Source organism: Chenopodium quinoa, unplaced genomic scaffold (genome assembly GCF_001683475.1).
Source record: "Chenopodium quinoa cultivar QQ74 unplaced genomic scaffold, ASM168347v1, whole genome shotgun sequence".
NCBI lineage: Eukaryota > Viridiplantae > Streptophyta > Magnoliopsida > Caryophyllales > Amaranthaceae > Chenopodium > Chenopodium quinoa.
The window spans coordinates 254,498-397,608 of record NW_018744890.1 but is presented as its reverse complement, the minus strand read 5'-3'; the positions used below and the strand labels follow the sequence as shown (position 1 = coordinate 397,608).

At 37.9% G+C, this 143,111-nt stretch overlaps 12 protein-coding genes, 1 long non-coding RNA gene and 1 pseudogene across 20 annotated transcripts; 9 read left to right on the top strand and 5 right to left on the bottom strand.

The window, feature by feature from the left end:
* The first annotated feature begins 160 nt into the window (after positions 1–160).
* LOC110705930 (polygalacturonase-like) lies at positions 161–2,493 on the top strand. Its single transcript, XM_021883848.1, has 4 exons — positions 161–304; positions 1,129–1,401; positions 1,508–2,017; positions 2,260–2,493. Exons 1-4 carry the CDS (start codon positions 161–163, stop codon positions 2,491–2,493), a joined length of 1,161 nt encoding a protein of 386 aa, XP_021739540.1.
* Positions 2,494–4,458: 1,965 nt separating this feature from the next.
* On the top strand, positions 4,459–7,309 carry LOC110705929 (polygalacturonase-like). The gene is made up of 4 exons (XM_021883847.1): positions 4,459–4,596; positions 5,244–5,543; positions 6,059–6,571; positions 7,082–7,309. The coding sequence occupies exons 1-4, from the start codon at positions 4,459–4,461 to the stop codon at positions 7,307–7,309; spliced, it is 1,179 nt and encodes a 392-aa protein (XP_021739539.1).
* Positions 7,310–7,625: 316 nt separating this feature from the next.
* LOC110705936 lies at positions 7,626–15,182 on the bottom strand (annotated as a pseudogene).
* Positions 15,183–32,321: 17,139 nt separating this feature from the next.
* On the top strand, positions 32,322–38,582 carry LOC110705965 (uncharacterized protein At4g26450-like). Of its 5 annotated transcripts, XM_021883892.1 has the most exons (7): positions 32,322–32,872; positions 33,355–34,796; positions 34,884–34,962; positions 35,185–35,371; positions 36,007–36,061; positions 36,639–36,733; positions 38,020–38,582. In XM_021883892.1, the coding sequence occupies exons 1-6, from the start codon at positions 32,868–32,870 to the stop codon at positions 36,695–36,697; spliced, it is 1,827 nt and encodes a 608-aa protein (XP_021739584.1). In that variant the 5' UTR covers positions 32,322–32,867; the 3' UTR covers positions 36,698–36,733; positions 38,020–38,582. The 5 variants fall into 5 exon arrangements, 4 of the variants coding, with proteins under 4 accessions (XP_021739584.1, XP_021739582.1, XP_021739583.1 ...); XM_021883890.1 differs by having other exon boundaries at positions 32,326–32,872; positions 33,355–34,962; positions 36,642–36,733; XR_002508161.1 differs by having other exon boundaries at positions 32,327–32,872; positions 33,355–34,962; positions 36,007–36,085.
* Positions 38,583–50,096: 11,514 nt separating this feature from the next.
* LOC110705964 (pirin-like protein) lies at positions 50,097–54,091 on the top strand. Its single transcript, XM_021883888.1, has 6 exons — positions 50,097–50,332; positions 50,598–50,647; positions 50,755–50,793; positions 50,943–50,971; positions 52,690–52,856; positions 53,001–54,091. The coding sequence occupies exons 1-6, from the start codon at positions 50,214–50,216 to the stop codon at positions 53,494–53,496; spliced, it is 900 nt and encodes a 299-aa protein (XP_021739580.1). The 5' UTR covers positions 50,097–50,213; the 3' UTR covers positions 53,497–54,091.
* Positions 54,092–56,764: 2,673 nt separating this feature from the next.
* Positions 56,765–64,966, top strand: LOC110705963 (beta-(1,2)-xylosyltransferase-like). Its single transcript, XM_021883887.1, has 3 exons — positions 56,765–57,851; positions 62,170–62,319; positions 63,765–64,966. Exons 1-3 carry the CDS (start codon positions 57,141–57,143, stop codon positions 64,485–64,487), a joined length of 1,584 nt encoding a protein of 527 aa, XP_021739579.1. The 5' UTR covers positions 56,765–57,140; the 3' UTR covers positions 64,488–64,966.
* Positions 64,967–82,302: 17,336 nt separating this feature from the next.
* LOC110705962 (putative MO25-like protein At5g47540) lies at positions 82,303–88,106 on the top strand. Its single transcript, XM_021883886.1, has 12 exons — positions 82,303–82,746; positions 83,585–83,746; positions 83,950–84,068; positions 84,153–84,227; positions 84,337–84,427; positions 84,719–84,778; positions 84,857–84,925; positions 84,994–85,092; positions 85,183–85,227; positions 85,407–85,509; positions 85,594–86,312; positions 86,778–88,106. Exons 1-11 carry the CDS (start codon positions 82,582–82,584, stop codon positions 85,668–85,670), a joined length of 1,065 nt encoding a protein of 354 aa, XP_021739578.1. The 5' UTR covers positions 82,303–82,581; the 3' UTR covers positions 85,671–86,312; positions 86,778–88,106.
* A 746-nt stretch (positions 88,107–88,852) lies between these two features.
* Positions 88,853–90,955, top strand: LOC110705935. The gene is made up of 3 exons (XR_002508156.1): positions 88,853–89,783; positions 89,920–90,061; positions 90,258–90,955. It is a non-coding gene; the product is annotated as an uncharacterized LOC110705935 (long non-coding RNA).
* A 2,734-nt stretch (positions 90,956–93,689) lies between these two features.
* Positions 93,690–96,736, bottom strand: LOC110705961 (40S ribosomal protein S8-like). The gene is made up of 5 exons (XM_021883885.1): positions 96,615–96,736; positions 96,366–96,438; positions 94,742–95,072; positions 94,192–94,358; positions 93,690–93,921 (listed from the first exon to the last, which is right to left on the bottom strand). Exons 1-5 carry the CDS (start codon positions 96,616–96,618, stop codon positions 93,846–93,848), a joined length of 651 nt encoding a protein of 216 aa, XP_021739577.1. The 5' UTR covers positions 96,619–96,736; the 3' UTR covers positions 93,690–93,845.
* A 13,052-nt stretch (positions 96,737–109,788) lies between these two features.
* On the top strand, positions 109,789–110,607 carry LOC110705928. The gene has a single exon (XM_021883846.1). It carries the CDS (start codon positions 109,789–109,791, stop codon positions 110,605–110,607), a length of 819 nt encoding a protein of 272 aa, XP_021739538.1.
* Positions 110,608–116,306: 5,699 nt separating this feature from the next.
* LOC110705959 lies at positions 116,307–119,704 on the top strand. Its single transcript, XM_021883884.1, has 4 exons — positions 116,307–116,745; positions 118,633–118,761; positions 118,948–119,132; positions 119,263–119,704. Exons 1-4 carry the CDS (start codon positions 116,515–116,517, stop codon positions 119,648–119,650), a joined length of 933 nt encoding a protein of 310 aa, XP_021739576.1. The 5' UTR covers positions 116,307–116,514; the 3' UTR covers positions 119,651–119,704.
* A 237-nt stretch (positions 119,705–119,941) lies between these two features.
* LOC110705934 (serine/threonine-protein kinase HT1-like) lies at positions 119,942–121,567 on the bottom strand. Its single transcript, XM_021883850.1, has one exon. The coding sequence runs from the start codon at positions 121,069–121,071 to the stop codon at positions 120,124–120,126; it is 948 nt and encodes a 315-aa protein (XP_021739542.1). The 5' UTR covers positions 121,072–121,567; the 3' UTR covers positions 119,942–120,123.
* Positions 121,568–122,524: 957 nt separating this feature from the next.
* On the bottom strand, positions 122,525–127,168 carry LOC110705958 (mitochondrial import inner membrane translocase subunit TIM22-3-like). Its single transcript, XM_021883883.1, has 5 exons — positions 126,880–127,168; positions 124,446–124,510; positions 124,014–124,086; positions 123,862–123,915; positions 122,525–123,038 (listed from the first exon to the last, which is right to left on the bottom strand). The coding sequence occupies exons 1-5, from the start codon at positions 127,073–127,075 to the stop codon at positions 122,797–122,799; spliced, it is 630 nt and encodes a 209-aa protein (XP_021739575.1). The 5' UTR covers positions 127,076–127,168; the 3' UTR covers positions 122,525–122,796.
* Positions 127,169–127,968: 800 nt separating this feature from the next.
* LOC110705957 (kinesin-like protein KIN-12F) lies at positions 127,969–134,694 on the bottom strand. Of its 4 annotated transcripts, none has more exons than XM_021883879.1 (16): positions 133,872–134,694; positions 133,605–133,742; positions 132,690–132,773; positions 132,464–132,589; positions 132,310–132,369; positions 132,152–132,205; positions 131,968–132,060; positions 131,764–131,859; positions 131,502–131,662; positions 131,063–131,203; positions 130,784–130,913; positions 129,763–130,671; positions 129,581–129,679; positions 129,411–129,494; positions 128,527–129,306; positions 127,969–128,407 (listed from the first exon to the last, which is right to left on the bottom strand). In XM_021883879.1, the coding sequence occupies exons 1-16, from the start codon at positions 134,157–134,159 to the stop codon at positions 128,162–128,164; spliced, it is 3,489 nt and encodes a 1,162-aa protein (XP_021739571.1). In that variant the 5' UTR covers positions 134,160–134,694; the 3' UTR covers positions 127,969–128,161. The 4 variants fall into 4 exon arrangements, with proteins under 4 accessions (XP_021739571.1, XP_021739573.1, XP_021739572.1 ...); XM_021883881.1 differs by having other exon boundaries at positions 129,426–129,494; XM_021883880.1 differs by having other exon boundaries at positions 131,502–131,650.
* Positions 134,695–143,111: the final 8,417 nt, after the last annotated feature.

The following is a 143,111-nucleotide window of genomic DNA, read 5'->3' as shown; positions in this document are numbered from 1 at the left end:
GTAATCTCATGTGATCACCTCTTATATAAAGCAATCAGTTATAGCATGCAAAGTGTATTTTACAGATTCATTGAGTTTACACTCGGGTGAGTTCACAAATTCTTACATTATTTTCTCGAGTGGGTTTTACAAATTCTTACATACACTCGGGTTGATAGAGATGCAAATCAAGTCGAGTATGTCAAAATGTGCCGTGTTAGTGTTGTTAATCCTTTGTCTTATTACCAAAGGGCATTGTCAATCAAAGGTCTTCGATTTGGATGATTATGGTGCTGTTAAAGGTGGAGAAGTGGACAACAGTAAGGTAATTCATTTGATGATCTATTTCATAATTTGCCACCATTTACGATTATTTTACTAAATGAGGAAAAAGATAAATGAAAGCATGTTTTTTAGGAGCTTTATTTTTTTTAGTGTTCTCTACACTTTTGAATGTGTCTTTATAATTTTACTTTCTCTATCCTACTGAAATTGCTTCATTTGAGACCACAAATTCCACTAAAATGTCTCATTTTGAGTCTAATGAGACGATTTTAGTGGGATGGAGGATGTGCATACATAAATAAAAAACAGAAAATTGTGAAGAATGAAAAAAAAAAAAGATTTCGAACTTGTGATTAACAAAGGATTATGTTTTTGGACATTGTGAAAAATAAAAAGTAAAATGTAAAATTATGTTTTCACTATGTCCAAAAATCATGTTATTTTTGTTTGGGTTGGTAAAGTGTTTGAATTTTGTATGGTGCAATTTTGTCAGAGATATATGATATCAGAAGATACATGTGTGATAAATTTTCCGTAGATATCATTAAGAGAATAATATAATTAGGTTTATTTATGTTAAATATATTAATTAGCAAATATATCTTTAGGTTTATGGCTATGTTAGTATATTTTTTAAGAAAATTGTTTCCTATCTTATGAGCGTAGGTTTTATATAAATACTCTACCTATTGATGAATAATAATCAATCTTCCTACAAGATATACTAACATAGCCATAAACCTAAAGATATATTCCCTAACTAATATTTTTAACATATATAAACTTAAATATATTATTCTTTTAATGATATCTATGGAAAATATATCACAAAGTCCATTATATAATATGTTCAAAATTTTGTAGGCACTTTTGAAAGCATGGAATGATGCATGCAAATGGAAGGATGGATCCAAATTGGTTGTCTCTTCGGGTACATACTTAGTGGGTTCAGTATTATTGACTGGCCCATGTAATGGCCCAATAGAATTTCAAAACAAAGGCACTTTAAAGGCTCCGTTGGGCCTTAGTGGAGATTATTGGATCGAGTTTCGGTATATTGATGGGCTGGCAGTAAGTGGAGGAGGATCGTTTATTGGTGCAGGCCCACCAAAACAAGGTTCTCCATACCTTCCAACAGTAAGTTATAGTACAAACATCCTCTGTTTTTTTAATCACAACGTTTGAAATTTTACATTTTTTACATGTATATCTTTGACGGTCTTTTATCTTATTGTTGTTTCAGTTGTTGAGATTTAGCTTTGTAACAAACTCAAAGGCGCAAAATATAAAGCTAAGCAACAGCCAAAGCACCCATTTCAACTTATTTGCATGTAACAACACTAAACTAAACCAAATAACTGTATCATCACCAGAAGATAGTCCTAACACTGATGGAATAAAGATTGGAGAATCAAATGGTATTAAAATTTCCGATTCCACCATTGCTTCAGGAGATGATTGCGTTGCAATTCTTAGGGGTTCGAAAAACATAAGTGTTACTGGGGTTAAATGTGGTCCTGGTCATGGAATTAGCATCGGAAGTATGGGAGGGTCATCTGATGAACGTGTCGAGCGAATTTTCGTGAAAAATTGCCATCTTTTGGGTACTACTAATGGTTTAAGAATCAAGACTAAGGCTACTAATAATCCTGGCCTTGTTACGAAGGTTCGATATGAGAATGTTTTTATGACAAATGTTGATAACCCTATCATATTTGATCAGAATTATTGTCCTTGGAAAGATTGTGAAAAGGTATGTATCAAAATTTATAAGGTAACATTATCATGTTTTATTATTTGGTATGTGATTATAGAATATTTTAAAAATTCACAAATATAATTATCCTAGGGCAAGACTAAATATGTAATATGTAACATGTAACTAATGTAAATCTGGCTAACGTATATGATACACGCACCAAAGTCTTAGTTACTTGACTTGAGCATAGTAAATCTCTTCTTTGTTTTGCTAACGTGTTCGAGCTTGACTTGTAGGGTGATTCAAAAGTTCGAATAAGAGATGTGAAGTTCAAGAACATTCATGGAACATCAAGGACGAATGTTGCAGTGAATTTTCATTGCAGTGGGAGTAATCCATGCGATAAAATCGAGTTAAGGGACATTAAAATCAGGTTTCAGAGCAATGCAGAGAAAACCATTTCTAATTGTTCTAATGCTAGTGGGAAGGCTTATGGTGTACAATTGCCTAAATCTTGCTTGTCATCATAAGATGATAATTAAGAGAAAAGATTTAATTAGAAAGAAAAATAATGTTGGGGAGGTAGGAGTGAGTAGTCCCTAGCAATTTACGGATATTCAATATTATTTTATTTCCGTAATCGCAGGATGCGGTAGGTCTCTATGAAACGAAATTTTAATTCATTGAATGAAGATCGTATATGGCCCCATAAGATACGACTGATATTCTACTTCATATTAGAAAGAAGTTGTATGACCCCACCCTTATACGTTTGAATGTATAAATCTATTTACTTTTTTATTTGAAAAAATTGACTTTTTAGTCCCAACTTTATCTCATTTGCCCAACTTTGAATTTTTTTTAATAATCCGAACTTTAATATGAATTTGCTTTTAATGGTCTTAAATGACCGGTAACTTGTTGAAAAGATAATTTTATTTTGTTACAAATATTATGTACACATGTCACTATGTAATTGGTCCAAATAAGTTTTAATTTTTAACAAAAATTTATACAGTAGTAGTAATAATTAACAGTTAACTAATTATTTTAAAAATAATTAAAACTCAAAAAAAAAGGCTAGAAAAACCACCACCGGCCACCGGACCCTCCCTGCCCTCCACCCTCACTACGCCTGCCCCCACCGCAGTGCCGCCTAGACTACCCCCTTACTGCAACCCTAACCCCTCCCTTTCCCTGCAACCCTTTTTTTAGTTGCTACTAAAAAAATGAATAGATAAAAGTAAATCGTATTCATCTTCAATAAAATGAAAAGTAATTAGATTCATTTCTAAATTAAATTCATTTCTAATTAATTAATGAAATAGATCATACTTTATGGGTAATTAATTTGCATGTACGTACAAGACATGGTTTGTATACAAAGCACTCGTATATATAGAAGTATATACATATGTTCTTGCTTGGTGGTACGACACTAATGTCGTTAGAGTACTTTCCTAGGAATATTTATACACGCGCACATGTGAGGATGAATTGTGCTTTACAAAATAAGTAATTTTTTTAATGAGATACTATGTACCAATTGCAAATCTAATGTTAGCTTGTGTAACTATATATCTATAGAATAACAATAAATTATTGGCAATAAAAATAACATTAATAGAGTAATATAGTTCACAGCCCAAATTTGATTGGCTAGCAAAAGTTAATGCAAAAGATAACGAATTAACAATTGAAATCAACCGTACCATTACATTATGTACGAAGTATTAAGATTTTTTGAAATATTTGAGTGTGTGAATTGAAAGAAAAATAGAGTATCCAAGGACATTATCCTTCATACACTTTCCTTCCCCCCCCCCCCCCACCCTTTTTTTATGGCTCCATTCTTTTCTTTTAATTATTTTTGTATTGATATATATGGTCACCTTTTAAAATTTTGACCATAAAAACACACTATTATAAACATTAAAATCATATTGTGTGGGAATTTGTTATTCGGCTTAAAATAAGGAATACATTTTTAAAATATTAATTTTATATAATTTTCACTTATATTTCTTATCAATACCCTTAATATATATATTTGTGATGAAGGAAGGAGAATATTTTTTTTTTTAGCTTTGGGAAAATAAGTTTTTATTTTTTGTTATTTTGAAAGTGAGCAACCAATTCTTTATGATAGGCTCATTTCCCATTTATTTCAGTTTGTTCTTATGCATGCATGGTTACACGCCCGCATGCAAAAAGGTCAAACGTTAGTTGCTTAGTTCAAATAGAAACCGAATTTGCAAACAATAATAAAAATAAAAATAAAAAATAAAAAAGGTGCAAAATACTTGCTTTTTTTACCGTAACTTTGTGTATACCACTTGTCAAAAAAAAAAAAAAAAAACAAAAAAACAAAAACTCTTGTGTATATAATATGAAGAAGCTATTAGTCGTTGGTGAAACATATTAATACATACCAACTTAAGCCCTAGAAAATATATATATATATATATCAGTGTTAGAAGAGAAAATAACAAAAAATGACAAGAAAGAGTGATGCTTTAAGTTTGCTACTGATTTTGCTAATTTTGAGTTTCTCTCAAGCAATTAAGGGGGTGAAATTCTTCAACGTTAAAGACTATGGTGCTCTTGGTGATGACCATTATGATAGTTCAGAGGTAATCATAGTCACCTACTCACCTTACGTCCTTATGTCAAATTAATCCTCGGTAGTTGATATGATCATGAGTATATAAAGTGAGGATCAAATTTCATCTACACAACTGACTCAATTTGCAAGAGTTAAAAAATAAAATGTTAAGCGATACAGGTTTAAGCGATACAGGTTTATATATTTTTTGAAGTCTTAATTATTCTAGCTAGTCTCTTGCATGTGCTCGTTTAGTTTGTTTTGTGTTTCTCTTATCACTAACAAATAACTGAAACAATAAGAGAGATAGATTATATAAATAAAAATTATTTTTCTTTCCGTCAAAAATAAAACATATTTAAATTAAGATTTAAAAATAATTTTTCACAGTCGTAAATGTATTTGTAATGTAGTCATGTTTTAAGATTTCTTTAACCTCTCTCCTTATGCGCACACATGGCTATATGCACGTATTTGCTTAGTGTAATAGTAATACACAAAATATACTCACAAGCATACATCTTATGAGAAATGGGTTAATATTCACATAAATATATATATTTTTTTCATCTATATTTAGTATTTTTGATGTTAAAACAATTTTTTTATGTAAGTATACAATAATTTGAGTGATAATTAAAATGTCTTAAAATTGAAATTGGTTTCACCATGTAGGCCTTCGAGAGATCATGGAATGAAGCATGCAAATGGAAGGGCAAAGCGGTAATTAAAATCCCACGTGGGAAATTCTTGTTGAGAAATCTACTGTTTCAAGGCCCATGCATGGGCCCAATAGATTTCCACAATGCAGGCTTTTTGAAGGCCCATAAAGTAAATATTGGGCTGAGCTATTGGGTTGAATTTAGATATGTAGATAGATTGGGTATCAGTGGTAGTGGGCATTTTGATGGGCAAGGCTCAGAGTCATGGTTCAAGATAATGGAAGATTATCCCTCGACTAACAACCTTCCTACGGTAACTTAATTCTTTTTTCAATCAAATTATCTATGACTACGTGCGAGTTAAAGTGTAACACTTAATAATGCGAGGTGATTGTAACACTTAAAATTATGGAGGGTAACACTTAATAATGCAAGGTAACTGTAACACTTAAAATAATAGAGGAAATATCCAATTATTTGAGCTAATGAATTAATATCACTAATTATTAAAATTTAGCCTTGTTTGATTACTTTACTTTTCTACTACAAAAATCCTCCATATATACTTCAATGGCGGTGTTTGATGATTTCTAGGTTATAAATTTGAATTCATTTCAAATCATTTTACCTTGCAATTCAACTAATGCATGTTACGTTGAGTTTTCTAAATAGCTTTTCAAAACCATCAACATACAATTGCTAACGTTTAATTTTTTTGAGTCACCATAACTATCATGTCTATTTTGAGCCCTTTTGGAATTTAATAAACACGTACGTTTAGTATATTAAAACTAACATATTATCGACTGTCTCATTGTTGTGTTACAGTCGTTGATGTTAACTTTCGTCAACAATTCAAGGATCGACAACATGAATTTCGTCAATAGTAAAGGTAGCCACATTAAACTATACGGGTGCAAAAACGTTACGATAACCCAAATTCATATCTCAGCCCCCCCTAATAGCCCTAACACTGATGGAATCAACATTGCCTTCTCAAGACAAATCCAAGTAACAGATTCAAAGATTTCTACAGGAGATGATTGCATTTCACTCCTTCCTGGAGCTGAAGATGTTAACATCACGGATACTCGATGCGGGCCGGGCCACGGGATCAGCATCGGGAGCATGGGTATCGGGCCCAATGAGCTTGCAGTGAAGGGAATAAATGTGAAGAATTGCAACTTCACTGATACCATGAATGGTGTGAGGATTAAGACATGGGCTACCAAAAATGCTGGGAAGGTTGCTCAAATTTCATTTGAGAGCATTTTTGTTAACAATGCTAGCAATCCCATCATTATTGATCAAAATTATTGTCCATCACATGATTGTCCTAAGGTAACTCCAAATCTCTTTATTTATTAACCGGGTCGGTCTGACTCTATTATTTGAGACGGGTTCTTACTTTATTTCTTGCGGGCGAGGGGGTTGGTAGCGTCTAATGAAATGATTACATGTCTACTCTCAAAACTTTAACCAACTAAGCTAATTGACATCCACATAATATAAAGATATAAATCATACGAATACCTCTAGGACATTTACATCCCTTCGAACCTTGTTAAGCCCCGTTCACTTCACCTTATTTTTACTTAACTGAAATTATTTTTACTGATTCTCTATTATATTTCTTCTTTAGAGTTACTGATTTTTACTGAACTAAATTTATTTTTACTGAATATTATTTTTTTAAGGTGAACTGACACGGCCTTAGACAATGTTATTGAATTTACTTTTTAAGTAAATGTACTTCATTTGTTACATGCTTATATAAGACACCTATTTAATTTAGATATGGGAATATTTAGTAGAATGTATTCTAATTTTCTTTTGTTTTCTTTATTGAAGGGAGATTCTCATGTTCAAATAAGCGATGTGAAGTTTGTGAATATAATGGGAGTTTCACAAACGTACGTTGCAGTAAACTTACAATGCAGTAAATATAGACCATGTGAAGTTGAGACAAAGAATATAAATTTGAAGTATGGAAGTAACAAAGGACCAACAATTTCATCTTGTTACAACGTCAAGGGTGTTGCTTCTGGATTCCAAAAGCCACCATCTTGCATTTCTTAGCATCTTTCGTAACCTTATGTACTCCGTAATTATTATGTGATGAAACTAGCTATACGTACTATATCGATGTGATCTAGGTGCTACATCGTAATACAATAAGGTATAATTAACTTGGTTTAGGAAGTAACTATTGTGACTCAAAATTGGACAAGAGAATTACAGACTTACAGTTTAACATGGATGTGTTTAAGGGGCTGCTAACTCATTCAAGATACTTCGTATTTAACGAGTAAAAAAAATGCACCCTTCATTAACATGGTATACAATACTACTTCTAGGATCTGCTGAAAAGAAGTGTTTAAGTTATGTTGCTGATCTACCATATAAATCTCTGAACACCAGATTCATGGCTCCACTCGAATGGACGAAACAAAGACATGTACATGGTGAAGCTGTGAACAACTACATATAGAATCGCAATGAGAAGCCACTTACTAATCTCATCAATCCTACAATTAAGCATAAAAATAAAGAATGGTGTCGTGTATTACCTAAACTCAACCAGTGGGGTAGGCACAAGAACTGCAGCACAAGCCAAGAAATAGGCCAACACCCAGATTCTGCTCCTAGCCTTTCCTGTTGACAGAAAAGTAAAGAGGGGTTCAGCAGATCGTTTGGAAGGCAAAACTATTTATCAGGACTTTACTGAACTTTTCACAGGTCAACTTGGCCCAGATTTGCAGGCCAGACCCTTGACAAGGAGGGGGGATAAGGGAAATCCCCACCCCAAGACCTAGCGCTAGGATTCGAATTTGTGACATTGGTAGGAGAAATACGTCATGTTTAGACAGGTGAAACTGTGAAAGGAACAAATTACTGAATACAAGCCATAAATGGTTGATAAAATACTGACCTAATATGTGCAAGATTGATAGCCATGAGTAAGCATAAAATGGGACTAGAAAGTATTTCATTAACTGATGAGCATTGATGACCCCTTAGCCAGATATAAAATGGATAGTGTCGATTGTCTGCTAGAAGATAGGGGTGAGCTATACTGCAGCATTCAACCAAAATATATATATTTCCAAAAACATAGCTTAATCATATACAAGAGTACATAACAATCATCAATTATGACAGTAATCATTGAATACTCCGTATATTATATTTTTTGACCTTTTAAGTAGATACAATTATGACTATACATAATTGGTCTCACATGTAAATGTTGAATGTTAAAATTTATTAGATCTACCATGGAGACAAAATTTTAGTAAGGACCAAAATGTGAAAAACTCTCTGTTCTATCTATATTGTTCAGGAGAAACTGACAAAACGACAATCTGAAACTGTCTTGAAACAAGGAAACAAATACTTGGTGACAAAATAGCTTGTATCTGTAGCATTTCAATATTTCATTAGCGTATACAGATAGGTTTCTCTGCTTACCTGAAATAATCCCAGAAACAGACCGGCAGCAAAGATCACATATCCCAGGACAAAACTAAGCGGCTTAGTCTTCCAAATGGATTGCAGCAGAACAGTAGGATGGCCCAAAGTGAAGTGGAATGGAGCACTAAACAGTGCAGAAACCATTGCAAAATACATAATTTGAGCAAAATGTGGGGAAACAGCATGAGCTTCTTTAGCACCTGCAACACAAAAAATGGAGAATAAAATACATATACAACAGAAAAATAGAAAGGCAGAGGCAGCACACAAAGACCACAGGAAAACAGAAGGCAAAGACACAGCAGGGCAAGATGATAGTACCAAGAACAACACTTCCATTCCAATAAACAAAAGCAACAAAGGCTCCCAACACCAAAATAAAGGGGCTAAAAGAAACCACAAGCTCCCATTTTGAATGCCATGCTTGTACAATAATGTACTGGATCTCATCAAACAATCCTACAAATAAATAGCATAAGAAAAGTTAGCAATTGCGAAGCACTTATATCTTATAACTAAAGCATATCTTGTCTAAATTTCCAGGCAAATGAACCAGCTACTTTTGTAACAGCACAGGAGCTAATTTTCACTGAAGGAACACCCAGAACAATGCCCCCCACCCCAAAAAAAAAAAATCCAAAAAAGATTTAAGAAAAGGAAAGCACTCGATGACACAAACCAATACAAACACATAGCAAGCACGAGAAAAGGCCTACTGTTCAACCATTCATGAGCTCAAGTACGCAAATGCATGTAGGATCTTTTGAAATGATTACTTAATAAACCATAACAATCCACCTTGAGGTAGAAGCTGAACTCATATTGCCTGATAGATCATGGATTTATTTGAAAATAAGTATTGGTTATGCCAAGCTGGGAGCTATCAAAAGGTTAAATTACGTTCAAACCAACAGCGAAAGAAGGGAAAGACTTGACTTTGGGAACATTCTAATTGTTCAAAAATAAGTACAGTAGGCACAGATTAGAAGCACAATCCAATTTAGTTGTATCATCGAATAGTGGAATATTAATTATCATTATGGACAGAGGCACGGAGCAATCTTTTGACAAGACCCATAAAGAGGAAGGAAGTGAGGTTGAGATGGAAATTGACATAAAATTTAAAAAACTACTGTGTAGCTACTTTTGAAAGATATGAAAAGACATTCTAACACCTAGAGGGACTTGAATGAATGGAACAAATAAAACTTAGCTGCTGCTTGGATAAAATAGCTACATGACCTTATAAAGATGAAGTAAAATTTATGAAAACAAAAGGAATATAATTACATAGCAATAAAACATAAAAGAAAGAAACAATTGATAGCACAATGCATAACAATCTGGCAACTCATCCAACCTCCATTTTGTACTGAGTATCTATGTTTTCTTTAAAGATAAACAATCTCAACCTCATCTATAATACAACAAATATACCAGTGGCTGAATAGTGGCAATTTCAGTTTCAATTGCAGACCTTAACTAGTTATACTTAGTCACTTAGACTCTTTAGAGATTATGGACAATAAGTTGGAGATTGATAAAGGTGCAGAGGTCACCTGAAAGATGGGATCTTGAAAGAGCAGTCTTATCGGCACCAATAACAGTAGGGCAGGGAACATCAATTGCAAAAGCCTACATCTTTCGCCTTCTTAATCCTGATTTTGCTGCAAAATCATCTTTAGGAGTTATGTGGTCCTTTTCACCAATAGACACATTAGATTTATGAATACCTACATTTTGCCTATTGACCAGCAGCATATCAATTACACCACCACATGCAACAAAAAGCATCCATATGATATTGGTTTGTCGAATGCATACAGCCAATGCCCCCATCTTCATGAAAGAGTTAAATATATCTTAGTATGCTTTCATGCAGATGAAGTAAACAAAGTAGTATTATGAAATACATGTGGACTTAGTCCTTACCAAGGCCCTCAAAGCATAAATCTTTTTCAGGGAAGCCAGGTACATAGCAAGGAAAAAGATCAGTGATGCCACATCAGTGTAATAAAGATAAGTGAAGAACCAATGAAGAGGGTATAATGAAAGAACAACAGTGTAAATTGTTGCTTTTCTTTTGTCAAGTGCTTGTCTTAACTGTGTGATGATCTCATATATTAGAATGCTGCATATAAAAGCTAACGCACCATTGATGGAGCGAAGGATTGCAGCAGAACATAGATCTTTAAAGGATGAGATCCGTTGGATCAAAACCATGCCTGGAAACAAAGAAGAAATATGGGCAAGTGAAAGATAGTACCCTGCAAAGGTTTTGAATTACAAAATCAACTCCATTCTAACTAACACTTGAACTCTAGATAGCTAATCCCACTCAATTACTCAAGAAAAGTTGCACAATCCAGAGCATTGTATGGAGGAAATGACATTATTGACATATTATTTAAGGGTAGACTGATAAAAAAACAGAGCTTTGTTTATGTGAGACATCAGTCATCGAGCAAGGTAAAATCATTCCGAAAGAAGCAATCTGGCTAACACCTATTTACTGGAGCACTAAAAAAAGGCACCAAATAATGCTGATTGCACAAACCGATACATCTACTAGAGTACTAGGGGAAATCACTATTATGTAAGTTTTCCCCTCCATCACTAGAATTTAGAAATTAGCAATTTGAATGTTTTGTAGCATTTTTAGCCGAATTTGAATGTTTTGACATGAAATGGAGCAATCCCAACAAATCCCCTTCACTGTGACAATCACTCTCCCTATAAATAAATTCAAATTCATGTCTATTTATCAGTTATCACAATAGATGATATCTACCCTTATTCCTTAATTCACCATTTAAATTATCACACACAATAATGCCTTCATTTTGTAGCATCTCAAAAGTACAACAATAGATTGGTAAATCAATGTACACCTTCTATAGCTAACCTACTTTACTCTTTTTCAAGCCTCTAGTAAATCAGCCAGATAACCATCACCAAGATCATACTTTGAAAAGGGTAAATCAAGCCTTTTTAAACTAGAGGAAATAATGGTTAAAAACTCAAAAACTTATTAATTAAATAGCTACAATTTGGGTTGTGCAATGAGGTATGGTGGGATTCGATCCCAAGTCTCGGATATCAATCATAATACCCCACGACTTTAACCAAATAAGCTAGTTGGCGCCCACAAAACAAAAATTATACATGTAGGAACAAATTAAGATTTTAAGGGAAATTGCTCAAATACAAGCCAGGAGGCGTAGTAATCATAGGATCCCAGCTCTTGAAATTGCCTTTACAGTATTGTTGAGCTTAAGGAATGTGAAATATTTCGTCCTGTCAAATTCAATACCAAAATATATTCGGATTTTTTCCCAAATTGAGTTTTATTGGCAAATTATTTACCAAATTGGTCTCGTGGGAAAAGTATTTTCCAAACTAAGCTTCTGGGGTGAAACGCTGTCTCGGACAGCGTTTTACACCCAGTTTCTTTTAAAAAAAAATTCAAGAAGTAAAACGTTGTTTGTTTCAGACAGCGTTTTACGGTGTTGACCTGTTGGTATGTATTTTGGCAAAATATACTAAGCATATTTTGCCAAAATATACTGGAATATGTATATGGGCTTTAAAACGCTGCCCGAGGCAGCGTTTCATGTTAAAGCATAAAACGCTGCCTGAGGTAATGTTTAATGTCAAAGAATAAAACGCTGCCTGAGGCAGCGTTTTTCTGCTTGACTGCATTACCAGCAGCCAGCTGTTGTTCCTGTCCATCTGCTGCTGCCCCTACACATCATCCTGACCCAGCAACCTCAGCCTCAGCCCCACCATCAACCACCACCCCCACCACCATCAACCACCTCCCCCACCACCATCAACCACCTCCTCCACCACCACCGGCTGCCACTCTCGACCACCCATATGCAATGCAAAACACCCTAAACAATGCAAGAGCATTCCCACCACCCCCACCACCATCAACCACCTCCCCCACCACCACCGGCCGCCACTCTCGACCACCCATATGCAAGAGCATTCTCACCACCCCCACCATCAACCACCACCCCCACCACCATCAACCACCTCCCCCACCACCACCGGCCGCTACTCTCGACCACCCATATGCAATGCAAAACACCCTAAACAATGCAAGAGCATTCCCACCACCCCCACCACCATCAACCACCTCCCCCACCACCACCGGCCGCCACTCTCGACCACCCATATGCAATGCAAAACACCCTAAACAATGCAAGAACATTCCCACCACCACCGACAACCATTGACAACCATCAAACACTGGAAACAACCCCAACAGCACTACAACCATCGTGAAACAGCACTTTAAGTGCAGGAAACCAAATATATGCTGCTTGATATATATAACGGCGATAAAAGATATAGTTTCACTGACAAAAGTCAAATTCGGATAAATAAGGGAAATAAACTTCAAATTGTACAGAGAGTCATTTAAAAAACATTTCTTGTATTAATAATGTAAGCGTTATATACAACATTGTTAAATATCTGAGTACCACAAAAAGATCAACTAACTAATACTATCCGGACTCATGTATTGGAGTAAACTGATCTCCATCCTGTGTGTCCTCTGTCCGTCTACGAACACGCCTCGGACGCCTCATATAATGCTGAATGGTGGTGAATGGGTCTCGGGACGGTGGAGGAGTCAGCTGGCGAGACGATGAGTCATCCAGGGTGTGGCCGGGAGCGGTGTTATGGATGAAGTAATCCTCTGCCTGTGTAAAGCCCGAAGTATGACCTCCACCACTACTCTGTCCGAAGTCGAACTGTGAATGGTAATCACCTGCGCCACTGCTCTGTCCGAAGTCGAACTGTGAATGGAAGGAGTTGGGGTCATGATCGTCCCTGGGGTGGACGAGATGACCATGGTCATATCTCTACAAGTTATGTATGCCCATATCTCACACCCGCTCGACCTGGGCTCTGGTGGGTACGACTGCTAAGGCATCCGAAAGTGCATCAACCATCGCACCCATATCCCCCGCCTGCAGTAATCATCCATGACTTAGTAATATGATATAGAATTTCAAATAATTTTGGAAAACAAGAAAATGAAATAAACTCACAAGTCCGCCGATAACATCATAAGTTGGATGGTAGTGCGTGGACGGTGGCGTGTAGGTAGGGTTGATGAAAAGGCGTGTAATCTTCCTGTACCATACCATGTAAGGATCACGCGGATCCATAACACCCTGAAACAGGTGACCGTCAACGCTGGTCCCAAAGCTCAATGAATTGATAATGCTCCTGTGCCCAGTTTGTCTCCAACTTTCCACGACGGTCAATGCCGTGGAGGCGGATACTAGTGTCACAGGACATGAGGATAGGTTGGTGAAGTCCGAGCTGTCGCAACACTCGGTCCGGTAGGTGGCTCTCCACGACCTCGAAACAGATCATGGGGGTCCTGGCAAGCCACTCAGCACGATGCTCGAGCAAGTGTTCTGGCATGGCCTCTACCAACACAGCAGAATAGGGATCCCATGTCATCTGCAATAAGGAAATATCGTAAATAGGTTAGGGCAATGCCAATAAACAGTATAAAGAGTAAGCAAACGATTACAAATTTATTGCAAGATTCCACATGTTCATCCGTGAGTCAGTCGAGGGCGTCACGGTAGTAGAGAAGACCTCTCGCTGTATACGCATGTGTCAGTCTGGGAACCACCCACCTGTGGCAACAAATTATTTAAGAAGTTGTACTAGCTAATTATAACAAAATGCGGCAACACAAGTGTAATGTTACGAACCTACAACCGTATGCCTGATCAGGTTCAGGGAGCAGGGGAGCATCGTACTCTGCGTACTGATCGTCCTGGTCCAGCTGCCCCGGACAGTGCACAACAGGCCTACCTGGTCTCCTTACATGGATGTGCTCCCAAGCCCATAGCTATTTTTAAAATAAAATAAAAAGGTAAAACATAAATAACGTCAAGTCATTATCAAACTAGGCTTAAGGATAATGATGAGGTTTACCTGTAGCACAACCAAAGGACCTCCGATCAGCTGTGCTCCACGGTGTGATGCTCTACACAGATGGCGATACAAGACCGCCAAACAAGCACTACCCCAACTGTATCCACGGATCTCATCCCAGTCGTGGTCTAAAATCTGGGTGTAAAACGCTGTCCGAGACAGTGTTTTACCCCAAAAGCTTAGTTTGGGAAATACTTTTGCCACGAGACCAATTTGGTAAATACTTTGCCAAATTAGCTCACTTTGGTAAAAAAATCCAATATATTTAGCATGGAAAAAAATCTTTTTCTTGCAAAAAAATATAAATAGAAAATAAAAATGGGAAAGGTTGAATTACCATGTAAGAATCAGGAACAATTGTATTAACAAGAATTGAAATTGGGATCACCCATAAACTCACAATCAAAGCCACTACTATTCTTTCCATGCAATTTTTCCTCTACAACTCTCGAAGGAGTTGGGTCACTTGGGTGGGCTTAACAGCCTTAACTTGAGCTATGGCATGATGTTTTGCAACGAAAAAGACCGATTGCAAAGAAAATTGGTTAGCTTTTGCCTATTTATTATGTATCCGTCGGGTTGCCCTTTCGTAAATACCGAGAATAAAACTGTTTAAAGGTTAGGGTCAATATGCACCGTAGCACCGGATTGTTTGCCCAAACCCAGGTATAGTTGAGGATTTTTTTCAAAGTAAGCTTTATTACAAAACTATTTTGTAAAGTAGACTTGTGGCCAAACTATTTACCAAATTAAATTTTTGGGATAAAACGTTGTCTCGGACAGCGTTTTATATCCTGGTTTTTTTAAAAAAAAAAATCAAAGTATAAAACGCTACATGTTGACCTTTTTAAAAAAAAAATTCGTAATTTCTGATTTTGTAAAACAAAAAAAAATCAAATACACTTAAAACGCGCGATCGGGACAACATTTTTAGTGTTTTTTTTTTTAGCTTTTGTAATTTCTGATTTAAAAACAAAAAAAATAAAAAATGCGTTTTACACTCTTTTTTTTAAGAAAAAAAAAATCAGAGCGTTTTACCCCAGAAGCTTAGTTTAGTAAATAGTTTGGCCACGAATCTACTTTACAAAATAGTTTTGTAATAAAGCTTAGTTTGGGAAATCATCCTATAGTTGAGACGGGTTGAATCAATGACATAATACTAAAACAGACACTGGGAATGACACGTGTCACTTCTTGGTGCTAATTTTCCCCTCCAAAATTATTATTATTATTATTTTTTTTCTATTCGTTAAATCTTCTTCAAATTATCTTTGCCATATAATTATAATACAACTTATATTTTTCATTCCTTTTGTTACTTTATTTATTCGTTGTACGCAGTATATCATATTATCACTTAATATTTTTATTTTATTTATTTCAAAATAACTTGTGAATTTTCTCTTATTCGTTATATATTTAGATGAAATTCCTAATATCAAAAGATAATATTTTATATTTATTAATTTAAACTTTAAAATTTCATTCGGGAATTTTATTTTGTTAACATAGAACTTAATCTTTAAGACGAACAAATGATGAACATTTTATTTTTTTGGTAGAAAAAGAGAAAGGATATATTTTTAATATCAATGATTTTTCTTATTTTTTTATTTAATTTAAAAATGTTTTTTTTTTTTTTTTGAGAAAACTGATTTTTTTTTTTTAATTAAACGTGATTTCTTTTTTTTTTATTAGTATATTTTTATAAAATATTTTATTTAATCACTTGTCATATTTTCATTATTTTTTATCTAATCCAATTTTTTTTAAAATATCATTGAATGTGAGTTTCATTTTTTTTTTAAAGTTTAACAGTATTTTTTATATATATATGAAATAAAATAAATTGTTCTTTTCTCTTAAATAAAATTTCCAATTTAAAACGATAGTAATTTATGTTTATAATAAATTTAAATTTTTAATTTTAATCTTACGTGGTGCTTTAAAATAACAACCCTACGTGGCATAATCCTGTATGTAACGCTCTAAAAATATTAATCCTACATGGCGCTCTAATAATTTTTTAATCAGAATTCTAGGTGGCTCTCTAAAATCTTGAGAATAAACTCCACTTTATATAATTTAACGTGATTTTATTTTTTTTATTAGTATATTTTTATAAAATATTTTATTATATTCCCTTGTCATATTTCATTATTTTTTTTTTAAATATCAATTGAATGTGAAATTCATTTTTTTTTAAGTTTAATAGTATTTTTTCATATATACAAAATAAAATAAATTGTTTCTTTTCTCTTAGATAAAATTGCCAATTTTATTTTTATAATAAATTTAAATTTTTAATTTTAATCTTATGTGGCGTTTTAAAATAACAATATCCTACGTGGCATAATCCTATAAGTAACGCACTAAAATTACTAATCCTACATGGTGCTCTAATAATTTTTTTAAAATAAAAATCCTGGCTCTCTAAAATCTTGGGAAAAAACTCCCCTCTATATATATTAGATTTTTCTATTTGACCACCATATTTTTTTTCAAATATTATAAAATATTAACGCCATTTATATATCATAGCAGATATCTAAAATTATCAACAAAATATTATTCCATATATATTACTAATTTATTTTTCCAAATTAAATCTTTAATTTAAATCAATTCAATAATCTATTAACTATTACTAGAACTACGTTGTTGACGTCATCACTGTCCACATGTCACTCACATAATAAATTTTTTTCCCGCCTAAATGCAAGGATGATGTCATTTTTTATTTTTTATTATTTTTTATTTTTTTTATTTTTTATTTATTTTTTGTGGAGCTACCATATTTAACAAGTTTGAAATTTGAATATTAGAAACTTCTACATTACAACTAAAACCTATCGATTTATCTTTAAAAAAGGAAACAATTGTAAATAGCACACTAATAAATGGACTCCTACATTGAAATATGTATTAGGTGACGTTGAACAGGTATTATATCATAATTTTGATGAAAATCTAAAACTATAAAATTACAAATATTTTTGTACAAGGTACATAATTCTTATTTGGATATTTTGGATTTTAACACCTGACAAAAGGCTGAAAATGGTTTTTAACACCCCCCAAAAAAAAAACTTTTATTTTAACACCTCCCAAAAATATAAAAGTTGGAAGTTAACACCAGTTAACGATTTCCGTCACGGAAATTTAACGTGGGTCCCATAAATTGGCTTCAACTCTCCTTCGTTTTCAATTTTTTACGAAACCCACCTTCGTGGCTGCCATCCCATTTTTTCTTCTTATTCCTCCCTTCATCTTTTCTTCGTCTTCTTCCTCCCTTCATCTTCATGGCTGCCATCCCAAACTCTTTCCTTCGTTCTTGCCCACCCTCCCCTCAACTGCCACCCCTTCCCTCCCCCCTCCCTTTCCCCCACCCCTACGCTGCCAACCGAACCCACCCCCCTTCCCTTTCCCCGTTCTCGCAACCAAATCAGCTCCTCTCCAAATACCAGCCCACAATCGCAACCCCTGCAGCCACCTCCTCACTCAAACCGCAAAAAATCAATTCCCAACATCAATTCCCGAAATCAGAGCAAATCGCAGATCCATCGAACCTCGTCTAGAAATCAATTTAAGTTTGCCGAAAAAAGTTACGGTGTGGTGGTTTAGGGGTTAGGGTGGCCGAAAAGGTTAAGGCGGGTCGATTCGTTAGGGTTTGGAGCAAAGTGTTGCAGAAGAGTGGTGGTAGTGGTGGTGGTTGCGGCGATTCAGATCTTTGATTGTGGTTTCGGTGTGGTGGCTTGGGTCGGGGCAGCAGGGGAAAAGGGAGAGGGTTGGGTTGCGTTTGTGGGGAAAAGGGGTGGGATGGGTTCGCCGGTCGTCGGTCGGGGGAGGGAGCTGGGTGGCTAACGGGATGGGGCAAGGTTGGTTTCTTGGGTGGTTGATTTAATTTTGGTGGCCGGTCCCCAGTTAACATGTTTGCTGGCTGCGAAGGCTTGGTCAGTAGCCGTACAGGGCCCTTTATGGGCGGCGGAATTGGTGGTAAAAAAAATGGAAGTTCTCAGTCGCTTTGTTCTCCAACGAAGGAGAAGATGAACCGGTGTTGAATTTTTATTTATTTTTTGTATGGTTTGATTTATGAGCACCAAAAATCTGTAAATCTGTAAATTATGAGCACCAAAAATCTGTAATGGATAAAATCAATGAAATGAAGGTTCAGAGAGGAAGTTTCGTGTTTTGCTGGGTGAAAATTGAAGTTGAAGCCAATTTGTGGGACCCACGTTAAATTTCCGTGACGGAAATCGTTAACTGGTGTTAACTTCCAACTTTTATATTTTTGGGAGGTGTTAAAATAAAAGTTTTTTTTTGGGGGGTGTTAAAAACCATTTTCAGCCTTTTGTCAGGTGTTAAAATCCAAAATATCCTTCTTATTTATATTTATCCATTTTTTTAAAAAAGTACAAATTATAAAAATAAATTTTATATAAACCGTGCATCACATGGGTTCTAACCTTGTAAGATCTAAAGAGCTAGTTTTGGGTAAATAACTCCAACCGAAGCATTTAAACATAGTTTTGAGACAAACCAAAAAGAATTGTCTAAATTTGGACAAAATGAAGACGGTTTGGGTCATGGTTGATTAGATCCTTGTTGTACTAGTCATTTAGAATGTGAATATGGTCAGTATGCTTTAAACCATATGAATCTCTCCGACTATATTTAATCACATGTATAAATACAAAGCATTAATATTGATGCACGAATACAATTTTTAAAATGAGACACTTAAAAAAGAATAGTAAAGTACTCTGTATTTATTTGTTTTCACTTATCCCATACTCGTTTATTAAATAGAAAAAATTTCTATAGTACATACTATGCCACAAAATTCCAATTTAGCCAACAAAAGTGAATAACTATTGGCGCATAGTAATTATGGGCCAAGAAGTGTATAGGATGGCAATTGTGTGATTAAAATGATGTTTGGTGAAGGGAAGTGGGTCATTGCTTGTAACGGTAAAGTGAAAGCATAATGGGATGAAAAAAAAAAAGAAGTGGGAATTGAAAATGTAAAAAAAAAAAAAATTTAAAAAGGGAATCTCACTCCTACTTTTGACGGTAAGAAGATTGAAAAAGTAAAAAAAAAAAAAAAAATGGGAATGGAAGCAAGCTCATGAACAGTGATTGGTATCGCCATTGTTCCCAAAATGTTGAATTCTCAAGACCAAATTGCAAATGATTTGTAGTGAAGTACATTATCAGGATGAGAAATCCGTTAGCCCACATTCTAGGAGTCGATCTAGCCGAAGCATTGGTCGAAGATGGCAAAATCGGCGGATGCACAAGGGAATTGCGATTTGGCGTTGAGGATGTAAGTCTTTACCTTTGTTTTTGTTGTTTTTTTAAAATGAGGGTTATAAATGAGTATTTGAATTGGGTAATTATGAAATGTAGACTCTTTTAATTAGATGATGAAGATGTTAGGGTTAGGACCCTTTGTTGTAAATTTGATATGAACTTCAATCTATGTAATTGAGTAAGTAAATGGGTAATTGGTAATGTTAAATTGCCAAAAACTTTGATATGAATGTTGATTGTTCATTGTTATTTGATAAAATGGGTGTTATAGTTGAGTTGATGAAATTTTTTTAATGTATTATAATTTTTGCGAATGTGTTGGTTTTAGTATGGGAATGGAGTGAAGGATGAGTTGCTGCTAATTGTATGAGTTATTGTCGAACCTGTTCGTGTGAAAAATTGTACAAAAAAAAAGCTTTGAACTTATAGTTTATCGAACTAGTTGTTGTTAAAGAAGGTAAAAAAAAAAGTTTTGTTATGAATTATGTGATCATATAGTTTGTTGGGTATGGAGTTGTTGTGTATGTTTTTGGTTATTGGTTGTTTGTTGTAATGTTTTATTTTCAATGAGTCATGGTTGTGTTTGTGAATTTGGTGGATGTTGGTGATGGATATGAAGATGGTGGGGAGGATGATGTATCTGTTTATGAGGAGAGATTAGATAGTGTGGGATTAGTGAGTGATGATGGATTAAGAGAAGGTGAGGTGCATGAGGATGAAGAGGGGGAAGGGTTTGAGGTTGAGGATAAGGGGGCAGATTAATGGGAAGATGAAGTTGAACCTGGTGTTGAAGGGGAATTTGATGGGACTGGTGGAAAAGGTTCCTCATTCATAACCCCAAAGAAGAACATGTTATGGTGAACACTGCGTTTAGTGGGAAGAGGAAGTACCACCCCCAACTTTGGGCATGGTATTTGGGAGTTGGGATGAGTTGGATACCTATTTCTGGAGTTATGGTAGGCAAAAGGGTTTTTGTATAGTGAGGGCTACTTCTAGGTGGGTAGATGTGAAGAAGGAATTGGAAAAGGAGAAGTGTTGTAAGCAGAGAAGGAATGCTAAGTGGACTTGTGACTGTTATGGTTACGCTTCAAGGAAGCGTGAACAGGATGCACTTAAGGAAGGGTTGTTGCAAGATGAGGAGACAGTTCAGAAACGGAAGACTAAAAAGTGTCGGTGTCTTGTGGAGTTGCATGCCAGTGTTAATGAGGAAGGGAACTGGGTTGTTCGAAGGCTGAATTTGGAGCACAAAGGTCACATTGTTACTCCGGGAAAGCCAAATGATGTAGCGATGTACCGGAAGCACGAGTTGATGGTGAAAAACAATCACTTGGTCAAGCAGGTGCATACGGCGAAGAAGACTAAGGTGAAGGTATCCCAAATGTACAGTTGTTATGCTCAGGAGCGTAATAGAGTGGAGGAGATGACATTTACGCAAAGAGACTTGGAGAATGCAGTGTCTCAAAAAACCAAACTTGAGCTTACTGAGGGTGATGCAAATAGCATGATAGAGTACTTTAACAAAATGAGTGCCGACAATCAAAAAAATTTCCATCTATGTCGATTTGGGAAGGACGGGGCATTAAAAGATGTTGTGTGGGTAGACGCGAGGAGTAGAGCTGCGAGGAGTTTGGAGATGTTGTGTGTTTTGACAATACGTATTTAACAAACAAATTTCACCTTCCTTTGGCTGTGTTTATCTGTGCGGACCATCATGGGCAGAGTATTTTGTTTGGGTGTGCATTGATCTCTCGGGAGACGACGGAGACCTATGAGTGGGTGTTGAGGACTTGGCTACATTGCATAGGTGGTGCATATGGCACATACTTCAGAAGTTTGGGAGGTATGTGGGTAAGCATGAGGACTATGAAGTTGTAAAGGATGAGTTTGAAAATATCATTTATGGTAGTTTTGATGCTGATGAATTAGTAGATCGTTTGGTGGACGCAGTTGATTATTACAAACTAGAAAAAAACAGTTGCCTTGAAGGTACTGCACTTCCATTTCTTCTTTTTTTTTTGTGAGTGTTACTTTTCTGTTAAAATATGCAGAGGTGTCGTAGCTGTCTGTGTGCAGGGGACTGGAAGCTGTTTCAGTTCTGATTTAGAGTAGGAATAGGTCTAGTGGTAGACTTTTGTACCACTAAATGTTTTTTTTTTGTTTTTTTTTTTGCAAGTTTTTCTTATCTGTGGCACAATTCTAAAACAGTGAATGTACCATTCACAGGAGTCCAGGTGTATGGGGTTTGTATGTTTTTAGATAAGTGAAATGTAGGGCTGTATGAGCAAAGGCACATGTGGATCCCTGAGTATTTGAAGCATTTTCTGGGCCGGGATGAAAACGACCCAACTTTCGAAAAGTTTCAATCACTTCTTCAAAGGTTATGTTGACAAGCATACAACGTTGTATGAATTTGTGCTTTGATACTGCGATGCAATGCAGATAAGGGCGAGTCAGAAAGAATTGCGGACTCTAACACATTACGGTACATCAGACATGTAGCTACCGATTTCCAGCGGAGGAAGTGTTCCAAAAGGGTTACACGGACGCCAAATTCAAAGAAGTTCACCGGGAGTGCAAGAGGATGTTGTACGTACGTCGCCTAGATGACTATGAAGTTGGTAAAATCAAGTTGAGTTTGTTAATGAGGACCGAGTGTGTACCAAGCGAAAATATGCAAAGAAAGAATATGTGAATAAGATTCAGAGATGCTACAGGATGTGCTATGACAGTAATACATATGAAGCTACTTGTGAATGTAAACACTTTGAGTGCCATGGAATCATTTGTCGACATATGATCTTTGTGTATGACCATTGTAGTGTTTCCATTGTTCCTGAGAAGTATATTCTACGTCGTTGGAGGAAGGATATTCAAAGGAAACACACATGAGTGAAAGTAGCTTACCATGATCCACTTAAAACCGATGAAGCCATGCAATATCACAAATTGATGGGGATGTATGAACCAATTTTCTCAAAGGCTTCAGCTTGTAAGGAGGGTGTTGAGGCTGTGGCAGAGTTGTTGCAATTGATGGACCTCAGAGTCGATGAAGTGTTGGCAATGGTTGCCAAAAAAAGGAACATGTAGCTAAGGATAATGAAAACGAGGGTGAGGATGATGGCGTACATGGTGTTGTTCGGACGCCTTCTTCTATGACTTTGAACAAGGGGCCTGGTTGTACAAATACACCAGCTACACATGCATCTGGGTTGCTAAATCCCTACACCAGTTAGTGCCTTTGTGGGGGAGTTGTGATGGATCCGTTCTGGCAGTGATTAAGGATCCACCGTTGCCCAATAAGAAGGCCCATCGTACAACCAATGTGAGGTATCCATCTTGCACAGAGAAAAAGGGAAAAGAAAAGGCTGCTAGGGTGAAAAATGCAGCAAAGAAGCAAGTTGCGGCGGCACAGAACAGTGTGTCATTGTCAACGAATGGCTATATGCGATTGGTTGGAGGGATTCAAATGAGGGATGTGGATGGTTCCTTGGGGTACTTCACTTCTGTTAGGGGAACAAATTCTGGTGGTTTTTTTTTTGCAAGTGTACTAGGTACTCCTGGTACATCAGGTTCCAATCACTTGTAATGTAATCAATTCAACTGGTTTATTAATGCAGTGGAATTTATTTGTTGTATTTCTTGTTAAAACATCTTGCAATGGTACACTTATCGTTCATGAAATGTACCATTGGTCAGTTATCTGCATGTGTTGAAAATACAGGTGTTTACATGAATAGGTTCCTATATTAGTATACCATATGATTCGCAGAGTGCCACTGTAATCAGGGTGGTACATTTTCAGCATATTTAGGGTTTCAAGGTCAGAGTACATGTGTCATCTGATCGAGGGTACCACTAAGACAATTAGGGTACCACTGTAGTCAAAGTGGTACAAATGACCTTATAAAATGAACCACTGAAAAGGCAAAGGCATGTTTCTTGTTCAGGGTGGTACAAAACCTTCATAGGAGGACATTGTTTAATCACAATTTTTGGTATCACTAATATCCTTCTTAGTAGGTTTCACTAATATCTTTGGTACAAATAACTAATTACTAGAGTTGACCTCATTGACTAATTCGTAATCTTTTAATGATTTCTTAATCACGACCTTTGGGATATTTACGTTGATAGTAGGACATTGTAGAACATTATTTAATGACAATTTTGGTTTTCACTAATATTTTGTTAATAAGACCTACATGTATGAATACTAGAGTTTACCTCATTAATTAATTCGTAATCTTTTAATGATTTCGTCATCACAACCCTTACACGTACCTTAAATTCGTAATCACAACCTTTGGGATATTTACCTCATTAATGAGTTCAATTACTTTTTAATACAATATATACGTCCATCTGCTTTCATTGTTTGAGTCATTCAGTTGTTGATTGGTTCGTTCATGTCCTTACTCGTTATCGATTGTTAAATGATTTAACCAATTAAACCCTGTAATGAACATTGCTTTTATATGTAGTCCACCTTATGAAATTGGACTTAACACTTACTTCGTTAACCTAATGACAATGAAATTTATAAAGGCCTTAGTACAGTGGTACCTTTTCATGTCATGATTGTATCATTGTACACAAAATAGTACATTTTATGCAGCATAGGGTACCATTTATATGATCACAAGCAAGGGTATCATTGCACTGTACGAGTGGAACTGGTCGTCTTTACAAATTCACACTTTATATAAAATGGGGCCCATGGTGAAAAATTGGCGCTTAAACACAATAATTTTCCCGCTCTGTGTAGTTTCACCATCAAACACTTCACTCCACTATATATGCTTGTGGTTGGAGTGAAAACAGTCATTTGTCCAAAAACGTGTCCCTCCTTCTCAAACAATTTCTTCACAAATTACTTATGATGTCAACCATGTCCTTTGCATCTTCAGGAAGTCATATAATTCGCCGTCCGTGTGCATCTGCGGACATCTCATGGATATCAGCCAAAATTTGCAATTGTTCGGAGGATGATGCAACCCTCGTGGAATTTCGGATCTCAATGTCGGAGAAGAATTCGATGGCCGTACTACAAATGTCGCCACTGCGGGTACTGGGAGTGGGCTTTTCAATTAGACCTCATCAAGGATGGCCTACCAAGCAACATTGGCGGCGTTGTTCGTAGGGTAGAGGTCTTAGAGCACCAACAAATAAAGATCGTAAAATTTGGGCTAACTATTTTTGTAATTGCCGTTTTCGTTTATTTAAATGTAATTACATTATTCACGATCAGGTCGTTCACTTGTGGTTAGTAGTAGCGTAGTTCAATATTAATTATCAAAATATTGTTTGCGCTCTTGTGTGCTAAAATTCCATATGCAGATCTATGTAGTTCAACTAGTTCAATTTCATGTGAAAACAGGACATTTGCACTGGTACTAAACACAAAAGTGTATGTACCACTGTCAACAAAATAGTACATTATATCCAACTAATAATAGTATATAGTGCTCTGAATGTACCACCTAATACAATAGTGGTACATTAGACGATGAGTCCTGAAAAGAACACCCAAGTACTTTTTGATGACAAAAAACATAACCGAGTACCATTTAACAGGCCAATAGTACATAATACATAGTAAGATGTACCGTGGTTACGAGAATGGTACATAATGGTACCATTTAACTGCCAGTGGTACGTAATACATACTAAGACTAATAAAGGTAATGCGTACATGTAATTAACAAAGAAAATGCAACACAACACTACGTAATTAGTCGAACACAAAATCATGGTACCCTTCCCACGGATACCCATATGGGTCACCATAATCAGGCTCATAACCATCCAAAAAGTCACCGGAATCAGGATTGGACTTGTTCTCGAACTTATCCTTCGCCTTGGTCAAACGACGCACATACCAAGATGGGTATTCATTGTACTCAAATGGCTCCCTTGTGATAAGATCTAAGTGTTGCATCTCATCGTACCCGTTTTCAGCCAACATCTTGCTTCTAAAATACATGCATTGTTCTTCGCTCGTATGGATCATGTCAAAAGGATCCTCTTGAGAGAAATTCAGCCACTCTACGGTGCGTGAACCAAATCTTTTTCGTAGTATGACGTAAAATCATGACTAAGTAGTAGAAGACCAAATTTGTCACCTTCCTCACAGTGGTTATCAAGCATGTACTCAACATTTTGATGCCAATCATACATAGGGAGGAAAAGCTCCCAAAATTTTATCAAGTATCTGCAATAGTATGGATATCGCATCCAATAGATTATGTTTTCTAGGAACTCACGAAGATTCACACTTATAGCGATCTTGTAAGCATCAACAACGTAGTGCATGAAACAGAATGCTTCCTTCCGAAAGTACCCGGGACCTCCTACTTTAGAAGGAGTTAGGAAAGGGTACTTCGGATGGAAATCTATCCCGGTGATGGGATTTTCAAGCCCTCCACGAGCAATTGTGGCTTACTGGTGGGCAAACATCATCTTTTTACCTCTTTTGGGGAGGTAAAAGTCTTGAACATCACCATTTGTGTTGTGATACCCATTTTTTTCATGAATTCCAACCGCTTCATTGTTAATATTTACAGTGATTTCAATCAAGAAAACACTTAAATAATGTGTGGGAACAAATCCTAATATATATTATTACAATTCCAAATTGTAAATATCAAATACTAAACAAAGTGTTACAATCAAGTATTATCCACGTCAATGAAATTACTGAAAATATACAATGACTACACTAGTTTGAAGATGATTAAACTTGCCTTAACTCCAAGCCGATACAACCAAGCATGAACATGAGAATACCAATGTCCCGTAAGACTAGATCCTTGATACATTGTCAAAGGCGTGTGAACACTTTCCTAAAGAGGTTTATTTCCCCCACACAGTACTTGGGTTAAACCGGAAATCCCTTTTGAGATACAATTGACAGCAATTTCGTTCTTAGTACTAGAATCGAAATCAAGATGACAAATTAACCAAAATTGGATTAATTGCAAGAGTTTTCTCATAAAAGTATGCAAGAAATTTGAGAGAAAAGTGTGGAGAATACTTTTAGGGAGATAAAGAATCAATGTACTGTACTTTCTTTCACGAATTGATGTCTTTTAATAAAAACTCAACCGTCAGAAAAAACCGCAAAACAAGGAGGCGCGAGCGCTCCACCATGAGGCACGGGCGCGCCACCAGGTGGAGCGAGCGCTCCTAATATAGGAGCGGGCGCTCCTCACAATATCTGCATGAATTCACAAAAAGGCAGTCAGGGGCGCGATTTAGGCGCGACCAGCAGTGCGGGCGCACCAACCAGGACGCGCGGGTGCGCCATCCTCACCCTTCCAAATTGCCAAATTCTAGAGAGGTACGCGGTTTAGGCGCGCTCTCTGCGCGGCCGCTCCAAACTTAGGTGGGCGCTCCTTCATAGTCGCGATCGCGCAACCATCAACACTCTAAATATTCAACATTCATAAGGCGCCTTGGGGTCTTATCACCAATCACTCCCTTGTCAGCCACCATTCTCTTATTTCTTTGGCTACCCTTTTTTTTTTTTACAACTTCTGTTACTCCAAGGAAACCAGTCATGAACTAATACTTGCCCTTTCTTATACTCGCAACTATCAACATGCATTAAATTCACTCCCAACTACTTTGTGTTAGTTTCGTTACTTCCAGTGGTACAACAACTGTACCATTACATTAAGTGTTCCTGTATGTTTGTGAATATAAATTGTTCCACTGGAACTTACACGTTAGAATTGAGTAGAGGTGTTGTATTAGATAGTGGTTACCGTGGTAAAAATCAATTAATATTCAATTCAGAGTTATCCGAATAATAAAAGCTTTATTAGTTATAATGGATAGTAGGTAACTTTCATTTAATTTGGCCTTATACAAATGTCATATAGTGGTACAGAATATACGGAATGGTTATAGCAATGTTGTTAATGGTAGATATAGATGCCACTGGAATGAATGTGTGTTTCTTTTGAAATGACAGCTCTGTGTCATAGTACTAGACCTAGGCCATGTAGCTTGTAACAGGGTGAACATTCACCACCGTAACTGAAGGTAAAAATTAAAACAATACATACAATGGTACATTTAATTCAAGCAAATACAAAATCAAATGTACCACCGGTGATTATCTTGTACCATTTCCCAGACTTTGTGCTTCTTTTGACAAGACAACTCTTTGGGGAACTTCTGCACCCTATTAGTGACTGCGGTAACTCGGTATTTCCAAGGTTAAAAAAATTTCAAAGTATTTCATCACAAAAAATTAAGTTTTCCTCCATTGCCTTCCATTTCCCATTTCATCTCATCTCCATCCCCTTCCCCGATTACAAGGTACTCAAATGGTCGGAAATACCATTGTCAACCACTCTCCATTCTCTACCTCAAGTTACCAAATGTTACCCCACCCAGATAAACCAATAATATACTTTCAAAAAAACCTGAGGGAGGTGTCCGAAATAAACCTGAATTTAGTGAAGTTTTTTAGGAGCAACTACAACATGGTAAATGAGATATACCAGCCTGTGCAATCCATTAGAGAACATCTCCTCCAATCAATGTGCTTCCAAACTGATTACATGCTTCTACAAGATGGCAGCCTGATTTTGGGACACCTTCCTCTTGTAGAGGACTTGGTAGGTTGCTACAATGAGGGAGCTTGTGTCATGTTGTATTGGCTGATACAGAGGTTCTATTCCTCGTCGTCCTCGCTTACAGTACCACATGAGATAGAGGAAGCACTTGACTTGAAGTCCAATCTTAACACCGACTCCATAGTTGCTTACAGTTTTCCCATTCTTTGTCGCCACATATTTGTTAGCTCCTTCACGGATACCCTCCACATCATGACGGTCGATACTACCAACACCCACCTGAGGTTCCAGGTTTAAGGTTGTACCTTGAAGCCGAGGCTTAACCATTGTTGGCCCATTCGTAAACGCTAAAACCGTGTTAGCTAAAGAGTAGAGCATCTTGTCTCTACCCGAGAGTATGCTGTAGTCGATCGTGGGTCGCTCATTCTATTTTGGAACGCCCGAGGGTGCACAAGGCCCTCCTTTGGCGAGCACTTTGCCACCTTACACGAAAAATCAACCCCCTGTTGGTCATCATTTTGGAAGCTCGTATTGGTAAACATTACATGAACAATTGGGTTGTTCGTAACCTACCAGGTGAATATCAAGTGGAGATATGTGGTCCGGATTCAAGGCTTGGTGGAGTTATGAAGTTTTGGAAACCAAATATGCTAAGGGCTAATTTCTTGCACTGATCGAGTATGCCAAATGGGTTGCTTATTGATGCTGTTTTCCTGGTAATTTGTTTGTTTTATAATATTGTTTGGAATGTAGGTTATTTAGTGAAATAAATGTTGTTTGCAATTACAGGCTCCACCACCACCATCATGGCCTCCACAACAAGTTGAATTAAACAATGACCCGTGCAGCTCGGACGAGGAGGCAGAGCCAGGTAGTCACTACTTTAATTCTGGTTTAACTTTTGATGGCTCCAACCACCATTGGGGATTTGGAAAAGACATATGATGAAGATGTTAGGGATCAAATACTCCTCCATTCTTTGTGTCTTTGTTTTGAACCGGTGCTAAAACTAAGAATTGCCACCGGTTTTGAACCGGTGCTAAAGTTTTTTTTTTTTGGCATCCCTCAAATGTAAACCGGTTCAAAACCGGTGCGTTAGAGGGGTTTTGAACCGGTGCGCATTTGTGTTATTCTACTAGTGAAAGTTAGGAGTATACTTAACAACCCTCCAAAACCCATTTCTATGACAAGCTTCTTCCTAGAGTCATCAAACTTCTTCACCGCTGTCGCGAAAGCCTTCACACCATGAAAATTAGGGGCCTACAACATTACATTCAAAGGACATAAATTTTTATCAATTCACACCAGAGACAAGAAAAAATAATTAAGCTGACAAAATAAGACCATGAACCGATTGTAGTCCTCGTATTTCACTCGAATTCATAATTTCTGACTTAGTTACTGCAATAACTCCACTTTTTCCATTAACAACTGAATTACTCTAAATTACTGCATCTCTCCTTCCTAACAACCCCTTTACATTAATATAACATATTATTGAAAATACATACATTCTGTTACAACAACTACTTCTAACTCACCTGTAATTTCCAATTTCTCCATTTTACACCATTTTCAACATGTTCATGCCTTTATTTGTTCATTATCTAAAAAACCTAGCTAAACAAACAATACCAATACATTCCCACTACAATTACTTGTGAATGTTTTATGAGGTATTTTAATCTTTCAAAACCAATTAAGGACTCACAATATTATTACCAAACTTATAACTCAACTAGAATTAACAATTATTCTATGTTATAAAACTGTCCTCATCTTCACATGCATATTTATTCACTACATTTTCCCACCTACCTAAACAAAGGACCAACCACATACAAGCATTTCCATATCAAAAATTTGGCGACAAAAAAGGTTGAGACAGTACCTTTTGCGTATTTCTTGATTGGGTTTTAACGACAACCCCTTTCTCCTTCACCTCTTCTCCCTTTGTCTTGTCAACCTGCACAAAACATTATACATGTAATTTATCCATCCAAATATTACTCAGTCAAAAACCTTTTATTATTATCATCTAACATGCAATACCTTTTGCTTGGCCCTCTTTGTTGTTTGCTTCTAAGCACCAGTACCTCGCTTGTGCTTCCCTTTTTCAACTTTTTCTTGCAATAACCTGATCAGGAGATCCTGGTTACCATCTCTGTTAGGTTCAGCTTCTTCTTCACTAGCTTCACCCTCCTCCACGTCCTCCTTAGAATCACCATCTTCAGAACCACCATCATCAGAACCAGATTCTTCAGCACCAGAATCATCAGAAACAACATCCTCAAAATCCTGTAATTCCTCTTCCTCGAAAACAGGAACATGTTTCACTTTCTTCTTGCCTTTATTTACAGATTTCTTTTTAGACGCCTCATTCACCCGACTCATTACGGGTTTAGACCTCGCCTATACACATACAAAAAATTTACAACATAAATCAACTACACCACACAACCATCACTAACCAAACACACAATCTATTAGTTTCAGCCAAAAATAACTCACCAATTCTGATCTCTTCTTCTTCCTCGCCATTATTTCCTCCTGCCAAGTTCAAATGAACCCTACATAAATGGGATTTTCCAACTACATAAAACCATTTCAACCAACCCTTAACTCTTCACATATAATTTTTTCAACCTTTAAATACATTTTATTCACATACACAGCACTCATACCTTGATAATTTAACAAAGCCAAAAAAATATACAACAATCCATACTTACATGCTCATTAATTCGACCACCACAACCCATAATTTTAAAATTATTCATAATGCTAAACTACAAACAAGTCGAATAATCATACTACTCCCTTCGTACCACCATACATTTCATAGTACACTACAAACAAGTTTAAAGAATTACTAAAATTGATAAGTAGACTTTTAAATCAAATAGTAGGTTAAAAGGTGGGAATTGTAAAATATTACAAGGTTAACAAACAAAGAGGATAATTGGACAAACAATAATACTAGCGATGATAACTGGGCCTAAGCAAACAAACTATAAAGATTATCTTCCCAAATAATTCAGGACATGTTTAATGATGTTCACCTAATCTTGAAAAGGTTGGAAAAACTGCATATTGCACATAAATTACATGAAAAACATATACTTAAATTGTGGATGAAAGCAAATTAATTAACCTGGAGTAGTGTAGTATGTACAATCGACCACCGCAACCCAAAATTTTAAAATTATTCATAATTCAAACACAACAACTCAGCTCATCGCCAAACCTATTAACAATTTATATGAACACCACAACTCAAACTCATTCCAATTAAATATCAGGTTACACAAACAATTTACAGATTATTTAAACCCTAATTCGCTATATTAAGTTGATAACCCTAAATTTCATAAACTAACCGACATTCTCATATTGAAGAAAAACACATGAATTTATTAAATAACAACAAAATCGTTTCAAGCATAATCACCCGAACCAGCTACCCCTTCGATTTCGTACGACTCCACTGCACCAAACTTCTGCTTCTGTTGCTCCGGCAGGAACCACCTTCGTCGTCTTCTTTGGCACAGAGGAAGGGAGCTACAGAGAGGAGAGAGAAGAAGAGAGAAGTTGCTTGACTCCAAACGAATATTATACAAGTTCACTTTTAAAAAAAAAATTATTTTCATATTCACAAAACCAAGCACTGTTACATTTTAAAATATAACGGGAGATAGAAAGTTAGTCTTTTACTGTTTTTAATTATGAAGCTTGGTAATTTACACTACTACCCTCCTATTTGCTTTCTTAACCCATACGCGCTATGCTCTGATATGCTTCCAACAAAAGTATTTTCCATCTCAAAAAAAGATAAGGAAAAAACACGTGGGTAAAAGAAAAAATTGAATTTAAGACGAAAATTCACAAGTTTTAGCTACTGGATGAACCCTAAGATTCGTACATCGATCAAGGAAAAATAAAATAAAACTCCCAAAAAATTAATTCGAACCCATAAAAAACCCCATTAAAGGAAATTATAAATTCAAAAAATTAAGAAAAAAATCCTATCAAATTAGTCAATCCTTCTTCTTCAACCTAATTACCCACTTTCCTCTCTCCTCCAGAATTCTGCATTTATTTCAGTGGGAGTTTTATATCTTTTTTTGATGATTTGATTTTAATTCATCCCTTTTTATTATTCCAGCTGCTGATTTTTCCACTTTAATTAGCTGGGTTTTCTCTTTTATGATTTGATTTTAATGGGAATTTGATAGTATTGTGGAGACATTTCAAGTTTGAAGCTTCTTTCTCCTTCCTTAATAAGATCAAAGATGAGGTAACTTTTTATTTTTTAAAATTTTTTGCATCTAATTTGTTGTGGGTATTCTGATTTTGCTTTGTTTCAACGCTATTTTGGTGTTTTTAGTGATTATTGATGCATAAATTTCAAATTATCTTCTGGGTATTTCAGATTATTCCATTTCTGTCATTTTTTCGATATTCCCCAATTTTATTTTGGTCAATATTGCTAATTTTGGGTGATATCTGCCATTTAATGTCGCTTCTCCAAAATTAGGTCAATTTTTTGTTGTTGATGATGTAATATTGAACCTTCAAACTATCCCAGATCATAATATTGTTTTCGGATTTGCCAGTATTTAGTGTAGTGATTATAAGTTTAATTGTCATATGCCAACCTTTGATTTAGAGGCATTGGAATTCTGGTTTTTTTTAGGGTTAAAATTTGTGCTACCAATTTGAGAAAGAGCAGTTTGTAATATGGTTTTAGTGTATGTTAATATGTGTGAATGGATGCAGGTCTAATATGACAGGATCAGGGTTTTACAACTCAGAACCACGAAACTTCAACCGTGGTTTTGGGCGTGGGGCACCGAGATCATTTCAACCATCTCCGCGTCATTCATCACCGCAGCCATCCCGTAAAGGCGATCTTTTCATCGAGGCTGGTAAATTAGCGGTTGATTATTTGGTTTCGCGTGGATTGTTGTCCTCAAATGTTGTCTCTGGTAAATGTCAGAATGGCAGTTTGAAAAACAACTTAGGGGAATTACAGGATCTTCATAATTCGTTAGATAGGGATAGTAGTGGAAGGTCCTCGACAGATTTGGATCTGACTATGTCAAGGAATAACTCAAGGGAAAGGAGAAGACTTGGACCATTTAGGAGTTATAGTTCTGACTGGAGCCGTGAGAATGAAAAGGAAGGATCGCTGAGTGAAGATGCTGTTCCTTCAAGGACCATGGAAGTTGATAATGATACGTTTCACAAGGATACTACCAATGATACAGATGCCATTGTTCAGAATTCTCATTCAGCTGAGCCTGCTGCCAAAGATGATAGGCAAAGTGAATTGCAGGATGAGATTGCAAAGGGATGTTCTCTTGGTGATTTAGAATCAACGGTGAATTCTTTGGTCCAAAACAAGGATGATAAAGAGGTAGTGAAAACTTCTGATGCAGTGAACAACGTGTTTAAGGAGACTAAAACTGGCACTGAGAATTATGACAAGGAGAAAGATGCTATTGTGGATAACATGGTTATTCAGCAAGGTGAAGAAAAGAGCAATGCTTCTCCTTTGATGAGCAGCAACCCAGACAGTGATCCACTTCTGTTCAGCAAGGAGAACAATATCACTGAGACTGGATCTGATTCTCTTGACTGCCAAAAATATGAAACCATGAATGGTTCAGAAGAGATTCCTAGTTCCAAGTCCCTTGGTGTATCTGATCACTCTTTCAGTGAGGCAGGAGCTATGAGCCCTACGTACCCTGCTGATCAGCAAAAATTCATGGAATCTCTGCCTTTTACTGATAAAACATTTTCTTATGAACAAAAAACTAGTGAATTGCCTGAGCTTGGGATGTGCAGTTCTATTGCTAAAGATAGAGGTGAGAAACGACCCATGGAGGTGGATCATATGATGGAGGGAGCAAAGAAAGCTAAGCAACAATGGCTTTCTGTTGCTCAAAGTGATGAGTACTCGCAGCTCTCAGATCTGAGGGACAAGCATTCTGTTTCACCAGTAAAAAGGGCCATTAACATTTTTAATGTGTCTGCTAGTCAGGAGAGCTTTACCAATGTCTCATTGCCTCTGAAAGGGGGTGTTGAATCCGATTTAAACCAAGGAGAGAAGCAGCTGCTCTCAAACTCATTTAAAATTTGCGACCTCAATCTTATGGAAGCCTCTGATTTGCATGAGAATCATGAAGTTCCTGCGTTGTTGTATCCCACAATTCAAGGTTCCAGTCGAGAGTTACCTGTTGATTTCGATTTGTCCATTAGGAACAGTTGCAGTTTAACTAATGAATTCAATGGCTCTGGATCAGTGAGAAAAGATATTGAAATAATTGATTTGGAAAGTACGTCTTTGGAGGGATGCAAGAGCTCAGATACATCCATGAAAAAGTAATGTTATTCCCATGGCCTTTTTCTTTCTTTCCACCTATCACTTTTCTTTTTTCATTGTGGTTATTACAACTCCCCCCCCCCCCCTTCCCCCCCAACAGCTAAAAAGCATTATTTTTTTTATTAATATCCTTCAAAATTTATATTGCACCACTGTTGCATGTGAAGCCATAGAATTTCATGTGTTGATGAGATGTTTGCCTATATTTCATCTATGAGCAGTACTGAAGCTGGCATCACAAGCATGGAGAGCTTTCAAAATCCACAAAATGCTACTGAGAATCCAGATGGTCAGGATGGGTATGGGTTCATGATCTCAGAGTTGCTCGGTAATGATGTCCCAAATTGTCCTTCCGTTCAGCCCGATATGAATTCTCTGCACAATGGCATGGGCCTTAATCATGGCGAGGTACAACCCCTAATCTTTGAAAATATTGTTTGATCTCATTATGTTATTTTATTCTGTAATTGTTTATGTGGGGATGTCCCTTTTAATGTGAGTGTTACATTAGTTTGGAGACTAGATGGTCGTTGTGGAACATAACAGAACAGGAGATGCAACCTGGGGATGTCCTGCTTTGAATGTAATAATATTTTATGTATGCTTAGGGACTACCTATATACCAGCATAGAATTGTTACCACTGTATAAAGCTGATATACAAATAACTTGAGCCCTTCTGTATAGGCTGTTGTTAGGAGGTGTCTTTCTCTCATCTCTCTCTAGATGGCTTTGTGCTGTCAAAATGGGCATTGAGGACTGATTGCCAAGGCTAGCTGTTGCTAATATTATTTGACCACTTCTCCTATTCCATGAAAATTTGTAAAGAATATTATTTTATTTTGGTTCTTCAATTGATAGCTTATTATTCCAGTGTTATTTATTGACTATGGTGATATGTAGAATAAAATATGCCAAAAATATGCTACCCTTTACCAAGTGTTTTGCCTTGCTGTAATAAGAATGTATGCTTTAGTTATTTGACTGGCTTCTTCTATAACTAGCTGGTGATTTGGCTAATTATTTTGGTGTTGATTATTGCAGGCAATGTTCAGTGAAGATGATCCAATCTACATGTCCTTGGGAGAAATTCCTCTAAGTATGCCAGATATTTAAATTGCTGGTATTATTGTTTTCTTATATGTAGAAGCATTTAGCTTAATCCATCTGAATCCCAAGCTGCTCCCTAGACAAATAATTTGAATTTGCAGGGACCCTTACCTCTAGGTTTGGATTTTTAGTAATACTGTTTTTTCGGTGCTTGGAATCTTAGACTTTGGAGTGGCTTTGGCTTTACGATCATCGCTTGTTGACCTTTTTTGTAGGCACACCATTTTTACTCACACTTGTTCAATAACCCATACTCTGAAGATAAAAAGTTTATGACTCTTTCGTAACCACTAATTATTGCTTGTGATAGTGATTCTGTGCGGCTGTGCCCATAGTATACCTATCCACACCCCCCCTCCCCCCCCCCCCCCCCCCCCACACAAACAACAACAACAAGCCTTAGTCCCAATGGCTTGGGGAGCAATTCTCACGATAACTCATTCTGTAAGGCTCTAGACGTAGCTGAGTGTCTTGCTGCTTTCACCTGTTAGGCTTCTTTTGTTGTTTTCTTGGGTTAATAGTATCTGTTGATGGCTGGCATTTTATGGTTGAAACTCGATTTGCAGCAGGTCTTTTACGTGCATGGGAGCAGCCTACGCAAGAGAGAAATCCTTTTGAACTGTAGCTTAATAACATGAGTTGCAAATAACGCTGTAATCAGGTAATCTATCTCTTTACTTCATAACCTTGTGTGTAAAAATGTTGGGTTTCTTGGGAGTTCATCTTTTACAGAATCAAACACTTTGTTAAATATGAATCTAATACAAATCTAAATGTATTATAATGTCATGCTAGTTATTTTGGGGCTTCGCTTGCTTAAATCATTTACATTTTTGTCAATCTACTAAGTGCTCAATAGCTACTTGTTAGTTGTTTAGAGTTTCTTATTAGTCAGATAATTAGATCATGCTTTTTGTACCATATTGGCAATCAGCCAATCACTGTAGCAATACACTGGTTGAGAGGCTAATGACTAATGGGCTAATGGCTAAACTCTTATTACAGTGTAGAGTTGGTAGGAAACCTATGTGGCTATGTAATTCTTCTACTCAGACTCTGGTACTGATTCCAGACTCACCTGTAGTGTTTTGGTCCTGAAAGAACATAGAAGTGTAAAGTGTCCATAGCCACTCAGATGGCGAAGATCTGACACATATACTTCAAATTGAAGAGTCTGAGAAACATAATATGAGATGCTTACTTTGGATGATAGTAATTTATTGACTGATTTAGTTTTCCAATGTTACGAAAGCTCACACTATACTTATAATTTAAGTCTTAACTCCTGTCGTGACAGTACTTAGGGACAGACTTTAAAACTCAATATGCTTTTTAAAGTCAAAGTTATATGGCAAGATTGGGGTCTTGGACCAATTTGAAAATGAAAATGTTCTCTTCTCATCTTGAAATGAGGGGTTCTCAACTGGCCATGATTTGTTGCTGAAACTGAAGCAATTTCTCAATCCAAGTTTGACATAAATATAAAGCATAAAATGAGAATAGTCTCGAGTAAAATCTAAGTTTCTTATAACCTTTTGCAATAACTCTTTAGAAGCTTTGGGTTGTGGATATAGATGGTGATAAATAAAGCACTAGAGAATTATCAGCTTACAGTTTAGGGGTGGTAGGGAGACCTATGTAATTCTTTCTTGTAAATGTAGTGAGTCTAGTGACTATTTTCCTTGATTTTGAAGTTAACTTCATTTCACTCTATTACTTGCTGAGTTGCTGCTTGTTTGTTATATAGGATTCAATTGGGTAAAATAAAAGTCTTAGAAATGGAAATTTTGACATGACAATTTTCCTATGAACAATACTGCCTTCTCGAACTAAGAATTATTTTTGTTTGATGTATGCTCGTGATTATACTTTCACAAGTTCATACATGCATTTCTGGAACATTAATGAATGGTGGTTTCTCCTTGTTTTCTTTTCCTTCTGTGATAGGGTATCTGCATGCTGCAATCACCTGTTTGAAGTCCGTTAAGATAATGAGATTTTGTAGTCAGAGATTGCAATTATCCTCGTACTGTTACTAGCTGTGTAAATGACACATTGTACTTGAGGATGTTGCTTGCTTGAGGTACCCTGGAAATCGTGAAAGGTTCCTGTGTTCAGGACAAAGACCTCCTTTTTCCAACCTATGAGCATGGTGTGCCATTCTGAATTAGATTTAGCCATCATTTAGATGTTTTTACAAATTTATGTGTAGTCTATGCTCAATAAGCACCAGTTTCAAATGCAATACCAGTGTGTAACAGTATGGCATATTGTAATGTATATGCGCATTTGCCACGAGCATTGTGTACGAATGACTGGAACTGCACCCATGTTTATAGGAGTGTTACCGGTGATGACGGTTTTATCGAAATTAGAGAAGCAAATGTTGTTCATGTAGAAGAAGACGAGTCCTTGTAGCCGTAGGAAACACTTTTCTTATATTTGGGAACAAATACTATTGTTATATTGCTTCATCTTATCTTCGGTTAATCATAGCTTATTTCTAATTAGTTACAATTGGGAGATACGTGTATTGATTCACCAAACTACATCTCTACTTTAGCTTGCTACAAAAAGAATTATTTGAAATTACCCCTTCAAATAAGCCAAGCAACAAAATATAATAAGGGGACCTTTGTGAAGTATGATGATGTGATCTAGTCATCTATCACTCTCTTCCTTCACTTCTTTCCTTTCCTAATTTGTTACTTCCTCAGTCTTTTGTTTTTTTATTCAACCTGTTTTTTTTATCATGCTTGTCAATGTAAAACTTTAACGATCAATAACTTTAATTCTCCATAATTAAAAATTATAAAAGTTATATATTATGATAGTTTTTATTGAGACGAATTCAAAAATATCCTACATGAATATGTTTTTCCTTATATCGGTAAAAGAAGGGGTGGTGAATAGTGTAAAAGTCAAAGCTGTTCAAGTAAAAAAGAACGGCGAAAGTATATTCCCTCCATTCCTATTTAGTTTTCACTTCCGAAGTTGTGTCCAATGATCGCATATTTTACTCTTATTGTCCTATGTGATTTGGAGTGACTTAAAAACCAAAATGACTAAACATGTTCTATATATCAATATATGTGTGTGCTCCCCATGTACAAGTTTACTCTGGGAAACGATTAAGCTCCCTTTAAGTAGTGTTACTTAAAGAAAACTCGATACCAACAATAACTAGTGAGTAGTGCGGGCGTTGTCCCAGGTTGCTACTGTTGTTAACGTGCAATCGATAAATTTTTTCAAAGCTTTTCAAAACTGAAATTGTTGTTGTTGAACCAAAATTGAGTTCTTCTTTGAGTATCTGTTTTTTTTATTTAGTTGAATCTTGTGGTTTGCATTTATATAAAATGTTTTACATATTAATAACATAGTTGAGGGTTCGAATCTCCTTATCCTCTTATGTTTTTATATGGAATAATGTTGATGATATGGCGTCATGAGCTTGGGTGACATGGCGTAATGGTTAAGATTGTTTGAGTGATGATGTGGCAAGATATTGGAAAGGTGACGTGACGCAATAAAAAAGGAACTATGTGATACATTGATATTTTTAGAAACGTCTTTTAATAAATTAGTATAGATATCTCATCTCGCCATTAGATGAATGGCCATATTTTCCACGCTTTTCTCCACGCTTTTCACATGACATAACAATATTACATAAATATATACTGATATCAATCGTATTGTAAATTTGTAATCATGCTAAAGCCCTAATATCCGTAATTGTGTCTTTTATGAGACATGTACCAAATTTATTGAGCCATAAATTAGAATTTGCAACGGTCGATGCGTTATTGCATGACAATTGCTCTTAGCCAGCTAGTGATTAAGTGAATATAATAATCTTAAGTAGCTTATTAGCTTAACTCAGACTTAGTGATTTGATTATTTGACTAAACACATATTATTTGGATCATAATAAGTAATTACAGTACTAAACTAATTATTAAAAAAAAAAAAAAAAAAGCAAGCCTCATTTTCACCTTTACCAAATAGATAATGTTCGTATGAGAGAAGTATGTACAGTGGAGATCGAGCTTGTAGGCCGTGAAATAGAGGCAGGCGGTGAGATCTGCGGCAGACTGGTCGAGATCGAGCTTGTGGTCGCGCGCGTGGAGCAGCAGCAACCGGTGTGGTCTGCGGTGGAATAGTGGTTTGCGGTGGAGACGTGGAGTGGTCGTGGTCGTGGTCGTGGTTGCGGGTGGAGTGGTGTGGTAATGTGGTCGTAGATCCAAGTATTTGTGAGTTCAAGTTCTCTCAATTGCTCAAGGAATGGAGAGAGAGAGAGAGGAGAGCAAAGAGCGACTAAAGCAAAAAGTAACCCACTACCCTTACATGTTTTCAGTAAAAACCAAATAAAAAAAAGAAAAAAAAAAAAAAAAAACGGGTATTTAAAGGGTACCCGGGTACTCAAAGTGCGGCCCATTACCTGACCCGAAAATTAGACTTACCCGACCCGTAAAAATGGGAAAAATTAAAAAAATACCCATTGGGTAGTTTGCGGGCCTTCAGGTTTCCGGGTCGGGTCAAACGGGTCGGGTTTTTGAACACCCCTACTTGTATATATATATCATGCTTTAGTGGTGATGACATCATAAATGTATCATGACATCTTAGCTGCTGCCGTTTTTATCCATTAAATTAGTGAGTACCCACTGTTTTATCAGATAACTTTGTAATAATTTTCCTTGATTAATACAAATTGACACACAGCTAGATGATTATGAGCCACTAAGGGCCTGTTAGTTCACCTTATTTTTACTTATGGTTTGATTTGATTTAGTCTGATCTGATCTGATTGTTTGTTTTGACCAAACTTTGACCTTATTTATACGATAATCTGTAAACGAAAAATATATCAATTGGAGTCTTGTTAGATTCGTATTAAGGTGTATTTTATTAATATGTCATTTTTATAAAAAATTTCATTACGTAATTATTTAGCGATAAAAAATCGCACATGTAACGATGATCTGATATGAACTTATTTTTTCTGAAATACATAAAAATAAGGAACCAAACAAGGCCTTAGTTTTTTTTTTTGGTGTTTAGAGAGCCAAAAAAGGTGGGGGTGAAAATCGATCCCAGGATCTCCTAAAACCGAAAAGGAAGCTTTAACCACTTGAGGTATTCCTCACTCTCATTAGAGCATACACAATGGTTGCCCAACCCCATCTTGGTTATTGATTATTTTATTATTTTATCCATCTTCCACCTCACTTATAACCACTCTTATAACTATTTAATAACCAATGTATGCCAATAGTTAACCATAATATTTTGGTTATACATTTTCTCTCTCCTACTTTTACCCAACCCCACCACACAATTTATTACTTAAATTCTATTATTATTAAATAATGCATTTGGTAATAATCATTCAAAATTAATAATTATTTATTAGCATACATTAATTAGATAAAATCTCAAAAATTTAAAAATAATGCAATTTTGATATTAATTAGTATGTAATTAGTCGTTAATTAAGACACAAACAATAATTGTAACCCTACTACATTATTATACATTTCTTCAATTTTCCTCCAAAAAACATCCCCCTTTTGGTTAGTGTTAGTTTTTTTATTTTGACTAACCTCAAGCCAAGCCTTCACAAGAACCACTTCTTCAGCTTTTGACCAAAAAATTTTCCTTCCATCTTGATTGCCTCCTTCATTACCTCTTTCATTACCTTCGCCTTCTTCAACTTCTGGTTCATTTTCGTCATCTGATGCATTCGATGTGTATGAACAATCGAAACTCGGAAATGCACCATCACCTTGTGACATAGAAAAATGTTGAGACATGGGAAATGTTGAATCAATTTGAGAGATTTGAATATTTTCAAAAGATGGGATAACATTTGGAGAATTTGAATAATTAGGATTTTGTGGTGGTTGAAAAGGAAACGGAGTGAAAGTACTTGGATTTGAGAAATTGAGATTTTGTGAACCGTAATTCGGAAAATTTTGAAAATTTGTATCTAAATCTGAGTTGAGATCAATTGGAAGATTAGAATAGTAAGGTTGAGGATTTGGATTATTTTGGGGCTGTGATGAGTTATGAGATTTTGTGGATTTTTTTTTTTCTGTTAGATTTTGGAATGTTCATCTTAACACAATTTGCCAATAAGAAGAGTAATTTTCACTTAAAAAAAGTTGTTTCAAAATACTTCAATATTGGGCTCATTTTATAGAGAAAAATAAAATAGAGCCGTTGGTGTATTTTTTTTTTTTTTTTCAGAATTGTATTTTAAAAATTATGGCCGTTACAAAAATTACAACGGTTATAAATTCAGAGCAAATCTCAACCATTGATATTTGTATTACGTGTCAAAATCTTAGCCATCCATGTCAACCAAAAAGCAAAAAAAAAAATTGCATGACCAAGCTATGATAACCGGTTATTGAAATAACCAGGTTATTAATATTTTCCACCAAAATTTTCTCTCTCCTCATTATTTTATTATTTTCTCACAATCTCTCTCCTAATAACCACCCCAAGTGGTTATTTGCTGTGTCTACTCTTATAAGCCACTAAGTTTAAATACATAATAATTTATTTATCAACGAAATCTTGCCTCATATGATTAAGTATGAAGGTCTGTGTACAATATTGTAGATTCAAATACGCTAGCTTACACGCACCTAACTCTAAGAACACTATATTTTTGTGAAATTTAAGAATTTTTAAAATCTTAAAGGTGACACCTATAATAAGAGATTGAATCTTGTTGTCATTACAACCTTTTTTCTTTTTTTTTTATCTCGCCCTATAGCAATCGAGTTGTAATTTTAATCGAGTGGAGTAAGAAAACCTAATGAGGCAAGGAATCTATTACAAGCACACAAATACACCATGGTGTTCATACAATGTTTAGATAAAGCATATAACGACTTACATCAAATCGTTGAATGATAATATGATATGGAGAGAATCAAAGCCATATCTTGTTATATTTTCAGTTTTTTACTCTTAAGAATCTTTGAAATAGTAGTAGTCCTTTTTATCCTTTCTCTACTAACATACTACGCCACCTTAGTGATGTCTACATTGATATCAAAGTAATCAAATATAATTAAATAAGTAACTATATGTATCGTATTTTCATAGATTGGCAACAAAGAAGGATATTTAAATTTTACAAAAAAATCATCATGCTTAGATCATCAATACGCGAATCACCTTTGTTTGCATGCTCAAATTGTGATTTGTTTTTTTAGCTTGTTCTTCAATTTGGTATTATTCTTAATTTATTTTTCAACCATGCATAAAAATTAAGGGCTAAACTGACCCCTAAAATCAATTAGAGTTTCGTACACCCGGGTGTACCATGCGCATGGTACACCTGGAAGAACATCACTCTATGAATAAAAGAACATCGTTTATAAAAGAACATCCTATATGTTTTTAAAGTACGCGTATTTAATCGGGGATGGACAGTCACAGTTAATGGGTTTCTGAAAATTTCAGGGTCCAAACATTTACTTTTTATCTCTCCTAAAATTTACTTTGTAAAAAAAAGTAAATTTCCATCTTCTCCATCTTCCCCATCTTCCCCCTTTCAAAGAAACCCTATTTTACTCAAAAACCAAATCATCTTCAGAAATTAATCAAGTTTTTTTGCAATTATGAAGGGCTAAAACAATGGGTAAGTGCGAATTTCTCATTCAATTCTATAATTTTGTACTTTTAATTGTTCTTATACCGAGTTCTAACCCCTAAACATCGTCCTGAAAATCGAGTGTCTTCCTTAAGTAATTAAAATTCAAACTTAAATTATTTAATTGTTTCTGATAATGTTCTTTTTGATGTAATACAACGTTCTTTTTCAAATTTGTATTATGTTCTTTTATTTAAAGTTAATGTTCTTTTATTTAAAGTTAATGTTTCTGATAATGTTCTTTTTGATGTAATACGATGTTCTTCTATTGGATTATTGCTACTGGTTTATCTACTTGGAAATTTAGCTTACTATTGAATTGTAATATTGACAATTTTAGCGTGTCCGTTAATTGTTACCCTGTATATATCATAGAGGCTTGGTTTTTAAAGGGGAGGGGAGAAGGTGGGGGTGGTAAAAAGAACATACGTTACAGTCGTAAAGAACATAAATTAAAGAACATAATTACAAAAAAAAACTCACTATGTTAAAGAACATAAGAGCATCTTTCAAAAAAAAAAAAGAGCCAAATTCAAAGAATATACGAGTCAAATTAAAAGAACATATTTTTAGAACATATTTTGTACTATTGAAACCCAAAAACATGTTTAATTCACATGTTAAAGAGTATAAGTATAGAAGAACATATAATTAAACATAGGGTATTTTCATTTTTACCACCTTCAAATAATGACTTTGTCGAATTTACCACCTCCAAAAAAAAAAGATTTACTTTACCACCTCATAAAAAAATAAAACATCAGTTTTACCACCAATCACCTCCAACTAACGGATTCCGTCCATAAATCCGTTAGTGGGGCCTACCTTGCACACGTGTCGCCATATTATTGGGTAAGTTTTAAAAAAAAATTAAAAAAATCCCCATTAATCAACCGGTGTTGCTGCCACCGTCAGGACCCCCACCGCCGACCAGCCCCCACCACCTAACCGCTATGACCAGCCCCCACCACCTAACCGCTACGACCAGCCCCACCACCGCACCGCACAGCCACAACCACCTTTCCACCAATTTTTATTTATTTTTTTGCTCTGTTTTCTCGAAAGCCACAACAATGGCGTCTCTTCCAATGGAGTTAATCACCTCCATTATTTTCGATTACCCACTAAATCACTACTTCGCTTCAAATGCGTTTCCAAGGCTTGGCATTCCTTAATCAATCAACAGCACCCATTTAATCAGACTTCATCTCGCTCATTCTCTCTCCTCTGACCGTCGTCTTCTTATCCTCAACCATGGAAGTCACCTGGAATCGACTCCATTGAAGTGGGGTTCTGAGCTTGATGCTAAAAACGATTGACAAGGTTTGATTTACCCAATTCTTTTTCTGGTTTTGAGGTTTCGATTTGTGGGTATTGTAATGGATTAATTGCTTTGGTTTGTAGAAATGTTGATGATAATCGATTTGTATCCTTGTTGTTGGTGATTTGGCTTCTTAGTTTTTGGCAGCCACCAAATCCCGACCACCCATAAATCCCCTTCTAATTCCGACCACTCTAAAAACCCTAGCCACCACCAAATTTCGCACTCCTAAAACCCTAACCACCACCTAATTCCGACCACCTCCCTAACCCACACACCAAATTCCGGCCCCTCCTTAGTCACACACGAAATTCCGACTAAGCGAGGTAGTTGATTTCGTTGCTGGTTGGTTTACACGAAAGATCGGGGAAGATGAAGAAGAAACGTCAAAAAGGTGGGCCCTACTAACGAATTCGTGGACGGAATCCGTTAGTTGGTGGTAAAATCGATTTTTTGGAAATTTTGTTGGTGGTAAAGTAAATCTTTTTTTTTTGGAGGTGGTAAATTCAATTAAGTGGTTATTTGAAGGTGGTAAAAGTGAAAATACCCTTAAACATATATATATAGGTATGTTTTTTATCAAACACAAACACATCTTTTTCAAACACTAGCATGTTCTTTTTCAAAAACTATGTTCTTTTTTTTTTTCCATGTTCTTTAAAATATATCTAAAGTTCTTTCCGGGTGCACCATGCGCATGGTGCACCCGGGTGCACTATACTATTTTCACCTAAAATCTTAACAAAACTTTTTTTCGACGCGCAAAATAAGAAAAAAAAATTAGTTAGCTAACCATTAATGAAACTACTTAACGTCACGGGCATGGTATGTTAAAAAAAATTGTAACTGACGGTACTATATGTAATATAAAAAAACAGTGGGCATAACTTAGAAAAATCACTTATACAAGGACACAATGTAAAAAAAAAAAGAAAAAAAAAAAACCCAAAATAATTATTTTATATATCCATATTGTAGGAATTAAAACATTAAAAAAAAAAAAAAAAAAAAAAAAAAAAAAAAAAAAAAAAACTCTAACACATAGAATAGAGATATGAGCGATGAAACAAATATTAAAATATTCTAATTGTCTAACATGCATAAGCATTTCATCATATAGGTGTATTTTAAAAATATGGATAAGTCGCAAGTGTGCATGAAACATCCATTTAGATCATGTGACAGTCAATATTTTCTTTATTCATTCATTTAATCTCCCTTCTTCATTCTATTATGATAACACTAATTTTAATTTGTCAAACTTGAAGTTTGACATTAATACCACTTGAAAAGATCGAAGCAAATGAGTAGAAAAATAATACATTGTCCAAACAAATATTTTTAATTAATTAGCTAAGGATTGGAAAGAGTTATCTATAATTAATTAAAGTTTTATAATAGTCGACTATTCTTTGGATTCACGTGAGACAATTCTTCTAATCACATGCAATTGATTAGGAAATGGGTAAGAGAGAATTAGAGAAGGTAAGACTGATCAAACACCACTTATAAAATGAATGATGCTTTGATAATGTCATTCTGATGCACAATTAAACAACTTGTTAATAAACACGTAATTCCTTCCAAAAATTAGAAATAAATTTATTAATAACTTTGCAATTGATTTATCTCATATACATAAATAAATTTGTGATATATAAAATATTAAATTTTACCTTTTTATTCTTTGAGCTAATAAATCTTAACCTTATTTTTTTTTATTTTTTAAATGAGTTCAACATTTATAATGATTATAATCGCTACAATAATCACCACGATTGAATGTAATTTTTCGTAATGATTTTTGAGACCAACCTCAGCGATATCGAAAAACACTACTAAAGGCTATGGTAACGGTGGATATTGTATCGAATGGCTATTTGTGGGAAAGTTTTTTGTAGCAAATACAATCGATACTAAAGATTAGAATAATCTCTACGAACCCTTTATGCGTGTAACATTGAAGTTTGTGCTTCTACGTCAAGAGTGCCAAAATCAAAATTTGGTGTGGGAAATAACATTTCCCTGCGGAGTAAGAGTTTTATAAATTAAAATCAAGCAATCAAAGAGATAACATTGCAATAACTCATTCTGAAAAATCAAGCAAGCTCTATATATATATGACAACATAGGAGATTTACACATTCAAATAATGCACATTATATTTCCAACCTTACAATAACTTTAAATATCTAAGAGTAAAAATTAAATCTAAAAAAAATGATATTATGAAAGTATATACCAATACAAATCTATCAAGACCTAATATAACTACATTTTTCCTTATATATAATTCACAATTTGAGACTGAAAAAAATATAATAATAAATAAAAGTCCTTTTAAATGAAGGTCAATCAAGATATAGATTTTCTTTCTAAATTGATATTTGGAAAATAAAAAATAAAAAATTCAAAGAAGAACTATCAAGAATTAGGCCTTCACCTTATTTTTACTGAACTGAAATTATTTTTGCTGAACTGAAATTAATTTTATTGAATTGAAATTATTTTTGCTGAACTGAAATTATTTTTACTGATTCTGTATTATATTTCTTCTTTATAGCTACTGAATTTTACTGAACTGGAATTATTTTCACTGAACTGAAACTATTTTTGCTGAACTGAACTTATTATACTGAAGTGAAATTATTTTTACTTAACTGAAATTAATTTTACTGAATATTACTTTTTAAGGTGAAGTGAACAGAGCCTTAAATTACCTTAGAAAAAAAAAATGACCAATTATGTTTTTGAACCATTTTCAAATTCAATTGTAAAATGTATGAGAGTGAGTTTTAAATTTAATCATATGCAAAGTACAAATGCATTTGCAATGAATTGAGGGGAATTCCACCGGCATGAATGTTTGACTACCTTATCACATTATTAGTGGGACCAAATAAGGAGTTATGGATCTTTCTAAAGCCATGTATGTCCCTTTTCCACCTTAGATTTTTTTCCCTTCCCTTAAAATGCTGGCATATGCATGGTCTCGTCAATCTAAAAATTTCCATGGACAATTGGACCAACCCTACATTCAAGTTATCAACATACGAAGTATTTATTATAAATATACTCATGTATATAGAATATAATGTAGTTGAACTCATACTTGATGGACATTCTCCTTACCATAAAATAAAAATCATATTCAAATTTTAGGATATCTTTAGCATTTTCATTAATGTTGTTGTCATGCTGCAAGCTTATTATACAGTGCGAAACTATACTTCCTCCGTTCTATTAATATTGCAACAAGGATGAAATTGCGCATCCTAAAACACATTTTATATGCTAAATATCTATAATTGTGTAAGAGTAAAAATTATTAAAAAGTTGATATTTTGAAAGTATTTTATGAGACGAATCCAACAAGATTCCACATGACTATATTTTGCTTAACGTATAAATCAAATTATATGGTCAAACAAGAGTGATAAATAGTGCAAAAAATCCATTGGTGCAATATTAATAGAACGGAGGAAGTATAAATTTGTGGAGCTACATAAAGTTTCACAAATCAATAAGCTTCCTAAATGTAGCCATTAGGGCCGGGTGTCATACTTAGCTCATTAGCTTCTTTGTTATGGAAATTCATCCTTTGAAATTTCATGCTTGCTAATGAAAAGCTTATGCTACTATTAATATGTATGATCTTTAATAATCTTTTAGTAAAATAATACAAAGAAGATAGTTTAAAAGTATTTTTTAAAAATGTTTTTACAGCGGTTGTTTGAAATATGACTATTATATTATTTTAATGATAAATAATATGATCGGTTCATTTTTTTCACATTATAAAATGGACATATATAACTAGTCTCCTAATATCTACAATGCTAATATAATTTTTGAAAATTTTAATCCAACATAAAATAATTATTTTTCGAGAAACTAGAAAATAATTAAAAAAAATTACATAAATAAAACTAAAAATTTGATAAATAAAAAAAATGTTGATAATACTATTTTATATCAAAAATAAAATAATATAATTTATTATTTGGAGAAAAATATGTCAATTATGATTTATATATCATGAAAACATTATGGTAGTCATATTTCAAACGACTACTATAAAATTTTCATACTTTTTAACGAATATACTCAATTGCATAATTATATTCCCATTATTGCACATAAATCACAGAAAATGATCAAAGAATAATATATTTTTTTTTTTATTTCTTTTTGCTTTCAACACTTTAATTTATACATTTTTCATATATATACAATTTTAAAATGATTTGATGATTTAGTGTTAAGGAAAATAGTCATGCAATTGAAATACTCAATATATACTTTTATCATATATATATCAAATTTAGCTTTTTACTTAAAAAAGAAATGAGTGTGTTCTATTCACTTCTGATTTAATCTTGTCCTAAAATAATACGAAGTATGAACTTATCTAAACTTATCTCTAGTGCACCAAAAAATAAATAAATAAAATAAAATCTAAAGTTATCAAACCTATGAGCCCTCCGCATACCCTACGCAATATTTTCCACTTGAAAGTGAGGGGTGAATGAGATTTGAACTCATAACCTCTATGTCACGTTGTCTCAGATACCATGTTAGAGGATCATCTCAATCAAAATTTAAGTTTATGATTGAAGTCTAAAATTAGTTTGTAAACTCTATCAATTTACAATTTAATCATACATTCATTAATTCATACCCTTATGCGCAAAAGAGGAAAGCCAAAGTGAGCCAAACAATGAATATTTAATTCAAGAAATTGTATCAAGTCATAAAATGTCACATACTATACATATAAAAACAAAATTATAAAAGTTGTTCATGATTCTCATGGTTATATAAACATCACATATACGTTATGCTGATGTAATCCAAAAATATGTAAAGATTACCCAGGGAGGCAAGGAAGCTCTCTAGTAGGCCAGTTAATGGGACCCAATTCCAAGTTTCCTTCTTATTGACTAAATTAATTAATTAAATAAACTACTATACTGTTGAATCTGATTAACGAACTTCCCTTATTATAAATACATGCCTTCAAATTGTAGTTTCTATTTCATTTTCTAAGTTTAAGATATTTTAAATATAACATTTCAAGAAGAAGAAAAAATACTCCCTCGATTCTTCCCAAAAAAAGTGTCTGTTTCTCATATTTTACGGGAAAAGATGGTTGATACAGAGGTGTCCGATAATATTGTTGAAGTTCCACGTCCTGTTGTTAGGAGGTTTCAAGCTAGGCCTCAACGTGAAGGTGTTGGTGCTGTTGTACGAAGAAGCATTGGCCGGTAAGCTTATATTATCCTCTGTTTATTAGTTTTCGTGTTTTTCGACATGATTCAAGGACGGTTTGTGTAGGATCAAATGGGTTTAACTTATTTATAATTATATGTTATACCTCATATGGTCTCGAGATTAACTATCTTTGAGACTTTGACCAAGGTTACTAAAAATACAATAAATTCCGTCTGCATCATTAGCCTTTAATTTATTCGCAATGCATATATTTCGATCAACTGTTTGACCCAATGGGTGTTATGATTTTTATTTCAGGTTTGAGCTCAAGTACTTTGATCCTTTCCTATTTTTGGATGAATTCTCAGGTGAGTTATTAAAAATTCTTTGCTAATCTCCTTTATTTTTTGCTTAATTTATAATAAAGGGTTGTATTTTACTTACATTGTTAATATTTTTACTGTTATTTCTGCAGTTTCTGCTCCTGGTGGATTTCCTGATCATCCACACAGAGGTTTGTTCTCTACCATTCTATATTCAGCTTCATAATAATCAAGTAATTTTCAGATTATTTTTTGAGTAAAAAAATTATTGAATAAGATTTATATGTCATATTTATTAATAAAGCTAACAGTAAATTCTATGTTCTGTTTTTAATTACAGGATTTGAGACAGTAACCTACATGCTACAGGTAAATTTTATAATCAATCTTGTTTCATAGTACAAGTAGTATGTATTCAAATTAGGTGAAACTTCCTTCTTTCTTCTTTAAGTGAATTTTCCCATCTTAAACAAGATTTGTAACAAACTATATATTAAATTAATGACTTCAACTTGAATTTTAAGCAATGATAATGCATTTTGACCAACAAAACTACCAAAATATAAGTTTGCTTGTTGTTGCATTTTTATATTGCTATTGCATAGCTATTGTGATGACAATATGACATGCTCACATGCTTAATACTTGAAGTTAATGGTAAGTTTTAAGAAGTAAACTAAGATTTATCATAGTTGTGAGCCTATAAATTTGACCACTATTATTGGCTTATCAAATACTTCGTGTTAATACTTAGGGTAATGCTATATGTAATCTTTAGGGTTATATATAAACATTAAATACACTCTTGAAAATTGTATAAAATTAAGAATTTATGACAAAAACACGAGTAAATAAGTGTAATTAGTGTTTATATTTATATGATTTCCTAAATTTATACGATTTTCTAGTGTGTATTTAATGCTTATATGTAGCTCCAAGGGCTATGTATAGCACCTAATACTTAATATATAGAAATAAAGTACAATTAGAAATGATTAGAACGTAATAATAAATGAAAAAAAAACAATTTGTAATGAATAAGATGTGTAAGAAATCATATATCCCTCAACAATATAACAAATCAACTTAAGATTAGCTAATTCATCGATATATAACATATATATATTGGGGTGAGAACGATTTTACATAAGTTTTTACATGAAATATGAGATGTAACATTAATAATTATGCTATTTATGTATACTAAAGTTATGTTTCAAATTATTTACCATAAATGAGTATGTACGGACTCATAGGCAAAAGTTGTTTAAGTGTTAAATGGATAAAAACGTAGCATAGGTTCAATCAATATTCTTAACAAATCAGGGATATGTTAAGAAAGCGCGGGTTGACCGGTGCTAAGTACGTACATATATGTCATTAGTACTTGAAAAACATGTTTTCATACTATGCTACTTCACATGAAACAATCATAAGTGACTAATACTATCATTAGAATAAGACCAAAGACTGCACTTTCCTGGGTTTCTTTTCAATTGAAAAATATTACGTGTCTTCATTTGAGATACAAAAATCTTTCGAATATACGAAGTTGTTTCAACCACTATATTGTAAGAATTTGAGGATATATTAATTTAATTTGAATACAGCTAGATTTTGCTGTTGTTGTTGAGAAAACATGCCATCATATGCTTTAAATTTGGGAGCTAATATGATATGCACATTGCGCACCAACATTATTGCCTAGTGCTATCATGGTCCATGCTTTAACTCATAAAAAAAAGTGTGAATTTTTATTCCAAACCATTTAGATTTTCAATAGTATGTACACAAAATTAATCATTTCATGTGAATAAAACATACAATAATGTCACATAAGCTAGTGGTGATCAAGCTAACTTTAGAAAACGATTAATGTCCAATGGGTTGACTTAATTAAGTTAACACCAGAAGAGAGTTTGACCACTTACAGTCTTGATGGAGTTAATTTAACACCAATTGGTATAAATGGATATCTTTTCTCGCACTTAATCTGCAAATTGTGACAGTTAATCTCGCTCAACCACATACCGGTTAATGTTTCTCTTTTCTTATCGATTGTATGTATTTGTTGTATGTGTGTATAGGGAGCTATTACACATGAAGATTTTGCTGGACATAAAGGAACTATAAATGCTGGTGACTTGCAATGGATGACCGCTGGAAGAGGGATAGTTCACTCGGAAATGCCCGCAACACAAGGTGTTCAAAAGGGTTTGCAACTTTGGATCAACCTATCTTCTAAACACAAAATGTAAGAAACTTTCTTTTAATTGTTATATTTAATGTTTGGTTTGTAATTAATTACCACTATGATTTTGATCAAACTAACTGTCACATTATTTAGATAATTTTTAATTAAATTGTTAACAATTTGTACTTTCAATATTCTTTTTAGGGTTGAGCCGAGATATCAAGAAGTACAAAGTAAGGATGTAGTAGAAGCCGAGAAAAATGGGGTCAAAGTTCGAGTAATAGCAGGAGAAGCCCTTGGTAAAAAGTCACCAGTTTATACAAGAACACCAACTTTATACTTAGATTTTACTTTAAAGCAAGGAGCAAATCTTCAACAACCAATTCCAAAATCATGGAATGCATTTGTTTATGTCTTAGAAGGTGAGGGCATTTTTGGAAACTCAAGATCATCACCTGTAACGGCCCACCATCTTCTTCTTCTTGGGCCTGGTGATGGGCTAGTAGCTTGGAACAAGTCCACTAAACCTCTTAGGTTTATTTTAGTGGGTGGTGAGCCATTGGGTGAACCATTGGTCCAACTGGGGCCTTTTGTCATGAACACACAAGAAGAGATTGATCAAACTCTTGAAGATTTTGATAATTGTGTTAATGGATTTGAGAGAGTGAAGTTTTGGAAGTCCGAAGCAATGATTGACTGATAAAATTTATGCACTTGCTATATATCCCTATTTACTTACCTCGTCTCAATGTGCACGGGAGCTGGCATGGGAAAAAAGAAGATTGAAAAAAAAACCAGCAGATAAATGTGAGGCCTAATCCACGAGAAAAAGTTAAAGAAAAAAGCTTTTTTTGAAAAGAATATGGGGTAAGAAAATCGAGACACATAACCTTAAAAGGAAAATGAGAAAAGTAAAAAGATACGGTATTAAGGTTCACTTTCTTCTTTATTATGGTAGCAAACCATTTAATTTGACACATAAATTAGATCGAAAATAAGAGATTTAGTTAGAGATATCGTTACACTCTCTTACTCTTTTTCTTTTATAAGTAGACATCGATTACGAGCAGTGAAAAGTATTATTGAATTCTTTCTGGTTTTGACATTAAAAAACGCAAAATAGAAAAATGTTAGTGTTTATTCAGCTTGTTAGAACATCAAATTTATAATTGTGTAATAGTGTTTCTACTATGTAATTTAATGTATTTCCCTTTAAAATTGTATCCTTTGTAATTGTTTTCCCAAAATTGGCAGCCAATAATACAATAATTAAGAAAGCATTACAAGTGGAACTATCTACGTAAAATTTCTCCTTTAGTTGGCGATTATATTGTCTTTCTTTCTCTCTTAATTTTTGCATAATAATCAAGCACTTTGCAACAATATTTTACAAAATTATGGAGTAGAAACCCAAAGTTTAACTCGTTCGATCTCATGAAATGGTCAACAAGATTATTGGTTTCAAGAAATTAAATACATAATTTAGTAGTCAATTTTAAATTATATAGGAGCTCAATACTTTTCAAGTATATTATTGACATCCTATGAATACCTCAACAACTTAGCTATAAAAATAGTCCACAAATAAAGTTTCAATATCTCAATAACATAATAATAACTTATCAAGCCCGTAAGTTCTCCAATTGCCCATAAACCCAATCCACATGTCTAGACAACTAAATATATCATCTTACATCCCATCCCCAAAAAATCATAATTATATCTACAAGTTGTTTAGATCTAATCATAATGGTCATTTCGGCTACCAATTGGTTGTTAGTGTATTGGTGATTGGGGCTACATTTAGTAAGAAGGATCGCGTGTTCGATCCCCTATAACAACAATTGAAAGGGGACTGGAACCTAACCACCCAAAACTGATCCTCGAATCCGGATTAGCCCAAAGGGTGAATTAGGTGGAACACAAAAAAAAAAAATGGTCATTTCGGCTATAAAAATCCACATATGACATCCAAAACTTTTTTTTCCAAATAAAAAGTAAGACCATTTTTTTTTCCAGTTTATTAAAATTAATTGAGATGATAAGACAAGTTTGCAAAGAACATGTTTAATAAGGGTTAATAACCTAAAAAAACCTAGCTAGGTTGTACAAGACTACAAGAACATGTATGAAAACTCATATAACATAACCCGGCTATATAATATATTAAATCAAAAAGTAGGATATGAATACGACAAATTAAGTATTATATGGATAGAGTAAGTGTTACGTTGTTATAGTTTAACTTTTATAGGTTTATCCGTCCATTTAGCTTTTCTAATTACTTCCTCAATTAGCATGCCAATAAGCTGTGTTGCAACTCATGCAAGTATTAAAAAAAAAATTAGTAAAATAAATAAAAAATAAAACATACATGTTTTTTTAAAAGATGATTTTATGATTTTTCAATAAAACTTGATAAAATTTACATTTACTCTACATATCTAAATAAGATTAAAAGAATTATTAAAATGAATATATCGAAATCAAAGTTTGTCAAAAAGATGAAATAAAAAAATAAAAATAAAAAAAAAATTCAAATGTAGTATTAGTACCCAACACCCAATAAGTACAAGTGTCATACCTCGTGTTTGATACAGACACAACGAACATTAATATAGATTCATACGAGGAGTCGTTGTCTATGTTTGGCAACGATGCCTAGAAATGAGCTGGAATTGGTAAAGTAATTGAACTTAATAATAAGGCAATGGATATAATTGATAAGGTGCTGAAATTAATAAGGTATGTGATCACATAAAATAGTTGGTATACAATAAGTTTTAATTAAAAAAAAAAAAAAATGATTTGGATGGATAGTAACAAAAATTTCAACACCTTATTTTGAGGTATAGTACTCAAATGCAAATAATATTACCAAGTAAGTCATTTTCATCACCTTAAAATTATAATTTAAGGTTCTTCCAAACAATTCTAATCATTTAAAAAAACCTTAAATTTTCCACTCTGAAATGTGTTGCCAAACATAACTCCATCTAACCCAACCAACTCAAACTCATTGCAATTGTAATAATCAAGATAAACGGAGTCAAGTAGATAAATACTATTTAGTGAAAACCACTCATAACTGAATAGAATGCACTTTAAGTCTAAATTCAATCCAAATTTCAATTTTCAAATCCAACTTTGAAAGTAAATAAAAAGGTTCTAAATCCACACTCATATAAGGTGTCTGAAATGTGTTGCCAAACATAACTAATATTGACCACCCAGCTAACCCAAGCTCATTACAATCATACTCCCTCCGTCCTTTTATTAAAGACCTGTATTCCTATTTTGGCAAATCAGAATTAAGGACATATTTCTATTTTAAGGTTATATTATTTGAGAATATTCTCCACTTTTTGATGAGTTGTCATTATTTTTTTGTACTAATAATGACTTTTTACATCAATTTCCAACACTTTTTCTCTCCCTCTATTCAATTATTCCCAACCATTTTTTTTTCCTTCTCTATCTCTCTCTAACCCCACATGCACTTATGTACTTACACCAACTTTCTTAATTTCCGTAAAAAAAAAACCTAAATAGGTTCTTAATAAACGAGCGATTTCCATGGATAAAGTGAGAAGAGAACAAAATTCCATAAATACGCTACATTTTAATAAAATTCCCGATGTACCGTCCACGTTAGCAAGTGTAATTATTAAATTTTTTTTGACAAATTTAAAACAAAACCGCTAATTGAATTAGCGGTTTCATATAATGTTAGCGGTTTTATGTAATGTAATATTGATTGGCCTGCTTGAGTAAATGGGTGAAAAAATAAACGCTAATTGAATTAGCGGTTTAGTTTAATGAACCGCTAATTCAGTTAGCGGTTTCAAGCTTTTTATTTTTTTCAAAAAAAAAATCAAGTATACAAAAGATGACGTGGACGGTATACCGGGAATTTTATTAAAATGTAGCGTATTTATGGAATTTTATTTTCTTCTAACATTATCTATTGAAATCGCTCTTAATAAAGAGACGGAGGGAGTAATAAATCAAGATAGGCGAATTCAGATAGATAAATATAGATAAGTAAAAACCACTCGTAATTGCATAAAGTGCATTAAATCTAATGTAAATCTAAATTCCAATTTTAATTCCAATTCTCCAATTCCAAATCCGACTTTGGAAGTAAACAAAACGTTTCTAAATCCACACTCATAAATGATAACTCTCAATTAAAAAACTCCCAATTCCATTACACAAAAAATAAAAAACTGACACCAAACTCCAAATTCTCCAAACACACGTCAATGGCGCAAATCTAGCAACTACCCTCTCTTCAACACCACCAAATCATCTCTTTCACCATTTTCTCTCTCCTCCCCTTCAATGGCGGGCTCACCAAAACCCCACTCACCTCACAACTACTTCACTCACAAACTCCTCACCAAAGAAACCTCCATTGCAATCCTCCTTCTCTTCTTCTTCAACTTCATCTTCTTCACTTACTACTTCCATCACTACCCTTCTCTCTCCTCCTTCGACTTCCACCACCACAGATCCCGCCATCTTCGCCTCCCTCTCTCTGACCAACCCCCACTACTTTCTCTCTCCTCAGCCGTCGCTAAACCATGGCCAATTCTCCCCTCTTACCTCCCCTGGTCCCCTCCTTCTTCTTCTCCCTCTTCCTGTGAAGGGTATTTTGGGAATGGGTTTTCGCGGACTTCTACTGTTCTTCCTCGAATTGGGTCGTCGAATTCGTCGTGGTTTCGGTGCCATTTTAGTGGGACTCTTCGGAGCTCCGTTTGTGAAGGTGGGCGGGTTAGGATGGATCCGGGTAAGATCCGGATGTCGGTTGGTGGGGAAGTGATTGAGGAGGTGATTGGAAGGTCGGATGAAGAGGAGCTTCCTGTGTTTGAAGATGGCGCGTTTCGATTGCGGCGAAACGGGGTTGGGAAGGGGAAGAAACGGGGTAAGGCGGTTTCGAAGGAGTTTCTTGATGAGTTTGTTGATGAAGGTGAGATTATGAAGCATACTATGAGAGAGTTGTTTCAGACTATGGAGTTGGTTGAGAATGAAGATGATTTTCTGTGTTCTCAGGTTAGGGTTTCTAAATATACTGTACTTTTTTTCTATTTTTAGAGATATATAATTATGCTAGTTTGATTATATTATTATTATTATTGTTGATGTGATATTGATGTTGTAGAATTCAATATACTATAGTTATGGTTGATTAGATCAATAATAGTTGATATTGAATGAAATTATGCTACATGTTCAACACTAATGTAATGTAATTCGAGTGCGAATAGAAGTTATGCTCTTGAGTGCCTTGTCAGATTGTCGATACTCCGATATGGGTATAAACGGGTTTACAATTCGATTTATATCAAATCCATGGAAAAGTTTCCAATTTAGAGTGTCTTTTCACTTGAATTTTGCTTATCTGAACTAATTGGCACTTATCCGAGCTTAGTTTTGAATTGATCATGATAGCCCTTTTAGCCATAGGCTTGATTTTGCTTGAAATTATTGAAAAAAAGGTGGGGGTGAAATTATCTTAGGATTTTGTGCCCTGATTACTAGGTCTTGCAAATTGATTTGGAATTAAGGTGGTATGGTTATTGTGTAAATGAAGCGCTGATGTCTCATTAATGTGAACTTGGGTTTCTCAGTTTATCTTTAATACGAAGTAGATAGTTTTAAAGGGAACTCAACCAGTGATTAAATGTGTGTATTCTAAAGAATTACTTACTGAGAAGTGCTACTTTGGGGGCGGGAAAAAGAAGCCTTCTACATTAGGACTAAGTGAAAGAATGAAAGAAAGGGAGACAAAAAGATCCACTGTGGTTGATGAGCTCTTTATGATCTTTCTGACTTTATTTTATCTACTACCAAGTAAGATTGAAACTTTTGAACGATTGAGGAATGGGAATACATCCTAAATCTATTTTCCTTTTGTGAATTTTCCTCACAATTATGCTTTATTTGTTTACTTGTAAGTAAGTATCTGACTGAAAGCTAAATTATATACAAGGACAGTTAGAAATTGTTGATTCACCCTCTTATTCATCTGTAGAACTTATTAATTATGGCCCTTTCTATTAACCTCTCTTTTATACATAAAATTGCAATCTTGGCGAAATGGGAGGGACTGGTATAGGCCACATGTTAGTGTAAAAAAGGGATGTTGTGTGAAGAGACGTGATGAATTCTATTAGTTAGTAGAGTGCTGTGAAACTAATCACTTCAATGTTCAAACTGTGAAACTAATCACTTCAATGTCAGATATTAGAATATTAATGTCATATATTAGAATATTATTGTCTGATATTACTCCCTCCGTGTTTTAATAAATGTTACAGTTTGACCAAACACGCATGCCGAGACACAACTTTGACCATTAATTTATCTAATCATATATAAGTAAAATTATTGGAAAATTGATATTATAAAAGTATACATTATAACGAACCTAATGATGTATTATACAATAACATTTGCTTTTTATAAATTAGTAAATTATTTAAGTCAAAACCATTATATGAATAGTGAAAAAAGCCAAACTGTAACACTTATTAAAACACGGAGAGATAGATTATTATTGGACTCACCCAATTTTTTTCGTTCACACTATATTAGTCGTTGTGATGCAACATAGCTACCTTTTTATTCCTTGAGCTTATAAATCTTAACTTATATTCTTGAACTCATCTTATGTAAACTTATTAACCTTTATTCACTCTTATCGAAATTATTAAATAAATTCTACTGTTTGGGGTTGAGCAAGTTTGGGAAAATTTTGTCCTAGTGAAATTACCCCGTATTTACTCATGGACGTTTTGTCTTTAAACCATGATTAATAAGAGCACTAACTTTCTTTCAGAAAAAAAAAAAAAATTTCTTGATCTCATCTTATGTAAACTTATTAACCTTTATTCACTCATCTTATGTAAATAGAAAGAAATACATATATATATATATATATATATATATATATATATATATATATATATATGTATCTAATTATTATTTACTATCCTAAGAGTTTAAATATATATAATCACCCAATTTCTTTTGTAAATTATGACTTCCAAATTTTAATACCTATGGTTGCTAGTCCTATAATAACTCTTGTATTTATCCTTTCTAAACATTAGTCTCCCCTATCATCATACTAGCTATCACTAACACATACATTTTCATGCATTAATGAGGAGTGTCTTTTATAGAAAAAGAAACTAAATTCTTAGGTTAATAAACAGTTAGGAAATAATTACTCTTAATTTTGATGTCCTTTTTAACGTTATTGAGATCGATGTATTTTTGTCGTACCAAAAATATAATTAAGTATACTTTTTTTTTGTGGTAAGAGAATCATAAGGGCAGGTGATAAGAATCGATCCCAGAATCCCCTAAAATCGGGAATGAAGCTTTAACCATTTGAGTTATCCGTCATTCTCAAGTATACCCTTTATGCGTGTAGCATTGAAGTTTGTGCTTCTACGTCAAGAGTGCCAAAATCAAAATTTGGTGTGGGAATACACATTTCCCTACAAAGTAAGAGTTCTATAAATTAAAATCAAGCAATCAAAGAGATAACATTGCAATAACTCATTCTAGCTAATATATCATACTTCATCCATTCTCTATATACTTCGTATATGACAATATAGGAGATTTACACATTCAAATAATGCACATTATATTTCCAACCTTACAAAAACTTTAAATATCTAAGAGTAAAAAATTAAATCTAAAAAAAAAGGTATTATGAAAGTATATACTGATACAAATCTAGCAAGACATTACATAACTACATTTTTCCTTATATATAATTCACAATTTGAGACTGGAAAAAAAAAAGGTCCTTTTAAAGGAAGGTTAATCAAGATATAGATTTTCTTTCTATATTAGTCCTTATACTTGGGAAAAAAAAAATTCATTTCAAAGAAGAACTATCAAGAATTAGATCACCTTAGAAAAAAAATAATTGACCAATTATATTTTTGAACCGTTTTCAAATTCAATTGTAAAAAGGAAAAAAAAAAATGAGAGTGAGTTTTAATTTTAATCATATGCAAAGTATAAATACATTTGCAATGAATTGAGGGGAATTCCAAAGGCATGAATGTTTGACTACCTTATCATCACATTATTAGTGGGACCAATTGAGGAGTTATGGATCTTTCTAAAGCCATGTATGTGCCTTTTCCACCTTAGATTTTTTCCCCTTCCCTTAAAATGCTGGCATATGCATGGTCTCATCAATCAAAATTTCCATGGACCAACCCTACATCAAGTTATCAACATACGAAGTATTTATTATAATTTAAACTCATGTATCCGAGCTTAGTTTTGAATTGATCATGATAGCCCTTTTAGCCATAGGCTTGATTTTGCTTGAAATTATTGAAAAAAAGGTGGGGTGAATAAATCCTAACAGTCATACATGTGTTAGAGCTTAGTTTGAATTGGTCATGGTACTCTTAATCAGGCATAGACTTAATTTTGCCTGAAACTATGAAAATAAGGTGTGGAGAATAGAGCCTTACACGCAGACATGTGTCTGAGTCCGAATATCCGAGTATCTTAGATTTTGTGCCCTGATTACTAGGTTTTGCAAATTGATTTGGAATTAAGGTTGTATGTGGTATGGTTATTGTGTAAATGAAGTGCTGATGTCTCATTAATGTGAACTTGGGTTTCTCAGTTTATCTTTAATAAGAAGTAGATAGTCTTAAAGGGAACTCAACCAGTGGTTAAATGTGCGTATTCTAAAGAATTACTTACTGAGAAGTGCCACTTTGGGGGCGGGGAAGAGAAGCCTTCTATATAGGGACTAAGTGAAAGAATGAAAGAGGAGGGAGACAAAAAGATCCACTGTGGTTGATGAGCTCTTTATGATCTTTCTGACTTTATTTTATCTACTACCAAGTAAGATTGGAACTTTTGGGAGATTGATATATGGGAATGCATCCTAAATCTATTTTTCTTTTGTGAAAGAAAAACCTTTTTCCTCACAATTATGCTCCATTTGTTTACTTGTAAGTAAGTGTCTGACTGAAAGCTAAATTATATACAAGGACTGTTAGACATTGTTGATTCACCCTCTTATTCATCTGTAGAAATTTTAATTTATGGCCCTTTCTATTAACTTCTCTTCTATACAAAAAAATTGCAATCTTGGCGAAATGGGAGGGATTTGGGAGGGACTGGTATAGGCCACACTTTAGTGTAAAAAAGGGATGTTGTCTGAAGAGACGTTGAATTCTGTTAGTTAGTAGAGTGCTGTGAAACTAATCACTTCAACGTTCAAACTGTGATCTAAAACTCTTCCTACTTTATTTATTGTAATTTGGTTTTCAGCTTTCCTTACCCTTTGGTTATGTGACATAATATCTTGTGCTTGCAGTGGATTGAGGAGCCAACATTATTGCTGACGCGGTTTGAGTATGCTAATGTTTTTCACACATATACTGATTGGTATAGTGCATACGTTAGCTCTAGAGTAACTGGGTTGCCAACACGGCCGCATGTGGTTTTTGTTGATGGCCACAGCAAGGTAAGCGAGTCTTATTACTTTTCATTTTCCCACCTGTATCATTTTTTCTTGGCATGCTCTGTAGGTATATGTATATAGAAACTGTGAGCTTGTTCTTTCACTGTCACTGCACCTGTCATTAGAGAAGCCTGAAAGGAAAGCTAGTATCTTTAAGAGCATAGGCTGCGAATAATGAGACGTGTTTTTTTTTTCTTATGTTCTTGGTCATGATTCACAAGTCATAATCAATGGTTAAATTTAATTTCGAGAATAACGAACAAGACAAATCATGAAACAGATCAAAAGTCACATAATATGGGCTAATTCAGTGTAAGTGGAGATCACCCATCACTAATCAAGTAGTGGAAACCACCAAATATCTCTTATCAATCAATGGTTCTTACTCTTATCAGTGATCACTCAGCCCGCACAATTTTCTGTATATTGTATTGTAAAACTCCCTTTCTCTACTTAGATATGAAAGAATGTTTGTTATCTCTCACAAGATATTTAGATTCAGGGTTACTTTGGAATAATGACCCATGCCCACTCTATAAAGAGCATAGAGTCTGCTCCTACTCCAAGTAGGATATATTCTAGACTCATCCTAATCTAGATCTAGAATACAACAAGCATTAGGAATCTATTAAACTAATATTTATCTTCATCAAACAGTTAAAAATTATGAGGAAATAATGCATACAAAGAATCCTAAACAAATTGGAATAAATATTTACAACTAAGCTAAACATTGAACATAGAAAATCTTGCGGCACAGCAGTACACGATTGTGTGCCATGACTCGCAGTCATGTGCTGAGAATACATGTGCATGGTCATATGCTGGACACTAAGCCACGGCCAACAGCACACAGTTGTGTGCCATGTCCCACACTGTCTTTACTATAATAGCTTCCTGACAAACCAACCCAGGATCACGTTTGAATTTTACATAAATGTAGTAGAAATAAAAGGAAGAAAAAAGAGATTTTGATCGGCACTACAGAAATTAAAGGATAGTCATCAAGCTCTCCAGTGGCCTGATTCACTCCCTAGAGCTAAACAAAGCTAATGTGATTCTTCAATTTTCTGGATGCCTTTCTCTTTGCCTAATCTCCTTTATTTATGGCACTTTCTCAGTCACATTTACCTCTACAAATCGTCCATCTTCCTTCTCAAAGATACTACTATCAGAATTATATTAGATTACATGATGCTCCTCCCTTCTTCTAGCATTTCTTGAGTTGGATTTGTTAGGCCTGTAAATTTATTAGAAAGTACTTGTTTAAAAAATGGAAAACCATATCATTCATCATAGTCTTGATTGGAAAAAATTCTGGAGACTTAAGTTTTCTTGTTTGCATTTGTCTTCTAGTTGAGGACTTGTTTCTGCATTGCTTCCAAATGATGCTTGACATTTGAAAGCCAACATACTTAGATTTAACACGTCATTATTTTTTTTTCCAGACACAATTGGAAGAAACGTGGGAAGCACTTTTCTCAAGTATCAGATTTGCTAAAAACTTTACTGGTCCTGTGTGCTTTCGTCATGCTGTTTTTGTACCTTTGGGGTACGAAACAGCCTGGTTTAAGGGTCTGAGTCAGCATATTGATTGCCGCGGGGCTTCTGCAAAAGCCCTGTGGGCACACCCTGATGGTCGCAAAACTGCACGACTATCAGAGTTTGGGGAGATGATTAAGGCAGCATTTGACTTTCCTGTGGAAATCCCCAAAAGACCGAAGTCAACCTCAGAACATAATGTACTTTTCGTTCGACGTGAAGATTATTTGGCACATCCACGTCATGGTGGTAAAGTTGAATCCAGGCTCAGAAATGAACAAGAAGTGTTTGATTCATTGAAAACATGGGCTTCTAATTATTCTCGATGTAATGTAAACCTCATAAATGGGTTGTTTGCTCACATGTCTATGAGAGAGCAAATCCGAGCTATCGAGGATGCATCAGTAATTATTGGAGCTCATGGGGCGGGTCTAACTCATGTAGTATCAGCATTACCACAAACTGTGATTCTTGAAATTATTAGCAGCCAGTTTCGGCGCCCCCATTTCCAATTGATCTCTCAGTGGAAAGGTTTGGATTACCATGCCATTAATCTCTCTGGAGATTCTGCTAATCCAGCTGAAGTTGTTAAAGAGCTTAAAAAAATCATGAAAAGCATTGGTTGCTGAAGCTCTGTATATTGGTATCACAATTCTTTTCTGCATAGCTAAGAAAATATGAATGGTCTGCCATGATGGATCTGGAGTTTCCTCTTAAGGCGTTAGATGTGAATTTCCATATGCTATTTCTAGGTGTTAGGATGGATATTAAAGGAATATATTCAGGTTTGAAGAATTTTGTTCTTGGTGGCTGACGAGTCAAGGATGCGGCTTCTTGAATATTTTTAATGGATTGAGTTGTTTTTCTGTGTGTTCTTCCTCAGGCAGTTCTATGCAAGGTAGTTTAGGACTTTAGGAGTAACATAATTTGACCAGTTTGTACTCCATTCATATTACCAATTTCACCTCTGGTTGCAGGTAGGCCTTTGTATACTTTGTCCCTAACATTTGTGTACTTTAAATTTATGGTACTCTATGTACAGTTATAATATCAATACGGTGGATGATCCACTTGAATGAATGTCAATTACCTCAAGGTTTGTTTCTCAGTGCGTGATTTCTCCTCGTCTTTGATACTTGACTTTTGTTACTTGGAACTTTTCTTCTGCTTGCATTAAGCACCTAAGATGCTAGGAATAACAAGAGGCCGAGCATGATATGAGCTTTTGATTGGGGAACAAACGTATTCTCATGTCTTGTACCTTATATAACCTGTCGAATCTAGACCGTACAGCGAATATCTTTAGCAATGTGAAAAGCACATCTGAAGTCCTTTTTACATGGGTTCTAAAGTTTCAGTGTGTGGCAGACAGTGAATACAGCGACCTACAATGCAAACATTACCATGCATTCTAGAGTCTTCCTGGTTAATTTTAACTTGTGAAGAAGTTTGGAGCGAATTCGTCCGATGGTGGCCACACCGAAACACTTTGTGAGGTGATGATTTTTCTCACAGGTATTCTGCAAGCTGCTCCATGCAAATATAGATAAGGTGGGCTTCAGCAGGAGTTGTTTCATTTTAAGAAGATGAAAATGAAATCTCAGTGGGGTTGCTAAATATCTATATCTGAATACTGAATAGAGTTCATAATTTTATCTTTCCTTTTTTCTTGGTAGGGCATAGAGTAGGCTTGATTTGGACTGAAGCATATAGTGGACATAGATCTGAATGTCTACTGACAGCATGTAAAGTACCAACAGTTTGTTGCTCATCAATTTTCTTGATGAAATTACTGTTCTTTTTAAGAATCAGAAACTTCTTTACCTTTAATTTGGTAATTTTTTTGTCAAATGTACTGCATTTTTTTTAACAAATGCTTAAAATCATACGTGCTTAATTAGAGGTGTTGACGGTTTCATTTTGTGAAAAGTAGAACTTCCAATTTTCTGATTTTTGTGAATTACTTGATGAACGGTATACCTCGCTATAGGTGTACCTGGAAACAATCTAAGGATAGATGTATGTATGTAGGGGTGATGTTACTGGAAAACTGAGTCTCACATGATATTCTTGGACTTTAAAAGCAAAATTTTGTTGTCATTAGCTCTGTAATTGTTCCAAGTTTCCAACCTAACAGCAACTAGCCTATATTAACCCCATATGATATAATTGAAACTACATAGCTAACTTACTTGTTGGACCATCTTATCTACTAGATACAAGTATGAGTCATATGACATTGGTTGATGTACTTTATGAGTTTTTGGAGAAGTGGTTAGTTGTTTAGATATGCTAGACTTCCAACTTCAAGAAAGCAAAAGGGACCCTAAATCGAGTTTAACATATTTTAATTTTAAATGGACAGAGGGAGTATGTTACAATTATCTTTGGTCTTACACTCTTATCTACTAGATTGTCAAATACAAACCACTCAACTGTATGAACTATCAAACCTGCCCTAAGTACATATGCATTTGTGACTTGTTTGTAAAATTGGCATTTATTAACTCCTACAATTTCCTAACCAAAAGTTTTAATCACCAAGTAGTATTTAATCTAGTGGTAAAGATTGTATCTTACAACTGAGGTAGTGGGATAACTTGAACTCTTTCCTAAAAAAAAAAAAAAATTGTTGTGAATCAATCTCCATTAGAGGCAACTAGGTTAGAATTCTCTTGGATCAGGTTAACCTATGAGAGGTTTGGTTTGATAGGATGTCTTCTTAAGGAGCTAAAAAAACACTTTAATCATGTCATCGTTATTGGCTAATTTATAGTACACCCGTAGCACTCTTTTATTTATTTATTTATTTATTATTTTTGGAAACGAGCACTCTTTTATTATTATTATTATTATTATTATTATTATTATATTGTTGATAATCATTGTATTATTATTAAGTTAATATTTATGACATTATTGTAAATTTAATTTTTTAAAATATTGTTAAATCTTTTTTTTTAAACGGTAAACTACGAGAAGGGTTCCCCCTCCTATCACAGGAATGGGAAGCTGTGAGGAATCAAACCCCATCACTTGGGGGAGGGGGAGGGGGAGATGGAGGGACTAACCATCCATCCATTTCCTCATTTCTCTATAGTTTAATCTTGTTAGCAACTTTGTTTTTTTTTTGATAAAAAATAAAATATGACTTGGTATTTTTAGGAAAAATGATTTTTGATTAAACAAAAAAAAAAAAAAAAGGTATAGTGGCAAAATCATGGTACTTTTATGAGATTTATGGGCTATAGAAAAACAAAGCTCCGGTCTTTTTCATTGATAAAGTCCTTTATGTCATTGTTCACCCAACATATACGCATTTTATAAAAATAACAATTTGTAATACTGTTTCAAATTAAAATTTCCAACTTCCAAACACATGACATTTGTCTGCTCTAATGCCAACTTTTTATTAATTAGCACCATTAGAATTTAGAAGTAGTTGTTTCTTCATATGAATAATCCCAACAGTAGATTTGATCAAAAACATATTTGTCAAGAATTACGAGTAGATGATTTATCAGTTCTTCCATGGTTTGCTTGTGTCGAAGGAGAGTATAACCACTTACTAGTACGTGATGTAAATCTAGTTAAATTTTATTTCAAAATCAGTTTGCAATTAATGGGGTTATTTATAAGGATATGGTTTTTTTTCACCTTGACTTAATTTATTAGATCTGATTTGAGCTAAATTAGCTCTGAAATTTATATGATGTTTACACTTCATTGAACATTATCTATAAACTATTACTAGAACCTGTCGTCATCATTGTCCACATGTCACTCACATATTAAATTTTTTTTCCGGCCTAAATGCAAGGATGATGTCATCTTTGTATTTTTATTTATTTATTTTCTAGATTAGTTTCCGTGCGTTGCACGGTGGTGATAAGTAATTAATCCAAATCCTTTTTTTTAATGGTTATTTTTTTATTCTACATCATAATATTACTATGTTATTGAAAATATATTAAAATGATGGTTAGACAAAATATATTTAATATTGCATTATCTATTGAGCTTATACGTTTAGAGTGAAAGTTAAAGACACAGTATCTATATCTAATAAATATTGTTGTACTGTATTAAGAATATCCAAAATTAGTATGGAGTATGTTTCGGGGTTTTCTGATGTCCTGCGGGAGAGTTACAATTCCGAGACTGGAACCGGACGTCTGTACCTGCAAAATAACGGAGACTCTTGTGAGCTCCGCCTCCAACGGTCAAGTTAGTACCTGATTAAGGAGTAATTAATGCGGAAATTAAAGTGATTTGGTCTCTCTAGGGGAGAGTGATTAACGTAGGTAATCTGCTTTGTTAGCGAGATCAGCCGGTTATTACTGTGTGTAATTAATGTGTTTTTTCCGTAATGTTTCTGTGTTCTTTTTGTGTCATCCCCCTTAATGAGGATTAAGGGAGGTATTTATAACCTTGGGAAACGTGCCCATCCTAGGTTTAGGTAAACCTAGGGCCGATTGGGCTTCCCTCGGAAGTTGGGCCTGGGTGGCCGGTTTCTCCATTAGGCATGGAGTATGCCACATGTCTTGACATAACAGGTCCAAGGTGGACGAATAAGCGCGTGCCACGTGGGAAGCCCTGGCTGTTCCAACTGGGGGACACTTGGCAGGACCTGATTGGTCCACGTGGCGCATTCCGATTGGTGGGAGCAAAATCCCTTAATCATTTGCCCCTCACAGGTGGCACGTGATTGGTCACGTGTTACCTGTGACAGGTGTCGCACTGTAACAGGCGACGGCCTGCTACAGGTGTCAGTCGGTGAAAGGACGAGAGATTTTCCCGCCCAAATTTTGAATTCTGAAAGTGACCCTTCGCCTTCTCACTTCGCCTATATAAGGGAGAGTTGTCTTGAGTCATTTTCACACTTTGAGAACTTTTTGAGAACATTCGGACCCCTGAACTTGCTCTGACATTTTGGACCTTTTCTTCCTACCACCTGTTCTGACAAGCCGACTGCACCGGATTTCCAGAACTTCATCAACCGTCACTCGTTCAGGTAACTCAGTTCTCTTACTCTTAATTTTCTTTTTATTTTCTGAAATGGCACCACGGAAGCACACGACACGACCTAGGTTAGTGATCAGCCGGTCACCAGGGACGGCTGAATCTAGGACTAGGAGTGTCGCCTGCCCTTTTCCGGACCCATCTTTGCCCTTTATACAAAGTCCGACTGTATCTGTGTCTATGCAGAGCAGGATGGCCAGAACGAAAAAGACAGCTAGGATCTCAAATTCAGACGGCTCCTCCCACAGGGTGCCGCTTAGTGAAACATCTGACAAGGCGCCAGATGTGGAAGTGAAACAAGGCGGCCTGGATGCCGGCAATTCTGTGGGGGGAGTCATAGTGACCCCTTCCCATTTAACAGTTAACAAATCTGCTCCTTTTCAAAGAGAGGAGGCGGGCCCCTCCGGGAGAGGGGAGGAGTCGTCCTCTTCAGACTTGTCGGAGGACGATTCCGAGTCAAGCTCTTCTGGCCATGCTTCTTTGGGTACAGAAGAGAAAAACAGCCGCCTGCAAGAGGCGAGACTTTCTCACGCAGTTGAGAAGGGGGACAATTGGGCGGAACCATCCGCCTCTTACCGAGAGCTAAATACCCCCTACTACTGCACGGTACCTCGGGGCCGAATCACAGCCATGCAAGAGAGAGTGTAGAGCTTTATTGCAAACCACACCATGGGCCCCGACTTTCTAGTGTTTGTGCCGGATCCAGAAGACACAGTCGTCTGGCCGGCTGGTTCCAGTTATGAAAGCTCCTGCTTTGGCTGCTACGAGGCGTCCATCAAGGCAGGGCTTCGCTTCCCATTACATCCGGCTGTTCAGCGGATTTTGGATGGGTATGAGTTGGGGTTATGGCAGTTAGCCCCAAACTCCTGGGTCAACGTACTCGGCTATGTGGCCGGGTGCGAACTGCACGGGGTGGAGCCGAGCTTCGAGGCTTTCGCCCATATGAACTATCTCAGCCGGACCCCCAAGACAGGCGGTACCGGCTGGTATCAATTGACAAGCCACAGGGGCTACCTCATGACAAGAGGTAAAGCAAACAAGTGGAAGGACTGGCGGAGCACCTTCCTCATCATTGAGAGTTCTGACATTGAGCAGAACAAGCGCTTCAATAGGTGGAACAGGAATCCGCCCCTTCTTGCAGGCGGCCGTAGCATGCCGCCTGTTCCCCCCAAGGCTAAGAAAGAGATCCTTGATAAAGGACTCTTTAAAGTAGAGTCGAGGGTCGACTCTACTTCAGGGGTACGAGAGCAAGTACCCCTGCACTGCGTCCCGAGCTTCAAGTGGCTCTATGACGAGTACTTTTTGGCCGCCTGCGGCCTCAGCAGTCGGTGCTCAAGAGGTAGTCGGCCTGTCGAATACTCTGTTGTTCCATACATTTGTTGTTTATCTTTTATTAACTTTGCTGTTTGTTTTTGCAGCTGACGCCATGAGCAAAATCACCGCCTCCAAGACTGCGGCGGCCATGTTTCAGGCCTCTATTATGCAACAAGCTTCAACCGACTCCCCCAAGAAGGGAGCACCCTTGGTGAGCTCCGAACCTTTCACCCTCTTTTTGGAGTGTTTATGCATATACTGACTTTTTTCTTCTTTTTTAGACGGGTGCTCCAAGAGCTTCATCTTCTCAACAGCCGGACCCCAAGGCCCGGAAGACGACTGTTGGGAGCTCTCCTGGTTCTGCCAGGAAACAGGTGGCGGCTGAGAAACAGCCGGCCACTTCCTCTAAAACTCCAACTGGGCCGCCTAGAGGTATGAAGTTGTCCTTGTAAATTTTAGACTTGCTCCCTTTGTTACTAAGTCTAATCCGTTTGTTTATGCTTGATGCAGACGGCCCCCAGGAGCCTGACTTGGTAGAGATGGCCAAGTCTATGATCAGGGCAGTTCCTCCAGCTGAAAGGGAGGCGGTCAGGGGTGTCGGCACCCTTGACCTTGACGGGATTGCAGGAGTCCTTGCTGAGGTATACTTAGCATATTTTTGAGTATTTGAATTTCTGGACGCCTGTTTTCTTTTTTGTTTGGAAACTGACGCCTGTTTCTTTGTACTTAGGCCCTGCTCCGAGTGAACGGCCTTCGCAAGCCGCTTGATCGGAAGAACAAAGAGGTAAAGGCTGCAAAAGCTATGGCCGCCTCTGACTGTGATAAGGCAATGTTTCAAATTGCCCAAAATGAAGTACTGACCATTGATATTCTTTATTATCAGGCGCAGGCTATCGCCGCTGTTCGGGCTCAGTTAGAGGCGGCCCAGAAGAAAAATGACGAGCTGGAGGCGACCATCACAAATCTCAAGGCCGAGCTGAAACCTCTTCGCCTGAAAATGTACTCTTACGAAGCCATGGAGAAATCCTTGGCCAGCGTAAAGGAACGCCTGGTGACCCAGGAGAAGAGTCTTACCCAAGAGCTCTCGGAAAAGGCCGAGCAAGAGAAGAAAGAGCTGGTCCGGGAGATGATGGAAGACTCCGCTCAAATCCAGCGCATGACCTGGGGCCGCCTCTTCCCCAGTGCCGACTTTGCCTCTTGGGAAAGAACGTACCGCCAGTGTTCGGAAACATATAATTAAGAGATCCTGGCGGCTGCTGAAGAAGAGGCGTTGGGGGAAGCGTTGGAGGAGGAGGAGGAGCCGGTAGTGGCGCTTGTGCCGCTTGGGGGTAAGGCATCAAAAAAGGATGCAGCTGAAGCCGAGTCCAGCAAGAAGAGTGCTGACCAGGCGGCAGCTGCTAATACTGAACTGCCCCCTTCTTAAGCTTTATGTATTCTTTCCACGGCCTGCGTGCCGTTTGCTTTGTATTTACCCGGCCAGGGGGCCGGGGCTTTGAATATTTTGCTGGTCTTTAATGACCGGCTTATTTTTAATGTTTTTGGTTTGCTTCAAATTTGTCTAAGTATTCCATATCTAATATCCAATTGTTCACTAGACCGACTGTTTTACATGGCCGAACGTTGCAGACAGGTACGGAGAGTTAGTACGCCGCCTATGCCCCTGGACGACTGGTTGTCTGTTTCCAGGATAGACGATCAGCCGGCCCTTTATCCAATCAGTATTCGAACTATTTTGTCTGGATCCTTTTTAGGCAGGAGGTCCTGTCATTTGTAAATTTAACCAAGTAGGAAAGTGGTCTGACCAAGTAAATAGAGTATTACCTAGTCGCCAAGGAATTGAGTAGTAGAGATAACAAGCGGCGGGTACCAGTTGTTTCCCTTTATTGCCAATGTTGTTGGCTTTTAACTCATAATTTGTTAAACTAGCAAGAGTAGTGGTTGAGAGCCCCTGTTTGTTAAAAACAGGCGGACGACTCATACCTTTTAGGCTCCATACTAAGTTTGAGTGACTATTAAGTTAACATAGGAGTTACTTAGTCTTCGTCACAATCTAGATTGAGTAGTAGAGGTACCAGGCTGATCCCCTTGATTTGCCAATGTTTGTTGGCTATTAACTCAATAGGTTACCTAGTAGGAATAGGGGTTTGAGTGCCCCTGTTTGTTAAAAACAGGCGGACGACTCAAACCTTTTAGGTTCCATACCAAATTTGAGGGAGTGACTATGAGTTAACGTTGGAGTTACTCAGTCGCCGTCACTTTTGTTTGAGAAGTAGAGGTACCAGGCGGCGTAGGCCGGCTAGACCCCTTGATTCGCCAATGTTTGTTGGCTATTAACTCAATAGGTACCCCCTGCATTTATCCCAAGTAATACAGGCGGTCATCTGACTCAGATGTCAACTGCTACCACTGGTTTGGTTAGTGATAGAGTTATCCTTGTCTCAAAAACGGCTACGTGGTTGCCCTTGGGGACAGTCGTATAGGTGCCGTGTAATTAGTTTATAGAACAATGTTCCACCCAAAAGGGAGCTGCTCTCTGCGACGAATTTCATCCGGAGGGATGCCGTCGGACGCCTGCTATGATGTTGGGACAGGTCGTATTAGTTTTGTAGATTTGATCAGTTGGCTTGGCGCCTGGTCTGATCATCCGGCCTGTGGCCTTGGTAAGTTCTTGGTGAACGTAGGTGCTAAGTAAAAGGAGGGTAGCCGCCTGTTAGGCACAGGGTCGGCCAGGCCCTAATCTTTTTAGCTATGTATTAGGGGGGTGGCTATGTGTTTGGAACCAGTCGGCCATCTTCTTATGGAGAGTAGCCGACTATATGCCCAGACGACATGCCCCTATTGTGAGTGAAATACTCAATGGAGAGTAGCCGACTGTAAAGGTACAGACGGCATGCCCCTCTGAAGATAGAGTGAAAAACTCAATGGAGAGTAGCCGACTGTAAAGGTACAGACGGCATGCCCCTCGTAGTACAAAATTGAATAGTAAGTGCAAACTTTTATTAAGTAGCTCTTTACTTTACATCATTCAAAAGAAATATTTCTTAAGATTATCTACATTCCAAGTTCGAGGCAACGGTTGTCCGTCTGGTGTTTCCAGACGGTAGGTACCGTCCCTGACTTCCTCATAGATTCGGTAGGGTCCTTCCCAGTTGGGAGTTAGTTTGCCAGACTCATTAGCCCTACCAACTGCTTCCATTTTTCTAAGTACAAAGTCCCCTACTTTGAGTGGACGCCTGTGTACTTTTTTGTTGTATGATCTAGTCATTCTCAGGCGATAGATCTCATGGCGCAAGACAACATTGCCCCTCTTTTCAGGAAGTGAGTCTAATGCCAGGCGCATGGCTTCCCAGTTTGCCTCTTCGTCATATAGCATTACTCGAAGAGTCGGCTCGTAGTGTTCTATTGGAAGAACAGCTTCCGCACCGTAAGTTAGGAGGAATGGAGTTTCTCCAGTCGCCCCTTTTTCAGTCGTCCTAATGGCCCAGAGAACATGTGGTAGTTCATCCGCCCATAGGCCGCCTGCTCGTTCAATCTTTTTCTTGAGACCGTCTGAGATGATTTTATTAAAGGCTTCTACCTGGCCGTTTGCTTGTGGACGGCCGACAGATGCAAAGTAGTTTGCAATTCCTTGGTCACCCAACCAGCTTTTGAGAACAGGCGTCTCAAATTGGGGACCATTATCAAAAATCATAGACATGGGAACCCCGAACCGAGTGATGACATTTTTCCAAATGAATGAAATTACATCTTTCGTCTTGATTCCCTTTACCGCCTTCGCCTCTACCCATTTAGTGAAGTAGTCAACGGCAAAAAGTATGTACCACCTGCCGCCTGTAGCAGGCGTATATGGACCCAGAATGTCCATGCCCCACTTAGCAAACGGTAGTGGGCTGTGAATGGTAGTGAGGTCTGTAGCCGGACGGTGAATTAGTTTGCCAAACCTTTGGCACTTGTCACATTTTTTCACCATCTCCATTGCATCTGCTTCCAAAGTAGGCCAAAAGTAGCCCTGCCGCCTTGCCCTTTGAGCAAGCATCCTACCACCTATATGAGAAGCACAGTAACCAGAGTGAAGATCATCTAGTATCTCTCGTCCCTTTTCTGGAGTAACACACTTTAAGAAGGGTTGAAGGTACCCCCTCTTGTGAAGTTCTCCCTATATCATTTCAAAACAGGTGGCTCGTTTTTTCAGTGCTGCCGCCTGTTGAGGATCATCCGACAGTGTACCGTTTGTCAGATATGCCCTGATTGAATCCATCCAGGTTGAGCTTCTGTCTTGGATTCCAATAGGGTTTTCCTCGATGCTTCTCTTCTCCATTACTTCCCAAAAAACAGTTCGAGGAGTATCAGAGGAGGCGGATGATGCTAATTTTGACAGTGCATCCGCCTGGTTGTTTTCTGATCTCGGCACTTGGATCAGATGGAAATCCTCAAGGGAGCCGACTGCTTGTCGGATCGCCTGTAAATACTTGATCATGGCCGGATGGGTTGCTTCGTATTCGCCATTGTACTGACTCACTATCAATTGTGAATCGGAACAGGCGTCTATTTTTCTTGCCCCTGCCGCCTTGCACATGCGGATCCCGGCTAGTAAAGCTTCATATTCTGCCTCATTGTTTGAAGCCTGAAAACTGAAGCGTAGAGCATACTCGTACCTGTCGCCCTCTAGCGACTGACATATGACGCCTGCTCCACAACCATTTGAAGTAGAGCTTCCGTCCACATATACCTTCCATACTTGGTCTGGAACTTGAGAGTCAGGAGGACGAGTCATCTCTACAATAAAGTCAGCAAAGGCTTGCCCCTTCACTGCTTTTCTAGGCTCGAAAGTAACTTCGAGGCTCTGTATTTCTATGGCCCATTTGATCATGCGGCCTGAAGACTCCATGATGGTAAGTGGCCGCTTGATAGGTTGGTCAGTATACACGACGACTGCATGTGCCAAAAAGTAGGGCTTCAATTTTTTAACAGCCATGAAGAGTGCAAGACCAAATTTCTCCACTAGGGGATACCTCAACTCGGCATTTTTCAGTACGTGACTGACAAAGTAGACCGGGAGCTGACAGCCGTCCCTTTCAGCAAGGAGAACAGCGCTTAACGCATGATCAGAGACGGCCAGGTACATGTAGAGAACCTCTTTGGGCAAAGGGCTGACCAGCCTCGGCAAGGAATGCAAGTGAACTTTTAATTTCTGGAAGGCGGCCTCAGCATCCGGCCCCCATTCAAACCTTGCCTTTTTCTTAATTGCCTGGAAAAAGTATAGGCATTTGTCGCCTGATCGGCTTAGAAATCTTCCCAAGGCCGCCAGACAACCTGTTAACTTCTGAACCTCTCGGATGGTACGAGGCGACTGCATGTCAATGACCGCCTGCACCTTCTCAGGGTTCGCCTCTATTCCTCTCTGATTGATAAGGAATCCGAGAAATTTCCCAGACTCAACTCCAAATACACATTTCTTGGGATTGAGCAGGACATGGTGCCGCCTGAGTGTGGCGAAAGTTTCTCGGAGGTCCGACAGATGATCTTTCTGAAGTTTAGTCTTGACAATCATATCATCAATGTATGCCTCGACGTTTCTCCCAATCTGATCAAAGAACACAGTGTTTATCATTCGTTGGAAGGTAGCCGGGGCATTCTTAAGACCAAACGGCATGACCGTGTAACAGTATAACCCCTGATCAGTGACGAAGGCCATCTTCTCCTGATCTTTCTTCCATAAAGGAATTTGATGGAAACCAGAATAGGCGTCCATAAAACTCATCAAGGCATGGCCGGCTGTTGAGTCGACCAGGTTATCAATTTTAGGCAGAGGGTAACTGTCTTTGGGGCACGCCTTGTTTAAGTCTGTGTAGTCTACACACATTCGCCAGGTGCCATTCGGCTTTTTAACAAGCACCACATTTGCAACCCAGTCTGGGAAGTAACATTGCCGAATGAACCCTGCATCAAGTAATTTTTTAACTTCGGCGGCTGCCGCCTGACTTCTTTCTTCGCCATGGTTCCGCTTCTTTTGCCGTACCGGCTTCTTTTTCGGATCCACGGCCAGTTTATGTACCGCCAGATCAGGACTAATGCCTGGCATTTCATGGACTTCGAATGCAAAGATGTCCTTGTATTCTTTCAATAGTTTGTGAAAGTTGTCACCAAGGTTTCTCAGAGCAGTTGTCCCAACTTTGACTGTTCGGTCAGGACGTGAGTCGTCTAAGATCAGGTCCGCATGCTCACCAGCCGGCTGAGGGCGGAACTCATCCGGCCGCTCCTCTACCAATGATTGCTATTTTCTTGCTTTTCTTGCGGCCCCTGTCTGGGATGCCTTTCTCTTTTTGCCGCCTGCTTCTTGAACAGGCGCACTCTCCTTGACATTGTCAAGGTCTGTTTTTTCACCACTTGACCCAGTGGCCATAACAGTGGGCTTGACATCCGAGAGATAGCACTCTCGGGCCATCCTCTGATCTCCCCTTAGGGAGCCGACTGTTCCATTATCCCTCTCAAACTTGAGCAACATAAGAGATGAGATTATAACAGCCTTAGAATTATTCAGGGTAGGTCGACCCAGAATCATGTTGTAGGCCGAGAGTTCCTCTACTACCAGGAACCGGACTACCATGTGTCGTCCTTCCCCTTTTTCGCCCAAGAGGATGGGTAAATCTACTCGTCCCAGTGGGTGGACGACTCCTCCTCCAAACCCTACTAAAGGGTGGGAGGCCGGATGTATGCAATCAGTCTGATATTTCAGTTTCGACAGACATTTGCTACTGATGAGATATGAGGAGCTTCCGGTATCTATGAGGATTCGGCCAACTCTCTGGTTGGCCACTTTACATTCAATAACGAGAGGGTCGTCATGCGGCCCCCTTACCCCTCCTAGATCTTCTTCAGTGATGACAATCTCAGGAAATGAATATTTGGACGACCGTTCTTGGTGAACGGAATTTATATCTAACCGCCTGATATTGTCTTTGTTGCCCCTAATAGTGGGGCCGCCTCCTGAGAAGCCGCCTGCAATGGTGTAGACGACTGCATCATCTGTATCAGAGCTGTCGGCCTGCTGATTGTTTTTGGCCGACTGCTTTTTTGAGGAAGTGTTCCCCGTAGATTTCTTGACATAAGTGTCAAGATCACCTTGCTCAGCCAGGCGGTCTAGGTACCGCATGAGACTGATGCAGTCATTGGTGTGATGACCAACATCATCATGATAAGCACAGAATTTATCTTGGTTCCGGTTGTTTGCAGAACCCTTCATGGGGACCGGCTTCTCAATTGAGATCCGTCCCTTGATTTCTTTTAGGATAAACTGGTTATCCTTGTTAAACGCATACTTTGGGGAGTATGGTTTGAATTCTTTTTTCTTTTTCTGGGCCGGCTGTTTAGAGGAATCAGCCGCCCAGACCTCTTTCCTTTTCTCTTCTTTGTTTGACGACTGTTTCTGTCGTCCTTCTCTTTTGTCGAACCTTTTCCCGTCCGACTGTTTCATCGTACAAAGATCAGTCGCCTGTATATAGGCTTCTGCTTCAATCAAGGCCTCTTGAAGAGTCGCCACCCTTTTTCGAACCAAATCAAATTTGAAGGTAGACCCGTCTTTGAGACCTCTAAAAAAGTCGGTATAAGCTACCTCATCCGGTAACCCTTGAATCTGTATTCTCATCAGGTTAAATCGCCTGATGTAAGAACGAAGCCCCTCCTTCTCGCCCTGCTGAATTGTTCCCAAATCAAGGGTTTTTTTCTTCGCAGGGATGTTCATGGCGAAGTTGGAGGCAAATAAGTAAGCAAGCGTCCTGAAGCTATTTACACAACCAGTCGGCAGGTTGCCGAACCATTGCTGTGTGATAGGCCGTCGTCGAGCCTACCAAAGATAATAATTCCTATCTTGGTCTCACTAACAATAGTAAGGGTAAGAAAGGGTCGAACCCAAGAGAGGCGTTGAATCAACCACCGAGTACTACCGTTTAAATAAGCTAAACGAATTCTAAATTTGGGTTGGTTTTTAGTAACTTCTTCTAACACAATTCAACTAAGCTAAGAGGAGGTTAACAATATTAAGAGGAATCTAGGGCTTGGGTTATACCACTCAACTTCATCACAAATCACAATTAGCATGCAACAATCAAGGTAAATTAATGGGATAAATTAGGGGAAGTCATCTAAAGCACCCAACTACTCTCTCAAGCTAGAGGGATTACTTGAATCATGAATACGACCTACTCTCGTGGTTACATAGCATAAAACAAGTGTTAAAGCATAATCACGATGACATAAACATTCCCTTGACCGGTAATCCCTATTCTCATGGCATTTCGGGTCAATCAAGCATAAGGGAGCTAACTCAAGTTCATCTCTCGATCCTTCGTTGAGAAAGCTTGGATAAATAGTTCTAGCAATGGCCATATACAAGAACTAAGCAATTAAACCACTTAAGCTCAACTAATTAACATCCCACAACAACCAAATTAGCACATGCAACAAGTAATTAGTGACTACATTGAGGGTTTTGCCCAAACCCTAGAATTTAGACTACTCACAATCCATGGGGGTTAAAGCAATTAAAGATTTCAAGCAATTCATGAACAAATTCAAACTAAGGATTAAGCTAATTAACAATCCAAAACATGCAAGAACTAGCAAATAATTAACAACAAAGTAAAGAGAAGTAGAAAAGATGAGTAAGAAATGGTTACTATGAAGCTTCAAGGTGAGCAACAATGGTGGATTTTGTCTTCTACAATGATTGAATTTGAATAATTCCAAGCTAATAATTGAGAACTAACTAATGATTTGAGAATTTAATGTTCTAAGACTACAAACTAAGAGAAAAGCTCTGAAAAACTGCCTCTCCCGTACAAATGAGCTCTAAAGGGGTATTTATATGACCCCCAAATAAAAAGGACGGAGAAAACAAGGAAGGAGTTCGACTGCAGGTCTGCACGGACGTGCCAGATTTGGCACGGACGTGCAAGGCTAAGCACGGCCGTGCCAAGTTTGGCACGGACGTGCAGAGGGGGCAGAATTGAGGCAGAACGTACTGCTAAGAATCGAGCAGTTCCGCACGGACGTGCAGATATTGGCACGGACGTGCAGCTACATCTGCACGGACGTGCTTAATTTGGCACGTCCATGCAGGCCTTGGCAGAATGTTCTGAGTTTCAGGAGCACTTCTGCACGGACGTGCAAAGTCTGGCACGGTCGTGCACCCTCTTCTGCACGGACGTGCCAGATTAAGCACGGCCGTGCAGGCCTTGGCAGCTTGCTGAAGCTTTCTGGAACCTCCTGCACGGACGTGCAAGGTCTGGCACAGCCGTGCAGGGTCTTCTAAACCCCTTTTTTTCATCTTTTCTTCTATAATGCTCCTTTCCTTGGCTTCTTTCATCCATCTTCTTGCTTCTAACCTCGGCTTTGTATCCATGGGCTCCATTTGGTCGTTCTTTTGAACCTAGAATCTCAACAAAAACACCAACAACCCGTGAAGCATAGGATACACAAGAATTGCATAATAATAGAGTAAAAATGAACCAAAACGCAATTTATATCAAGTAAACTAGGTTCAAAACACCCTAAAATCGTATCAAATAGCAAGTTATCACTGTGCGATTCCTTTGAGAGTCGCTGGGAAACACTTGCACCAAGTGGGATCATCCAACCCTTGAAGGTACATCAGGTTGGTGAATGCCATCAGATGGTCTTCTGGGTTAGTAGTGCCGTCATAGGCGCCTACTAGTACATTTTTCACTTTGGCCGGCTGAGCGGCTTCAGTAATTTCCTTGGAGAAGGCCGACGGCTGTTCACCAAGTCTAAGCAACCGTAGCTGCCAGTCCATAGGTTGGACGTTTTTGGCTGCAGGTCCACCAAACGGAGGTGGCTGCAAAAAATATTGTTGTTGCGGCACAAATGGTAAGTTTGGTACCGCCTGGTCACTATGAAAGCCGGACTGACGGGAGGTGCCGCCTGACTGACTCTCATGATACGACTGAGTATGCCTCATCGAGGCATTTCGCAAACTGTCTTGAAAGTTTGAAGTAGAGGCCGACTCTGACAATCGGTCACTCTTCTTCTGCTCTAGCAGTAGCCGAGCATCTGTGAATGTTTGCTTCGACCCGTCCGCCTGAATATGACGAACAGGTTTCCTATTTCCTGTAGGATAACGGAATTTTGTGAAATCAAGGGCAGGTGGCTCCCGCTTCCTAGATTTAGGATGAGGAGTCGCCTCTCGCCCTTGAACTGGCTTCCTCTTCAGTGAAGTGGAGGGTTTCTTGGCCGACTGCTCCTTGACTGGAGCAGGCGGCTTCTTGTTGATCAACTCTTGAATCTCTCCCTTGAAGTCCCTCATGAAGGTCATGAGTTCATTCCTTGTGATGGGAGCAGACCCATCAGTCGGCTGTTGCCGAACAGGCGGTGCGCCTGCTGGCTCGCTTCCTGTTTGAAGATGTTCCCGTTCCCTCCTTTCGGTATGACGGGTACGTCGGGCCCTTAGGGTCCCGTCTGAAGCTGTATGAGCTTCAACTTCGAATTCACTTTCGGTATCATGGTCCGACTGAACTTGAGGGTCGTCTAGGGGACGCCTCTCTTCAGGAGTCGGTACAGACTTGGATGCCATCTCAGAAGTACTCTCCCCACAGACGGCGCCAAATGTTTCGGGGTTTTCTGATGTCCTGCGGGAGAGTTACAATTCCGAGACTGGAACCGGACGCCTGTACCTGCAAAATAACGGAGACTCCTGTGAGCTCCGCCTCCAACGGTCAAGTTAGTACCTGATTAAGGAGTAATTAATGCGGAAATTAAAGTGATTTGGTCTCTCTAGGGGAGAGTGATTAACGTAGGTAATCTGCTTTGTTAGCGAGATCAGCCGGTTATTACTGTGTGTAATTAATGTGTTTTTTCCGTAATGTTTCTGTGTTCTTTTTGTGTCATCCCCCTTAATGAGGATTAAGGGAGGTATTTATAACCTTGGGAAACGTGCACATCCTAGGTTTAGGTAAACCTAGGGCCGATTGGGCTTCCCTCGGAAGTTGGGCCTGGGTGGCCGGTTTCTCCATTAGGCATGGAGTATGCCACATGTCTTGACATAACAGGTCCAAGGTGGACGAATAAGCGTGTGCCACGTGGGAAGCCCTGGCTGTTCCAACTGGGGGACACTTGGCAGGATCTGATTGGTCCACGTGGCGCATTCCGATTGGTGGGAGCAAAATCCCTTAATCAGAGTATATAACAATATTGGATACAAAATTCAAGTTTCAAATTTTTAGTTCCACACCTACTTTGTCCTAATTTCTAGCAAGTAAAATGAAAGGGCAAAAAAAAAATAAAAAATGATGACATCATATTGAAGTTTGGAGAGAGATTTTTTAATGAGAGCTTGACACATAAAATACTTTAAGGAATTGATGACATTAGCACGTTTTGTTTTAGTAATAGTTAATAGATTTTTTATTTATTTTTTTTTATTTTTTTTTTTTGGAGTTACCATATTTAACAATTTTGAAATTTGAATATTAGAACCTTCTACATTACAACTACAACCTATCAATTTATCTTTAAAAAATAAAGCAATTGTAAATAGCATAATTCTTTTTTTATTTTTATTTTATTTTTATTTTTTATTTTATTTGAATGGAAGGTGCATAATTCTAATTTATATTTATCCATTTTTTTTAATGTATAAATTATAAAAATAGATTTTATATAAACCGTGCATCACACGTTCTAACCTAGTTAACTCTAATTAGATTTGATTAATTTAACACTCATCTTTTTTCAAACCTATCCTTTTTAAGATATACAAAACACACCCTTAAAACGTTTGTATTTACGCTTCTTGTTACACTTATTAAATTTGACCAATATGCTCAACCGCTTACGGATTAAAAAATTAATAACCTAAGCACTTTTGCCAATTTAAAAAGTTTAACTTATAATTCTTCTTACGTAGTCAAATTATAAAATCTGATTCGGTCATCACCATCCACTCAATCAAACATTGCATACAATTTTTTATTTCAAAATTTATTCTTTATTTTTTGTTTCATATTATCTTGATTAAATCAAAATTCCAAAATCACATGAAAATTGTCTTTTGCCTCTTTCTCTCCTCAAAAATCTACACCCAATAACAAAAAAAAGAAAAAAAATCATCATCATCAAAAATCGAAAAAAAAAAAACAGAAATACCCATATTATAATTCTTAGGTAAATCATTAAAAATGTCATTGTAACAAACACTATATTTCTTCTTCTCCTTCTAATACTACCTAACTTTTACCTGTACATTACACAGACCCATCAATTTATCACTCATTTTTTGTGTATGAATTCACACAAATTTTGAGTTTTATTCCTTATTCTTTATTTTTTTTGACCCAAAAAAAAAAGTTTTTTTTTTTTTTTTTAATAGTTACAATGGTTAATATTTGGAAGAAGTTGAAAATTCTTATGAAATTTAAGCTCAAACTCAAGTCGAAGTCCAAGAAGAAGAATCGAACCCCGGTTGATATAGTTCGCCGTGCTCGAGAATTATTGATTCTTATCAATGATACTACCAATGTTGATCAAGCAACTAATTGGGTTTGTTTTTTCTTAATTTTATTTCAATTCTAATTTGATTTTTCATCTATTTTTATGGGTTTTGATCATTGTTGTGTTTGGAACATCAATTTGATACTGAGGTTTTTAGTTTGATGATTTATGGTTTTTATTGTTATGGCAATTATGGGAAAAAAATGTGATCTTGATGAATAATGATTAGAAAAGGTTTGATTTTTATGATTCTCTATTATTAATTTGGTATATTTAGTATAATGTAAGAAAGTCAATTTGGTTTTGTGTGTTTATGGAACAGAATTAAAGGAGTGAAATTTTTAATTTTGATCAATTTTGGATTCTGTTGTGGGATTTTACTCTGTTTGGAATGTGAGAAATATTATTTTTTATGATGAATAGATAAAGAACAACATAAAGTACATTTTTATTAAAGTGCAGAAAACTGATGATTTATCTTATATACTCTTTCCAGAACTGATTTATGTGCTTTGATGATTGATTTCGTCGAATTATGATTGAATTCGTCGAGTTCAGTGAACTCATTGCTGATGTATGATGAATAGATGAAGAAGAACAGAAAGTACATTTTTTTTTGTAAGTGTAGGAAACTGATGATTTTACTTATATACTCTTTCTAGAAGGACCAGAACTGATTTATGTGCTTTGATAGATGAATATTATTGAATTATGATTGATTTCGTCGAGTTAGGTAAACTCATTGTGGATGTATGATGAATAGATAAAGAATATAAAGTACATTTTTATAAACGTGTAGGAAATTGATGATTTTGCTTATATACTCTTTCCAGAACTGATTAATTTGATTGAATAAAACTGAATTGTGATCTGATTTCGTCTTCAGAAGGAAGAACTAGGTGAACTCTTTGCGGATGTTAAATCCATCCTTTATGGCACGAGTGAAGCTGAACCCGTCCCAGAATCTTGTGCACAAGTAACACAAGAATTCTTCAGAGAAGATACTCTTCGTCTCCTTATATTTTGTCTTCGTAAACTTGACTTGGAGGTGAGCTATGGAGTTTAGAAATTGTTTGAGGATCTTTATTTGAAGTTATTTCGAATGCTGTAATACTAATTACTAGTAATATCTAAATCCTCTACTGACATAAATGGTTTTCTTTTATGAATATTGAACTTGTAATTGTTAATTTTGGCCAAAAACCTGTTTTCCTGATGTTGCTTATTATTAAAAAAGATGATCTCTCTTAGGCCCGAAAAGATGCTACTCAAGTAGTTGCAAATCTGCAAAGACAGCAGGTTCATTCACGTCTAATTGCATGTGATTACTTGGAAGCCAACATTGATCTTATTGATGTATTGGTATCAGGGTAAGTAAAACAATGATGTTATCCTAATTTTCTCTTATTATGCTCAAGAGTTGATAAATTGCTAAAGAGTTGAATTCTCATAAGGTATGAAGACCATTTACTAGCTTTGCATTATGGTAATATGTTGAGGGAATGTATTCGTCATCAAAGCATTGCCAAGTAAGTGATCAAATATCATGTTTTAGTTCTTATTCTATTTCGTGATAAACGATTGAAAGAATCCCTGATAAAAAAAAATCAATAATGTTATTGTTTCATATGCTCATAGATATGTGCTTGAATCGCACTTGTGCAAGTTTTTTGATTACATACAACTTCCAGATTTTGATATTTCATCAGATGCAGCTGCAACTTTCAAGGTTTTATATCTTCCTCTGTTTATTTATCATTTGCACACTATTGAATTAGAATAAAATGAAATTTTATGAATTACAACTATACTTCAACATTTTAGCATGTTAGACGATCCATATGAAAATGTTCCTAACTCACAAGCTATATGTATAAGTCACAAGCTGTATGCATATATGAATATCTAAATTGATACAAATTTGTGTTAGGTTTTTTCATTGGCAATGAATAAACTTCTTTATCTATATTGTATTTTGAATTGCTCAAAAAGTTATTTTCTTTAATTGTGGTATTTGTAGGAGCTATTAACAAGACATAAAGCCACGGTCTCAGAATTTTTGCTGAATAACTATGATTGGGTAAGTTACACTTAAGTTACATTTATATTACATACCTATAACTTAATGGATAATAATATAAATATCATCCTGATATAGTTTTTCAGAGAATTCAACATTAAGTTGCTGCAATCCCCAATTTATATTACAAGGCGTCAATCTATCAAGGTAAATCATTATGTTAATGTATAACTTTTGTATTTTGTATAAAACCTCTCATCATTTTTTTTTTCTAGCTTTTGGGAGATATATTGCTTGATCGCTCAAATTCTTCCATAATGGTGCGATATGTGAGCTCAAAAGATAATTTGATGATTCTTATGAATCTTCTCAGAGTATGTATTATTTTCTAGTTATTTTCACGATTAGTATCCTAATCCAAAAAATAAAATTAGTTAACTGAGTAATTTATTGTTTTGGTATAGGAATCAAGTAAGCCCATACAATTGGAAGCATTTCATATCTTTAAGGTATATGGAAATATATTGTTTACAAGTATTATCAAGCATTTCACCATTTAGGAATGAACTCAGAAAAAATGTATTAGGAATTGCGTGTTTAGTTGATTTGAAAATGTTTTTCATTCGTCCTAAATTATTTATCCGGTGCAATCTTGAATAGTGTATTCTAAATTTACTATATATGACAGTTATTTGCAGCTAACAAGAACAAGTCGCCTGATATCACAACCATATTGATAGCTAATAGAAGCAAGCTTCTTCGATTTTTTAGTAACTTTAAGTTGGATAAAGGTAATCTTTATTGCACATTTAAACAGTTCATATACTCGAACTTTGGAATTTCGTTTTTACTCATTATAACTTATTTGTTAGCAGAGGATCAACAATTTGAGGCTGACAAAGCTCAAGTGGTTAAGGAAATAGCGGAATTGACGCCAAGGGAGATTCGATGACAGGCTTAAGTTGAAGAAAAATTCGGAATTTTGCTACTAGGTGCTTAGGTTAAAGGAAGTTGTTACCTTCATATTTATGTTCAACTTGTATATTTTGAAAGCTATTTCTTCATCTCTTGGTAAAGAGGCAGAATTGTAAATAAAACATCAAATCGATTTCATTTTTTGGCCTAAATTTAAGTGAAAATATTTACTTGTAAGTTGTAACCAAAGTCATTTGCAACAGAACTCAATAACAAATGTTGGGAATGTAGTTCAATATGATATGAAGAGTATCTCTTTCTTATTTTCTAACCCAAGGACATGAGATATATATTGTACGGATTACATGATAAGCACAAATATTACTAATTTTAAAATGATTTAACTTACTGCGGTAAAAAAGAGATTACTCCACGAATCTACATTAACCATCTAAAAATCAAACTAAGATAGTGGTGTAAATTGACTTTATTGTTGAGATCTTCATTTCTAATTAATTAGCAAATCAAATTTGTTCATCTTTTGTATTTAGAACCTAAATTTTCTTCTGAATTAGTTAGCAATCACTTCAAACTTTCAAAGTCAGACTTTAGCAACTTTACTTGAGCTTCCCCTGCCATCTCATTTAATCTACCCAGATCAATTCACGGAGTTTTACAGGTAGTTTCTTTATCCCCAGCTCAAATTATTCAAAATTTATTTCCATTTCTTGCTCATTTATACTAATTTGTGGAACTACAACTTTTCGAGTTGTAATTATGTGTTTATCGACGTTTTGCAGTATAAAGTTTATAGCTTTTTGTAAAAATTTCAACTTCATGGGTATTGCATACCACCTGTTTGATAAAATGACTAAATGAATCATTGTAATTTGATTTATGTACCCATTTGACTCTTCAATGATTTTTTCTGAGATACCCAGATTGAATTTCGTAGAATCACATCTTCATCAAAATTAGTGCTTCATTTTGGTGAATAATATGATTATTGTTTGTTGTAATCTGCAAAGATAGTTCATTTTCTAACATTATGCACTAAAACTCTATATTTTGTTGGATGTTTCATAAATTGCTTATTGTTGGCTTAAAGAGTGACATTTATCTCTTTTTTCTTTTCTATTGTTAGTTGCTGCAATAATTTTGGGGGTGAATGAACTAAAAAAGGAGTAGAGATGGTGATGTGTTATCCTTCAACGCCTGGTAAGCTGGCAGTGACTATGGCATGCTTTCTTGGTGGTATTTCTTTATTTGTTGTTGGTATACATTATTCCTACAAGAATGTTGCTCCACAGCAAGCTCGTACGAAAGCTCGAAGCGAATTTGTTAGGGAGCATCTTAGGAAGAAGCATGGCTTTGGTGAGAAGAAAAAATGAGGCAGAATGCCTTTTGCTTAATTTTCTAGTTCTGTGTTTTTCCCATATAAACATGATGATTATGTTGATGAATGGAAGCTTTACTTTTGAAGCAAGAGTCAAAAATAAAATTTTCGCAATGTAATCTTTGATTGAATTTTGAGTGGAAGTCGCATTTGAATACACAATGTGATTTATTCACGAAGGTTTAGCTTTTTGAACTGAAGATTTTGTTTCAACTTTACGTTCATTTATGTTTGCTGATGGACGAGAAGTGGTGCTGTGGTTGTTGTAGATTTCAAATTGATCCCACTAGTGACATGATTCGCAATGTCGTTTTGGTTCTATCATTACAGTAGAAGTGGGAGAGGTGGGAAGATTAGTGATGCAGTTATGAATAAGTGTAACGAGGCTTCTCAAATTGAACCTTGGTGTGCTAAACTAAATGGTTATTGAAGTTGGGTTTTATGCAATGAGCTGTACATGCAAAGTTTCTGCTCTTTTGGGTTGAGTTCATATCTTCACAAGATATGTGGTTCGCTGATCAATTCTGAAATGTTCAGAATCATAAATATTTTGAAGCATCAAATTAAAGGCAGTTTCATAAGGGCTCATTACTAAAATGAAATGCATCAACAGAAAGATTACTCACTGCGGAAGTGGATTATTTGCTTATATTTTTCTTTCATATTGGAAGCTCAAGGGATATCTAAGTGGCTATCAGTTCCCGGATTCAACCAAGAGGTCGGGAGAAGAAATATTTGGTGCTCTTAAGCGGTTCAAGTGCCTTGACAGAATAGCACAGAATGACAGAAAGTCATAGATGCAATCTTTGTCTTGAACTCTTGATAGAAGCTTTAAGATTGTCGAAAAGCCATTACTTTAGGTATGGCTGATAAAACCTACTTTCTTGTGATATTAGTGAAAAAATAACTCAGAACACGGTTCTTGCTAGAAGCAGATGGTTTGGGCTTTACAGCATTATGTTTTACCTTGTTATGTAATGAAAGAGAAAATATAGAAGAAAGCATGAGGTAGTACCCTTGTTTTCCTTTCCTGTATATTAATACAAGAGTGGAAATACAATCATTTATATTCTGACTCTTGCATACTCCAATACATCTATTGAATCATTGTTGCTTCATAATGATTAAAGAAAAAAGTTCTAGTTATAGGGAAAGTATAGCAGACTTCTGCACCAGTAATACTATGCCAGGAGGCCTAGAACTAAGCTGTTTGTACGAGCATTGCCTGTTTTTATGCTAGATTGCTTACCAATATTCAAGAATATTGATATATTGATATATTGATGTAGTTTGATACTTGGAAGGATTATTGATATATTTTTTACTCTGTTCAAGAATGATGAACGATCAAGATATTACCAATTTTTTTTTCAATTCCTGTGTAATGAGGTTGAGTTAGTTTGTTTATGGAGCATCTCTTTCAGCCCCGTGTCCCCCTCAGCGCCCCAAGTAACACTGCATCTGGTATCCCTCTGCTAGAAATTTACAAATGCATGTTTTATGCATATTTTCAGATACAAAAAGTGCCAGAGGGATGGTACTATGGTAGACATTTCATATGAAATTGTCCTCTCTCATTAGCATTCTAGTTAATTTTCGAGTATACCTAGAAACGTGTTGGATGTTCCCTAACAAGACAGCGAGCATCAAAATATGCAGGTGCCGTGCACAAATTCAACAGCAGAAAGGTGCTGAAGTCTGGAGGTATGATAGAGACCTCACTGGTACCTCACTGATTGAACTTTCAAGTCCACTCATTGACAATCAGTGGAATTTTTCATTATGTTTTAGCTTTTTTAGTAAAATTGCAGAAAAGTGTTTGAAGGGATATATGACTTTGAAAACGTGTGTTATGTGTACAAAATAGAGCACTGGTGGATCAAAAACTTTTTGTACGCGTAAATTAGAAGATACGAAGGAGATGTAAAATTTGATGTCTTTCTGTTGTTTACTTCTGAATTTAATGTAATCAATCAGGAAAAAAGTCAGTCAATCTATGTTTGCGTTGTTCATAGGGTGGAATTTTCCTTCATAGGAATCCACCTTATGACTTTATGGTAAATGTCTAATTCTACTTTCCTAAAATAGCTTGAAGAATTTCTTTGCTAACATATATGGAAACTTAGTAGTTGACTGACATTTGATATTTCCTTGTACAGATTTGTTACAAGTTAAATCAGAGTGCATTATAGTCTGCTCTTTGGGATAATGACTCAAATGACTTTTTCGTACTGTAATTGACTGCAGAATGCAAGCTAAGTCAGCGTAAAGCGTGTTCATTTACTGTCAGAATTTCTGCATGATTCTATACATTCGTTTGCTGTAAGCTTCTGTTATTAAATGAGACTTTTAGACACCTCTATATAATTTGTAATACATCACTGCTTTTCTCCATATTACCCACTTTGCTCTAAATCCTCATTCCCATCCTTAGCTTCACTTTTATAGGTTTACCCATCATAATGTTATTGTGCTTGTGTAATGTTTCTAAGAAAAAAAAATTGGAACAGAAAGCACCTGACCATGAAGTAGGATATTCCAGCAGTAGCTTGAGGATTTTTTATTACAAAGAGTTGAAAAAGGCCACCAAGAACTTCAGCTCGACGAGGTCCCTCACTGATGGACCAGTGTTCAAGGGTTTTATGAACGAGGCGGTTCTTACTCCATCATCTTTTTCCACTTCCAAAATCCCTGTGGTAATCAAGGCCATATTATTGTTGTAGTGAAGAGAGTAGTCAACATAAAAAATGGCAGGTAATAACGTTGGATTTTTTAACCTCTGGCATGATTTGTATTGTGATTTTCAGATTGTTTCTACATTTTGGATGAATTAGAATGCATAATGTTCAATCTTTCTAACTGATTTTTTGATCTCCTTCTAAATATGTAGGATGAGTTGAACTTCTTGGGAAGATTGTCTCACCCGAACTTGGTTCGCCTATTAGGATCTGGATATTGCTGGACAAAGCAACAACTTTTCTTAGTGTCTGAATATATGCCCAAAGGAAGCTTAAATAATCATTTGTTCAATGGTAAGCAGTTAAAAAGTATGAAGTATTACTTCACTTATTAGTAAAGTTTTAGGGTCTTGGTGCCCAAGAGTTTGATCAAATTGTGTGTACATCAATTTATGTCATTCTGTCACCCAAGCTATGCTACTCCCTCGGTTACTTTTTACAAGGCATTTTGATCAATGTCGTCCAGCTAAATTCAAGTTTTCCTCTGCAGGTAATACACTTAGCTGGGATCAGCGGATGAGCATAGCTTTGGGAGTAGCTCAAGGCCTAGCCTTTTTGAATAGTAGTTGTTCCGACATACCATGGGTGTACGACTACTTTAGGCCCTCAAGAATACTTCTTGATCAGGTACAAAATAAATATGAAGTATTATCATATAACAATTTGCTTTTGTATTGTAGTTTATGAAGAGCATTATGATATTATCTGAAGAAAAAAAAGACTGAAAATGTATGCAAAAAGCAAAATCTATGGTATACATAGTCGATAATGTCATAGTGTCATACATAACTCTTCCGTTCTTCTCCTTGTGGATCGTTCAGGATTATAATGCAAAGATATCAGTTTTTGGCTTACCAAAATTTTCAAGGGATTATAACTCGAAAAACCATTTTTATTTATAAGGTTCAGAATATTTTTCTCCAGATTTCTTAAATAGTAAGTAGTGTTTTTTTTCATATCTAAATCGTGGTCTTTGCTTACTAGGGATGTCAATGGGGCGGGGCGGGGCGGATGTTGTGCTTCCCATCCCCATCCCCACCTAAAATTTTCATCCCCATCCCCGTGGCGGGTCTAAAATTCATTCCCATCTCCACCCCAACCCCCACTTGGATATCCACCCCCACCTACTCCCCATCTACTCCCCATCTAAGACCCGCCTAATTCCCGCCTCCCAAATACACAATCCTTCATAATTAATAAAGATTGCAAAAAGAAAAAAATTATTGTTAATATTACATATTTTTGTTTATAATATAAGTGTATTACAAAGTATTATATTTACTATTTTATTTTACATAATTTCTTTTATAAAATAGTATAAAAGTATATAATTTTGTTTTTAAAAATATATAGATGTGGGGATGGGGCTGGTACGAAGTGGGGTAGGTGGGGATGGGGCGGGTACGAAGGGGGGTAGGTGGAGATGAGGCAGGTACGAAGTGGGGTGGGGCGGGTACAACCTAAAATCCACCCCCGCCCCATCACTCATGGCGGGTATGGTTTTTATCCCCATCCCTGCCCCATCACCCGCCAAACCAAGACCCATCCCCGCCCCGTTGGGGCGGGCGGGGTTGGGGCAGGTCTCCTATTTGACCCGCCCCACTGACTTCCCTATGCTTACCTTGTTCATTTCATGTTTCCCTGTACTTAATAATCTTATGTTATTGGTCTGATTGTAAAACTGCAGCAGGCCATAGAACAAATCATAGCGTTGTGTATAGTTTTGGAGTGCTATTGTATATGATGCTAATTGGTGTTCATCGTGCAAAAGATACAAATCTGGAGTACTGGATAGAGCAGCTCTCAGTCTCCAACAAGGAACAACTCGAGAAAATTATTGACCCGTGTTTGAAGGGTGAATGTACGCTTGAGGTAGCTTTCAAGGTGGCTCAATATACTAGCAAATGCCTCAGTGTGCGGCCTGCTAAGAGTGCAAACTGCCCATCTATGCAGGAGGCAGCATCTGAGTTTGCTCAACTGCTGACAGCACCCAATACTAGTGGTGATACGGAGTAGTAGCTTACGCAGGCACATACATAATTGAACAAGATTACCCGTAAAAGAATTGTGTTGATATTAAATTCATTCCTTTTGTAAATTTTATATGACTATTTATTAATGAATTGATTTTTACTATGAGGATAATTGAAATCTGACATGTAAATGATGTAATATGAGGATTTAGTTTGTTTAGTTACTGAATTTTAGGCCTATACTGAATTTTTTGTTATATACTTTGTTTTGAGATGATACAATTAACAAAAGTATCAAAATACAAACAGAAATGAAACAATAAGTAGTTAAACAAGCTTTCCCCAAAGAAATTGAGATGAAGAATATAACCACTCTTTTAATTACCCTCAAACAAAAAACCCTTATTTTGGTTAGAAACCAGTGAGTCGGTAAAAAGCTTAGTTGTGATAAACTTCTTAAAAAGCTTCGTACTTTAATTAACTTTCAACTAGCACACCTTATTGTTAAAGGTGTTCATAATAGACTAGAGTTAAGTGTGTTCAAACAAACATGAACTAGAATTATGTATTTATGTGTTCAAGTTGTAACATTTTTCTTGTTCATACAATCTTTCTTAACCGGATAATCCACAAATAATTCATGCGAAGTAATCCAATCCGTGTATACCCTGTTATATTGAGTTAAAGGTGTTCATAATAGACTAGAGTTAAGTGTGTTCAAACAAACATGAACTAGAATTATGTATTTATGTGTTCAAGTTGTAACATTTTTCTTGTTCATACAATCTTTTTTAACTGGATAATCCACAAATAATTCATGCGAAGTAATCCAATCCGTGTATACCCTATTATATTGAGTTAAAGGTGTTCATAATAGACTAGAGTTAAGTGTGTTCAAACAAACATGAACTAGAATTATGTATTTATGTGTTCAAGTTGTAACATTTTTCTTGTTCATACAATCTTTTTTAACTGGATAATCCACAAATAATTCATGCGAAGTAATCCAATCCGTGTATACCCTGTTATATTGAGTTAAAGGTGTTCATAATAGACTAGAGTTAAGTGTGTTCAAACAAACATGAACTAGAATTATGTATTTATGTGTTCAAGTTGTAACATTTTTCTTGTTCATACAATCTTTTTTAACTGGATAATCCACAAATAATTCATGCGAAGTAATCCAATCCGTGTATACTCTGTTATATTGAGTTAAAGGTGTTCATAATAGACTAGAGTTAAGTGTGTTCAAACAAACATGAACTAGAATTATGTATTTATGTGTTCAAGTTGTAACATTTTTCTTGTTCATACAATCTTTTTTAACTGGATAATCCACAAATAATTCATGCGAAGTAATCCAATCCGTGTATACCCTGTTATATTGAGTTAAAGGTGTTCATAATAGACTAGAGTTAAGTGTGTTCAAACAAACATGAACTAGAATTATGTATTTATGTGTTCAAGTTGTAACATTTTTCTTGTTCATACAATCTTTTTTAGCTGGATAATCCACAAATAATTCATGCGAAGTAATCCAATCCGTGTATACCCTGTTATATTGAGTTAAAGGTGTTCATAATAGACTAGAGTTAAGTGTGTTCAAACAAACATGAACTAGAATTATGTATTTATGTGTTCAAGTTGTAACATTTTTCTTGTTCATACAATCTTTCTTAACTGAATAATCCACAAATAATTCATGCGAAGTAATCCAATCCGTGTATACCCTGTTATATTGAGTTAAAGGTGTTCATAATAGACTAGAGTTAAGTGTGTTCAAACAAACATGAACTAGAATTATGTATTTATGTGTTCAAGTTGTAACATTTTTCTTATTCATACAATCTTTCTTAACTGGATAATCCACAAATAATTCATGCGAAGTAATCCAATCCGTGTATACCCTGTTATATTGCTAAGCTATGATAGAAACATAGGAAAGAAAATGGAGGCCAACGTTGAACTAGAGGTAACATAAATATAAAAGCATCACACTACACATTACAAAATGTTTTGGAAGAATTAACAGAGTTGAACTCAACACGACTACGATCAACCAAAAAAAGATATAACATATCTGACTATGATTCTACAGCAAAAAATTAAGCAGCAGATTTGCCCTTCTTCTTCTGGATTTTCTTCATGTAGAATTCCAGTTCTTTGCCCTCCAGTATATATCTGCCACAGACCAATTTAAAGCTTCTTTAGACAGTTGAAACGCAAGTCAAACGGAATTTAGGCCAAAACATCTAAACTACTTAATGTTCAAGTATTTTATGCTTTTCTATAGTATAAAGGCAAAAGCAAGTTTCTCCAAATGATGGTTTAAAGATGGCATTGAGCTATGAATTTGCAAACAGTATGACTTAGTATTAGACTACTTTTCTTAATAGTGAATCAAATTAATGGTAGAACGAAGTCCATTTTCACAAAAGAGAAATCACTTACCCATCAGCACGGCCACATTGACCAGGACGGGAAGAAATGCAGGCCAACAAACGACCACCACCGAATTGTTCTTCAATGTGAGAATCCAAAGTGCGGGTCTGCTGACGCTTTTCCAGCTTCCTCGCAACATGGTTGCTCTTTTTGGCTTCTTCAGTGGTCTCAGCCTCCTATCAAGTAGTATACATAACATATATCAGAAACCAGCTATACAACCAAGATAATAATGACATGTCTCTACTCTTTTGGAACTTATCCAGTTTCACTTTTAACAAAACTTTTCAATTCTTAAACTAGGATAAACTCATGTTCTAAACCAAGTTATTAATCAATCCACATCTCAAAACCATAATTTATACAGGACCTCACATCCTAAAATTCATTTTTGGTCGACTCTGTCCCATGACAGCCATACACTGTAAAATTGGACATAGGCTAATTAACATGAAAACGGTAATGTGCAATTAGAGAATAGCACACATAGGCTAACTTCAATCAAGGTTAACCATAATGACAAGGGTAAGAGACTAAAAGAAAAAGAGGAAGCAAATACCTCGCTTTCTTTCTTTGCAGCTACATTCTTCTTCTTGCGTCCAATCTCAACTCCGTAATGCTGGAGATACCACTGCTTAAAAGGTGCAGCATCAACCTGGACAATGGCACTCTTCACCAAAGTCTGGGTCCTAACCAACTCATTGTTGGATGCATTGTAAACGACATCCAGAAGACGGGTCTTGCGAGTCACAGCTTCGCTACCCCATGAAAAGTTACCAGTATCCAACCTCAGTGCACGCCACTTGACATTACCACCACGAACCCTAACCCTCCTAACTGTCTTGTTGCTTGATAGCTTGGTGTTAGCTGGCTGTCTCCCAAGCTCGTACCTTTATATCATCAAAAAAGCAAATTAATCATCGGTACAATGCACACAAGGAATAAAACAGGAGAGCAATGAATAAGATCGAGACTTTATGGAGACAAGGGTCATGTCATGATTTAGCAAAAAACAATCACAATTAACAAAGAAAGAGACAAAGGTATACATATGCAAGTAATGAATCAGCTAGCCCAGCACTGAGATCCACAGGAAAATGAACATAAATAACATTGCAAAGCAATAAGAAACATGTATTAATCTACTTGATAGAGTAACTTATCTAAGAACAGGGACAAGACAGGACCAGTTCGTTTTCGCACCAAATTTTACAAAATTAAACGGAGTAATATTTTGTTCTTTTTAAAAAACACATTTTAAAACTGGGGTTCCTGTAAATGTACCAATTAGAGAGGATCCAAATTGAAGAAAATAGTTCAAATATGGAAAAAATAAAACTCTCATAATTTTGGGAGTTAATATGTGCCTCCAGAACAAAGCATACAAGAAACCGATCAGAAGATCTCACGCCTTATAGCCGAAAGATGAGGCAGTATCTAAATATTCTATTGAAACATCAAAATAAAAAATAACAAAAAAAAAATTAATTTGAATGATAGGGTAACTTTGTGGGAAGCAAAGAGAACGATATGTATGCCAAAGTATCGCTTGATTTCCTCAATAGATAAGGAGAACATAAAAAATAAAACAATAGCACAGTGATGTAGCTTACAGATATGTTGTGTGCCGATGGAGTTACTAACCAGCACAGGACCGTCTAATAAGCACAATCGAATCACTAATTTTTTCAAGAAATAAAACCAAAGAGCACACGTCTTGCAACTGAAAGGCGAGGCAATTACTAAAATCTACAATAAAACGACTGACGGTGTGAAAATGATGAACAATATGTATGCCAAAGCATCAATATTTTTCCCTAAAAATGTAAGGAAAACTTAAAATTGATGACAATAGCACATTAATGTAGCTTATGGAATATGTTGCGTGCAGATGTAGTTACTTATCAGCACAGGACCGTCTCATAAGCACAACAAAATTCATGAAATTAAATCAAACAATTGATCATGCTCAAATATTATTATAAATCAAGAAATAACATAAATTAACATACTCATATATAAAAAAAAATCAACTAAAACGAACATTTTTAATCATATAATATCATTTCAACAACATAAATCTGACATTTAAAACAATACAAATACAATCAAAATGCAAATTAAATTCTCAAATTATAAAAACCTAAAGATCGATAAAAACCATAAAAAAAAGGAGAAATTACTTTCGCTTCTTCCTCCAGGCCTTCTTCTTGCCACCAGTGGCACGCCTCTTGTGCATAGAATCACGAGAAATACCTGGTAAACAAAATTAATCCCCAAAATTAGAAAAATCAGCAACACATTCAGAAATCAAACCTTTAAATCAGAAAAACAACAGAAGCACATTCTGAAATTCAGAATGCGACGCCATTGAAGATCGAATGAACTGAAGAAGATTGAAAATGGAGGAAGAGGAGAGAGAAAATTGGTACCCATTTTTGCAGAAGTTGGGAGAACCAGAAACTAGGGTTTCTGAGAGGTTCTACTATGAATATGTGGGAAGGGAGGCAGTGAGGTGATGAAGAAGAAGAAATGGAGTCAGATAAACCCTAATTATTTCGTTTAATGGGCTTTTTTGGGCTTTGTTTTCGAGTTTCAACGTTTTTTATTGGGCTTTGTAAACGATCTGTGAAGAAATAATCTGATCCGAATTCCGAATTCCGAATTCCTTACCCTAAATTTTGGGTTTCATTTTAAATGGGTTTAAGATTAAGGTTAAATTGTAAATACATCAATGAGAACCGACAAAAAGTCTTTTCGTGTCATGTTCATATTTTGTCTTGTACTAGAATATGTTTCGTGTTGTTCACAAAATCTGTCAAAAACTATGTAAAATATGAAGTATTTGCATAATTTGACCAATTTTATGAAACGGGTTGGTTTTGTGTCGTAGACTTTATGTTTTTCTTTGTAATTTCGTATTGGTGTCGTGCCGGTTTTGGTCGTGTCAGATATTATCAACTCTAACTTTATACTGTGTTTTGACAATTTGATTATTCGGAAAATCTATGGTAAAATAAAGATATATATATATATATATATATATATATATATATAATATATATATATATAGAGAGAGAGAGAGAGAGAGAGAGAGAGAGAGAGTATAAACTTAAATAAAGTTATAGAGATTATAGAGTACTATAGTGTTTTTTTTTTTTTTTTTTTTTTTTTTTTTTTTTGGGGGAAGGGGGGGGTGGATTTTTACTTAGCATACTCAACCACTCATAATGAACTCCGAATCTTTAATTTTCAATGTTGGCATCAAACAAACATAATAAGATTATGAAATACATACATTTCTAGAGAGTGAGAGATAACTCAAGTGGTTAGATCTTTCATACTCCAATTTTGTATTTTTACTGTTGGGCAAAATGAATTCAAGCTAGTAAATACCAAACGAGTAATTACAAAAGTTAAATAAAAGTCTAACTAATGAATATACAAAGACCTTCTTATATAAATGACAAATTTGTTGATACATCATTATTTGTAGCTAGCTGTTAAATATATTGTATTGTATAATATATTGTATGTATATCTTGTAGTGAACGGTGATAATTGATTTCCTAATTATCAGCCTATAGTTTAGCCTATGATAAGGCTTGTATGATGTATTTATACGGACTCCTCTTTGTGAATAATCTTGTATGATGTATTTATACGGGACTCCTCTTTGTGAATAATCAAGGAAAACATTCCCATAATCTTTCATGGTATCTGTTTCGGGGTTTTCTGATGTCCTGCGGGAGAGTTACAATTCCGAGACTGGAACCGGACGCCTGTACCTGCAAAATAACGGAGACTCCTGGGAGCTCCGCCTCCAACGGTCAAGTTAGTACCTGATTAAGGAGTAATTAATGCGGAAATTAAAGTAATAAGGTCTCTCTAGGTGAGAGTGTTTAATGCAGGTAATCTGCTTTGTTAGCGAGATCAGCCGGTTATTAGTGTGTTCCGTAATGTTTTTCTTTTTTTCCCTTAATGAGGATTAAGGGAGGTATTTATAACCTTGGGAAACGTGCCCATCCTAGGTTTAGGTAAACCTAGGGCCGATTGGGCTTCCCTCGGAAGTTGGGCCTAGGTGGCCGGTTTCTCCATTAGGCATGGAGTATGCCACATGTCGTGACATAACAGGTCCAAGGTGGACGAATAAGCGCGTGCCACGTGGCAAGCCCTGACAGTTCCAACTAGGGGACACTTGGCATGTCCTGATTGGCCCACGTGGCGCATTCCGATTGGTAGGAGCAAAATCCCCTAATCATTTGCCCCTCACAGGTGGCACGTGATTGGTCACGTGTTGCCTGTGACAGGTGTCGCACTGTAACGGGCGACGGCCTGCTACAGGTGTCAGTCGGCGAATGGACGAGAGATTTTCCCGCCCAAATTTTGAATTCTGGAAGTGACCCTTCGCCTTCTCACTTCGCCTATATAAGGGAGAGTTGCCTTGAGTCATTTTCACACTTTGAGAACTTTTTGAGAACATTCGGACCCCTGAACTTGCTCTGACATTTTGGACCTTTTCTACCTACCGCCTGTTCTGACAAGCCGACTGCACCGGATTTCCAGAACTTCATCAACCGTCACTCGTTCAGGTAACTCAGTTCTCTTACTCTTAATTTTCTTTTTATTTTCTGAAATGGCACCACGGAAGCACACGACACGACCTAGGTTAGTTATCAGCCGGTCACCGGGGACGGCTGAATCTAGGACTAGAAGTGCCGCCTGCCCTTTTCCGGACCCATCTTTGCCCTTTATACAAAGTCCGACTGTATCTGTGTCTATGCAGAGCAGGATGGCCAGAACAAAAAAGACAGCTAGGATCTCAAATTCAGACGGCTCCTCCCACAGGGTGCCGATTAGTGAAACATCTGACCAGGCGCCAGATGTTGAAGTGAGACAAGGCGGCCTGGATGCCGGCAATTCTGTGGGGGGAGTCATAGTGACCCCTTCCCATTTAACAGTTAACAAATCTGCTCCTTTTCAAAGAGAGGAGGCGGGACCCTCCGGGAGAGGGGAGGAGTCGTCCTCTTCAGACTTGTCGGAGGACGATTCCGAGTCAAGCTCTTCTGGCCATGCTTCTTTGGGTACAGAAGAGAAAAAAAGCCGCCTGCAAGAGGCGAGACTTTCTCACGCAGTTGAGAAGGGGGACAATTGGGCGGAACCATCCGCCTCTTACCGAGAGCTAAATACCCCCTACTACTGCACGGTACCTCGGGGCCGAATCACAGCCATGCAAGAGAAAGTGGAGAGCTTTATTGCAAACCACACCATGGGCCCCGACTTTCTAGTGTTTGTGCCGGATACAGAAGACACAGTCGTCTGGCCGGCTGGTTCCAGTTATGAAAGCTCCTGCTTTGGCTGCTACGAGGCGGCCATCAAGGCAGGGCTTCGCTTCCCATTACATCCGGCTGTTCAGCGGATTTTGGATGGGTATGAGTTGGGGTTATGGCAGTTAGCCCCAAACTCCTGGGTCAACGTACTCGGCTATGTGGCCGGGTGCGAGCTGCACGGGGTGGAGCCGAGCTTCGAGGCTTTCGCCCATATGAACTATCTCAGCCGGACCCCTAAGACAGGCGGTACCGGCTGGTATCAATTGACAAGCCACAGGGGCTACCTCACGACAAGAGGTAAAGCAAACAAGTGGAAGGACTGGCGGAGCACCTTCCTCATCATTGAGAGTTCTGACATTGAGCAGAACAAGCGCTTCAATAGGTGGAACAGGAATCCGCCCCTTCTTGCAGGCGGCCGTAGCATGCCGCCTGTTCCCCCCAAGGCTAAGAAAGAGATCCTTGATAAAGGACTCTTTAAAGTAGAGTCGAGGGTCGACTCTACTTCAGGGGTACGAGAGCAAGTACCCCTGCACTGCGTCCCGAGCTTCAAGTGGCTCTATGACGAGTACTTTTTGGCCGCCTGCGGCCTCAGCAGTCGGTGCTCAAGAGGTAGTCGGCCTGTCGAATACTCTGTTGTTCCATACATTTGTTGTTTATCTTTTATTAACTTTGCTGTTTGTTTTTGCAGCTGACGCCATGAGCAAAATCACCGCCTCCAAGACTGCGGCGGCCATGTTTCAGGCCTCTATTATGCAACAAGCTTCAACCGACTCCCCCAAGAAGGGAGCACCCTTGGTGAGCTCCGAACCTTTCACCCTCTTTTTGGAGTGTTTATGCATATACTGACTTTTTTCTTCTTTTTTAGACGGGTGCTCCAAGAGCTTCATCTTCTCAACAGCCGGACCCCAAGGCCCGGAAGACGACTGTTGGGAGCTCTCCTGGTTCTGCCAGGAAACAGGTGGCGGCTGAGAAACAGCCGGCCACTTCCTCTAAAACTCCAACTGGGCCGCCTAGAGGTATGAAGTTGTCCTTGTAAATTTTAGACTTGCTCCCTTTGTTACTAAGTCTAATCCGTTTGTTTATGCTTGATGCAGCCGGCCCCCAGGAGCCTGACTTGGTAGAGATGGCCAAGTCTATGATCAGGGCAGTTCCTCCAGCTGAAAGGGAGGCGGTCAGGGGTGTCGGCACCCTTGACCTTGACGGGATTGCAGGAGTCCTTGCTGAGGTATACTTAGCATATTTTTGAGTATTTGAATTTCTGGACGCCTGTTTTCTTTTTTGTTTGGAAACTGACGCCTATTTCTTTTTACTTAGGCCCTGCTCCGAGTGAACGGCCTTCGCAAGCCGCTTGATCGGAAGAACAAAGAGGTAAAGGCTGCAAAAGCTATGGCCGCCTCTGACTGTGATAAGGCAATGTTTCAAATTGCCCAAAATGAAGTACTGACCATTGATATTCTTTATTATCAGGCGCAGGCTACCGCCGCTGTTCGGGCTCAGTTAGAGGCGGCCCAGAAGAAAAATGACGAGCTGGAGGCGACCATCACAAATCTCAAGGCCGAGCTGAAACCTCTTCGCCTGAAAATGTACTCTTACGAAGCCATGGAGAAATCCTTGGCCAGCGTAAAGGAACGCCTGGTGACCCAGGAGAAGAGTCTTACCCAAGAGCTCTCGGAAAAGGCCGAGCAAGAGAAGAAAGAGCTGGTCCGGGAGATGATGGAAGACTCCGCTCAAATCCAGCGCATGACCTGGGGCCGCCTCTTCCCCAGTGCCGACTTTGCCTCTTGGGAAAGAACGTACCGCCAGTGTTCGGAAACATATAATTAAGAGATCCTGGCGGCTGCTGAAGAAGAGGCGTTGGGGGAAGCGTTGGAGGAGGAGGAGGAGCCGGTAGTGGCGCTTGTGCCGCTTGGGGTAAGGCATCAAAAAAGGATGCAGCTGAAGCCGAGTCCAGCAAGAAGAGTGCTGACAAGGCGGCAGCTGCTAATACTGAACTGCCCCCTTCTTAAGCTTTATGCATTCTTTCCACGGCCTGCGTGCCGTTTGCTTTGTATTTACCCGGCCAGGGGGCCGGGGCTTTGAATATTTTGCTGGTCTTTAATGACCGGCTTATTTTTAATGTTTTTGGTTTGCTTCAAATTTGTCTAAGTATTCCATATCTAATATCCAATTGTTCACTAGACCGACTGTTTTACATGGCCGAACGTTGCAGACAGGTACGGAGAGTTAGTACGCCGCCTATGCCCCTGGACGACTGGTTGTCTGTTTCCAGGATAGACGATCAGTCGGCCATTTATCCAATCAGTATTCGAACTATTTTGTCTGGATCCTTTTTAGGCAGGCGGTCCTGTCATTTGTAAATTTAACTAAGTAGGAAAGTGGTCTGACCAAGTAAATAGAGTATTACCTAGTCGCCAAGGAACTGAGTAGTAGAGATAACAAGCGGCGGGTACCGGTTGTTTCCCTTTATTGCCAATGTTTGTTGGCTTTTAACTCATAATTTGTTAACCTAGCAAGAGTAGTGGTTGAGAGCCCCTGTTTGTTAAAAACAGGCGGACGACTCATACCTTTTAGGCCTTAACTAAGTCGAGTGACTATTAAGTTAACATAGGAGTTACTTAGTCTTCGTCACAATCTAGATTGAGTAGTAGAGGTACCAGGCGGCGGATGCCGGCTGATCCCCTTGATTTGCCAATGTTTGTGGGCTATTAACTCAATAGGTTACCTAGTAGGAATAGGGGTTTGAGTGCCCTTGTTAGCCAAAAAACAGGTGGTCTACTCAAACCTTTTAGGTTCCATACCAAATTTGAGGGAGTGACTATGAGTTAACGTTGGAGTTACTCAGTCGCCGTCACTTTTGCTTGAGAAGTAGAGGTACCAGGCGGCGTAGGCCGGCTAGACCCCTTGATTCGCCAATGTTTGTTGGCTATTAACTCAATAGGTACCCCCTGCATTTATCCCAAGTAATACAGGCGGTCATCTGACTCAGATGTCAAATGCTACCACTGGTTTGGTTAGTGATAGAGTTATCCTTGTCTCAAAAACGGCTACGTGGTTGCCCTTGGGGACAGTCGTATAGGTGCCGTGTAATTAGTTTATAGAACAATGTTCCACCCAAAAGGGAGCTGCTCTCTGCGACGAATTTCATCCGGAGGGATGCCGTCGGACGCCTGCTATGATGTTGGGACAGGTCGTATTAGTTTTGTAGATTTGATCAGTTGGCTTGGCGCCTGGTCTGATCATCCGGCCTGTGGCCTTGGTAAGTTCTTGGTGAACGTAGGTGCTAAGTAAAAGGAGGGTAGCCGCCTGTTAGGCACAGGGTCGGCCAGGCCCTAATCTTTTTAGCTATGTATTAGGGGGGTGGCTATGTGTTTGGAACCAGTCGGCCATCTTCTTATGGAGAGTAGCCGACTATATGCCCAGACGACATGCCCCTATTGTGAGTGAAATACTCAATGGAGAGTAGCCGACTGTAAAGGTACAGACGGCATGCCCCTCTGAAGATAGAGTGAAAAACTCAATGGAGAGTAGCCGACTGTAAAGGTACAGACGGCATGCCCCTCTGAAGATAGAGTGAAAAACTCAATGGAGAGTAGCCGACTGTAAAGGTACAGACGGCATGCCCCTCGTAGTACAAAATTGAATAGTAAGTGCAAACTTTTATTAAGTAGCTCTTTACTTTACATCATTCAAAAGAAATATTTCTTAAGATTATCTACATTCCAAGTTCGAGGCAACGGTTGTCCGTCTGGTGTTTCCAGACGGTAGGTACCGTCCCTGACTTCCTCATAGATTCGGTAGGGTCCTTCCCAGTTGGGAGTTAGTTTGCCAGACTCATTAGCCCTACCAACTGCTTCCATTTTTCTAAGTACAAAGTCCCCTACTTTGAGTGGACGCCTGTGTACTTTTTTGTTGTATGATCTAGTCATTCTCAGGCGATAGATCTCATGGCGCAAGACAACATTGCCCCTCTTTTCAGGAAGTGAGTCTAATGCCAGGCGCATGGCTTCCCAGTTTGCCTCTTCGTCATATAGCATTACTCGAAGAGTCGGCTCGTAGTGTTCTATTGGAAGAACAGCTTCCGCACCGTAAGTTAGGAGGAATGGAGTTTCTCCAGTCGCCCCTTTTTCAGTCGTCCTAATGGCCCAGAGAACATGTGGTAGTTCATCCGCCCATAGGCCGCCTGCTCGTTCAATCTTTTTCTTGAGACCGTCTGAGATGATTTTATTAAAGGCTTCTACCTGGCCGTTTGCTTGTGGACGGCCGACAGATGCAAAGTAGTTTGCAATTCCTTGGTCACCCAACCAGCTTTTGAGAACAGGCGTCTCAAATTGGGGACCATTATCAAAAACCATAGACATGGGAACCCCGAACCGAGTGATGACATTTTTCCAAATGAATGAAATTACATCTTTCGTCTTGATTCCCTTTACCGCCTTCGCCTCTACCCATTTAGTGAAGTAGTCAACGGCAAAAAGTATGTACCACCTGCCGCCTGTAGCAGGCGTATATGGACCCAGAATGTCCATGCCCCACTTAGCAAACGGTAGTGGGCTGTGAATGGTAGTGAGGTCTGTAGCCGGACGGTGAATTAGTTTGCCAAACCTTTGGCACTTGTCACATTTTTTCACCATCTCCATTGCATCTGCTTCCAAAGTAGGCCAAAAGTAGCCCTGCCGCCTTGCCCTTTGAGCAAGCATCCTACCACCTATATGAGAAGCACAGTAACCAGAGTGAAGATCATCTAGTATCTCTCGTCCCTTTTCTGGAGTAACACACTTTAAGAAGGGTTGAAGGTACCCCCTCTTGTGAAGTTCTCCCTATATCATTTCAAAACAGGTGGCTCGTTTTTTCAGTGCTGCCGCCTGTTGAGGATCATCCGACAGTGTACCGTTTGTCAGATATGCCCTGATTGAATCCATCCAGGTTGAGCTTCTGTCTTGGATTCCAATAGGGTTTTCCTCGATGCTTCTCTTCTCCATTACTTCCCAAAAAACAGTTCGAGGAGTATCAGAGGAGGCGGATGATGCTAATTTTGACAGTGCATCCGCCTGGTTGTTTTCTGATCTCGGCACTTGGATCAGATGGAAATCCTCAAGGGAGCCGACTGCTTGTCGGATCGCCTGTAAATACTTGATCATGGCCGGATGGGTTGCTTCGTATTCGCCATTGTACTGACTCACTATCAATTGTGAATCGGAACAGGCGTCTATTTTTCTTGCCCCTGCCGCCTTGCACATGCGGATCCCGGCTAGTAAAGCTTCATATTCTGCCTCATTGTTTGAAGCCTGAAAACTGAAGCGTAGAGCATACTCGTACCTGTCGCCCTCTAGCGACTGACATATGACGCCTGCTCCACAACCATTTGAAGTAGAGCTTCCGTCCACATATACCTTCCATACTTGGTCTGGAACTTGAGAGTCAGGAGGACGAGTCATCTCTACAATAAAGTCAGCAAAGGCTTGCCCCTTCACTGCTTTTCTAGGCTCGAAAGTAACTTCGAGGCTCTGTATTTCTATGGCCCATTTGATCATGCGGCCTGAAGACTCCATGATGGTAAGTGGCCGCTTGATAGGTTGGTCAGTATACACGACGACTGCATGTGCCAAAAAGTAGGGCTTCAATTTTTTAACAGCCATGAAGAGTGCAAGACCAAATTTCTCCACTAGGGGATACCTCAACTCGGCATTTTTCAGTACGTGACTGACAAAGTAGACCGGGAGCTGACAGCCGTCCCTTTCAGCAAGGAGAACAGCGCTTAACGCATGATCAGAGACGGCCAGGTACATGTAGAGAACCTCTTTGGGCAAAGGGCTGACCAGCCTCGGCAAGGAATGCAAGTGAACTTTTAATTTCTGGAAGGCGGCCTCAGCATCCGGCCCCCATTCAAACCTTGCCTTTTTCTTAATTGCCTGGAAAAAGTATAGGCATTTGTCGCCTGATCGGCTTAGAAATCTTCCCAAGGCCGCCAGACAACCTGTTAACTTCTGAACCTCTCGGATGGTACGAGGCGACTGCATGTCAATGACCGCCTGCACCTTCTCAGGGTTCGCCTCTATTCCTCTCTGATTGATAAGGAATCCGAGAAATTTCCCAGACTCAACTCCAAATACACATTTCTTGGGATTGAGCAGGACATGGTGCCGCCTGAGTGTGGCGAAAGTTTCTCGGAGGTCCGACAGATGATCTTTCTGAAGTTTAGTCTTGACAATCATATCATCAATGTATGCCTCGACGTTTCTCCCAATCTGATCAAAGAACACAGTGTTTATCATTCGTTGGAAGGTAGCCGGGGCATTCTTAAGACCAAACGGCATGACCGTGTAACAGTATAACCCCTGATCAGTGACGAAGGCCGTCTTCTCCTGATCTTTCTTCCATAAGGGAATTTGATGGAAACCAGAATAGGCGTCCATGAAACTCATCAAGGCATGGCCGGCTGTTGAGTCGACCAGGTTATCAATTTTAGGCAGAGGGTAACTGTCTTTGGGGCACGCCTTGTTTAAGTCTGTGTAGTCTACACACATTCCCCTGGTGCCATTCGGCTTTTTAACAAGCACCACATTTGCAACCCAGTCTGGGAAGTAACATTGCCGAATGAACCCTGCATCAAGTAATTTTTTAACTTCGGCGGCTGCCGCCTGACTTCTTTCTTCGCCATGGTTCCGCTTCTTTTGCCGTACCGGCTTCTTTTTCGGATCCACGGCGAGTTTATGTACCGCCAGATCAGGATTAATGCCTGGCATTTCATGGACTTCAAATGCAAAGATGTCCTTGTATTCCTTCAATAGGTTGTGAAAGTCGTCACCAAGGTTTCTCAGAGCAGTCGTCCCAACTTTGACTGTTCGGTCAGGACGTGAGTCGTCTAAGATCAGGTCCGCATGCTCACCAGCCGGCTGAGGGCGGAACTCATCCGGCCGCTCCTCTGCCAATGATTGCTATTTTCTTGCTTTTCTTGCGGACTCTGTCTGGGACGCCTTTCTCTTTTTGTCGCCTGCTTCTTGAACAGGCGCACTCTCCTTGACATTGTCAAGGTCTGTTTTTTCTCCACTTGACCCAGTGGCCATAACAGTGGGCTTGACATCCGAGAGATAGCACTCTCGGGCCATCCTCTGATTTCCCCTTAGGGAGCCGACTGTTCCATTATCCCTCTCAAACTTGAGCAACATAAGAGACGGGATTATAACAGCCTTGGAATTATTCAGGGTTGGTCGACCCAGAATCATGTTGTAGGCCGAGAGTTCCTCTACTACTAGGAACCGGACTACCATGTGTCGTCCTTCCCCTTTTTCGCCCAGGCGAATGGGTAAATCTACTCGTCCCAGTGGGTGGACGACTCCTCCTCCAAACCCTACTAATGGGTGGGAGGCGGGATGTATGCAGTCAGTCTGATATTTCAGTTTCGACAGACATTTGCTGCTGATGAGATCTGAGGAGCTCCCGGTATCTATGAGGATTCAGCCAACTCTCTGGTTGGCCACTTTACATTCAATAACGATAGGGTCGTCATGCGGCCCTCTTGCCCCTCCTAGATCTTCTTCAGTGATGACAATCTCAGGAAATGTATATTTGGACGGCCGTCCTTGGTGAACGGAATTTACATCTAACCGCCTTATATTATCTTTGTTGCCCCTAATAGTGGGGCCGCCTCCTAAGAAGCCGCCTGCAATGGTGTAGACGACTGCATCATCTGTATCGGAGCTGTCGGCCTGTTGATTCTTTTTGGCCGACAGCTTTTTTGAAGAAGTGTTCCCCGTAGATTTCTTGACATAAGTGTCAAGATCACCTTGCTCAGCCAGGCGGTCTAGGTACCGCATAAGACTGATGCAGTCATTGGTGTGATGACCAACGTCATCATGATAAGCACAGATTTTATCTTGGTTCCGGTTGTTTGCAGAACCCTTCATGGGGACCGGCTTCTCAATTGAGATCCGTCCCTTGATTTCTTTTAGGATAAACTGGTTATCCTTGTTAAACGCATACTTTGGGGAGTATGGTTTGAATTCTTTTTTCTTTTTCTGGGCCGGCTGTTTAGAGGAATCAGCCGCCCAGACCTCTTTCCTTTTCTCTTCTTTGTTTGACGACTGTTTCTGTCGTCCTTCTCTTTTGTCGAACCTTTTCCCGTCCGACTGTTTCATCGTACAAAGATCAGTCGCCTGTATATAGGCTTCTGCTTCAATCAAGGCCTCTTGAAGAGTCGCCACCCTTTTTCGAACCAAATCAAATTTGAAGGTAGACCCGTCTTTGAGACCTCTAAAAAAGTCGGTATAAGCTACCTCATCCGGTAACCCTTGAATCTGTATTCTCATCAGGTTAAACCGCCTGATGTAAGAACGAAGCCCCTCCTTCTCGCCCTGCTGAATTGTTCCCAAATCAAGGGTCGTTTTCTTCGCAGGGATGTTCATGGCGAAGTTGGAGGCAAATAAGTAAGCAAGCGTCCTGAAACTATTTACACAACCAGTCGGCAGGTTGCCGAACCATTGCTGTGCGATTCCTTTGAGAGTCGCTGGGAAACACTTGCACCAAGTGGGATCATCCAACCCTTGAAGGTACATCAGGTTGGTGAATGCCATCAGATGGTCTTCTGGGTTAGTAGTGCCGTCATAGGCGCCTACTAGTACATTTTTCACTTTGGGCGGCTGAGCGACTTCAGTAATTTCCTTGGAGAAGGCCGACGGCTGTTCACCAAGTCTAAGCAACCGTAGCTGCCAGTCCATAGGTTGGACGTTTTTTGCTGTAGGTCCACCAAATGGAGGTGGCTGCATAAAATACTGTTGTTGCGGCACAAATGGTAAGTTTGGTACCGCCTGGGCACTATGAAAGCCGGACTGACGGGAGGTGCCGCCTGACTGACTCTCATGGTACGACTGAGTATGCCTCATCGAGGCATTTCGCAAACTGTCTTGAAAATTTGAAGTAGAAGCCGACTCTGACAATCGGTCACTCTTCTTCTGCTCTAGCAGTAGCCGAGCATCTGTGAATGTTTGCTTTGACCCGTCCGCCTGAATATGACGAACCGGTTTCCTATTTCCTGTAGGATAACGGAATTTTGTGAAATCAAGGGCAGGTGGCTCCCGCTTCCTAGATTTTGGATGAGGAGTTGCCTCTCGCCCTTGAACTGGCTTCCTCTTTAGTGAAGTGGAGGGTTTCTTGGCCGACTGCTCCTTGACTGAAGCAGGCGGCTTCTTGTTGATCAACTCTTGAATCTCTCCCTTGAAGTCCCTCATGAAGGTCATGAGTTCGTTCCTTGTGATGGGAGCAGACCCATCAGTCGGCTGTTGCCGAACAGGCAGTGCGCCTGCTGGCTCGCTTCCTGTTTGAAGATGTTCCCGTTCCCTCCTTTCGGTATGACAGGTACGTCGGGCCCTTAGGGTCCCGTCTGAAGCTGTATGAGTTTCAACTTCAAATTCACTTTCGGTGTCATGGTCCGACTGAACTTGAGGGTCGTCTAGGGGGCGCCTCTCTTCAGGAGTCGGCACAGACTTGGATGCCATCTCTGAAGTACTCTCCCCACAGACGGCGCCAAATGTTTCGGGGTTTTCTGATGTCCTGCGGGAGATTTACAATTCCGAGACTGGAACCGGACGCCTGTACCTGCAAAATAACGGAGACTCCTGGGAGCTCCGCCTCCAACGGTCAAGTTAGTACCTGATTAAGGAGTAATTAATGCGGAAATTAAAGTAATAAGGTCTCTCTAGGTGAGAGTGTTTAATGCAGGTAATCTGCTTTGTTAGCGAGATCAGCCGGTTATTAGTGTGTTCCGTAATGTTTTTCTTTTTTTCCCTTAATGAGGATTAAGGGAGGTATTTATAACCTTGGGAAACGTGCCCATCCTAGGTTTAGGTAAACCTAGGGCCGATTGGGCTTCCCTCGGAAGTTGGGCCTGGGTGGCCGGTTTCTCCATTAGGCATGGAGTATGCCACATGTCGTGACATAACAGGTCCAAGGTGGACGAATAAGCGCGTGCCACGTGGCAAGCCCTGACAGTTCCAACTAGGGGACACTTGGCAGGTCCTGATTGGCCCACGTGGCGCATTCCGATTGGTAGGAGCAAAATCCCCTAATCAGTATCAGTTGCCTAGGGTTTCTAATCTCTTTGTCTTCCGCTAACCCTAGCTCGAGTTTCCTTGTCCACCATCTCCTTCACTCTCTTCTCTCTGTTTTTTATTCTAATTCTCTGTTATCCGACTTTCATCAATGGCAATCAACAAATCTTCATTCCATCCGGCTCTTGCCGTATCAAATATCAAAAATCACGTTCGTTCCCATTATTCTTGAGATGGAAAACGTGCAATACTCTACGTGGGCGGAACTCTTCAAGATTCACGCAAGATCTCACAAGGTTCTTGATCACATTATTCCTCCGACGAAAGGGAAAAAGACGGTTCCTTCTACCAATGAAGAAAAGGAACTATGGTCAACCTTGGATGCCATGGTTCTCTCGTGGATTTACTCTACTATTTCTAATGACCTCTTGCATACCATTATTGAGCCTGACTCTACGGCTATGGAAGCTTGTGATAGGTTGCGTGATATATTCCAAGACAATGAACATTCTCGCGTCGTTGCTCTTGAACAAGAATTCTCCACCGTCTCTATGGAGGATTTCCCTAATGCCTCTGCATATTGTCGACGTCTTAAATCCCTTGCGGATCAATTAAAGAACGTTGGAGCATCGGTGACGGATAGTCGAATAGTTTTGCAATTGGTTGGGGGTCTTACGAAACCGTATCGTGGAGTGGGTACGGTGATCCGACAAAGCGATCCCCTTCCTCCCTTTTATAAGGCTCGGCCTATGCTCGTCCTTGTGGAGGCAGGATTGTCGCGAGAAGTAGCCATCGAATATGCTATGGTGGCGGCTTCAATTGATGATGATGAGAAAATAGGTCACCAAAAAGGGAAGCATGATGCGCAGTCTTCTTGTTGGAAAAACACTGGCGGCCAGAAAAATTCAGGTGGGTCCGTTGGTGGTCGAGACTCCGGCGGGAACAAGGGTGGTTTTGGACAAGGTTCGGGAGGCCACGGTGGAAACACAAACTCCCAACAGCAGCAACAACAGCTTATGTCGTATCCTTGGGCTTGGAATGGTCAGGGCTGACCCATCCCTCCATGCCCTTTCCCAACTTAAGGATGGGCAGACCTCCTACGGCCTAGTAGCGCCAACAAGGGATTTTGGATCCAAGGCCTCAGAAGCAACAACAGGCCTATGTTAAGCAAGGTGTGGCTCCTTCTTTTAGGCAGTCCATACCGTATGTTCCTACAGATCTCAAGATCGCGATGCACACCATGTTGGTAGAGGGATGAATCGGTCGTTGGACAATCACCCTAAGCCAAACAATATTTCTACCTAAACCAACCTAAGACAAGTCTAGGGTAAGTACGGGATTGTATCCACAGGGAATGGGTAAAGAACACCAAGAGTATGAGATGATTGTAAGCTAATTCGGTCACAAATTGGGGTTTGATTAGTTAAATTCATAGAGATGAACGCTAGGGGAAACGGGATTCAACACCAACCAAACCAAATAATCAATAACAAGGATAAATCATGAACATACATGGGTGATAGAATAGGAACTCAACATTGTCTTCTTTCAAAGTCACAACATAAGTATTCCCTAAATCAAACACTAACATGACAAGGAGTAAGTCTCAATGGTAGGATCGAATTGAGTTTTTAGATTGAGTTTGTCTCTCGATCATTCCGAACTAGCATGAAGCACAAATAACTGGGATTTTTCACCTAATTACCACACTAAAGCATCATATTCAATGAAACCAAACATCCATAATCATGAAAGTAACATAATCTAATTGCACAAGAAATGACTCATTACCAAACCTCATCTTTTAGTGTGAGTAAGGAAATGAACACATGAGCATGAAGTGGCCACCAAAATACACATGAAATAATCAATTCAAGCACAAAGAGACATCAACCCAAAGTAAAACATGGAGAAATCCAAGTCAATCAACCATGGCTTGGTTGGGTTTTCACCCAACCCCTAACTAATGAACTACTCACTAAACATGGTGGGAATTACTCTAACAACTATATCTAGGGTTTTCATGAATTCAATTAAACTAGAAAAGAGATAAGACAAGGATGGATTTAACATGCAAGAACAAATAACAATGATCAAGTAAGAACTATAATTAAGCAAGGATAAAATTCAAAAAATTAAGAGATTACTAATTGATACTTCAAGGTTGAGAATAATTATTGTTGAAATTGATAGAACAAACGTCAATTAAATCTTACAAATGATTGAGTTTTTGAGAATCTAAATTAAGGGAGAGGAAAACTATGCACTAACAAAGAGAATAAGCCTAAGAGAGTTAAGAGAGAAGAAGAAGATCCGTACAAATGAAGCCAAGGGTGGTATTTATACCCCCGAAAATTACATAGGAAAATCCGTCAAGAAAACCGGATTTACAGTGAGGAGCCCCACTCCTTTGCTTGGAGTGCCCGCTCCTGGCCTGTTGCACGCCCGCTCTTGGCTGCATCAGAGAAGACAGATTGTTGGAGCTTGATTAGGAGCGCCCTCTCCTTGGAGTGCAGATGGAAGTTTGTGGCAGCTCGGGGGAGGAGCGCCCGCTCCTCCTATGGTGCACGCCCACTCTCTGCTGGGAATAGCTAGGGAGAGGCAGATTGTGATGCCTCGATTAGGAGCGGCCGCTCCTTTCTTGGTGCACGCCCGCTCCTTCCTGGTGTATGCTTCCTCAAAAGAGTCTTCAAGTTCATGCTACTTTACCAATTTTTCATTGCATCTACAAACACGAACACACACATAAAACGGAACGGGGAAGCCAAAAGTTGTAATCATGCACAACAAGGAGTCGGAGAGGGGTTATAGAGGAGAAAATGACTACAAAATCGTGTTAAAAATACCATGATAAATGGACAATAAAACACTTATCACATGTCCCTCCAACAACCTGGTCTGTCTTGGTATATGGACACTGGGGCTATTTCCCACATGACGTCCTCTACAGGTAATCTCACGTCTTATGTTAATTTGAACAATCATCCTAATAATAATATTGTGGTTGGAAATGGTCATACTATCCCTATCCTTGGCTATGGTCATACAAAATTGCCTTCCCCAACTCAATCCATTTCCCTTCAAAATGTTCTACATGCACCCAAATTGATTAAAAATCTCATTTATGTTAGGAAGTTTACTACTGATAATTTTTTGTGTCAGTTGAATTTGATCCTTTTGGGTTTTCTGTAAAGGATTATCGGACGGGGATGCAAATAATGAGATGTGATAGTCGGGGCGATCTTTATCCTATTTCTTCTCACAACAATCAAGCTTCATCTTCTACCTTTGCCATCATCTCTCCTAAGCTTGGCATGATTGGTTGGGTCATCTAGGTTCTCCAATTTTAGATATCCTTAGGAAGAATAAAAGCATTGATTGTAATAAATATTCTAGTTCTAGTGTTTGTGGGTCTTGTGTTATTGGTAAACATATTAAGTTGTCGTTTGTTTCTTCATCTTCGAGTACAACTTTGCCTTTTGATATTTTACATAGTGATCTTTGGTCATCTCCTGTTTTGAGTTCTGCGGGACATCGTTATTGTGTTCTTTAATTTTTTGGATGATTTTTCAAAGTATTTATGGACTTTTCCTTTGGCACAAAAATCTGATGTTTATGACATTTTTTTAGCCTTTAAAGCCCATATCTCAACTCAATTTGAGCGTAATATAAAAAATGTGCAATGTGACAATGGTAGGGAGTTTGATAATAGTTCTTTTTGGGATTTTTGTAAAACTCATGGCATGTCATTTCGCTTGTCTTTCCCCATACTTCATCTCAAAATGGGAAGGCCGAACGAAAAATTCAATCTATAAACAATGTCACACGTACTCTTCTAGCTCATGCTCTCCAAATGGCAACCTATCTTCTTAATGTGCTTCCAAGTAAGCTTTTGGGTAACAAGTCCCCTCTTGAAGTTCTTTACAAAAGGGTTCCCTCTTATTCTCATTTTCAGGTCTTTGGTTGTTTATGCTACCCTTTATTTCCCTCTACAACTATTCATAAGTTGCAACCTCGGTCTACTCCGTGTATCTTCTTAGGGTTCCAACCTAGCCATCGTGGTTACAAATGTTATGATATGTCTTCTCATAAAATCATTATTTGTCGCCATGTAGTTTGATGAGAATGTGTTCCCATTTGCTAACTTGCATACCCACAATCCCATACTTATGATTTTTTGGATGACGGTTTATCACCTTATGTGATTTAGCATATGTATCAACCTAGCTCCGCTGCTCAAGCCCAAATCGACCAGCCTAATCCTCTCTCTACGCCTAGCTCGCCAAACCGGCCTCATGCCTCAACTGAGCCCACTACACCTCTGGCCTAACACACACCCAACAGCGCTCCACACCAACTTGGTTCGCCAGTTGGGCCATCTTCACCAAGCCCACTGCCTTCCCCCAATTCGCCAGCACGCACAAAACCGAATCACTATGCCCACACCAACTCCACAACAAATTTTTGTCCAACAGCCTAAGCCAGTAACCTAAAGCCAATATGGAATTTTTAAGCCTAACATTAAATATTCCATGCATACCGCGGTTGAAAGGTCCCCTTTTCCTCGAAATCCGGTTGCGGCTCTTCGTGACCCAAATTGGAAAATGGCCATGGATGATGAATATAATGCTCTTATTAAAAATAAGACGTGGGAGTTGGCGCCCCGTCCTCCGAATATGAATGTGATTTGTTCTATGTGGATTTTTACTCATAAAGTCAAATCTAATGGTGATTTTGAGAGGCATAAAGCCCGTCTTGTAGGTGATGGCAAGACTCAACAAGTTGACATTGACTGTGGTGAGACTTTTAGTCCGGTGGTCAAACCGGCTACAATCCGTACTGTTTTTAGCCTTTCCTTGTCCAAGACATGGCCTATTCATCAGCCTGATGTCAAAAATGCTTTCTTACATGGTGAGCTTCAGGAAACAGTTTATATGCATCAACCAGTAGGTTACAGGGATCGGGTCCATCCGGATTATGTTTGTCTTTTGCGTAAGTCCCTTTATGGACTTAAGTAGCAGGCACCCCGGGCTTGGTATAAGCGTTTTGTTGATTATGTTTTGTCTCTTGGTTTTAATAACAGCAAGATGTATAACTCTTTGTTCATTTATAGCAAAGGGATTGATATGGCTTACATTCTTTTATATGTTGATGATATTATTCTTACTGCTTCTTCTGATGCTCTTCGATGTTCTATAATGGCTCTTCTAAGCTCTGAGTTTGCTATGAAGGACCTTGGTCCTTTGAATTATTTTTTGGGTTGTTGTGACTCGACATAAGGGTGGTTTGTTTCTCTCACAACGTAAGTATACCGAAAAAATAATTGATCGTGCAGGGATGTCATCGTGTAAACCGTCTCAGACTCCAGTTGACACGAAATCGAAGGTCGGCGCTACCACTAGTACTCATTTTGATGACCCATCTCTATATTGGAGCCTTGTAGGGGCTCTATAATATCTTACATTCACCAGGCCGCATATTTCTTATGCCGTTCATTAGTAAGTTTGTCTTCATATGCATGATCCGAGAATAGATCATATGTCTGCTCTCAAACGGATTATTTGGTATGTACAGGGTACTCTTAATTATGGCCTACATTTATATCCATCTTCTGTGTTCTACTCTGGTCTCATATACTGATGCAGATTGGGGTGGGTGCCCTGATTTGAAACGTTCGACGTCTGATTATTGTGTATTTTTGGGTAATAATTTGATATCTTGGTCATCCAAACGCCAACCCACATTGTCAAAATCTAGTGCAGAGGTCGAATATTATGGGGTGGCAAATGTTGTCTCCGAATCATGCTAGATTCAGAATCTTCTCTTGGAGTTACATTGTCTGGTTAAAAAGGCTACACTAGTCTATTGTGACAATATTAGTGCTATTTATTTATCAGGAAATCCAGTTCAAGATCAGCGTACAAAACACATTGAAATGGATATTCATTTTGTCCGAGAGAAGGTTGCACCTTGCACGTGGGGAAGTTCGGGTTCTTCATGCGCCGTCCCGTTATTAGGTTGCGGATATCTTTACTAAGGGTCTCCCACGCATGTTATTTGAAGATTTTCGGGACAGTCTTACCATTCGTAAACCTCCCGCTTCAACTGCGGGGGTAGCCTATGATAAGGCTTGTATGATGATTTATATGGGACTCCTCTTTGTAAATAATCAAGGAAAACATTCCCATAATCTTTCAGTAGCTTCCGCTGTTCCTCATCAGAATCAGTTTTAAAATAATCAACTACTTGTTCTTTTATTCTTCCATCTGCATCTAACCATTCCTTATAGCAAATACACATTTAATTTCAAGTATCTTTGGATGCAAATTAGTTTTCTTCTCGTCCAAAACTCGTCCTTCTACATACACTCAATGCACACATTGATGGCACGATAAGACTTGAGCGCTAGATGTCACGAACCATCGCACACATCACAAGAAATATGTTCACTTGTGACTTCCACCATGCTAGAATGTTAACGCTTTCTCAATGTCCGACATATCTTGGAAAAAACACAGTTTAGATATATTTGAAATTCGGACAAAGTAGATAAAGTTCAATTTGATTTTTTATAATTTTCACGTAATAAACTAGTAGTTGCAAGAAATATTTTTGAACTTAATTTAGGTACAACATAAATTACTAAAACGAGACTCATTGTTACATTAAAACAGCAGGTCTCTTTGACTATTAATTTTATGAAGAGAATATTTTTATACTACGTAATATGCTTTGATTTTATAATTTATGGGCTAAAAATAAGGGAATAAGGACTGAGGAGTATATTGTACTGTTAAAGTCAGGTGGGGCTGAACAAGAAACAGTAGAAGAAAATTCAATAGAAAGCCGTTGAGAGAGCCCTTTAACGGCTAGTTTTGTGGGCGGCCAGTCGTGCCGTGCCGGGAGCGTGCCACCTCTGTGCCGTGTTATGTCGTGTTGTGTCTGACTCAGTTAAAAAAATGGGATATGTTAATATGATCAGTTCATGGGGTTCCCATGTTTCAATTGCTCAAAATTCTGACAAGTTTATTCCAAAGTTGCAATCTTTGAAACAAAGTAGAGAAACCCTTTTAATTGATTTCAATTCAGCAAGAAGATCAAGGAAGTTTTCGAAGATTGGAGTTGGGATTCCCAGCTGCTGCAAAAGAAGTGAATTGATTGATTTTGAAGAGAGAAAAAGCGCAAATGAGGTAATGGGATGCCCAAATTTCACTAAATTTAGCTCAATTTGTTTGATTTGTTCTTAATTATATGGATTTAATCTTGTTAATTGGGTGATTGTGGAAAAATTGAAGGTTTTGCTGGATTTGTTGCTTCAGTATAGCTGATGGGTTTTATTCATGTTGTTAATTTCTTAGTTTAATTGATTTATGAGTCTAAATTTGAGTATTGAATCATCTGGATTTCAGAAAATCAGGTTTACCTTGTTCCTGCTGAGCTTTAATCAGAAAATATTCTCTTTTTTTTAATTTTTTTTATTAAAGCCAAAATTATGATTAGGATAATTAGTACATTTTGAAATTACCTGCAATCAATTACTTACAGGATTATAAACTCATTAAAATTTATTTATAAGCCCCCGCATGGCTTCCTTCCTAGGAAGTATTGGGTTTTATGTAGCTGAAAATCTACATATGACATGGAATATTGTGTTTCATGAGTGCTTCTTCTTGGCAATGGGGATAGTCTCCTTTCCATTTCCGAATTCGCTTTGTAGCTATAGAAATAGGTTTAGCTGTGATCAAGTCCGACTGTGCAAACCGAGTTTAAGTAAACTACTCCAAAGTGCACTTGCTTCTTGGTTTGAGAAATCACATTGCATACCTCTATACTTTTTCTTGGAAACTCACTTTGGAAATATAACATTGAGAAGTTGAGTAGATGTAGTAACTTAAGGACTGCTTAATATAGACCATAAGTGTACTTTCTTCTTGGTAAGAGAAATCACATAGCATACCTTTATATTTTTTCCCGGAAACTCATTTCAAAGATATAGCAATGAGAAATTGAGAAATAGAAGCATAATCTAGTTCAACTGCTTAACATCATTAACTGGGGATTCAACTGGTTGCACTGGCATAATCTAGTTTCAGATGATGCTTTCTTATGTTTCCTCAATCCATGCTTTATGAAATCTGCCGAGGTTTAAATTTATGCAGAAGTGAAACTAGATTATCTTGAAAGATAAACTGTCCATGAGTTGGTAAACAAAGGTGATTCTATGTTCCCATGGGAAAGTGAAACTCATTATCCAACTTTTGCTGCACGCTTTTATGTTTAGGATATGTTGCATAGTTTATGGAGGCTTCATTGTATCCACTTCCCTTCTATTAGTCTTTAGGTTTGGAGCACAGGAGAGCTAAGCAAGCAAAGAATCAGCTCCAATTTTTGCTTGATTGGTTCTATAGAAGGGTTGTCTTACGTAGGACGTAGATGATAACCCATATTAGACACGGAAAGTAAGAACTATTAGTCTAACTTTTGCTAAAAGCTCCTAGTTTTAAGGTTACATCTCTTGTTCTTCCACTTACCTTCCACCCAAGCTAACAAACAGCACCAACTGACATAAAAGTAGCTGACATGCTTAAAATACTTCTATAAACCAACTTCACCATACTTGATTTTCTGCTCCTTCACAACTCATAATCTCCCGATCCTCGTCTTTGAAAGAAGAGCCGTAAACCTATGGGCTTTTTCCCTAATATATATTTGTATTATTTCAAGGCATTAGCACTAGAATCCTCAAAGGTTTTATTTTTTTCTAATTGCTTTAGTTTCTTTTTGCTTTTCCCTGAGGTCCTATACTATATCATTACTGTCCAGTTGTTTTTTGTAGCAACGACTTTGTGGTGTCAAGTACACACATGCAAGATGCCAAAAGACACTACAAGATAGTGGGAAGGGACTCGTTGGAGGAAAGGGCATCTGATTTTTGACTTTGCTACTGTGTTCATTTAAATTACAGAGAACTGTTTGAATTGGTTTCAGACTTTGCTTGCTCTGAGACTTGCTGCATCACAATCATTTAGCATCAGTTTATGCTCGCTGATACAATGCTTAATTTTTTGCCTGTGAAGGTCAAAAAGGAGATTATACAGTGTTACGAACTAATTCACAGGCTAGGGAGGGGAGTTATCTATATTGGCTCTGCAAGACCGGGAGCTAATCATCCACATTATAGCCAATCACTTGAGCTTAGTAGAGAGGCAAGTTACTCCCACATTGTATCTTTTACTCTTCTTAAGTAAGACATTTAATTTTCTGATGTTGTGCACATTATGCTCAAAACCTGATTGCGCACATGCTATAGTTCACCTTGTATCAATGGTTTGTTTTTTCCCAGTGAAAGAGAGAATCAAGAATTCTTATACATCATCACCTTTCTCCTGCAGATTGCAAATCTATTGAATTGCACTACATGGACAGGAGCTGGTCCAGGACTAATGGATGCAGCTATTGAAGGTGCGCTGCAAGCTGGGAAGCCTGTTGGTGGATTTAAAATCGAGAAAGAAGCTGGTCAATGGTCTTCAACAGGCTCTCATCCTTACCTTCCTGCTGATACATATCTTACTTGCAGGTACCCCCATTGTTTTTCCCTTCCCCTCCTCCTGCCTCTAACCATATATTTGTGGACTTATATCCAGAGGAACAAAGGTTATCTATTTTGATAACGCCAATCTCACTCATCCATCTTATTATATGTATAGGTTTTTCTCAGCTAGGAAACATGGTTTTGTGGATGCCGCAGTGAGAAACAGTCCCCTGGACCGGACAGCTGTAATTGCTCTTCCTGGTGGGATTGGAACTCTTGATGAGATGTTTGAGATCCTAGCGCTTATTCAGCTGCAGCGAATAGGATCTCAACTTCCAGTTCCGTTCCTACTCATGAATTATGATTCATACTATTCTAAGCTCCTGGATTTTTTCAATGACTGTGAACGATGGGGAAATCTTGCAAAGGGAGAAGTTGAATCACTTTGGAAAGTGTGTAGTAACAATGAAGAAGCTCTAACCTACTTAGCAAGATTCTACAGTCTCTCTCTCATCAATGAAGAGTTGAAAGAACACGAAACAATAGTTCCTTTAGACATGTAACTTGTGGATGATTTGATCAGAATATATGTAACATTTGGCTTTAATTTTGTTTGATCTGAATTTGTGATGTTTCTTGTGTACACCAAGAACAGGAAGAATTTAATCTTGATCATGTCATGTTGCGCCATCAGTGACTCTAACCCTGAAATTTTAGTGAGCGTGTGACTCCCTTTTTTTTTTTTTCGATTTTTCTCGAAAAACTTTCAGGGATCTAAACTCTAAATCATTACAAGCAAAACAACTAGCAATTCAGCACCGAGATCAAGAACAAATTAAACTAATCGGGGTTTTTAATCAATACATCTTTGAATCAAAATATTCCAAAATCTTTATAGAAAAAACTTAAAAGAGATTATTGTATTTACAACTTTTTGAATTTCTAATCAAGAAAAACTAATATATGCTTAAGAGAATCTAACAAAACACCTAATCTATTGAATTACTCAAGGAAATCAAAAACCAATTTCCCCAAGTCATGGAAATATACACAGCTTTTGAATCAAGTGGAACAATCCCTTCTTGTGATGATCCTGTTTTACACATTGCTGCAACATCTTCACATTGCCTTCATTATCTTCATGAAATCCTAGAAACTTCTCCAAAACATTCACAATCTCCGAAAACTCGGGCCTCTTCTTAGGATTCTTGCTCCAACAACGTTCGATCAGCAATCTCATAAACTCCGGGCAGCCCTTAGAAATCTCAGGCCTCAAGTTCTTGTTAGCAACGCCGTAAGCAACTTGAACCGGGCTCAAATCACCAAAAGGAGCACTCCCGGAAACCATCTCATTTAACAATAACCCGAAACTATACACATCAACCTTCCTGCTATACTTTTTTCGTGTGATCATCTCCGGTGCCATCCATCGAAAAGTCCCTACATCTTTGCAATCACACCCTTTTGCCTCACAAGAAACACCAAAATCAGCAATCTTTAGACGAAAACCCTGATCAATCAGGATGTTCTCAGGCTTAATATCGCGATGAATAATCCCTTGAGAGTGCACATACTCCATGCCTTTAGCAATCTCTAACGCAATCACAAGAACTATCTCGAAAGGAAGCAGAGTTTTACTCCTTTCGAACCTGTTCAAGTACGCCCTTAGAGAACCCTCTGACATAAACTCTGTCAAAATACAGTAAACTGATGTCTGTCTGCAGGCTGCAACAATTTCCACCACATTCGGGTGTCGTAGCCGTGACAGTATCTTCTTCTCCTGATCAAACTGTTTCCTCAATCGCTCTGCGTGTAACTCGCGATCTTCTCGTTCATCATCGATCTCTTTGAAAACCTTGACAGCCACGTCTCTGTCGCGGTATATACCGTAGTATATACTGCTTTCTGCACCTTGAGCGAGTTTTTTAACATACTGTAACTGCGAGAAATCCATGTCTCCTTCTTCCTCCATGATCCGAAACATGACTAACGAAGGTTCACTCCGTTAAAATAGATCGTACCCTCGAAACGACACACGTAGAAAAACTTGTTACAACGGAAAACATTGATTGCATTGATCGTGATAAAATACATTGTTTAAGCTAGGATCATACGATGTTGGCGCCATGATCTTCAATACGAATACGATTACAACAAATCTGTGATCAACCCTGAATGCGTGAAATATGATCAAATACCGTTCTCTGCCTTTGGCCTAACCACCATTGACAACCAACGATGATGATAAGACGGTCTTATACAAATGTTTTTTCGAGAAATTTAAAAAGAGAAATTTTTAGAGCGGGAGCAATGAAAAGTTTTGTGGGATGAATTTAGTGAAAAATATGTTTTGGTTTGAGAGAAAAACAAAAAACTTGAGAGATTAGGGTTCTTAGAATATGAAAAAGGGATCCAAAATATGCTGTTATTTATCTAAGAGGATTTGATTTTTTTTAATTTTTCTAAACGACTTTTAGTATAAAAATAAAACAGAATTTGGAGAAAGAAAATTATGATTTTTTTTAAGAGGGGTTTGATTATTTATTTTGCCCTTAATTTACTTGTTAATGACTATATTCGTTTATGGGAAGTTTATGCCGCCTATCTAATACGTTTCCTTCAAGTAATCTCTCCGTGTTTTATACTACGTATTTTGTTAATGTCCATTTGGATATTTTAATTGCAAATTGCAACAGATAATTAAATATAGGATTAGATAGGATACTAACATTTTAAAAGATCATTCACAATAATCACTGATTTAGGAAATTAAACAAACTGTTTATCAATAATAATCCATATATATACAGTATTATGATAAACCATTAAGTTATAAAGATTATTTTCTATCATCAAAGCAATCATCTCGATATTTTTTATTTTTGTATAAAGTAAAAAAAAATTCATAATAGTATTAAATAAACTCTGTAGTCCGTACATTATTTACTGAAGAAAAAAGGAAGAAATTTCTAGAAATAAATTTAGGCTATGACCCATTATGCAAGCTTTATTACGAGTAGTAAAGAACGAGTCAATGAAAAACGGTTTTTCATGTCTTTTAAACACTGAAAGTTTTTAATAAACTTATAACTAAAAACAAAAATAACAAATCCTTTTGACATTTTCAGAAATGCAATTTTGTTAAATTTTATTCCTGCCTTTCTTTTTCTAAGAAATTTATCACCCATAAAAAATATGAAGACAATTACCATTTATTGCACGCCCTTATCATATAAAAAAAATTAAGAGTACGAAGTATTATATTAATTAAAAGGTCACAAACTCCCAATCATCATAGGAAATCCATGTATTCTTTTTCGTTTTTGAGAAACCAATATAATTCCAATTTAGATCGCAATTGTATGCTTAACTGTTTATAAAGATAATCAAGATCAATTTGTTATAGATGATGAAAATACTAAAAAGTAGGTAGGATCTTAATATGAGCTCAAACCAAAATCATTCCTCATTTGCAACTTCATTAAAATGATTAGCTAACATCCTTCGTTCCAACAAAAACAAGGAAATCCCTAAGCAACTCATGGGGCAAAAAGAGTAAATGAATAGGCTAACTACATCTAAAGTAATGGGTAGAGAACAGAGGTTGCGAAACACGATCCTGATATACATATATAGTAGAAGAGCTATATAATAGCATCTGGAGGACGTAGAGTTAACGAAAAGGCAACATAAGCTTCATCAAACAAAATTATGCTGCAAAAGGGTGGTTGCGATTCTTTGATTTTCTGAGTGATTGACAGAAGGACAAGAATGGTCCCTTTAGTTCATCAGATAGGGGAAACGCCAAAGGAGGAACTGCAGTCGGGCAACTATGGTTTTCTTGGGATTTGTAGGGTTGTGCCAAAGCTGATTGCTTTTTGTTTAAGAATTCCATGGCGAAGGCAAATCCACCAAAATAAACGCAGCTCTGCAAGAGAGCTCCAGGAGCACCTGGCACAGAATACAAAATGATATAAATCAATGATTGTAACTTTTGTAAGTCTAATTCGAAGCAGTATATTGCACACAAATCTTTGAAGTACTATCCTAGTTAAGAGCTGCTATATCGGTATTCAGTCCCACATATAAACATTTGTTTTAGTATTAGTAAGTTTTTCCTTGCCAATTTTCCTCTCGAGTTAGGCTTAACCCCAACCCAACCCACTTTATCCTATCTACTCCTTAAACCTTCGTTCAAAATGTAATATTAACTTAATTGAGGAATGAAGTACGAGTCAGATGGACACATCAAACATAATGCCCTTTTCTGGAGCATGATTTAATCATTTACCGTACCATTTGGCCTATACGTAACCATGATGAGATATGCCTCTTAGCAATGACACACTTGTATAATTAATTGAATTAATACTGGTGAGAGAGTAGAGTATTTCCACAAAAAACCTGAAGCCTCACTAACCACAATATTCCATGACTAACAAAATCAAATAAGCAGAAGACAGCAATTAACATTTTAACAAACACAGTAGCATTTATATGACGACCAAACAAAGGTAAGTGGTAAAAGATATCAGGCTTAGTAGCTAACAAACATCATGATACCTTATAACTGAACATGAGATCATAGAAAATATCTGCCGGAAGGAAAAAAAAAAAAGAATAAAAACTACCTAGCCTCCATAGAGCAACCCATTAACAAGCAACTCATCCAGAAGCACAGGACATACATGCAACCAAACACAACCATTTATAATACAGGCATACAAGCAAAATCACTCCACAATCAAAACAAGGGGTAAACTGTACTACGAACCTGGATAAGTTAGAGCAAGACCAGTGCAGCAGCCAGCCACTCCTGCATTAATGACTTTAAACAGAGGCAAACAAGTCAATATGTTAGGAACATTGCTACAACACAGGTAAAACAAAAGGGAATACGGAGTAACAATATTCAAAATGTCATACCATCATCCTTCTTTCTTAGCCTCCTTAACATGCATACCACCAAACTATGAATCCCAGAGAGTACTGCAAATGTCTTTAAAAAAGAATATATGGAGCAAATGGCTCAATAAGGACATTATAAAATATTCATTAAGTAGAAATTAGAAAGTACAGTCTGTGCAGAGAAAGGAGTAACTTATAAGTATTACTCCCTCTGTCCCATAAAAAAGGGTCCTAGTTCATTTTTCACAAATACTAAGGAGCATCACAAATGGATTATTTTATAGCAGTGTGTTAGAATATAAAGTATTCGAAAAATACAAAAAGGATTATTCATTTTTTCAAAGAAAGAGGAGCACAACAATGGACAAACCTAATTAAAAAGAACACACAAAATTCTGGGACAGGAAGGCACCAGAGCATCAATAATCAATTGCAGGAATAAAGTCAGACCTTGGCATTAGAAGCTGCATTTGCAAAAGAGCCCTTAAAGCCTTGCTTCTTGAACAATCCAACACCTGTAATAAACACCAGTAGCAATCGCTTTCAGGTTGAACAAAGATCAAATCCTAAAAGACCACACATCAATATACATGGAGAAACACGCAAAAGAAAAGACACTTCATAAAATACTATCAAGATAGATGGTTTCCAGCAAGAGAAAGAACATAGCAATCTTCCTATGCAAAAAACTTCAAAATAAGGCCCAGTTGGATCTAATTGCTAAAACATCATTATAAAAAAAAACAATTACAATTCGAAATCCATCCAGTAGGAGTTGGGTGCATAAGGATACCTACAAATCCACAACCCACATATGCAAGCTAAAGTTTGAAATTGTAGGAACATTTCATAGGAAAAAAAAAACCCTCAAATTTTCAACAGTTCCAGCAAAAGGAAGTTATATCCATGAGTTTCATCTCCCAAAAGACCACAAAGGTTCTTTAAAAAAAGCATTCTAAGCCTGACACTATTTTCAATCTGATCCATGAAAATTAAACACCGTCTAAAAGTCTAAATGTCATAGTTAATGTCCTACAAAAGCCCAAATTCCACCCCAAGACTCTCACATCCCCATAATAAATTAATAACGAGCACAGCAACCAACCTTTAAAGGAAAACTATGGAAAAGACCACATTACACCCCGTGGTTCTTTAACCATTAATGGTATAGAGTTAGCACATTTGAGTACTTTATCATCTCTAAACCTAGTAACTTGTGGCATGCATAATCAATCAGGGGACATAGTTGAGCTCAATATAATAACTATGGGCTTCCCAAGGATGTCATATATTCTTTTCTGATTCCCGAGTATGTCATATATTCTTTTCTGAAATGACTAATTTTCTAATATATAGGATAATGGGGATAAGTTTAAAGGGTATAGAGAATTCTAATTAAACACAAAAGCAGAAAAGTTAACGTAAACATTGAAAAGTATAATCAAAGTGATCTAGAGGAGTAAGATACAAAATTCAGCCTCCCAATTTCTAGCTTCCTGTTTAGCAGCTTTAGACTCCGTCTCATCAACATTGAGGGGCAGAGAAATAAAATGAAGAGACAATCTGAGCTAAAAGTGAAACCTAACTTGTGTAATACAAGCAGTCTCTGCTCTTTTTCTTGCATCTTATATTGTCAAGTTATACTAGATCACTAATACAATTTAGAATAGTGCATATGTGACATTCCTAGTACCTATATACACTCATTACTAGAGCACACAAAAGTTCTTCCCCATTGTGTCTGTCTTTGCAGCAGTTTCTCACCACATCCTCCACCTCTCAAAACAGAAAATGCTGCTTATTAAGAATTTTCAGTTTTCACCAAATCAAGAAAGGTCATGGGTAAACATTAACTCCATGAACTTCTGGTCCATTAAAAAGGCCCACAATACCTATAACTTAAAAGTGTGTATCCTAAAGATAAATCATTAGAATAATACCCCTGCTAAGCACTTATAACAAGTTAACAACCAAAACGTAGCCAACTTTAGAAACAACCATGAACAAAACCAAGCTTACTTTTTTTTTTTTTTAATCCCGGATTCTTGGTTAATCCTACAATATCCCTACTTTTCAAATGCTCTCAAAGAATGGTTCCCCTCTATTCTAATATATACTTAATTACCACCGCTGCAAGCCTAACAGAAAGTCTAAAAATATTAGCATTACTGGACAACAACTCTCAGACCTTTTGAAGATTCAAATAAGGTCATAACTAAAGTCATAATAACCAAAAAAAGCATCCGCTGGAGAACTTCTCGAACAACAAACCAATTGACAATTCTATAACATACACCCTCCTCAAAAAGTTAATTTTAACTTTTATTGTGAGACAATCACCATCAGAGGAAAAATAAAAACTTTCAGGGACGGAGGGAGTAATACTTAATTTTTAACTCCAATTTCCTCGGCAACAACTACAATAACGCCAATATCTCGGTTTTGAAACGGTAGATAAGGAACTTTGAAATATCTAAGAATGTTCAAATTTTCATTCTCAATCCCAAAAAAGTTTATTTTCATTATACCATTCAATTCATAAACGCAACAACCATTTATAAAATATATAGCACTGCAGTTACATTACATGAGCCCAATTAGATATTCCATTATAATCTAAAGCTAAATAACAATAAATTCTCTAAAATTCTCAGCAATTCCATAACAATATTTAAATTATCCCCAACAAACAATATTTCAAACAAAAAATTCATCAAAAAGAGTAAAAATCAAATCCAATTACAAATATCCATTCACAATTTCACGAGAAACATTCTTAATTCCACATAAAAAGCTCAAATTTCTACATAATACTTCAAAATTACTCACAATTTCTTCAAATTAAAAACAAAATCAGCAAAATAAGAAGAGAGAGAAAGAGAACCATAGCCAAAAACAGCGCCCATTCCAGCACCACCAGCAGCATCACCGGCGAACTTGACGAGGCAAATCAATGGAGAAGAAGGAATACCATTGATAGCTAAAGCATTATTAGGAGAAGAATTAGGGTTAGGGTTTTCATCGTTTCCAAACTCAGAATCGGTGTTAATGTCAGCATTATTTGGAGCTTCTTCCGCCATCGCCGTATTTTCTCTCTCCTCTTTTTTTCAGTCGTTTTTTTTCTCTCTCTATTTTTTCGACCTATCTACTCAGAATATTTGTAAAGAAAATAAAAACTTTAGGTTTTATTATCCGAATGCAACGACGTCGTTTTACCTATATAACTTCATTGTGTTGTGTGTGTTTTTGCTGTTTAGGTGTAAAAACTAAAAAGAGTTAAAAATAATACGGAGTAGGTGATTTAGGCGGTATTTGATCTCACGTACGAGTATTAATTTGGGACTATGGGGGTGTGATGAGGTTTAAGGATATGTATGGTGTAATTATTCAATTTAACAAATCTTATACATTAGTAGAGGAACATCGTTATAGTACTTGCTATTTCCATAACTATTCCCATGTGCACAAATAAATTTCGTAGACTATATTTGATTAGTTCGATTCGACTCGAGTCATTCGAAAAATGAGTCATTTGGTGATTTGAGTCTTATACTATTTATAAATAATAATAAGACAAATATTATGGTATCAAACATTGATTTGGGGTGGAATCTATACAAATTTGGTAAATCAAAATCTAATAATGTAATTGTGCACGTAATAATTTGAATTTGATAATCATATACATTGTATGAGTTAATTTTGTTGCATATACTCATATGAAAAGATCTTTTATGGATAGAAAAACCTTCCCAACAACTTGCTAGCATTACTAATAAGTTATTTTCTTACCTTACTAAAAAAAAATTCAAATCATATTAAAGTCTTCGAAAAAAATAAATTATCGCCTTTTCTAATATAACAATGAATTATTATTTTCTCCTGATTGCCCCACTTAGATTGAATGACCAAGAAGGCATGAAGAAGCACAATGCATCAAGACAATAAAGCAACTATTTATGGAAGGAGAGAGTAAAAAATATTAAATTAAATTAAAGAATGACAACATTTTGATCCTTGGTTCTTGGCAATTTGTCAAATGCATAATGACCGAAAGTATAACAATGGTTTGTACACACCAGAATACCACCATGACCCAAGTAGGGTCAAAGGCTAGCCACAACTAAACCCAAATGCACAGACTTTATTTATTTTATCTCCAGATTTCAGTAACGGTGATCTTGATATATGGCTCCAAATTCTGCTTTCCAAGCATCATCATCATCCTGGGAAGTGAAAGTGCTTGTGGGAAGCGGCTCGTCGTAATGTATAGGCCTTAATGCAGATTCTGGCAACTTACTTTCAGCCATGTACTGTTTCATGGTTACCATTTCCATCTTGTGTTTGTTCTTCTGTTTTTCCAATTGCTTCCTCAACTTGTCATTCTCTTGTTGAAGATCAGTCAGGTTAGACTGCAAAGAATACGGAAATTCAAAAGTATGTAAGCAAAAATCATTACAATGTTTTTAAATCGATCTTGCAAAACTAACTCATATCCAATTACGCGAACTGTTGTGATCAGAAAATTTACCTCAGCTAGTGAAGCAGCTTCCTCAGCTTCTCTAAGTCTGACTAGAAGTTCACCAGCAGTTTGAACTGCCTCAGCAGTTTCTCTGAGCTGTAATCTAAGGCCCTTATTCTCCCTTCTCAACCGCTCTCGCTCTCTCTTCTCCTCAGCCCTCATTGTTGAAAGCTCAGCTGCAAAAGCCTTAACATAACGAGCACCAGTGCCTTTGGCTCCTGCCTTTGCAGCGGCTTTCTTGACATCAGTTACAGTTTCCATTATCCTTCTGTGACTTTCTGATAAATGGTCATACTTTTCCTGGAGGTCAACATAGTGTTCCACAAATCTTGCATGGCCAAGGACTGACCTATGAAGGGCATCATCTAACTCCTCTGCATACTTCTTCTGCTGTTGCAAGTCCATCTCTACCTTCTCAGCATGCTGACGATGGGCTTCAATGTCAATTCTAAGTTCTTCGGTCAAGTTAATCCACTCGCTCTCCATCTCAGTCCATCGCTCTCGCTCCTTCTCCAACTCTTCAGCATTGTTGAACTGGGTGCTCATGTTTTTCCGTAAATTCATGGAACGTGATAGCAGAGATGATCTTAGCTTGTCAATGGACTTGTTTGGAGCTGCATCAGTAGTATAGGCCTGTAACTTGCTCTTCAGAAGCTGGATTTCCATGAGAAGTTCTTCCCTTTCTCTCATATCAAAGGAACCATTAGCTATTTCGCACTTGTCCTCAATTGCACATGCCTCCTTTATGATCTCAGGTTCTTGATCCTCAGTCTCACCGTCATTGCAGCTCTTCAAAAATTTATTAAATAAAGACACTTCAGACAGGAAAAAAAAGCAGCAGCATAGGTATATTACAGGCCTCTTATACAATGGCAGGGAAAATTTCAACTCACTGGGAAGCTACTGACCTTGTCTTCAATTTCTTGGTTATTTTGTAAAGCATTATTATTCTCTTTTTCTTGTTTCAATTGCTCCACCTGCACACACAGTTCAAAGATTAGTTAGGCAGAAGCTTTCATAGAAAAGTTAACTTTCAGAGTATTATACAAGAAATAATAATTACCAGATGGTTGAGCTCCTCAATTTTAGTAGCTTGTTCACTGCAAACTTTTTCAAGCTCCTTCTGCACATTAATGGCCTGAGCAGTATCTGCATCCTTTTCCTGAGAGGTCAAAGAAAGCGTATAAGAACACAGAATATGAACATTTTGGTGCAGTCCATTGAGGCCTTAAGATTAACTCCTACCTCGTTGTTTGCAGTTATCCATGTCTTCAAACTATCCTCAACTTCATTTGAGACGTTCTGCCCTTTCTGACGGCAAGATATACACATAAAGGAAGAAGGTGATCCATCAATTGATGGCCTAACATCTGATAATGTTTGAACAGAAGCATAGGCCTTGTCAACTGCTGGAGAAGGTTTTAACATCAAGTGCTCGAAGGAGAAAGCAACCGAAGACTTTGACAAATTATGCTGCTGATGAGAATCAATGACCTCCAAGCCTCTTCTTAAGCTAGCAGCCAAAGATTCAGTAGGTCCTGAAAACATTTTGCTTGACCTTAAAGAGGATCGCAGCATTGGCTCACTTTGCCTAACTGACTTCCCCGGCACAGCTTCACAGAACTTGGCGCTCTCATTAACAATGTTCTGCTCAGCCAAAAGACTTGGTGAACTTACCATGCTTTTTCTTGTAGTATTTTTAATTTTGGGTGACTCGGATAATGCTGGCTCTTCAAAAGCTGCAGAATGTCGAGATGAACTGATAGACATACTACTTCTACTGCACTGCAATGCCTGATCAGAACTGACTTCTACTGATTCATGTAAACAGTTGATTTCATGTTCACTGGTGAAATAGCTATCACAACTTCCTCGCACAGACGAAAAACTCATGGTATCGCTGTCACAAGACATGTCTTTTGATATCTCTTCACAGGATCTGTTCAAGTGGTCAAAATGTTTACACAAGTCTCTGACATCAGTTTCGTCAGCGTTGACATGTTCTTCAATCTCATTATCTATTGCAGGCAACACCAGGGAGCGGTTTAGGCTAATTCTTAATTGATTAATGCTTTCACGCACGCTTTTCCCTGCTAATTGTCCATTCTCAGAGCTAGCTGGGCGAACATTTAATTTTGCTTTGATAAGTTCTTCCTGAAAAGTAATTACACAAATTTTATTTATAAATATGAGTGATCATAAAGATTTGATGTTTTTTTCTAAGCAGAGTGTATTAGAATGAAATAATCAAAGGAAATATACACACCTTAAGTTGACGGATTTGATCCGTTAGATCATCCATATCTTCTTCTGTAATCTCGTTAACAACAGGCTTGTTTTGAATGGATTTTACTCGTTGTCCAAACCTGAGTGTGCTAAGTGTCTCAACATAATTTCTGCATTCAATCAAATAACAAGAAGATTATCAGAGTCCCATCCCCATGATTCTTAAGGTTTACTCTACATGAGTAAATGGTAATACATGCTAGTAAATACATGTTCCTAATTTGAAACATAAATTATTAGGTAAGATTTAGAAGAATACTTTATATCAGGAGATATGGTACAGATGACAGAGAGTTTGGAATTGCCACCAAGTGATTGCTGCAGTAAATGTGTTAAACAGGAATCTCTGTACATAAGATCATCAGGTTGAGTTCCTGCTGCTAAGATATTCACCAAGTGCCTGCAACAAATAGACAATTTTCTATAAGGGATCGTTGTAGATAAACAGAAAGCAACCACAAATAAAAAAGCTTCTTGTCCTTTATATCTCATTGAAGTATCATGGTTTATTCATATTCTATATTACTTGGACTCGACATTTTACCTTAAGTACTACTGACACCTGAAGATACATACCCATGTCTGCCTTAGGTACCCAAGTTGCATTATTATTACTTCGTATTATTCAACAACTGTAATCTGAAAGCACAAATAAAAGCCATGACACTGAGAACTTCATGATATGATTGATATCTTACCCAAGGTGAGACAATGAACTGTTCAATTCTTTTCTTTCCCTTTCAAACTCTCTTCCAGCATCAGCTTGTTTATCTCTTCCCATTCCAGCAAGATCAATGAGGCTAATTCGACTAGTTTTTGAACTGCTAATGTTACTTGATGGTGTTTCCTGTTCCACACACTGATAGTCAAGGACCTACTTAAGTAAAAGCAATTGCAATGGAGCATGATCATATCAACTAGAACTAAACCGTTTTTTTCGGGAGCTGATTAGAAGGATACCTTGCACCAGGATTCAATCACGCATGTGAATACAATATGAGATCGAGAACTCTTAGAATTTACACTTGTGGCACCAACTTTTCGACTAGAAAGTCCCTGCACCGTAAAAACTCGGCATGAGAAAACTGGCACAGTGAACTAGTGCATGAGGATTTATGTTATGGTCGTTAATACTACGGAGAACAAAGCATGTCTATTGGATACCTTGATTAAAATTTGAGTAACATCATCATAGCTTGTTACATACTCCTCGGTCAAATTCTCTATATAAAACCCATTTCTGGCATCATCCTTTATCTGAAAAGTTATGAAATGTTAATCATACATAACATAATGCAATGACAACAAACAAGCTTATAAAAGCAATTCAAAGGCAAAGATCAAGCACCTTCAAATTTCGCTGTGTGGGATCAAGTAAATCCCCAATTTGTCCATTGTATATCTGTTACAACCAATTTCATATAGTCAAACACCTTGATTCACATGATAAAGCAACAACTATACTAGTTATGGTATCATCCAGGATTACTAGGTCAATAGAATTACCTCAAGAAATGAGCAACGACACTGGTAATTTATCTGTTTATCTTCAGAATTCACCTTTTCCTATACACAAAGCATTGAATAAAACTCAACTTCTAACATATGCACAACATATACTTCTGAAATTTATCAACTAGATGGTAGTAGAGTAACATACTCTCTCAATATCAAAGAACAACTTCTTGAAGATACGTGGAACAATTCCTTGCTGAGTACTAGGAGACTGTCCCTCGACCATGGCACTTGGCGGCCCCCACATTGTGTAGGTTTTACCACTCCCAGTCTATAACAAGATAAAGCTATATTAATTACCCTGAATTCACTAAAATGACTGCAAATAGAGCCACACACATAAAATGACAAGAGGATTTCTTTTGCAATACCTGCCCATAAGATAATATTGAAGAATTGTAACCTGCCAATGCATCCTTGACCAAAGGTACACCAACTAAGTCGAAAACATCTTCCTGGAGCACAAAATCAAATAAAATGGAATTTTAAAACCAAGGCATTAGGCATTTTAACTTTGCATTTTCCAATCCAATATTCCTAACACTAATCTGTTCAAGTACTCAATTTCTTTGGATCGAAAACTATGATCATTCTAAGATATCAATTCAACATCAAGTGTCACTTAACATTAATCATATTGATCCATTGTTAAAAATAAAAAAGAATAAAATAAATCATATTGATCCAATATTATATATTACACCAACCAACTCAAAACATCTTTGTGAGTTCAAACACAATAAAACTAATAATCAAGGGATTAAACATTTTCGCTTGGCATTTTCCAATCCAAAATTCCCAATATTAATCTCTTCTAGAACTAGAGTTCCTTGATTGAAAACTACGATAATTCTACTTATATTAATGCAACATTATATATTTATGTGTCACTTCACAATACCAATACAGCACTATTTACTATATCTGGCAAAATTCATAAAATGTGCAAAATGTAGCAAAAATTGTAGCTATAAGACTAACAATATAAAGTTTCCACAATATAAAACTAGATACATTCTATTACTTTGTTTTATTACTAGATTTTTTGGATCAAAAACTACGATCATTCTATGATTTCAATACAACATTACATGTCAATCATTTCAATGCAATACTAAATCTTACTTCACAATACCAATAAAACACTAGCTATTATATCTAACAAAATTCATAAAATGTGCAAAATGTAGCAAACTTTCTAATTATAACAAATCAAAATTCCCCAATTACACAACATAAAACTAGATACATTATATAAACTAAAGAGAAAGACCCATTGACCTAACCTGCTTAGTATTCGAGTCAAGAACCGAATTAAAATCAAATTCCCGGTCACCAATCGACACCGAATCCTCAGAAATCTTCCTAATTGTCGGATCGCCCAATTTTTCATTAACAGTCTTGGGTCTAATTCTCACCACCACCTTCGAAAAAACATACAAAAACAAAAATTACACAATTTTCAAAATTTCAAAAATCAGCAAAAAAAAAAAAAAATAAATAAATAAATAGTAAGATTACAAACAAAAATAGAATTGTTGGGATAAAAATACCTTAACTGGGGGATCAGGGGAAGTAGAATGTTCTACAATTGGGTCTGATCTAGAAGATTCAAGAACTTTGGAGCGAGAAATCGAGAGCTTAGAGGGTGATTTTTTAGGGTTTGATGAAAGGGGAAATTGGGGTTCAATTGATTGAATATTGGGATCAATTGGAGCTGCATTTTCGTCAGCAAAAGTATGTGATTTCGAAGTTGATAATGGCGATTTCTTTAAGTTTGATTGGCGTTTTGAAGAAGAAAGAGATTTGTTGAGCAGATTTCTTACTGAAGTCATCGACATTATTGCCCAATTTGAAGATTGAAGGTAGAAAGTAGAATGAGTTTCGTGTTAGAGAGAGAAGCAGAGTTAGAGAGAGAAAGAGAGAAGATGAGTTTTTTGAATTTTTGATTCGAATTTTGAAGAAGAAGAAGAAGTAGGAGAGAGAGAGCGTTTGTTTTGTGAAAGGAAAAGAAATATGACCGTTGAGAAATGAGTTTTTGATTTTTCTGTGGGTTGTATCCGTTAGAAAGTTTGTGTTTAAATTTTTGAATTTTTATTTTTATTTTTTTTTATTTTTATTTTTTTTTTGTGGATTATACTCAAATGCCCTTCTACTTTTTTCTTTTTTTTTTTTTTTTTTTTATGTGTGGGGAGATAGTTAGTAATAAGTTTCGTCAAAAAAAAAAAAAAAAAAAAAAAAATTAGTAATAAGAGCATGTACATTGGTGGAAAAATAGGCTTTTCATTTGACAAAAAATGGGAATGGATACTGTTTCGGGGTTTTCTGATGTCCTGCGGGAGAGTTACAATTCTGAGACTGGAACCGGACGCCTGTACCTGCAAAATAACGGAGACTCCTGGTGGTGGGAGCTCCGCCTCCAACGGTCAAGTTAGTACTTGATTAAGGAGTAATTAATGCGGAAATTAAAGTGATTGGGTCTCTCTAGGTGAGAGTGTTTAATGTAGGTAATCTGCTTTGTTAGCGAGATCAGCCGGTTATTACTGTGTGTAATTAATGTGTTTTTTTTCGTAATCCCCCTTAATGAGGATTAAGGGAGGTATTTATAACCTTGGGAAACGTGCCCATCCTAGGTTTAGGTTAACCTAGGGCTGATTGGGCTTCCCTCAGAAGTTGGGCCTGGGTGGCCGGTTTCTCCATTAGGCATGGAGTATGCCACATGTCATGACATAACAGGTCCAAGGTGGACGAATAAACGTGTGCCACGTGGCATGCCCTGACAGTTCCATCTTGGGGACACTTGGCAGGATCTGATTGGCCCACGTGGCGCATTCCGATTGGCGGGAGCAAAATCCCCTAATCATTTGCCCCTCACAGGTGGCACGTGACTGGTCACGTGTTACCTGTGACAGGTGCCGCACTGTAACAGGCGACGAAAGGCCGAGAGATTTTCCCGCCCAAATTTTGAATTCTGAAAGTGACCCTTTGCCTTCTCACTTCGCCTATATAAGGAGAGTTGTCTTGAGTCATTTTCACACTTGAGAACTTTTTGAGAACATTCGGACCCCTGAACTTGCTCTGACATTTTGGACCTTTTCCGCCTACCGCCTGTTCTGACAAGCCGACTGCAAAGGATTTTCAGAACTTCATCAACCGTCACTCGTTCAGGTAACTGTCAGTTCTCTTACTCTTAATTTTCTTTTTATTTTTTGAAATGGCACCACGGAAGCACACGACACGACCTAGGTTAGTGATCAGCCGGTCACCGGGGACGGCTGAATCTAGGACTAAGAGTGCCGCCTGCCCTTTTCCGGACCCATCTTTGCCCTTTATACAAAGTCCGATTGTATCTGTGTCTATGCAGAGCAGGATGGCCAGAACGAAAAAGACTGCTAGGATCTCAAATTCAGACGGCTCCTCCCACATGGTGCCGCTTAATGAAACATCTGACCAGGCGCCAGATGTGGAAGTGAAACAAGGCGGCCTGAAAGCCGGCAATTCTGTGGGAGGAGTCATATTGACCCCTTCCCATTTAACAGTTAACAATTATGCTCCTTTTCAAAGAGAGGAGGCGGGCCCCTCCGGGAGAGGGGAGGAGTCGTCCTCTTCGGACTCGTCAGAGGACGATTCCGAGTCAAGCTCTTCTGGCCATGCTTCTTTGGACACAGAAGAGAAAAACAGCCGCCTGCAAGAGGCGAGACTTTCTCACGCAGTTGAGAAGGGGGACAATTGGGCGGAGCCATCCGCCTCTTACCGAGAGCTAAATACCCCCTATTACTGCACGGTACCTCGGGGCCGGATCACAGCCATGCAAGAGAAAGTGGAGAGCTTTATTGCAAACCACACCATGGGCCCCGACTTTCTAGTGTTTGTGCCGGATCCAGAAGACACAGTCGTCTGGCCGGCTGGTACTAGTTATGATAGCGCCTGCTTTGGCTGCTACGAGGCGGCCATCAAGGCAGGGCTGCGCTTCCCATTACATCCGGCTGTTCAGCGGATCTTGGATGGGTATGAGTTGGGGTTATGGCAGTTAGCCCCAAACTCCTGGGTCAACGTACTCGGCTATGTGGCCGGGTGCGAACTGCACGGGGTGGAGCCGAGCTTCGAGGCTTTCGCCCATATGAACTATCTCAGCCGGACCCCTAAGGCAGGCGGTACCGGCTGGTATCAATTGACAAGCCACAGGGGCTACCTCATGACGAGAGGTAAAGCAAACAAGTGGAAGGACTGGCGGAGCACCTTCCTCATCATTGAGAGTTCAGACACTGAGCTGAACAAGCGCTTCAATAGGTGGAACAGGAATCCGCCACTTCTTGCAGGCGGCCGTAGCATGCCGCCTGTTCCCCCCAAGGCTAAGAAAGAGATCCTTGATAAAGGACTCTTTAAAGTAGAGTCGAGGGTCGACTCTACTTCAGGGGTACGAGAGCAAGTACCCCTGCACTGCGTCCCGAGCTTCAAATGGCTCTACGACGAGTACTTTTTGGCCGCCTGTGGCCTCAGCAGTCGGTGCTCAAGAGGTAGTCGGCCTGTCGAATACTCTGTTGTTCCATACATTTCTTGTTATGACTTTTATTAACTTTGCTGTTTGTTTTTGCAGCTGACGCCATGAGCAAAATCACCGCCTCCAAGACTGCGGCGGCCATGTTGCGGGCCTCCATCATGCAACAAGCTTCAACCGACTCCCCCAAGAAGGGGGCACCCTTGGTGAGCTCCGAACCTTTCACCCTCTTTTTGGAGTTGTGTTTATGCATATACTGACTTTTTTTTTTTTTTTTTTTTTAGACGGGTGCTCCAAGAGCTTCATCTTCCCAACAGCCGGACCCCAAGGCCCGGAGAACGACTGTTGCGAGCTCTTCTGGTTCTGCCAGGAAACATGTGGCGGCTGAGAAACAGCCGGCCACTTCTTCTAAAACTCCAACTGGGCCGCCTAGAAGTATGAAGTTGTCCTTGTAAATTTTAGACTCGCTCCCTTTTTTACTAGGTCTAATCCGTTTGTTTATGCTTGATGCAGCCGGCCCTCAGGAGCCTGACTTGGTAGAGATGGCCAAGTCTATGATCAGGGCAGTTCCTCCAGCTGAAAGGGAGGCGGTCAGGGGTGTCGGCACCCTTGACCTAGACGGGATTGCAGGGGTCCTTGCTGAGGTATACTTAGCATATTTTTGAGTATTTGAATTTCTGGACGCCTGTTTTCTTTTTTGTTTGGAAACTGACGCCTATTTCTTTTTACTTAGGCCCTGCTCCGAGTGAACGGCCTTCGCAAGCCGCTTGACCGGAAGAACAAAGAGGTAAAGGCAGCAAAAGCTATGGCCGCCTCCAACTGTGATAAGGCAATGTTTCAAATTGCCCAAAATGAAGTTCTGACCATTGATATTCTTTATTATCAGGCGCAGGCTACCGCCGCTGTTCGGGCTCAGTTAGAGGCGGCCCAGAAGAGGAATGGCGAGCTGGAGGTGACCATCACCAATCTCAAGGCCGAGCTGAAACCTCTTCGCCTAAAGATGTACTCATACGAAGCCTTGGAGAAATCCTTGGCCAACGTAAAGGAACGCCTGGTGACCCAAGAGAAGAGTCTTACCCAGGAGCTCTCGGAAAAGGCCGAGCAAGAGAAGAAAGAGCTGGTCCGGGAGATGATGGAAGACTCCGCTCAAATCCAGTGCATGACTTGGGGCCGCCTCTTCCCCAATGCCGACTTTGCCTCATGGGAAAAAACGTACCGCCAGTGTTCTGATACATATAATCAAGAGATCCTGGCGGCTGCTGAGGAAGAGGCGTTGGAGGAAGCGTTGGAGGAGGAGGAGCCGGTAGTGGCGCTTGTGCCGCTTGGGGGTAATGCATCAAAAAAGGATGCAGCTGAAGCCGAGTCCAGCAAGAAGAGTGCTGACCAGGCGGCAGCTGCTAATATTGAAGATCTGCCCCCTTCTTAAGCTTTATGTATTCTTTCCACGGCCTGCGTGCCGTTTGTTTTGTATTTACCCGGCCAGGGGGCCGGGGCTTTGAATATTTTGCCGGTCTTTAATGACCGGCTTCTTTTTAATGAATTTTTGTTTTGCCTCAAATTTGCCTAAGTATTCCATATTCTAATATCCAATTGTTCACTAGACCGACTGTTTTACATGGCCGATAGTTGCAGACAGGTACGGATAGTTAGTCACGCCGCCTATGCTCCTGGACGACTGGTTGTCTGTTTCCAGGATAGACGATCAGTCGGCCATTTATCCAATCGGGATTCGAACTATTTTAAGGTCTGGATCCTTTTTAGGCAGGCGGTCCTGTCATTTGTAAATTTAACCAAGTAGGAAAGTGGTCTGACCAAGTAAACATGAGTGTTACCTAGTCGCCAAGGAACTGAGTAGTAGAGATAACAAGCGGCGGGTACCGGTTGTTTCCCTTTATTCGCCAATGTTTGTTGGCTTTTAACTCATAATTTGTTAACCTAGCAGGAGTAGTGGTTGAGAGCCCCTGTTTGCTAAAAACAGGCGGACGACTCATACCTTTTAGGCTCCATACTAAGTTTGAGGGAGTGACTATAAGTTAACATAGGAGTTACTTAGTCTCCGTCACACTCTAGATTGAGTAGTAGAGGTACCAGGCGGCGGAGGCCGGCTGATCCCCTTGATTCGCCAATGTTTGTTGGCTATTAACTCAATAGGTTACATAGTAGGAATAGGGGTTTGAGTGCCCCTGTTTGCCAAAAAACAGGCGGTCTACTCAAACCTTTTAGGTTCCATACCAAATTTGAGGGAGTGACTATGAGTTAACGTTGGAGTTACTCATTCGCCGTCACTCTTGCTTGAGAAGTAGAGGTACCAGGCGGCGGAGGCCGGCTAGACCCCTTGATTCGCCAATGTTTGTTGGCTATTAACTCAAGAGGTACCCCCTGCATTTATCCCAAGTAATACAGGCGGTCATCTGACTCAGATGTCAACTGCTACCACTGGTTTGGTTAGTGATAGAGTTATCCTTGTCTCAAAAACGGCTACGTGGTTGCCCTTGGGGACAGTCGTATAGGTGTCGTGTAATTAGTTTATAGAGCAATGTTCCACCCAAAAGGGAGCTGCTCTTTGCGACGAATTTCATCCGGAGGGATGCCGCCGGACGCCTGCTATGATGTTGGGACAGGTCGTATTAGTCTTGAAGATTTGATCATTTGGCTTGGCGCCTGGTCTGATCATTCGGCCTGTGGCCTTGGTTAGTTCTTGGTGAACGTAGGTGCTAAGTAAGAGGAGGGTAGCCGCCTGTAAGGAACAGGGTCGGCCAGGCCCTAATCTTTTTTTAGCTAAGTATAAGGGGGGTGGCTGTGTGTTTGGAACCAGTCGGCCCTCTTCTATGGAGAGTAGCCGACTATATGTCCAGACGGCATGCCCGTATGGTGAGAAAATGGAGAGTAGCCGTTTGTAAAGGTACAGCCGGCATGCCCCTCTGAAGATAGAGTGAAAAACTCAATGGAGAGTAGCCGACTGTAAAGGTACAGACGGAATGCCCCTCTGAAGAGAGTAAAAATACTCAATGGAGAGTAGCCGACTGTAAAGGTACAGACGGCATGCCCCTCTGAAAATAGAGTAAAATACTCAATGGAGAGTAGCCGACTGTAAAGGTACAGAAGGCATGCCCCTCTTAAGTAAGAATAAAAATTAAACATGGAGAGTAGCCGACTATTTGTTAGTAGGCGTGCCCCTCTTAGTACAAAATTGAATAGTAAGTATGCAAACTTTTATTAAGTAGCTCTTGACTATTTACACCATTCAAAAGAAATATTTCTTAAGATTATCTACATTCCAAGTTCAAGGCAACGGTTGTCCGTCTGGTGTTTCCAGACGGTAGGTACCGTCCCTGACTTCCTCACAGATTCGGTAGGGTCCTTCCCAGTTGGGAGTTAGTTTGCCAGACTCATTAGCCCTACCAACTGCTTCCATTTTTCTAAGTACAAAGTCCCCTACTTTGAGTGGACGCCTGTGTACTTTTTTGTTGTATGATCTAGTCATTCTCAGGCGATAGATTTCATGGCGCAAGACAGCATTGCCCCTCTTTTCAGGAAGTGAGTCTAATGCCAGGCGCATGGCTTCCCAGTTTGCCTCTTCGTCATATAGCATTACTCAAAGAGTCGGCTCGTAGTGTTCTATTGGAAGAACAGCTTCCGCACCGTAAGTTAGGAGGAATGGAGTTTCTCCAGTCGCCCCTTTTTCAGTCGTCCTTATGGCCCAGAGAACATGTGGTAGTTCATCCGCCCATAGGCCGCCTGCTCGTTCAATCTTTTTCTTGAGACCGTCCGAGATGATTTTATTAAAGGCTTCTACCTGGCCGTTTGCTTGTGGACGGCCGACAGATGCAAAGTAGTTTGCAATTCCTTGGTCACCCAACCAGCTTTTGAGAACATGCGTCTCAAATTGGGGACCATTATCAAAAACCATAGACATGGGAACCCCGAACCGAGTGATGACATTTTTCCAAATGAATGAAATTACATCTTTCGTCTTGATTCCCTTTACAGCCTCCGCCTCTACCCATTTAGTAAAGTAGTCAACGACAACAAGTATGTACCTCCTTCCGCCTGTAGCAGGCGTATATGGACCCAGAATGTCCATGCCCCACTTAGCAAACGGTAGTGGGCTATGAATGGTAGTGAGGTCAGTAGCCGGACGGTGAATTAGTTTGCCAAACCTTTGGCACTTGTCACATTTTTTCACCATCTCTATTGCATCTGCTTCCAAAGTAGGCCAAAAGTAGCCCTGCCGCCTTGCCCTTTGAGCAAGCGTCCTACCGCCTATATGAGAAGCACAGTAACCAAGGTGAAGATCGTCTAGTATCTCTCGTCCCTTTTCTGGAGTAACACACTTTAAGAAGGGTTGAAGGTACCCCCTTTTGTGAATTTCTCCCTTTATCATTTCAAAACAGGTGGCTCGTTTTTTCAGTGCTGCCGCCTGTTGAGGATCATCCGGCAGTATACCGTTTGTCAGATATGCCCTGATTGAATCCATCCAGGTTGAGCTTCTGTCTAGGATTCCAATAGGGTTTTCCTCGATGCTTCTCTTCTCCATTACTTCCCAAAAAACAGTTCGAGGAGTATCAGAGGAGGCGGATGATGCTAATTTTGACAGTGCATCCGCCTGGTTGTTTTCTGATCTCGGCACTTGGATCAGATGGAAATCCTCAAGGGAGTCGACTGCTTGATGGACCGCCTGTAAATACTTGATCATGGCCGGATGGGTTGCTTCGTATTCGCCATTGTACTGACTCACTATCAATTGTGAATCGGAACAGGCGTCTATTTTTCTTGCCCCTGCCGCCTTGCACATGCGGATCCCGGCTAGTAAAGCTTCATATTCTGCCTCATTGTTTGAAGCCTGAAAACTGAAGCGTAGAGCATACTCGTACCTGTCGCCCTCTGGCGACTGACATATGACGCCTGCTCCACAACCATTTGAAGTAGAGCTTCCGTCCACATATACCTTCCATACTTGGTCTGGAACTTGAGAGTCAGGAGGACGAGTCATCTCTACAATAAAGTCAGCAAAGGCTTGCCCCTTCACTGCTTTTCTAGGCTCGAAAGTAACTTCGAGGCTCTGTATTTCTATGGCCCATTTGATCATTCGGCCTGACGACTCCATGATGGTAAGTGGCCGCTTGATAGGTTGGTCAGTATACACGACGACTGCATGTGCCAAAAAGTAGGGCTTTAATTTTTTAACAGCCATGAAGAGTGCAAGACCAAATTTCTACACTAGGGGATACCTCAACTCGGCATTTTTCAGTACGTGACTGACAAAGTAGACCGGGAGCTGACAGCCGTCTCTTTCAGCAAGGAGAACAGCGCTTAACGCATGATCAGAGACGGCCAGGTACATGTAGAGTACTTCTTTGGGCAAAGGGCTGACCAGCCTTGGCAAGGAATGCAAGTGAACTTTCAATTTCTGGAAGGCGGCCTCAGCATCCGGCCCCCATTCAAACCTTGCCTTTTTCTTAATTGCCTGGAAAAAGTATAGGCATTTGTCGCCTGATCGGCTTAGAAATCTTCCCAAGGCCGCCAGACAACCTGTTAACTTCTGAACCTCTCGGATGGTACGAGGCGACTGCATGTCTATGACCGCCTGCACCTTCTCAGGGTTCGCCTCTATTCCTCTCTGATTGATAAGGAATCCGAGAAATTTCCCAGACTCAACTCCAAATACACATTTCTTGGGATTGAGCATGACATGGTGCCGCCTGAGTGTGGCGAAAGTTTCTCGGAGGTCCGACAGATGATCTTTCTGAAGTTTAGTCTTGACAATCATATCATCAATGTATGCCTCGACGTTTCTCCCAATCTGATCAAAGAACACAGTGTTTATCATTCGCTGGAAGGTAGCCGGGGCATTCTTAAGACCAAACGGCATGACCGTGTAACAGTATAACCCCTGATCAGTGACGAAGGTCGTCTTCTCCTGATCTTTCTTCCATAAATGAATTTGATGGAAACCAGAATAGGCGTCCATAAAGCTCATCAAAGCATGGTCGGCTGTTGAGTCGACCAGGTTATCAATTTTAGGCAGAGGGTAACTGTCTTTGGGGCACGCCTTGTTTAAGTCTGTGTAGTCTACACACATTCGCCAGGTGCCATTCGGTTTTTTTAACAAGCACCACATTTGCAACCCAGTCTGGGAAGTAACATTGCCGAATGAACCCTGCATCAAGTAATTTTTTAACTTCGGCGGCTGCCGCCTGACTTCTTTCTTCGCCATGGTTCCGCTTCTTTTGCCGTACCGGCTTCTTTTTCGGATCCACGGCCAGTTTATGTACCGCCAGATCAGGACTAATGC

Coding starts and splice junctions, on each gene's coding strand:
- LOC110705928 (XM_021883846.1), top strand. CDS start 109,789: ATGGAAAACGTGCAATACTCTACGTGGGCGGAACTCTTCAAGATTCAC.
- LOC110705965 (XM_021883889.1), top strand. Junction 34,963..35,184: donor TCAGATACATCCATGAAAAA/GTAATGTTATTC, acceptor ATCTATGAGCAG/TACTGAAGCTGGCATCACAA. Junction 36,062..36,638: donor CTTGGGAGAAATTCCTCTAA/GTATGCCAGATA, acceptor CTCGATTTGCAG/CAGGTCTTTTACGTGCATGG.
- LOC110705929 (XM_021883847.1), top strand. CDS start 4,459: ATGACAAGAAAGAGTGATGCTTTAAGTTTGCTACTGATTTTGCTAATT. Junction 4,597..5,243: donor ACCATTATGATAGTTCAGAG/GTAATCATAGTC, acceptor TTCACCATGTAG/GCCTTCGAGAGATCATGGAA. Junction 6,572..7,081: donor CATCACATGATTGTCCTAAG/GTAACTCCAAAT, acceptor TCTTTATTGAAG/GGAGATTCTCATGTTCAAAT.
- LOC110705964 (XM_021883888.1), top strand. CDS start 50,214: ATGGTTGATACAGAGGTGTCCGATAATATTGTTGAAGTTCCACGTCCT. Junction 50,972..52,689: donor CAGTAACCTACATGCTACAG/GTAAATTTTATA, acceptor ATGTGTGTATAG/GGAGCTATTACACATGAAGA. Junction 52,857..53,000: donor CTATCTTCTAAACACAAAAT/GTAAGAAACTTT, acceptor TATTCTTTTTAG/GGTTGAGCCGAGATATCAAG.
- LOC110705963 (XM_021883887.1), top strand. CDS start 57,141: ATGGCGGGCTCACCAAAACCCCACTCACCTCACAACTACTTCACTCAC. Junction 57,852..62,169: donor ATGATTTTCTGTGTTCTCAG/GTTAGGGTTTCT, acceptor TTGTGCTTGCAG/TGGATTGAGGAGCCAACATT. Junction 62,320..63,764: donor TTGTTGATGGCCACAGCAAG/GTAAGCGAGTCT, acceptor TTTTTTTTCCAG/ACACAATTGGAAGAAACGTG.
- LOC110705958 (XM_021883883.1), bottom strand. CDS start 127,075: ATGGCGGAAGAAGCTCCAAATAATGCTGACATTAACACCGATTCTGAG. Junction 124,511..126,879: donor GGGCGCTGTTTTTGGCTATG/GTTCTCTTTCTC, acceptor TGTTTATTACAG/GTGTTGGATTGTTCAAGAAG. Junction 124,087..124,445: donor ATGCAGCTTCTAATGCCAAG/GTCTGACTTTAT, acceptor TCTTTTTTAAAG/ACATTTGCAGTACTCTCTGG.
- LOC110705930 (XM_021883848.1), top strand. CDS start 161: ATGCAAATCAAGTCGAGTATGTCAAAATGTGCCGTGTTAGTGTTGTTA. Junction 305..1,128: donor GAGAAGTGGACAACAGTAAG/GTAATTCATTTG, acceptor AAAATTTTGTAG/GCACTTTTGAAAGCATGGAA. Junction 1,402..1,507: donor GTTCTCCATACCTTCCAACA/GTAAGTTATAGT, acceptor TTGTTGTTTCAG/TTGTTGAGATTTAGCTTTGT.
- LOC110705961 (XM_021883885.1), bottom strand. Junction 95,073..96,365: donor GCCTGGAGGAAGAAGCGAAA/GTAATTTCTCCT, acceptor GATGATATAAAG/GTACGAGCTTGGGAGACAGC. Junction 93,922..94,191: donor CAATGTGGCCGTGCTGATGG/GTAAGTGATTTC, acceptor GGTCTGTGGCAG/ATATATACTGGAGGGCAAAG.
- LOC110705957 (XM_021883879.1), bottom strand. CDS start 134,159: ATGTCGATGACTTCAGTAAGAAATCTGCTCAACAAATCTCTTTCTTCT. Junction 132,061..132,151: donor CCACACAGCGAAATTTGAAG/GTGCTTGATCTT, acceptor ATAACTTTTCAG/ATAAAGGATGATGCCAGAAA. Junction 131,860..131,967: donor TTACTCAAATTTTAATCAAG/GTATCCAATAGA, acceptor TTTACGGTGCAG/GGACTTTCTAGTCGAAAAGT.
- LOC110705959 (XM_021883884.1), top strand. CDS start 116,515: ATGGGATATGTTAATATGATCAGTTCATGGGGTTCCCATGTTTCAATT. Junction 116,746..118,632: donor AGAGAAAAAGCGCAAATGAG/GTAATGGGATGC, acceptor TTGCCTGTGAAG/GTCAAAAAGGAGATTATACA. Junction 118,762..118,947: donor CACTTGAGCTTAGTAGAGAG/GCAAGTTACTCC, acceptor TTTCTCCTGCAG/ATTGCAAATCTATTGAATTG.
- LOC110705934 (XM_021883850.1), bottom strand. CDS start 121,071: ATGTTTCGGATCATGGAGGAAGAAGGAGACATGGATTTCTCGCAGTTA.
- LOC110705962 (XM_021883886.1), top strand. CDS start 82,582: ATGGTTAATATTTGGAAGAAGTTGAAAATTCTTATGAAATTTAAGCTC. Junction 84,069..84,152: donor ATTGATGTATTGGTATCAGG/GTAAGTAAAACA, acceptor AATTCTCATAAG/GTATGAAGACCATTTACTAG. Junction 84,779..84,856: donor TGCTGAATAACTATGATTGG/GTAAGTTACACT, acceptor ATCCTGATATAG/TTTTTCAGAGAATTCAACAT.